Source organism: Thermobia domestica, chromosome 1 (assembly GCF_964235325.1).
Source record: "Thermobia domestica chromosome 1, izTheDome1.hap1.1, whole genome shotgun sequence".
NCBI lineage: Eukaryota > Metazoa > Arthropoda > Insecta > Zygentoma > Lepismatidae > Thermobia > Thermobia domestica.
The window spans coordinates 289264651-289408829 of NC_137454.1; the positions used below are offsets into that span (position 1 = coordinate 289264651).

A 144179-nucleotide genomic window follows, 5' to 3' on the forward strand; every position below is an offset into this window, starting at 1 on the left:
AACTTAATCTCAGCAATAACACATTAAATTGCAAAATTATTGCTCATGATTATTTGGAGCTGATAACATTTCTCGCTTTATTTCTCTACAGGAATGTTTGCCATAGTAACAATTGATCAGGATTTCCTTTCTACTACGAAAATAAACACCTTTAAGGTGTTACTTGAATGGAAGTAATTGATAGACATTAAAAACTCATCGAGAAGAAAGAAATACACGCACATACATACAGGTACGTTTATCCTTAAGCCTACATACTATTCAATGGAAATGCTGAATTTGCTGATATTGCTATCATTCCGTGAGGTAATTTCTTCTGTCATCTTCCCCGTATGAACTTTCTCGCCTAGCAGATATAAATTATTTTATATATACATATATTTTTTAAACATTTTATTTATTTACATAGAAAAGTTTAAACAAATTAAATTTTTCATAGCAATTTAATTTTTTTCTTAAACATAGCATTTTTAACATGGAAAGAAAAGAGTTATTCTACCAGTGGCGTAGGGAAGGGGGGCGGAGGGGACGGGCCCCCAAAAAGGTCCGACAATGTACACTGAGAAAAATCCATTATCCGGACAGCGGTATATTGTACAAATACAAGGATTCGTTATGTTTACTAAGGAAATCTGTACGGAGCGTACTTTATCCATATACTACATAGGTACTGCCTTTTACCCGCTTAGATATTACATCATGTCGCTGCAGGATGTCTGACATCTAACAATCTTCCGTATTTTACATACGTATACGTATGTTAAATACTTCAGCTATATGTTAAATACGTCCATCTGTGTGTGAGATCCAGGCCGCCTATAGACACCTCTTTCTTTCGCCATGGCTGACGTCATTGAACTACCGTCTTTTGCTTGCGAAACGAGGTTGTTTACAAACGGAAAAGAAGATAGGAAGGAAACAAATGCTTGGGTAAGTACACTAGTTAACTATTACTTTAGTTAAATATTCCATTAATTATATATTCTTTTAGTGTAACTTGCTTTAATATAGTACTAAGTAAGTAATGTAGTTTATGAATACAATTCTTACTATTGTAAAACTCGTTAATGATTGAGGACAATGGAATGGGTGAATCTGAATTTTGAGAAATCTTTGAATATTAATGTTTTGAAACATTTTACATTTCAAGGTAGCAAAATGAATGTTATGTGTTTATTCATTCCGTTTTATATGTGACGATTTATTACTTGGAGCAGTTTTACTACAGGGCTGCTTAACATAATTGCTAATAAACCGTTTTCAGCGCGAAAATTCCCTTGTGTAGTGAAGATTTAGGATTTAGATTTCTGGGCTTTCGGCATCAATGGCCTTGTTAGCCCGTCGCATATGAGGGATGACTTCCCTCGGTGATCACACTATCCGGGGAAAGGAAGGGAAGAATGGATTGGGGAAAAATGGGGCCGCGGTGGCTCAGTGGTAGAGCGTTCACCTCTGGTGCTTGGGGTCCCGGGTTCGATCCCAGCTCCCGCCAAGTGAACTTTGTGGTGGACAAACACCGTGTGCGTGGGTTTTCTCGGGGTTCTCCCGTTTCCTCCCACTTTCTTCATTCCACCATTTCATACATTACTCATCATCACCGTCTCCTTTAGCCTAACCGGCATAACCGTGGGACGTAAAACTCAAAGATTTCATTTTCATTTTTGGATTTGGGAAGGAAGAAAACGGCCTGGGACCTATATGTTAGGTACCACTCCGGCATTTGCCTGCTGTGAATGAGGAAAAGCCAAGGAAACCTCATTCAGGATGGCTGGACTTAAAATCTTTTGATACTTTTTCGACCGAGTTCCCCACTGGGATCGAACCCGGGACCGTTCGCACCGAAGGCGAGAGCGTTAGCGAATACGCTACGCGGGGCCACTAGTGTAGTTTAGAAAACTCATTTTTACTAGGATATTTGCAAGATTTTTTTTTCTTTTAGTTTAACGCCCCATGATTGTACATCAATGTAAGAGAGAAGGTGACGATGAGATACATGATAATGGTGGAATCAAGAAAATGTAAGGAAACTGGAAAGTCTTAAGAATAACCACAGCTACAGTGTTCACCAAAAGCCTATTTGTCGGGAGCAGGAATCGAACCAGGGACCTACCGCGTCAGAGGTAAGCGCTCTCAGAGCTTTCTTTTGTTTAAAGAACTTGTTTACAATGAAATATATATATATATATATATATATATATATATATATATATATATATATATATATATATAACGAAGATATTGACATATTTTACAGCCTCACTGAAAATTAAAAAAAAAGTAGTCAGGGAGAGCTTACTTGTCAGGTTTTTATTTTTTAATTTAATTTATTTTTATTTATTTATTTTTGCTTTGTTATGTTCCCTAGTTAATTAATGTTTGGGTTACTGAAAATTAAAACCTTTTTAGTATTATTGTTATGTCATCACTTTGGAACCAAAACGTTAGATTTTTTTCTTGTGTTTTCATATAGGAAGTTGGTGAGTTTGTGCCTTAGCACTGGTTTGGTTTCTAGAACGTAATTGAAGGTCATGTTGAGTTGAGTCTTCGTGGGTTTGAGTTCGTGAAGTGTCAGGCACTGCTTGTGCCCCTGTCTTCTGTTTGTGATGTTTCCTGGCTTTGGGCTGTGACGTATTTATGTTGAGGAGTACCAACGCAGGCCGCGTGATATACAGGTAGCTACAACACAGCTTCAACAGTTAACGAGTGCCAGGTCTTTGAATTTCAGCTTTCGTTACGGCGTGACTAATGCAGTATAGTGCTAGATTGAAATTCTATGGGTGGTAAAAACGGTATGGTAAGAAATACAACGTAATTGTTATTAGTTTAATTAGTGTTTCTTCATAGTATTGTTTCACTATTTCTAGAAGGAATTAAGTATTAACGAAGTAATGAATAAGCAAAAGCACACATTGATTGACGTTTAATATTTCTCATACTCCATTGAGAATGTTTTGATCCTCAGTTGCGCAAACATCCAGTGTGCGTTTATTTTCTTTCTTTTTTGGGGGGTTTACACTGCCTCACAGATGAGCTCCCTCGTGGCTAAGTGGTTAATGAACACGCCTTTGGCGTGGGACACCCGGGTTCGATTCCCGGCCGGGGGCCGCGGTGGCTCAGTGGTAGAGCGTTCACCTCTGGTGCTTGGGGTCCCGGATTCGATCCTAGCCCCGCCAAGTGAACCTTGTGGTGGACAAACACCGTGTGCGTGGGTTTTCTCGGGGTTCTCCCATTTCCTCCCACTTACTTCATTCCACCATTTAATTCATTGCTCATCATCAGCGTCTCCCTTAGCCTAACCGGCATAACTGTGGGACGTAAAACTCAAAGGTTTCATTTCATTTTTTCTTAATCTCTTGCACCGACCGACCGATCTCGATCAAATTTCCAACGTAGATGCGGTTCTGGCCTGGGAGTGTTTTTAGCTATTTACTTTGACAGAACTTAGGGGAGGGGGAGGAGGGGGACAGAAAAAATAAATGACTTAATTTACTTTGAAGTGTAAAAGTGCGAGCGTTTTCTTCTCTCTCTCTCTCTCTCTCTCTCTGTCTGTCTCTCTCTCTCTTCACTCCTCCAGTCTCCTCTCACTTTTAGGGCCGCGGTGGCTCAGTGGTAGAGCGTTCACCTCTGGTGCTTGGGGTCACGGATTCGATCCTAGCCCCGCCAAGTGAACCTTGTGGTGGACAAACATCGTGTGCGTGGGTTTTCTCGGGGTTCTCCCATTTCCTCCCACTTACTTCATTCCACCATTTCATTCATTTCTCATAATCACCGTCTCCTTTAGCCTAACCGGCATAACCGTGGGACGTAAAACTCAAAGATTTCATTTCATTTTTTCCTCTCACTTTGATTTCATGATTTCGCACTCTGATGAAAAGTATTAAATACCGCCAGGAAAAGTACTAATATATAACCTAACCTCTCTTTTAGGCGCCCCTCCAACCACGCGCCCGGGACACGTGCTTTGCTTGCTCGCCCATAGCTGCGGCTCTGTGAGCTACATAAGTAACATACAATGCTTACGTAATACTTTGGGTCATAAGTACTATTAAGAAAGGAAGAATTGCATTTTTTTAACTTTGGGAAAGGAGCTACTATGGGATTAAAGATAAGGTAGGAAAGGCAACACATTCCAGTCTATGCTTTCACCCAGCAGACATATTGTTTGGAACCAAAAAAATGTGACTTTTGGAATCTTGTACTTAGGTTCACAGCGGAAGCGACGAAATAACTTGAATCATCCATTGTAGCTCTCCCCGCAACCAGTTTCTAAAATGTTGGCAATAAGTTTGCGAAACGAGAGGTGACGACTCCAATTTTGGGTGAAAAGTCGCTATAAGAAATAATCGAGAAATTCATTGTCTATAAGCATTGTAAAAGTTGTAGATGTAAACTAAACAATATGTTCTACTCACTGGCGCAAATCCCGGGGGGGGGGGATGACGGATACATGTCCCCTCCAATCTTGGAACTGAGGGGACTTCTCCCAAATAATCCGATTTGAAATGTGTTTTTTGGGAGAAATTTGATGATTTTTGTCCGATTGCTACAAAGGAACGTGAGATGTCCCCCAGAATAAGCCTCAAATCTGCAGCCTCCTAACGCTAAAGACAACTCTGATCCTCCACAACATTGTTTTTCAACTTCATAAGTATTTTGGACATCGCCAAAAAAAGTATGGTAACGGTCTTACCCCCCCTCCCCCCCCAATGTTGAAGACAGATTTGCGCCGCTGGTTCTATTCACATCTTTGTAAACAGGGCGCAACCAATCCTTTAATTCAGGGATCATTTCAGGTTGTTTCGGGTACTTTTGTTCATGTTGTGGTCAAAATAGTTCCGAAATAATTAACACTACAGTACTTACGTTAAGCAATTTTTTGTAAAAGAAAAAGTGCAGAATAATTAAAAGACCCCAGAGGACAAATATAACAAACACCTTCTTCGCCTTTTTTCACGCATCTATAGCTAATCTTGTTGCTATCGGTAATGATGTATTACGTGTGTCTCTCAACGGAAACTCTGCGAACTAAAGGACATCAAGTTTGTAGTTATTCTTCGTTAGAGGGCAAGGGTAACATAACAATGCAGGATTGTGGAGTAGTGAGTACGCTGTATTTCCAAACTCTTCATCACTTGCGCTGATTAAAACAAACAAACAGAAAAAAAGAACGTAAAAACTGTTTTGAACTAATAATGCTTCTCTACAGATGAACATTTTGTTTGCAGCAAAAAGTCGCTAAATGTGTAAGTAGGTAAATCGTTATTTAAAAATCACCCAAAAAAGTCTCCAATCGGAATTTTTTTTGTCGTTATCGTAGGGCGACCATACGTCCCGTTTTGACCGGGACAGTCCCGTTTTAGGGGCGTGTCGCGGCCGTCCCGTCAGTAGATGGAAAAAAGTAGTATTCGTCCCGTTTTATGTAAATGAAAGAAGTAAATAACAAACCCAGTACCTTTACTCCTTTTAAAAGTATTAATAATAACAAAGCGGCAAAAATTGAACTGAAAATCCCTATATTAAACATACTCTATAGTTCGCAGTACTGCTCGAAAGGCAGCAGAGGTTTTAGCAGTTGGTTGTGTGTTAAACAAACTTCAACGTGTCTTTCCTTTTTCATAAGTACCCGCTCTGTAACGAAGAGAGAGAGGGGGAACTCTGATATCAAGGCACTGATAAGAACAAAGGTAGATCTAAAAGTCTAGTGTTGCAAGAACCTGTCCCGTTTTTAACTGAAAATTTTATGGTCACCCTGCGCTATCGTTGAGGTCGAATTCCCCTTATTTAGCGACTTTACCCAAAATTGGCAACATTGACCCCCACCGAACAACACCCCGTCATCTTGAGCCTAGCCAGCATAATAGTGGGACGTAAAACTTAAAGATTTCATTTCGAACAACACTCCCAGAAACCTACTGTTATACTATTCTCAAACCACCCTTTCGTACAGTTCTCCCTATTCGAAAAAAAAAAAAAAATGTAAATAGCAGTGTTCATACATAAATATGGAACTCAATTTCCCTGAATTTTGCAGGTTTTCCAGGTATTAATTTTGCAATTTCCAGGTCTAGTGGAAGAAACTAATAGTACGAGAACACATAAATTTTAAGAATACTATATTTATATATTTGAGAATGGCCACCCTTCTCCCCAATGAACGATTGCAATTAAATATTGAGTCACAAGAAAATAAATAATTAAAATAAATAAAATTTAAGTTGAAAAATATTAAGTTGAGAAGCCTACTAAGGGAATTATATAATACTTTTGTTCCATACTTGAATACATTCAAAATATACAAAAAAATATTGGCTTGGGGAAGAAAAAAGGGCCCGCGAGATTTTAACTGATTCTTGTAGTACTCGACGACAGAAATAGATTACTGAAAGAATTTTCAAAATCGGCACAGGCAAACATGAAGAAAATCGCATTTTCAGGTACCGGTTCAAAATGAGAAGAAAAAAGGACCGCGAGATTTTAACTGATTCTTGTAGTACTCGACGAGAGAAATCGATTAGTGAAGGAATGTTCAAAATCGGCGCAGGCAAGCATGAAAAAAAAATCCCACTTTCATGTACCGGTTCAAAATGGGGAAGAAAAAAGGGCCCGCGAGATTTTAACTGATTCTTGTAGTACTCGACGACAGAAATAGATTACTGAAAGAATTTTCAAAATCGGCGCAGGCAAGCATGAAGAAAATCGCATTTTCAGGTACCGGTTCAAAATGGGAAGAAAAAAGGACCGCGAGATTTTAACTGATTCTTGTAGTACTCGACGAGAGAAATCGATTAGTGAAGGAATGTTCAAAATCGGCGCAGGCAAGCATGAAAAAAAATCGCACTTTCATGTACCGGTTCAAAATGGGGAAGAATAAAGGGCCCGCGAGATTTTAACTGATTCTTGTAGTACTCAACGGGAGAAATCGATTAGTGAAGGAATTTTCAAAATCGGCGCAGGCAAACATGGAGTAAATGGCATTTTCATGTACCGGTTCAAAATGGGGAAGGAACAAGGTCCCGCGAGTTTGAACCGCTACGATGTATGTTTACGAATGTGCCCGTCTTCTCAAATTTAGTTAATTACTGTGACACTGAAACATGTGACACAGAGTCACATTGTGGATGACTCTGCAATCGGCAACCACTGCACATATACTCCTCCCGCCCCACAGTTTGATTATTTCGATCCATTCCTCACGTGCTAACGGCATGGTTCAACATCTGCAAGAAAGAGGTAAATGTAACGTTCAATTGGCAATAGCTTTTCACCAAATTAAGCTGCATGAAATCTGATTGCATATTTGACATACTGAGAAAATTCTAGCCCGTGGCCATATGTATCACATATCCCACCAGTTCATAAAAATTTTGAACACAAAATTACGGTCGTCCGTGTGACGTACTCCCAAAAGGCCTAATGTGTATCACCCACCTCACATTCAATGAAACCACATCCGTGTAGAATTAAGAAAGGAACCTCTTATGATGTATACAGGATGTCTCAAACGTTCCCTGACATAGGGTAACTCTGTTATTATCAGAGTTACGACAAAATGTAAGAGGAAAAACATCTCGAAATATGACGTTTTCAATCTAAAGTGAACACTTTTTTAAAAAATCGGACAAGATGAATGTGCTGTATACTCTTTATGCACCCAATTTTAAATGAAAATGCAACGTTGTCATTTACCTGGACCCACGACATAAGTGAATGAAGTTACTGTTTGAAACGGGGGCTGGCCATCGACATGTTAGCGTAAAAGACAGTAACTTCACTCACTTCTGTTGTGGGTCCAGGTAAATGGCAACGTTGCATTTTCATTTCACATTGGGCGCATAGAGAGTGTACAGCGCAAACGGGTCATCCTATTTTAAAAATTCCTTCACTTTAGATTGAAAACATCATAATTGGATATGCTTTTCCCTCCTACATTCTGTTGTAACTCTGATAAGAACAGAGTTATCCTATGTCAGGGGACTTTTGAGACACCCTGTATACCTTATTTAATGTATGTTTGATGTCACTATAACTGTAGTATAATTTAGTTTGTTTAAATTTACAATTTAATACAAGTAGATTCGGATTTACATGCGTAGGATTTTGTATGCATCTAACTAATGAATTCTTTTATTTTTATGCTTAACTTAGTGACTTGGCTTTGGACTGCAACTGATTATTGTAACCCATTATTGCTTGAGAAGAAACAAGATATCCGAATCTTCATTTGGAGAAATCAAAGGTCTATTGGAAAGCTGGGGATTACAATCATTAATTTCTACATTTCAAGGTGCGTAGTAAATTATATATTGTGTTTATTGTTAAATTACTATTATTGGGTTTAGAATCAATGAAGCACTTCATGATATTTTATGGGGATCAAGATGGGTGCCGGATAGATAAGTATTTGAGCGTCAGGCTCTTATTTCTTTTCAATTTAATATTTAATCAATGATTATTTTTCTCCCTCATTATTCCACCAAATCGTATTCCAAGATCATATATCCATTTTTGTTCGATATATCCATATTTTTGATCTCTTTCATATTTCTATATTTTCGATTTTTGATATTGTTTATATTTCGATATTGCTGTATTTTTCGATATTTCGAACAAGTTTCGATAGTTTGTCGACATCGATTATCTATATCTAAATTCGGATATCCCAAAGCCCTATCGAGCACCCTCCGAAATGAAGTTTTTGGCTATGGACCTGATTAGGGATGCGCACGAGACAAGACGAGACAATTTTTGTTACGAAATTCGAGACAAGATAGAGCTTTTCCAATAGAAACGGATCCAGTTTTCGAGACGAGACAACTTTCGCGGCACCTTTTCGAGAGGAGACAACCTCAAATCTTTTCTCTTGCGCATCCCTAGACTTGATCATGAGTTATCAAAAAAAAAAAAAAAAAAAAAAATGTTAATGAGAAATAACATGTAAATACAATATAGGTAGCTAAAACATTTTTGTTTTCATTCTTCAGTAATGCATTGTTATTAATCTCAGGGGGGGCGGTGGCTCAGTGGTAGAGCGTTCACCTCCGGTGCTTGGGGTCCCTGGTTCGATCCCAACTCGCGCCGTGTGGACTTTGTGGTGGACAAACACCTTGCTCGTGGGTTTTCTCGGGGTTCTCCCGTTTCCTCCCACTTTGTTCATTCCACCATTTCACTCATTTCTCATTATCACCGTCTCCTTATCCTAACCGGCATAACCGTGGGACGTTAAACTTAAAGATTTCATTTTTTATTAATCTCAGCATTTTATAGTGTATTCTTAAGCTTAAGGTGATGTATAATTAAATTTTGAATTCAGTTAACTTATTTTGTTTCTCAGATTGTTTTTAAAATGTATGTACAATTGTTTATGTTCATTCTCGAGAGTTTAAAGTGACGTATAGTTATTAAACATAGTATTTAATATTGTACTCTTAACATGGAAGTGATATACAGTTAACTTTTGAATTCAGTTAACATTTTTCTTTCTGAAATTGCTTTAAAAAGTATGTAAAAACGTTTTTATTTTCTTTCTTGAGTGCTAAAAGTGATGCAAAGTTATTAAGCTTACTACTTTATATTGTATTCTCAACCCTAAACTGATACACAGTGCGTTTTTGAATAAATTGTCAAGTTATTTGAGTGATGAACACTGGTAGAAAATCCTGACTACTACTGGAACATTTTGATTTTAAGGTGACGACTACTGGTGCAAGGATTTTAAAATATTGTTTTTCCTTCAAGGGCTACTCCTTTTTGAATTCTGACTACATGGTCACTATAGGAAGGATCAGTGAGTCTTTCCAACTATGGTACAGCTCCGACAGATTCACGATGCTCAGAGAAGAGACAAAATAGTATGTTTTCAAACTTAAAGTGAGAACCACTGGCGTTTTTACCTTGCTATGCAAAAGTAAGTGAGTACTCCAATGGGGTTCCAATGCGGTACCTAATTTCTGCATTTTAGATATATGGAAATACATGTCTCTAAAATGTAAGGAACTGATTTTTTTTAGGGGGGGGGGAATAAACTATAGGTATGTGGGGCTTGCATACTTGACGCTACAATTCGGAAATTGAATTAAAATATGACTAACGGCTATCAAGATGTTGTCAAATAAAGGGAGGACCAACACAGTTAAGGGGTTTTCGTGTTAGATGCTAAAATTTCCGAAATCGGTCATGGAAAGTTAATAAACACCAGTAGCAATTTCATCTTAAAGTAATTAGATATCTTCATGGGGTGTTAGAACATCATGGAGTCTACCAAAATTAAATTTTAAAAGCTTTTGAAAATATAATCTGACATTTGTAAACAGTATTTGAAATATGTATTTACCCAAAACTTCCAGCTAGTACATCTAACATCTGGAGAAACACTGTGAAATAAAAGCTTGAAATTTCGGAAACAATTATTGGTCGCAACAAAATTAAATAAGATGGTACTTCTATGGGTTAAATCAGTACCTCAGTACAATTTCGATCGAAAGATTAGTTCAGTCCTAGGTTTTCTTCAGGCAATTCCAAGGGTTCATCGAGCTGTGCAAAAGAATGAAAATTCGCTGTCAATATCTAAGATAGTAAATAAGATATAAGGAATTATATATTTTATGACGTGAAAATAGAGATCTTTATGGATTTGTACTTTTGGGTCTTTCCTATAAGAAAAAAATTCAGAAAACTACTGTATATACCTTAATAGACAATTCAGTGGGCGGGGACACAGTAGCTTAGTGGTAGGGTATTTAACTAATCTTTTTTTTTTTTTTTTTTGCAGAAACTATTGGAGTATTCACTTAACCCATAGAAATACGATCATACTTAACTCCCTATTTAATTTTAAAATTAAATAAAAGGAAATATTTCAGTGTAGCGACCCACGATTATGCATTTTAGTCTCAGGGAGATTATGATTAAAGCAAGTGAATGTTGTTGACAGAATTGATGGAATGCAAAGGTGGGAGGAGAGTACCCCGAGAAAACCCACGAATACGATGTCCACTACAAACTGACTTGGCCGTGGATCGAACCAAGAACCCAATACACCAGAGGTAAGCACTCTACCACTAAGCCACTGTGCCCCCGCCCATTTAATTGTCTATTAAGGTATATACGGTTGTTTTCTGAAATTTCTTCTTCTTACAGCAAATACTCAAAAGTACAAATCCATGTGGGTCTCTATTTTTACGACGTCATAAAATACATAATTCCTTATATCTCGCTTGCTATATTAGATATTGACAAAAAATGTTCACTTTATTTCAGAGCCCGATGAACGCTTGGAATTGTCCAAAGAAAATTTAGAGCTGAATTAATCTTTCGATCGAAATTGTACTGACGAGTCTGAGGTTCTCACTTAACCCATATAAGTACCATCTTATTTAACTTTTGTTAGGATCAATAATTGTTTTCTGAAATTTCAAGATCTAATACGCTTTTATTGTATGGTGTCTCTCTAGCTGCTAGATGTACTAGCTGGAACTTTTAGGTAAATACATATTTCTAATACTCTTTACAAATGTCAAAATATATTTTACAAAACTTTTAAAATTTAATCTTGGTAGACCCCATGATGTTCTTAAACTCCATGGAAATACCTAATTATTTTAAGATGAAATTGCTACTGATGCTTATTAACTTTACATGACCGGTTTCGGAAATTTTACCACCTAACACGAAAACCCCATAACTATATGGATCCTCCCTTTATTTGACAATATCTTGATAGTCATATTTTAATTAATTTTCTAAATTGTACTGTCTAATATGCAAGCTCCACGTACCTATGGTGTCGCTTTTTATTTCACCATATTTCGGTAACTGTTAGGCGTACCGACTTGCGGTTTCGGTAAACACACACCTCTAACGTTCTTTAAAACGTTATTAAGACATATTTTAGAATATTTAGAAATGAGAGTTCTGGGAATATCATGGTACCCGAAAACCCCCATCAGGGCGTGTGTGTAGTGTATTTAATTGAAACTACTTTTGAGGTTGTTGTAAGCCCTCGTAATTACGTTTCCGAAACTGCACCATCTAGTACGCAAACTCCACAGTTCTGTAGTGTCGCTCTTTATTTTCCCATATCTCGATATCCATAAGGCTTACCGAGTTGAGGTTTTCGGTAAACAGATGTCAGTTCCTTACATTTTAGAGACATATATTTTCATATATCTAAAAAATACAGACATTAGGTACCCCATGGTAGCCCGAACACCATTGAGGTACCCACTTACTTTTGAATGGTAATACATTTTGAGTTGTTGTTCAGCATCAATAAACACTTCATAGTTTTTCTACGTGCAACCCAAAAGTCCATACCTGACCGAACATATTTTGTCCATTTAATCTCAAAAATGTTAAGATACTTTGTATTGTTAAGTACAACCAAATTAAGCACACTGAATATAACATTTTAAATATTTTCTGATTTTTGTTGCAGGTATTTCGTGCATCAAACCAGGATTCTGCTTGAAAGACAGTCAAAAGAAGCAGTGTAGGTTGTGGCTAAAAGTACGCCCTTTCTGAAGACAGACTCAGTTGTACTTACATTATTTTGTACGAATATATAACCCTAATAAAGATACTGTACTACAAATTATTTCTTTCTTCCATAAATTATAATAAAATATTATCTCTGTTTAAAGAAAATGATTGTTAATGTTAAGTCATTTTAATTCTTTTTCTCTGTAATAAGAACATTATCCCTAGCAATATTTTTTATCTTTGTGCTATTGCGATTGGATGAAGTAAAATTCTATACGAAGCACTATTATTTCAGACATGCATTAATAACTAATGTATTGTTCTGTATGTAAGACAATGTGTATACTGAACATGTCTAGCGAAGGTGTTGTTTTAATACAGAATCTATAACTCAGCTTTTCAGTAGTCAACTTTATTGGGAATCCGAAGAACGAAGTTAAAAAAAAAATGTTGGACTTACCAGCGTGTGTGTGTTCGAATTCTGGACTAATCCAAATTATCCAGAGAAATCATTATATATTTCTTTGTTGCTATTTCAGATGTATCCTTTATCCAAGTCGTATGAAACGGAGACTTCATACATCGCTATACTTTGTATGAACTATGTTCCGTATTTACTTAATCACTTTGTAACTTTCTCTAGTGTTGACAAGGCCGCAGGTGTCAATCGAATAGTTTAGTGTTTCACTCATGTCACCTTGTGACTAAGGTACGTCCTGTCGGTATATATATGGTACTGGGTTCAATTAGCGATAAAATACATTTTTAGCGTTAAACAAATGCAAAAATCTACACGAAATGAGATATCGTGATCTCTGACTTACGGATAACACCAAGCAACTAATGGTACTGAGTGTGATTGAGTTTACTAATTACTATTTGGCTAAAATCAGTGTTCCTTTATCTATAGTTCTTTTCGTGCTTTGAATTGCAAAGTTTGAAATAACCGTTTTAAATTATTGTGTATATATATCTTCCGAGTAATTCTGAGAATCATTGCTCTTTCTTTAAGCAATGTATGAGACTGTTAAATTGCTCTTTCCTTAAAATGTTGCACTAAGAAGGATGCATCCAGGAAAGTCCAAATTTGCAGAATGTCTATAGCAGGGAAGAATAAATATGTTTAATCGATGGCTGCACAACGCCTCCGCTGTCACCACGTTGTCACACAGCGAATACAGCGAACGTTTAAGAGTATTCTGCACTTACTATTAGGTATCGGCCTGGGAACTTTGGCGCATCTACCCAGTCTCCTTCTTGGTGTTTCATTTTTAATGGCGAGTACTGAGTAGGAATAATATTGTAAGCGAATGCGTTTCCGGCTGACACCACACTTTTAATTATTGCGACATTTAAAAAAAAAAAATACCTGTTAATTAAAACGTACAGAGAAGTTATTTCTGGAAAATTCTATTCAGGCCTCTTGTGGTAACAACTGCACTTTAGTAGAAGATACTATTAAGGAAAAGAATGAGGTAAAATAATCTTTATATCGTACAAGCAATGGATGATAACAGCTTAATAAATGATTGTACGTAAATCTTGTTTGAGTTTGAATATAGGATTGTATAAGGCTGTGCATTTTGCATTATTATTGAGGTGCTGCAACTAACTAACTGCAAACCATATGATAAATTCTTACAGTAATATATCACATATTGATTTACTCTGTATGGAAACGAAAATAGTTTAATATATGGTTAACCTCCTTTGTGCCAGGGGCGGATCCAGAGGGGGGCGATCGGGGCGATCGCCCCCCCCCCACAAGAGGAAACTTTCTTATTTTATATATAAATAAACCCATCCATAACAAGTTTGGAGCTCTTAAAAGTAGCAGTATTACCGCCGACCGCCCCCCCCAGAAGTCCGTCCTGGATCCGCCCCTGCTTTGTGCCCATAATTTTAAAATTAACGCTTGTGTCACTTTTCAACACTTGACTTTGCAGTAGCTTTCCAACGAATTAGCAGGAAGCCCAAACTTATAGGACACCCTGCAGGTAAATACATTTCTTTGGACAGTTTCACTGCTCCAAACTAAGATTTGAAAAGTGTAGTATTGTTAATTTTATTATTATTGGCACAAAGGAGATCAACCATATTTTAAGCTATTTTTGTTTTCATACAGAGTAAAACAATATTTGACAACATTACAGTAAGAATGTATCATGCACTTTGCAGTATGTTGCAGCACTTTAATAATGGTGCACTATACGTACACTCTAGATCCTGCATATGTCCGATCCATACATTACAAGAAGGCAATACGTATTCGATACAGGTAAAATCTGTATATTTCATATGGACAACCTATTAGCTATATACATCCAATCTATACATTACATATGGCCAACCTGTACGCGACATACGTATAATCTATATGCTGCATGCAGACAGTCTGTAAGCTACATATATGCACTCTGTATGGTGCATACGGATATTCTGTATGCTGTATCTGGACAAGCTGTGTGCGACATAAGGAAAATCTGTATAATACATACGTACAATACGTATACTGTATCTAGTCGTACGTATGGGGCACAAGTACAATATAGATGCTGTCTCGGGGTTGAACGCAAGAAACATACGTACAGAACGTATATTGCATACTTCTTGAAATCATGCTCCGTCCTGATAGTCAGTGTATGTCGTCATTATTAACCCACATGCTACATACGACCCTGACGTCACAAAGCTAGATATTACCTCCGTATATACTTGTTACTGCAGATAACGTCACACGAATGACGTCATTGCACTTGTGCAGACAGTACGTATAATACATACTTTTTCAGCTATACGTTTGCTGCAGGATGTTATATACGGTTGTACGTTAAGTCCAGAAACTACAGGAATTACGAATGTAACCTACGTTTTTAAGTATGCCACCTACATTTTTTTTTCTCAGTGTACTTTGGTACTTTGATGTTTGTATATTTTTATATATTTTTATGTTTATATATTTTTTGTTTGCAATTTTTCTATATATACCTATAACAGCACTTGCCCCCCCAAAACACACATCCTGGCTACGCTACTGTATTCTACTAAATTCATAAAATGAAGTCTCACTAAATTCACAAATATCAATTTCTTTTCTTACCATCTTTGTGTTATTTTCCACGGGCCTGAAGAAATAAAAAATAATTAATGTATTATTAACGTTATGATGATGAGTAATAAGCAGAAAATAACATGACTATTACATTAAGGGAGAAGAGGGGCTATCTACAGTTCGTCTAAGCTTATAGCTTGTACAGTATATGCCTATATAGAGCTTTATTTTAAGTACTGAATTCGTTATTTTGTCATAAACAAAGGATCGAAATTACACAGTTTACAAAGTGAATGTTGATTTTTATAGTAAAAATCTCACTGATTTAATTCCGCACAATATATCATTTCTTCATTCATCTTGTAGGTAAATACTATAGGGTCCAGTCTGTTTTTAAAATTTTTAACTTTTAAAACCGAACATTAAGTTTTTTCAGCCATTTGAACAACAACAACAACAACAAAAAGGAGATATATAGAGATAACAACGTAAATAATATGAAACAACTAGAGATGATATTCATGATCCCACTGTAACCTGAAACAACTGGGAAATCATACGTCAGAAGAATGATTTGCTGGAAAAATTCTGTTTTTCTTACTAGTCTAGTCTTTAAAACGGAAGGCTGGGCTTTTGCATCTCGGAAAAAGTGAACCCCATACGAATGGGGAATGGCGTAAGCTTCATAACGAGGAACTGCATAATTTATATCGTTTACCAAACATTGTTAGGGTTATCAAGTCCAGGAAGCTCAGGTGAGCAGGTCATATAGCCAGAATGAAAGAAAATAGGAAAATATTAATTGGAAATCCAATCGGAAAATGACCATTAGGAAGACCTAGGTGCGGATGGGAGGACAATATTAATACGGATCTCGCAGAAATAGGAATACAAAGTAGAAACTAGATCTTGTTGGCTAAGGACAGAAGTCAATGGGGGGATTCCAATTGAATGCGGGATTGAACCTAAGTTAGTGAATACGAAATGGTAGATGGTGCCTTTAAGGAAGTAGGGTAATCATTATTCTCATTCCATAACCATTCATTTTACAGATCGATAAGGAAATACAAAATCTTAATCTGTTCATACCAGATATCTGAAATCAACCTTATACTAGTGAGTAATGATTACAAAACTGAATACTTATAAATTTAACATGTTACAAACCAGCAAACGTTCACTGTAAAAAATCGTTGTGTTATTTCAACGACATGCCTATGTGTTAGTTAACACGATTGTGTTAAAATATAACACAAACAGGTGGTCAGAACAACTCATCCTCCATTTGAAGTTGTGTGTCAAATGCTGGTAGTTGAAATGACACACAGCTTGTGTATTAAATTAACACAAGTGTAGAATCTTCGGTCTTGTTTTCTGCGTGATTGCCAAATATGTTGGGCATATAATTATAAAGGTTTATGAACTGAAGCTACAGACAAACACAGAAGAAAGAAATACTTATAAACAAATTCAGGTATACGCAAAATTTCAACATGCAAATCGCGCGATGTGTTTTCAATTGTTTTACATCATGTTTCTGAAGAAATGTGTCAACAACGAGAAACAACATCGTATTACTGTGTCATTTCTACACTGTTTCACATATGGCGGAAAACAATGGAGTCACGATTAAGAGGCAAAGGATATTGGTAAGAGTTTCCTACCATTCTTGAACAAGATGTTGGTGAAGGTTGTGTTTCGCACCATCAAGAAATACTTAAAATAAATGTTGGGGAGGATTACAGAAAAATTATGAAGATTTTCTATATGAAGTGTCCTGTAGTTTACTATCCTTATTTTAAAATTAGAATCTCCGGTAAGCGTAAGCATGCACACCACATGGTTATCCAACACAGAAAAATGATTACATAAACACCACACATGGAGTTATTTGAACACCGAAATAGGTCTCGTAGTAACACAGAAGTGGAGTCGAACTAACGCCTAAAACGGTGTTAATCTGGTGTGATCTTGAATTTTAGTACAAGAAGTGTTGAATTAACACTAAAACGGTGTTACTTATACGGCTTTGACCTTGAGTTATGACACAGATTGTGTGTCGAAATAATAAGAAAATGATAGGGGTCTATTGAAGTAACACAAGGACTGTATTATATTGATACTTGACATGGTGTAATATTAACACAAAATAATTAACACATTACACACTGTGTTACTTTCTTCGTGTTGGTGCAACACCGCCACAAGTAACACTCAACACTTTTCTCCACACCACCGACACTAACATGGTGTCGATCCAACACCGAAAATACTAACACAGATCCGAATTTAACACCGCTCAACACGCGTTGTGTGTTAAAGACGTAACACACCCCCTGTGTTAAACACTAACACCGCATAGTGGTAGTCACGCTGGAACCACTGCCCTGTGTTAAAATTGAGTTGAATTAGTACAACCATATTTTACTGTGTTGACACTATGTTTTATGAGATAGTGAATTTGTTTGATCAAATTTTGATTTATTTTATGTAATTAGTGTTTCTGTCTTTTCCAGAGAAATATGGAACCATTACGACAATGTTGAAGCAAGAACAACTAATGTTGTCGAGGGGTGGACTCTAAAGAACATCGCAATATATTTATTTACCTTCATGCAACTTCTACGACAGGAACAGAGTAAAAATGAAGCTTTTATGTTAATTTGGAGGTAGGAAAGAAGTCGAAGGAAACAAAGCTTAAATATAGACGAGTACAACGAAAGATCAAATCACTGAGAAGCAGACTGTAATGGACTTGATGGCTTATGTGGATGCGGTTACGTATTGTTTACAGTTAGAACAAGGATGGTGACGTCTTGTACTAAATTGTGTTGGTTACATTGACAATATGTGATATTTTGTATTACTGCTATTTATATTGACAATATAAGTATAGTATATGATACTATTACATGTAATATAGAAGACAACTCACCCGATAAGGCGATGCTAAAAGATGTGTTGTAGAAGACGAAGACTCTTTTTTAAGGGCCACCTTATCCAACCTCTTGCATTGTTTATTTAATATATGACCAAACATGTCTTGAGGGCATAAACTGTGGCACCTTTTAACCACTGCGAACCTTAGCATGCTGAAAATAAACGACTACAAATCCGAATGAAATTTTATAGTAAAACGACTTGATATTAGACTGAAGTAACTGTTTTTGTGTTTCAGTTGCAATGCCAAACGGCTTTCTTGCAACTTAGTCAATGCATTTTCCATTTTTTTTTTTTTTTGCAGGTATTTAAAAACTCATTACAAACACATTCATCTTTACAAAAGCACATGTAAATAATACTGCTAATAACATAACTGTATCCTAGTCATTTCCCCAGGAAGAACAAATAGAATAACATCCAAAATTTATAATGAAACTTGAAGAACATAGTTACGGTATTCTTCTTAGAGAATTTGTTAGAATTACTAAAAAGCTTATTTAGGGATGCATGCGAGACGCGAGAAGTCTCGCGTCTCGTCTCGCATTTGCGAGACGAGACACGAGATGAGACTGAAAATTTTATGCGAGACGCGAGACGAGACTCAGTTAAGTCTCGCAGTCTCGCAACATTTATGAATTACATGTAATTATATATTTAGTGATTTTACATTTATTGAATTTTCTAAGTTGAGCGTTAATGCCTCCAGGAACAAAAAAGTGATTGGGGCAATAGATATTTTATGAGATTTGTTATTATTCAAGGTTGATTTTCAGAATTAAAGCCTTCTTTAGTTTCTAAACATCATTAAAAAAGAAAAGCTTTGTACAGCAGATTTCAGATGAGAAGCGGCATGGCCTTGAGTTGGCTTTACGCGGCGTCCAATTGGCTTTGAGCGGTGTTGACAATTCGCGACAAGCAGTTCTGCACGCTGACTTCTCCCGCTACCGCGAATCTTGACAATAGCAGAGGCCCTTATTAGAAATACTGATTTAGCACATTAACTGCTCACTTTACGAAGTAGAGGAAAGAATTACGAACACATACGTGAAAACTACATCTTTTTATGACAACTGGTTGTCATGATACATGCTTTGAAAGGTTTCCATATAAAACAATTAGTAAAACGAGCGTTGAGTCCCGTCTAATTTCCAGTGGATTTTTCTTCGATTTGGAAATGGAACTCAACTTTTATTAAAGGATAATCAGGGGTGTAACCAACAGGTTGTTCTAGGGGAACATTACTTTCAGGGGGAGGAAAGCTTTTCACACATTAAAAACAGAACAAATGACCTATTTCAGAATATGAAAGCATTTTAACTCACCATGTATACTATACACATATTATGTTTTCTCGATGCTACCTTAACAAAAGACGGATCTTGACAGTACTGAAGTTGAAAAGCGGATTGTAAGAAATAAATCAATAAGGTATTCATAAGAAAACAAATGCTGTTTCTAGCAGTCTGTTTATCCGACTTTGTGTTTATGTAGGTTAAAATACTAAAGGGAAAAAACTCGAAAAAATATCAACTCAGATATTATTATGCAATAATATAGTTGTGAGAGATCCTGGGGGGACTGAGGGAGCCAGGGCCCCTCATTTTATTTGTAAATGTGCAATATTAGGCATAATTTGAATGCAATTTGTCTTAAAATCATCATATATGCTTTCTGCATCTGAATGCACTCCCCCCAATTTACAGAGAAATCAGCGTCCTTGTAATTAGGTACACAAACTGTATTGATGATGTTTTCTTTTTTCTTTTTTTTAAAAATCGTATTTTATTATAAACGTTCCTAATTTGCATTAACTATTAAATAAGTTTACTAAACATATACTAGATGAACCTCCCTCATTTCGGGGCTGGAAATAGTTTGGAAAGTCAAGGCCCTCTTTTCCCCCGTTTCTACACCCTTGAGAATAGTAAGCGATCGAATTAAATAACAAGCCTCTGCAATTTGATTCATATATATATATATATATATATATATATATATATATATATATATATATATATATATATATATATATATATGTATATATATATATATATATATATATATTCGATTCCCGGCGGGAGCTCATGTAGAAGAACAGAAGGTATGGGACATTCGTAATATTGTTTTGAAATTGCCTTCATGCAAGATTCTTCCTTATTCGACAGAAAAAACGCAGTATGATTTTTTTTTCTTCGTTTCAATACCTTACGTATGTGTGGCCAATTACGTACTCCTTCTTTACTCCTCTAGCAGGGATGCAAAAGCACCAGGCGTCTGAGTGGTGTCATAAATTATTGTAACCCAAAACAAACTCGACCATATCGTGTTGCTTACGAATCAGATGGATTGTTGTTGTGAGACCTACATCAAGTATAAGAGTATGTTATTATAGGAACAGACATGGAAGCAAAGGAGCTGATTGTGTGTGTAGGAACGCAACTTCTGTTCTAGCATAAACAGAATTCATCAGTGTCTAGGTTGCTTTATTTCGTGGTAGTTCATTTGTTCTCCAAAATTATAGTTGACAATGTCTTTAAGGAAACCGAGTACAAGTGCGGAATTTTCTTTAAAAAAAAAAAAAAAAAAAAAAAAAAAAAAGTGCTACGAAGTGAAGCTCGAAGAACTATGTTTTGTGTTTACAATTTTTGGAACTCATAATAAAAAATTTACAAGAGTCAGATACAGACAATGGCGAAATGTTAATTGACGTAGACGATAGTGAAAGTAGTGTTGAAGACGAACGTTTAGCAGTTCCTCTGGAATAAGTTAATAGGTAGGTTATTCAGTTGCTATATATACTTCTAGGATACACAGCCAAAATCTTTGAGTTGGCTGGAATAGTATATTTACATTGTGAATAATGTTGCCAATGTATGTGTAATAATCTCAACTAGAGGAAGAGCGAGAAGGGAAAGGGGAGTCCGAAATCCGGCAACACCGCGCGGAATATCGCACAGCATTGGCTACTGCCCGTGATGCTTTACATCTGAAAAACACAATAAATTGGAAACTTATTACAACATCGATTTAGGACTTTATTTTGCGACACAAACACATACACGCGGGCGCGCACGAATACATGAACTTCTGTTTTTTGGTCTGAAAAGCGAATAAGACTCCCTATTGCTGCGAAATGTGATATTTCTGTTGCTTCTGTCTTTTTCACTTTACTACTAGCGATTTATGTTGGGGGATGGCGGGGAAATCCCCTCTCGTCAAAGTTTATTCCGGGTCCGGCTCGCAGAAATAACATGATATTTTTTACATGGAATCAGTATTTTCTTTCTATATATTTATCAAAATCATCCCCCTCTAGTTCGGAAGTTTAATTCAAACACTGGTTTGGTAGGATGGCCCTATAGGTTTGATGCGAGATGGTAGGAATGGCTCTATATCTGTCAGTAATTTTATTTTCTAGATCTGGCAACACTATATAAGTTGAAAGCGAAAGTTGATAAAATGCGATAATGCAACATTGCTACAAGCGCGAACGAACCAAAAGAATTGGGTCGTATTGTGTTGTGAGGAGTTCTTTTGTTGTCTACAAGCGCTTTTGGTGGTATAAAAACATCTTTATAATAGAAAATCACCCTTCAAGGAAACGACCAAAACGTGTAAATGTTGATAGTGGCGACGATATTTTAGAAGAGCCAAATGTTGCTGGAGACCTCTAAGCTGGAAAACAATGTTGGATCCAGCAACAATTTATGCTGGTTTTGCTGTAAATTATGCTATTAACCCTTTGGGGATCCCATGGTACAATCTGTACCATACGGGATGTTTCATGGTACATTGCGTTATAACTCTCCTATTTGAGCTTTTGCGTCCGTTTTTGTTTTTCAAGTCCAGAGGCATTGTAGAAGACCTTACGTATGGTTTCACACCTTCCTGCGTGAGACATAGGCACACACATTTAGTATACCAAGTACTATTTATCAGATTTTTTAGATGGGTACGATCACACAGGGCTGCTCAGAGGGGCCCAAAGTGCGAGAAAAAAATTCCCTCCGAAATTTTCCGTTTGACATCATTTTTCCCGCTCCTGGTATATGGTATGAGTATGCAAGTGGTACCATTTGAAAGCCAGCTTCATTCTCAAGAGAATGAGGTATGAGCCATGATCATAGGATAAATGGTGACGATGCAGTAGCTGCCAAATAGCCCAAAAAGCCGGGTACCGGAAAGGGTTAATTTGACGAAAACTAATGGTCCAGGAATCAAATTCCAGCACAACTTTTCTTTTAATTTGAAGCGGAGGGGACACAAGTTCGGATATCATGTTGAACGTTAGGTTCCGTCTCCATAGGATTTTATGAACATTCATCCCATGGAAAGCAATGGGAAACCACCAAGGATTCAGCTTGCCAAGAAACTTTTAGGTCAAATACCTGCCTTCGGACAGAATATCACATCATCATTCATTAACAGAAATAGAATAACACATTGCAAAATTTTGACCAGAATATAAACGAGACTGCGAGACCATGCGAGAAAGTCTCGCGCGAGACGCGAGACGAGACTCAAAATTTTATACGAGACGCGAGACGAGACTTCACATTTGCGATACGAGACGAGACGCTAGACGAGACCAACATTTGAGGCTGCGAGACAAGACGAGACTTCTCCATTTCTCGTCTCGTCTCGTCTCGCGTGCATCCCTAAGCTTATTACAGCCATTAAAAAAGAAATACAGGTTCTGATCTGCATGAAAACACGCTAGGAGTCATACAGTTTGGAGATGCATTACCCTCTGAAAATTCCTGTTTACAGAAAATTCCTGTCTCGAAAGATAAGCAGAACTGAAATTCCCGTTGTGCCTAAAGCTAAGATTTTTGAAAATATTTTCCATGAAGTGCCGAATTGCCTTTAGACAGAACGGGAAAACATCACACCGATTAATTAAATTGTACGCTGCTATATAGAAACTTAAATACAACGGATTTAAGCACTTTATCATTATTTATGAGCAAAATTTGGCACACAAGTGCACCGAGGAACTTTAGACATTACTGTGCCGCGAACTGAGAAAAGTTATAACTTTGTATCTTTATAAATTTGCTTTAACCGCGTCATTGAAAGATAGTCCGCCTCAAATACAATAACAAATATTGTAAATATATAATTTTTTTTCTTGGATAGAGTGATTTATTTTTGCCCTGAAACAACATATGAAAAAAATGAAATGAAATCTTTGAGTTTTACGTCCCACGGTTATGCCGGTTAGGCTAAAGGAGACGGTGATGATGAGTGATGAATGACATGGTGGAATGAAGAAAGTGGGAGGAAACGGGAGAACTCCGACAAAACCCATGCACACGGTGTTTGTCCACCACAAAGTTCACTTGGCGGGGGCTGGGATCGAACCCGGGACCCCAAGCACCAGAGGTGAACGCTCTACCACCGAGCCACCACCACTAAAAGCAGGGAATTCGTGTTACTACTCAGTTCAAAATCTCTTGTCGTCGCGAATTCTATCGAGGAATCTGAAGCTTAAAATATACAAAACGATAATCATGCCTGTTGTTCTGTATGGTTGCGGAACATAGTCGCTGAGTCTGAGGGAAGAACATAGACTGAAAGTATTGGAGAACAAAATCCTGAGACGAATATTCGGACCCAAGAGGAACGGGAATGGGGAATGGCGGAAACTTCATAAGGAGGGCCTACATAATTTATGCGGTTTACCCAACATTGTTAGGGTAGTCAAGTCTAGGAGGCTTAGGTGGGCAGGTTATGCAGTTAGAATGGGAGAAAGTAGAAACGCTTTCAAAGTCTTGACTGGAAGACCAATCGGAAAAAGACCATTAGGAAGACCTAGGCGCAAATGGGAGGACAGTATTAAGATGGATCTCCCAGCGATTGGAATACAAAGTAGAAACTGGATGCAGTTAGCTAAGGATAGAAGTCAGTGAAGTTGAATAAGAATAATGACGTCCCATTTCCCAGAATAATGACGCTACATAGAGTCATTATTTCTACAAAGTAATGACTCTATGTAGCGTTGAACAATATTGCTGGCGCTACAAGCGTTGACTTGTACAGTCACGAACATTAATAAATGGAGGTTGGAGCCATAAGGAATAATGGCTTCAGCCTCCATTTATTAATGTTCGTGACTGTGCAATCTGTCTCAAAATTGATTTTAATCAGTTATTAAATGCTTCATGATTTTTAATTCTAAAATCGCATCACATCCTATGGGGCTGCGCGATACACCTGTTGGGAACTACTATCTTAAGTAACCAGTTTTTAAGGAAAGATTTTCCTCTTCTAAATATTGATGCAATATGAACACTCGGTCGAAATACGTGAAGATTACAATCAACAAATTGTGGAATGAACAAAATTTCAAAAGAACAGTATTCATTAACGTGGCAATTGAATGGATAGCAATATAAAGCCACCTGAAAACGAAGTATTAAATATCAGTAGCATTTAACCTACGCAACAACCTAAATTCAAGTATTTATAGTGTCTATAGCTCTTTTGTCTCTTTCTACTTTATTGTTTTTTACTTCACAACTTTAACTCTATTTTATTTTATTTTATTTTTTATTTGTCAGATTAGAATGGAAATCATGTATTGCAAATTTGTCCGAAATGGAATACTATTGGATTCAAGTGGAAATCTTTCTCCGTTGAGTTACTAATCCCAGAAGATAGTTCTAATTTTTGCCGTCAGAGGTCAGCGTAATACAGAAGATCTATATTGCTTTATCAAGTTTGTAGCGACATCATGCGAATGTTTAAGGAATGATCGTCACATTCTGAAGTCCACCGGTTCTAAGCCACCTAAAAACTTCGTTACTGTACATACATTTCTACACTTTCTCAATAAAACAATACATATGTACCAGGGAAAAAATTGATGTAGCATGATCATTTCATCTTACACATCGTCTGCACTCTAATAAAAACAATGTAGTTCTATCATTTTCCCCTGAAAATATAGATTGGGAATATTTTACAATTACTTATCATCTTTTCGGGTACTACGACGCAACTAGGCTATTTGTGGTCCGGGACAAGAACTCGCCTTATTTCCCCCCGCCCCCCGCTGACCAAATAAACCAAAACGTTCTCCGAGTACATCTGATATTGGCATCACACAGCAATTCTTCTATTCTATTTTTTCTTCAGGTGGCAATGCTTGATTTCAAAATTACAGTACCCATACATAATTTAATTTTTAGCACAAGATAAAACACCAAACTAATTACCGGGTAGTATTTGTATGCCAAATAATCTGAGAGTAGCATGCTTGACATATCCAGGCCGGTAGCCAGCCCAAAAATGTAGGGGGGGCCCGGCTGAAGTTAGGGGGGGCGATCGAACCATACTATAGTTTATCATCGTATTATAGTTCATTTGCAAGTAGTGATGAGCAAATGCAAGACCAAGACCAAGACCGGGGTGGTCTTGGTCTTGGTTTTGGTCTTGCACATCCGGTCTTGGTCTTGGTCTTGCATTGGAACCCTTGGTCTTGGTCTTGGTCTTGCACACCCAGTCTTGGTCTTGCAAGTCTTGCATTTAAGAAATCTCAAGCTTTTCATAGGTAAATTTTACTAAGGATATAAGGGATAATAAACTCTACAATGCACCTATAGTAACGGAAATATAATGCATGTTTCTAAATGTAATATAGTTTAACTTGTGTAAGCATCATGATAGTGTACAACATAGGTGATGTAGTTTTTAATGAGTGCCCACGCTTCACTACTTATAAGATATGCCTAAATCACTGTATTGCTCCCTTTTGTTCACGCAACGGTTGTAATTGAATTTGTAATGCCACGCTATCGATAGTGATCATTATGACCGGCGATAGGTGACACTTATTAAAGCCCTTGAGTCGCCACTAGAAACATTGTTCTAGAAAAATATACTTTAACGCATCCAGATTCGTGGAACGAGTTGACCTTACCCCAGAGAGTCGACGTAACTTAAGATTTTCCAGACCTTTGCATATGAAGGTAATAGATTTAAAATTGTAGTTGATTTAAAGGATTATTACATGAAACATGAACTCTCTATATGCAAACATACTTAACTACCGAAAACAAGCAACAAAGTAGTTTCAAATTTTATGGTTTATATTTTGTTTCCAAAATATTAAGGTCCAATAATGATCAATTACAATAACTAAAACATTTCCTGAACTGACAAACGTATTTCAAACTATGTCATAATTTCATTATTTTCCATCATCGTCATTAATCTTCAACTATAGATGTTGGTCATGATCATAAATAATTGGTTAAACTTCTTTCTTCGATGACTTTTCAGATGTATTGACTTCAGTTAGTTAACTTTCATGAATTATAAATTAAAATAATTGTGTTTGTTGTCTTGTAGCTTAATATATATAAAACAATTATATGTGTTATTTAGATTCCTTAATTATTTTATCATTTCAATTATTTATACATTCATTTCTTCGTACGTAGCTTCATTATTTATTTATAAATTATTTATTATTTTCTTATCTTATTCTTCATATTTATTCGTTAACCTCAATTTTCATATTACTTATTTTTATTCATCGCTACAGATTACAATTACACAATTAGAATTGCACTTCCTTTCATGAAAATTCATAAAATCCATATTTATAAAAAAATCCTCATCGCTTCAGAAAGTTTGGCGTTTATTCTCCAATCAACAATTACCTTAATCGTCATTTCATGACTAAAATTATAAGTAACGTCAGACACAAACATCTATGTTTTTAACGAAATACTGATATCAAAATTTAGACATTTTTATTACTAGTAAACACAATTAAATGTCCCACATTTGAGAATTGTTAGTATTAGTTTACGTATACAGAAAATTTAGATTTGGCTTCAAGATTTAACTTAATGCATTATGAAGAACATTTGGGAGAAAGCTGTGGCAGGATAATCCTGCCGGAATTAGCTAGTTATTCCTGTTTCATTATTACTCTATTTGTACCAACTAATATTAAAGTAATGTCACTTTAATTATCTTAAATACTTATTCACAGTTTTTTCGTTTTCTGGCTGGAAGAAACTTCTCAAAATCCAGGAAATTTGATTGAAAATTAAATTATTAAATTTCCTTTTCATGTAGGAGACTTCACATATATTCTATTAATAATTACAATTTCTTCTTCTTTTAATAAATATACATTGGCACCAAAATTATTTCACATTGCCAATCACTATTCTGTAACCTTCGGTGCAGGTTCAGATTACCTCAACTAATACAAAATATATTTAAACTAACAAATAACATTGAAACACAAATAACCTGAAAAATTGTGATGTAAAAGCGAAAGCTGGAGCATCACATCACAACGTTTCGTAATCTTTCTATATTTTTTAACAGATCCAACACTACTGGTTCCCAAACTGGTGAGGTTACCAATGAGACGCATGAAAGAAAATCAAGACGGCGTAGATTATTGAAATACCATGAATTGCAAAATTACTTTTACACTCTAAAGGCGTCAGATTTTTCTTTTCAACCACGATTAGCTAATCCTTGTATTATTCAAACTTCCAATTAAATATTGAGATTTTGTTTTACAGATTTCAATATGTACTCTATGGGGCAGAAACATTGACATTACGCAAAAGTGATGAAAAAATTCCAGGATTTCGATACATGGGCATTGAGAAAAAAAGGAGAGAATTAGCTGTGTTTAACGGACAACGAATGAGATCGTGTTTAATAAAAATAGCAGTAGGGAAAAAAAGAATTTTAGATACTGTTAAGAAGAGGAAGAAGAACTGGTTAGGATATTGGCTGAGGAGGAACTGTATTATGAGGGACGCGCTGGAGAGTATTGTGGAAGGAAAGAGAGGGAGGGAGCGAAGGAGACTAGTCGAAGGAAGATATTAAAACAGAAAATTGCTACGTCAAGACGAAGAGACTAGCTGAGGACCACCGAACGTTGAAGCTTCTCAGTTGCGGCAAGTAACCTGCTAATAATGGCAGAATAGCTATTATGAAGATGATGATATATTTAGCAATATTGACTAAAAAAGAGAGATATAAATATTAAAATAATAATTATAATCAAACCTCTTAATATTTTAGAATAATTTGAGTGAAAACTTAAAACGATTCAACTGTCTATCCCTTTTGTATAAATTCAATCTATATAAATACTTTTGACCTGTATTGGAAATACAAACTAACGGCATCAAACTCCAAGTTATTTGAAGTCTCACTTGTGAATATGGATTACTAGAATTATTTAATCACCCACTTTGTTGTTGGGTTAATCTTTAATATATATATATATATATATATATATATATATATATATATATATATATATATATATATATATATATATATATATATATATATATATATATCGTTAGTCAGTCACTTTTTACTATTAGTAAAGCACTCTCTGATATCGGTCATTTTCGATTGTTTTTATATTTCTCTCCCCTCCTCCTTCCCAAGTTGCGGGGCTGAATTTGAATTTAAACGGTATCAGAAGTGTCACTGTTCGTCTCAGACACCCCAAAAAACTAAGGATTCGGCACTAATATAGGTCATTTTCAATAAACTTATATACCTCCTTCACCCCCATGTTGCGAGGTACGGCATGGGAAGTGTCATTGTTCATCTCAATGACCTCGAAAACCATGAGTTCGACATTGATAATGGTAATTTTTGATAATTTTTTATATATATCTTGTTCCTCCCTCAAGTTGCGGTGCTGAATTTGCGTTTAAATGGGATCGGAAGTATCACTATTCATCTTAGCAACGCCGAAAACTATGGATTCGACACTAATATTTGGTAATGTTTGATCATTATTATGTATCTCCCTCTCCCCAACTCACGAGGCTGAATTTGGTCGTAAAAGGTATCGGAAGTGTCAGTATTCAACTCAGCGAACTGGAAAACTATGGACTCGATAATAATATTTGTCATTTTCGATCGTTTCTATATCTTCTCTTCCCTCCGCCAAGCTACGGGGCTGAACTTGAATTTAAATAGCATCGGAAGTGCAGTAGCGTAGCCAGGATGTGTGTTTGGGGGGGGGGGGAAAGTGGTGTTATAGGTACATATAGAAAAATTGCAAACAAAAATATATAAACATAGAATATATATAAAAAATACAAACATCAAAGTACCAAAGTATATTGTCGGACCTTTTTTGGGGGGGGCGGCCTCTCCGGGCCCCCCTCCCTACGCCACTGCGGAAGTGTTACTGTTTATCTCAGCGACCCCTAAAACTATAGACTACATTTTAATATCGGTCATTTTCGATCATTTTTAAATATTTTTCATTCCCCTCTCCTAAACTGCACCGTCAAAGTGATATGACAGAAACCACCTCAAGTCCGATCCTCATCTATGTTGAAAATGAGATCGAGTTCGGCCAGGTGGTTCAAGAGTTATTAAATTTTATTTATTTGTGTACATTTTCCATCCCCACCTCCTACACTAAGTTCTACCATCAAAGTGAAACAAACTCTAAAACACTTTCCAGGACCGAACCTCATACATGTTAAAATTTGATTGAGATCGGTTCAAGAGTTATTAAGTCACAAACTTAATCGTTTTTGTTTTTATTTATATTGATTTTTGTACATCTCCCCTCTTTCTCCTCCTCTACATTGCTCCGTCAAAGTAAACTGACAGATAACATTCCAGGCTTGAACCTGATCTATGTTAAAAATTTGATCGAAATTGGTCGTTTGGTTCAAGAGTTACAAAGTTTTATTTATTAATTTATAACTCCCCCTTTTCCCTACCCTTGAAATGATGAAAACACTTCCAGGCCCAAACCTCATCTATGTTGAAAATTTGATCGAGATCGGTCGGCTGGTTCAAGATATTAGGGGTCACAAAAATAGTCACTTTCAATTTTATAATAAATTTATTGTTGTAGTATAATATTATATCGTTCAATCCTCGATGTGCCGTGCATCTAAGGAGGCTAAAAGTTATATTAATAAACAATTATTCAATGTATAAGCATCCGCCCATGAAACCAAACTTGCGGTTACATGCACTAAGTTTCTGTCAATGTCATGAAAATGTTATTTTCGATATTAATTTTAAGAGTACTCATTGAAAATTTCCAACGGATGCTTGAGTCTCGGAGCCAAGGCCATATCCATGTAGTCGATACCTATGGGGTACAGTATTACCGATGTTCAATACTACATTTCTCTGTAGTTTTGGAAGAACACCAGTAATATGCTTTGAATTGAAATGAAGTATCTAGTTTAACGTCCAACGATTGTGCACCAAGGCTAAGGGAGACAGTGATGATGAGAAATGACTGAAATGGTGGAATGAAGAAAGTAGGAGGGAACGGAAAACACCGAGAAAACCGACGCACACGCTGTCTGTCCACCAAAAAAGCTCACATGCTGCGAGATAACACCTGGGTGGCTTGAAAACGAGTAATATCTACAGAAAACGCGAACAACCAATTCAGAAAACGACATACTGTTGCTATAAGCCACATTGGCAGATTGACTCACACGAACTGCATAAACTACTGGGAACACATTCACTCCAGCAGCAAGAAATCCATCTCGTTCTTTTTACTGAAGCCAAGAAGCCCATCCCCTTCTATTTTGCATTCTATAAAAAAATAATAATAATAATAAAAATGAAGTAGTGCCGGTACATGTGCAAGACTCTTGCGCAAGAGTCTTGGTCTTGGTCTTGGTCTTGCAGGTATGGTCTTGGTCTTGGTCTTGGTCTTGCACCCTTGGTCTTGGTCTTGGTCTTGCATCGGGATTCCTGGTCTTGGTCTTGGTCTTGCATGCAAGACTCTTGTAAAAACTGCAAGACCAAGACTCTTGCGCTCATCAGTATTTGCAAGCCTACCGTGAAAATTTTAGGGGACCAGAGAAAATTTAGGGGGGGGCCCTAGACCCCCTCTGGATACAGGCCTGGACATATCCTCATAGTCTTATCATAATAATTGCAAGTCACAACGTTTTTGGAACTATATCCGGATGTATATATTTGTAGAATGAATCAATAATCTGTTGTTTTAGAATAGAATATTTAGTTACAAGAAACAGTCAAGCTGTTATCTCGAGTTATACTCGGACATTTTACAAATCTCTTAAATCGATGTAAGTTAAATGAAAACACAAAAAGCTGGAACTAAAATTTAAATTTGTGGGCTCTTTTGGCTGCAAAGGTTTTCAAGCTAACTTATGCTTTCTGGATATGATCTCAAGGATAACCAGTCGTTGTTGTCCTGTTAAGTTTCTGCGGCAATTTTTTGTGCTGAGTTTGCTAAAACTGCCTTCCTTGCCTTATATTGACAATAAATATTTGGCCAGTTTTGTGCCCCTCAATGCGGCGCCCAGGGCAGAAGCCCCGTTTGGCCCCCTCCCTTAGTTACGTCATTGTTCGGCTGCAGAATTTCACCGTTCAATATTACTGTAGATGTAGTGGCTTGTAGTATTGCATCGCATTCCGAAAGCTTGGATCCCTCCCAATCAAAATTTCTGGGTGAATTCTTGTTACAGCTCCTAATTAAATTATAAGATATTGCGTATCAATGGGGCCACATCTACTCACAGAACTTTGGGAGGACCATGAACATGTTAGGGAGAAACAAGTCATTAAAAATTTTAAATCGCACTTCAGCAATATAATTAAGATTTTGTATGCGTGCTATTTCTAAGATTTTGTATGCGTGTAGGGAGGGGTATTTCTAACATCTCATTCGTTTTCCGTTCAACTCAGCTAATTCACTCCTTTTATCTCCATGCCCACGTTTCGGAAGCTTCCAATTTTCTCATTGCTTTTGCGTAATGTCCCTGTTTCTGCCCCAGAAAGTACATATAAGAATCAGTAAAACTAAATCTCAATGTTTAATTGGAAGTTTGTTCCATACAAAGATTAATTAACGTGCTAACTATGGTTTTAATCATATACTTTCACTCAAGCTACCTAATATAATAATAATAATAATAATAATAATAATAATAATAATAATAATAATAATAATAATAATAATAATAATAATAATAATAATAATAATAATAATAATAATAATAATAATAATAATAATAATAATAATAATAATAATAATAATAATAATAATAATAATACTGGATACTTCAAAAACTTTTATTAGCTCGTACAAAAATTAACACTTTTGTTATACGTAGATCCCTGGAAGACTTCAAATAGAGCTAATGAAATTAGTGATGAGCGTAAGAGTCTTGGTTTTGCAGTTTTTGTAAGTTTTGCATGCAAGACTAAGACAAGACCAGGAATCCCGATGCAAGACCAAGACCAAGACTAAGGGGTGGAAGACAGGGGCGTCATTTAGGGGGGCAGGGAGGGGTATTTCCCCCAAGTTTGAGATTTATACAGATTTATCAATAGAATAGGAGTAAGTCAGTGAAAAACGCGACATTTTACTTATATCAAGGGGTCTTGGCCCCCCAAGCCAAATCTGAAATGACGCTACTGTAAGGCCAAGACCAAGACCAAGAGTCTTGCACAAGTACGTGTACTACTTGATTTTTTTTAAAGAATGTAAAAATGAAGGGAAAAAATCATTACATCCTTCACTTGAATGTCTTGGCTTCAGTAAAAATGCCGCAGCAGTGAATGTGTTCCCAGTAGTTTATGCAATCCGCATGACTGACACCCCTGTAGCATATAGCTATTGTATGTCGTTTCCTGAATTAGCTGTTCGCGAGACCACCGAGAGCATAATTCTTTGAATTGTTACAAGGTATAACAACTAGAGTGTCTGATTTACTTTGGTCATCATTTGATTCATTTACGACGGCCCATGATTACGAAGAGTAGTTGTGTCCATATGAAGCGGATAAGCGAAAAGTAAACGAAAACATGTTGTGGCCGCAGTGGCTCGGTGGTAGAGCGTTCATCTCTGATGCAATGGGTCCTTGGTTGGATCTCAGTTTGCGCCATGTGAGCTTTTTTCGACAAACATCGTGTGCGGTGGTTTTCTCGGGGTTTACTCGTTTCTTCTTTCATCATTTCATTAATTTGTCATCATCACCGTCTACCTCAGCCTCGGTGCATAATCGTGAGACGTTAAACTCAGGAGTAAAAGTGGATTTGAAAAGGTAGAGGGACGCACGACGTCACGACGTCCCCCGTCCCTATCTTTGCCCATTGTCATTTTTTTAGAGAGTGGGGTGTCGCCCCAGATATTTTCGGGAAGTGAGGGACAAAGTCCTCCGCGTTCCCCCGCACTTTTACCCCTTGCTTAAACTAGATATTTCATTTCATTTCAAAACATACTGAAGTTCTTCTTCCAAAACTAAAGAGAAATGTAGTATTGAACATCGGTAATTTCGTACACCATAGGTGCCGACTACATGGATATGGTCTTAGTTTCGAGGCTCAAGCATTGTTGGAAATTTTTAATGTGGGCTCATAAAACTAATATCAAAATGACATTTTCATGACATTGACAAAAACTTAGTACATGTGTCCATAAGCTTTGATTTCATGGGCGGATGCTTATACGTTGAATAACTGTTTATCAATATAATTTTTAGCCTCCTTAGATACACGGCACATCTGTGATTGAGCGATATAACATTATACAACAATAAATAATCCATATTCACAAGTGAGAGTGATTTTGTACAGTTATTTAAAGTAACTTAGAGTTTGATGCCGTTATTTTCTATTTTTAAGACATAGGCAGTTGAGTCGTTTTCAGTTTTCACTCAAATAATTCTAAAATATTAAGAGGTTTGATTATAATCATTATTATTTTAATTTTCTCTCTCTTTAATTTTCGGCAATATTGCTAAACATATCATCATCATCATCATAGCTTTTCTGCTATTATTGGCAAGTACTTGCTGCATCTTCGATGTACGGTGGTCTTGAGCTAGTTTCTTAGTCTTGACGTAGCAATTTTGTTTTAATTCTTTCCTTCAACTATAGTCTCCTTCTCCCCTCCCTCTTTTTCCTTCCACCATACATTCTAGCATGTCCCTCATAATACAGTTCCTCCTCAGCCAATGTCCCAACCAGTTCCTCTTCCTCCTCTTAACAGCATCTAAAATTATTTTTCTCTCCTCTACTACTACTATTTCTAACATCTCATTCGTGTTCCGTTCAACTCAGCTAATTCACTCCTTTTATCTCCATGCCCACGTTTCGGAAGCTTCCAATTTTCTCATTGCTCTTGCGTAATGTCCCTGTTTCTGCCCCAGAAAGTGCATATAAGAATCAGTAAAACTAAATCTCAATGTTTAATTGGAAGTTTGTTCCATACAAAGATTAATTAACGTGGTTGCAAAGAAAAAAAATCTGACGCCTTTAGAGTGTAAAAATAATTTTGCAATACATGGTATTTCAATAATCTGTGCCGTCTTGATTTTCTTTCATGCGTTCCCGGGTAGTCTCCCCAGTTTGGGAACTAGTGGAGTGTTGGATCTGTTAAAAAGTAAAAAGATTACGAAACGTTCTGATTTATCTTATAAGTAGTGAAGCGTCACCCATTAAAAAAAAATAATAAAGGTTATCGTCTATGTTATCATACTTACACAAACATACATTGTATTTCCGTTACTATTGGAGCGTTGTAGAATTTATTATTCCTTATATCCAGAGTAAAGTTTACCTATGAAAATCATAAGATTTCTTAAAAATAAGATTTGCAAGAATCTTGCAAGCAAGACCAAGACCAAGACCAAGGGTTCCAGTGCAAGACCAAGACCAAGACTGGGTATGCAAGACCAAGACCAAGACCAGGACCAAGACTACCCGGGTCTTGGTCTTGGTCTTGCATTCGCTCATCACTAAATGAAATTATATTTATTGAAGTATGTTGTAAGTAGTTCAGTATTTAATAGCGTAATCCAGCTATAATTCTCTTTATCAAGTTTTAAAGTTTTTTTTTTTTTTTTTTTTTTTACATAGTTTCTATAATTCTAAATAGCAATACACTGTTTTATCCTTAACCTAGGCAAGATAAATGTTCAGATCCTTATTAATACTCTTACAAGCCGAATGGAATGTGGGAGGAAAGGGGAGTATCCCAAGAAAACCCATGGCTACGATGTTGTCCACAACAAACGTACAGATTAAGAATGTGCTGTCACATTAATAGATGCAAGCATCACGTTTCTGCGTGGAAGTAATATCGTAGGATTCCGTGGAGTTTGCGATCAGTTCAGTTTACGACAAAGTTAATTTTAATCAGTTTAGCGACTAACTTTGACTGATATGATACGACTAATGAGTTACGAAAAATAATCCAGCTAGCAATCAAACGGTAACTGGTACTTTGAACGATTCGTTTGGACAGGATAAATCACTGGATTAGTTGTTGTTGATTTCTACCTCTGTCCATTATGAATTACAATTTTGCTTTGCTTACTTTGTTCCTGGAAATGTGAAAATTCTGCAAGATATTTAATTTACTTTAAGAGAGTAAATAAAATTTCGGAAAATTGGGAGCGTAAACCCAAAGCCTCCCTAAATACGTCACTGGTTATACTAATGCAATAAAATTTGAATGAAATAGCTTCTTAAAATATACCTAGTAGTATAGCTGCTAGTTACTAAAATAATAATAAAAATAATACCGTTAATCGTCAACTTAGAACCATCCACACTTAAGGCCGGTTGAAAAAATTAGGTTAGGTAGTTGTTATTTTCAGCGTCCTATAATAATAGAAAAGTAATAACATAATAATAATAATAATAACAGGCATCACTAATATAGAAAAGCTATTGATACTAAGATTATATAAACGTAAACAACTTTACACATGAAAATATTGTGTTTCTAGTGTAATTTAAGAAATAAATTAGGCATATCTGCATGATTAGAAATAATAACAAAGGTTAACAACGGTAGACGGTCGATGAAAATTTTCTTTTTATTGTACTATATAGAAGGCTGCCGTTTGGCCGACATACGACTGGATAGTCAGAACGAAAGTTGATCATACGTAGACGATTTACTGTAATAATAATAATAATAATAATAATAATAATAATAATAATAATAATAATAATAATAATAATAATAATAATAATAATAATAAATCATCTCTTCCAAAGCGTCTATTTTTGCACTCATATGAATATCCTAGTGCGACAAAGGTTCAGATTCCCATTCAACTTTATTGTCCTAATTCTCAGGTTACCAATCAAGCATGGTAATCAGAGGCAGATCAAGCCCGGGGCCGGGGGGCTAGGCATCTTTAGTTTTTGAGTAAAAAATAATTTAAGCTATTATTTATATTCTTGAAAGTTTATAGTAAACTCATGTTATACTTATCATAGTCTGGGTTCTGGCTACCCCTTTTTTATCTTCTACACTGAGAAAAAAAAATGTAGGTGGCGTACTTAAAAAGATAGGTTACATGCGTAATTCCTGTAGTTTTTGGACTTAACGTACAGCAGACGTATAACTGAAAACGCATGTTTTATAATAGTTTCTGTATAAGTGTTCCATCTATGCGTACTTTCCGTATGAAATAATGTAGGTGGTCAGGATCTCACATACAAATTGACATATATAACATATAACTGACGAGGGTAACATAAGTATATGCATGTGATATACGGAAAACTGTTAGATGTCAGACATCCTGCAACGGCATGATGTAATATTTAAGGGCAGTGCCTATGTAGCATACGGATAACTTATGCTCCGTACTGATTTCTATAGTAAGCAAGAGGATACCGTATATTTGTACAATATACCGCTGTCCGGAGAACGGATTTTTCTCTGTGTAGATCGTCACTGTTGGCAATCCAAATTAATCAAGCCATAAACGTGAACTAAGTTACTTATACAGGGTTTTCATAAAGTCTGGACGGATTTAATTCGCTTATAATTTACATAAAAATGCTCATATTGAAATCAAATAAAGTGCAAACGGTAGCGAAGGATTAAATTTTTACCTGTAATCTGCACCAGCTCAGTTCATTCACCGCCACACCTCCAACTGGGCGCGTCGATTCCTAGACGGTCCATGGAACTCGGAATTCCACAGACAACCGTGTTTAAGATAGCCAAGAAGACGATCAAGGCCAAAGGTTACAAAATCAAGATAGTTCAGGATCTGCATGATGAAGATTTGGACATCCGGTTCAACTTCTGTGACGCCATGCTCAAGCAGTTGGAACATGGCGACGTTCTCCTTTCAGCCATCATGTTCTCAGATGAGGCAACCTTCCATGTCTCCGGGAAGGTTAACCGACACAACTGTCGCGTTTGGGGCACGGAAAACCCAAGGGGTGCCCCGTCCTGTTGGAACACGATGTCGTTCTGGATTCCACGTGCCTCCAGTTCCGGAATGAGGTATTTCTGCAACATATCCAGGTACGAATCTCCATTCACGGTCTCCTCTTCAAAAAAGAACGGTCCAATCAGATGATCATAGGACACAGCGCACCAAACGTTCACTTTAGGGCTCTCAACGTGTTCAGAGTTGCCGCTTATCTAACAGTGTTGCCAAGTAAAATTTAATCCTTCCGCTACCGTTTGCACTTTATTTGATTTCATTATGAGCATTTTTATTAAAATTATAAGCAAATTAAATCCGTCCAGACTTTATGAAAACCCTGTATTCATTCATTTAGTTTTCGAAAGAAACTTAATATTTAGTAAATGATTTGAAATTTTCCAAAACTAAACAATGAATTGTTATTAGAAAGAACCTTTCGAACTTAAGTACACAAATCTCCAATGCTCGTACTAGGGAAAATATTGTGGGTTTGATTGACGTTGGGATACATATTTTCCGATATTTACAGAAGCAATTGGTTAGCTACTTGAAGTAAGAGGTAACAAACTGTTTTTCAAAAAAGGCGGAATAACATGGTGCTAGAGGCGCACCACCCATAGCGTGCGGATCCACCGGATTCTGCCTCCTTCTCCAAAACCTCTTAACTTGACATACATCTGCACACTTTCTTAATAATACTGTATTTGTTTAGCAGATAAATACTTGATATAGACTATAGATTTGATTTATTCATCATATGTACTATTTCTTTTCTGATAGATTTAGGTTTGTCAATTTTCCTGAAAATATAGGTGATACTACTTCAAAGTTATTTATCTTTTTTTTTTTTTGACTGTTCGATATTACATAAACATAGTGTCTTCTATTATTGGACTTTCCTAAGAAAAATCTCTGAATGCACGATTGATAGGAAACAATATTATGTTCACTACATTTCACTGGGCAAGAAATGTTCATATAGGCCTACTGTGATGTCAACAGCTGTCCTCCCTACAAGCCTAACGATCGTCTGCAAATTGCCTGCGAACAATGATCTTGACTGTGAACTGATAGGTAGTCGCCTGCCAGAGCGAGCAGTTTTTCTTTTATAAGGATTAGGAATACCTAAATATTGTTTGCATACTGTTTAAGCAACTTATAACTCCTAAGTGTTTTGCAGTTTCCATATTAGCGTTACTCACAGACGGATGTTTTTGTTTTATAAATAAGATTTCTTCCTGCCACTCTGCGTGTTACAAATGCTGCCAACAACTATCATTAGTAGAAAAATGGATCATCTTCTATATGAAACTTTACATTGTTAAATAGAAAATAATAAATAAATAACACAAATATAAGGGCATATATATAAAGGTAACCAAGAAAGTTCTGCTGCTTTTTCACCCACCACCTTCGAACATTGATATGCCACCTAAGACGTACCTAGAAGATAAAAAAATAGTCCCCATCAGCATCGACGACCTTCTGCCAACATTATGGAAGGCCATGGATTCCATCGCGGTAGAACTTGGAGGGCCGTGAAGCGAAAAAGGTATCAAGTGCATTTTGCACCTCTGCTAGGATTTTGAACTGGGGTCCTCTTAAGGTGATTGTCCAAGGAATGAAGGAGATGATAATCGGAGGGTGAAGTATGGCGGACGCAATGGTGTTTCCCATCCAAGGCGCAGAATGTTGTCCCGGGTCATCCTAGCCACGTGGGGCTTAGCGTTGTCCTGCAATAGGAGAACCCCTTTGCGATTCAGAAGTGCTGGCTCCAGAGTTTTGAATGTTTCTTGAACACGGCTCAACTGCTGACAGTACACAGTTGCATTGATGATTGAAACACAGTAACCACCTGGTAGCAGTTCCCAATGTACGATGCCGCGAACAGTCCACCAAACACACAGGAGGACCTTCTTCTGGTGCAGGCTGGTTTCGGCTGGTTTGGAATCTGTTCATGGCATGTTAATCAATGATGACGGCGCCGTGGAGCTTTGTACAGGACCCACTTCTCATCACATGTCAACACCCTGTCAACAAATGGCTCCTTTCTCAGTCAAGACAACAAAGAAACACAGGTGTCTGCTCGCGTTGTTGGCCCGGAGTCAAATCATGTGGGACCCATTGACCCAATATATAGTGCTTTCCAAGTTGATGGAGGTGATGCCGAATGATTTCTCTTCTCACATTGAATTGTAGTCCCAGTTCCTCACATGTCTGACCACTGTTCGCCTCAATTGCTGCCTAAAGATCTTCATTTTGTACATGTGTTGGTCTTCCGGCACGTGGTGCGTCTTCGAGTGTTTCGTCACCGTCCTTAAACTTGTTAAACCATCACTGCACTCTCCGCGTAGTCACATCCTCACCAAAGGCCTGGCATATCTTCCGGCCCGCTGCAGCTTCGTTTGACTCCAGTTTTTAACTCGTACAGTATACACGCCCTTATGAAGCTCTGGAGGTCCCATGTTCCTTCTGTCCTTACGCAAGTTCACGGTGTAACTGAACTGCCACAACCAGGTAGTATGTTGGATATACCCACACTAAGAAGCGACCTTCGCCTTATCTCCATTTGCATTCAACTCACGGTGTGAGGGCTAATTAAACACATACCTCCACAAAAAGCGCGACAAAATTTTCTTGGTTCTCTTTATATCATACGGCTAAAAATAGGAGAGTTGCTTTATTCGGTTAATTCAAAGGTTAGAAATGTGTGTTTCTATTTATTGAGCAGGTATAAGAAGGCTTAAGGGTCAAACAAGTAAAAAATACTGATTATTATTGTATACTTTTAGCTACTTTATGAACCCATAATAACTTCACATTTTTATTATCCTCTGATGATAGGGGGAAGAAAGGGAAGCTTTACAGCAATTTTAATTTACAAACTGTAAATTTACTATTTCAACAGAATAAGTAGTGTTCAGAAACTTAAAAGAGACAACACAATTTCCTTAAATTGATATTTAGCTTGGCTTCTCAGCAGTGATATTTTATAAATGATGATCCAACAATTATGATTGCACCCAAAATTACATAAGTTTTCACCGTAAATTAAATCCAGATATCTAGCAGCCATCACCAAAGATGAATAAGTGAACTACATAGCCAAGACAGAAACCGAGAAAGTGGGTTGCCCGCTCTTTTATCACAGAAATACCATTTTGCCACAAGGGAGGGTTTCGGTTGCATACTTTAATAAAAATTTTAAGTTACAAATCATTTTTGAGTTTACTTAGTAACAATAACGTCGAATTCAATAAACGTATACTAGTTAAAACCGATAAAGGAAATACTGGCATAGAGAAACAGAAAATAGCAGAAAATAGTAATTCTACTTATCGAGAACGCATTTAAGTTATATATATATATATATATATATATATATATATATATATATATATATATATATATATATATATATATATATATATATATATATATTAGGGTGGTCCTTATTTATATGGGGAAAAATAAATTTAGGAATTGCCTTGGACTCATCCCCAAAAATGGTTCCATATGGGACAAAATTAAGCCAGGAGAAAAATTAGATCCATTGAATAATTTTAAATGGTGCCCCAAACGACCTAAAATTTTGAATGCGTTTACAATATAGTATATGGGGAAAAGCTAGAATAAACTCTTGTAATTTACAAACGACTTAAGGGAATAGAAAGATATCTTGGGTAATGGAACTAGAGGAAATGATCAACCTAATTTTGTACAACATTATTATGGCGGCCATATTGAAGTCCGCCATCTTGAATTCAGGTCAAAATTTTCAAATAGGAAGAGGGTCATGTGACATATCATTTTGAGGTGGCGTTTTCCCAGAAGCACAAATCTCGTGTTATTTTCAAGCTACCAATAATCTTGTAAGAGTTATTACATGTGAAAAACGAAATGCTTCGATGTAATGTTATTTTATTGTAGTTATGGACCACAGATTTGTAAGAATTTTGGAAGTATTTTAGATAAACTGGAAACAAACTGCTAGAGAAAGTTAAACCTTTGTTTCCCCATGAACTACCAATAAGTTTTTCCATCAAGATGATTCATAGGCCATTATGAGGAAAAAGAAACAATATAACATGGAAGAATTGAAATATCCCTTATTTATGTAGTACTGTAGCTTTGGGGTAAGTTTTCAATAGGTTTTCAATCTTATATACTACACAGTTCACTTTTTTCACATCTAGGAAAAGATTATCTATGAGAATTCACTATGTGCAAAAGAAACTTTTTCTGATACTCATTTTTCGTAAAAACGATGTTGTAATCTTCTGTTAGTTTCACTCCCCTTTCTGCTGCATCGTTTATTACGGAGACGAATTTAACTATTGTCTTTGCTTGAAGATAGTCATTGTTATCTGACCAAGAAATCGGATCACACTCAAGAAACCCTTTGGGTATTTTAAATCTCACGAGAAAAAATTGTTTGTTGTATCAAAATCACTGATTTCTCTTTTCGCAAGAATTTTTATGGTATTATCCTTGCGTCAAGCCTCTTTGCTGCTTCACGGTCTCTCCTTACAGTTTTAATTCTTTTAACCATTTTTTGTTTTTCCACTATGCTAACTTCATCATCAAAAAACTCCAATGCTACGTATTCTTCCTTCAAGTACCACAGATGCCGAGAAAATTTAGAAAGAGCCACTTCAGATAATTCATTATCTATTTGCCTATAAATGTACAAAGCTTTCAAAAATTGCAGGTCTTGTAATGGTGAATGGGATACTTGATCACATTTAAATCAAACTTGGACATATAGTCGTATCAGAAAAAATCATGCTCTCTGAAGATCCGTTTCTATTTGCTTCGTTAAACGAAAATGTTGGCGAAAGAGAAATATTTTTAAACAGTATATTGCTTTTTCCATCTACCTTGCATGGTGACTTGCTCCAGTTAAACGAAAGAAAACTCTTCAAGGTGGTATGCCATCCAAGAATGCCAGTTCTAAAAATTTACTGTAATCTTCTCTGCAGTGTCCTGCTTCTACAAGTTTGATAGCAAAATTCAATACTTCATTTCTTACATCTGAAATGTTGTTCCTTACGTCATTATCATCATCAATTCTGGAATAAAGTTAGTACAATCTATTTTAGACCAATCGTTCTGAAAATGCTTAAATAGGGGAACGTCCGGTCCAGATGGAAACGAAACACAACACTTGTCAAATACACATTTTAAAATCAATTCATAAACATAGTGTCTACAAGGAAGGTATAGAAGATCATTTTGGATCATCTGCTCTAGCAGAATGAAAGCACCGTTCACATGACACATATTGCAGGGAATAGTGTGACAACAAACTGCCTGCACGAATGTTACCAAGTTCCATTCTTCAAGCTAATGAACTGTAGTAGAAATAATATGTTCGTTCTCCTCTTCATGATGACAAACTGAGAACACCAATTAGCCTCTCATGAGCATCTCCTGTAATAAGTATTGATAACCCGTCGATAGTCTCTCTACCAGTCAAATTCGGCAGTAGTTTTCCGTCTCATTGCACAACTAACGCACTTGATGCACTCCAAAATTGTTTTTGTGGTCTTATGCAACTTCGCTACGGATTTTCTCTCAGCATTGATGCATATTTATTACTAGCTACTTTACATTATGGCCTAATGTTTCTGCTGTCGCTGTCAGAATATGTATTCTCGTTCTATCAGTAGACTTGTATCGATCAAGAGCAGCAACCTGTCTTGGAGTTTTAAAATTAGTTTTTCTCCTTTTACATCTCTTGCAGGGTCCGGGCGCACACAGTCACATATTTACATTTTATCTTACATACTCAACTGGGTTTTCCTCTTCATTTCTTGAAATGCTTACCTCCGTGTATATTGGTGTAAAATTCATACAAATCATTTTCAGAAGTGCATTTTTCTTTTGCGTTCCTCTTTCTAATGAAGCCGCGCATATCCCTCTTGTTCTTTTCGAGCTAAACTCATGTCTTTACATTTAGTTGTGTAAGAGTTATTACTTGTGAAAAGAGAAATATTTTCACAGGTAATAATTCTTAGACGACTAAGGCTATGTTTAAAATAGTGCCAGATTTGTGTTTCTGGTGAAACGCCACCTCAAAACGATATGTCACATGACCCTCTTCCTATTTGAAAATTTTGATCTGAATCCAAGATGGCGGACTTTAAGATGGCCGCTGTGACAATACTATACAACATTAGGTGTGTTTCTACCTCTAGTTCCATTATCCAGGGTATTTTTGCGTTCCCTTAAGCCGTTTCTGAATTACAAGATTTTATTCCAGATTTTCCCCATATATTATGTACTGTAATCGGATTCAAAATTTTAGGTCGCTTGGGGCACCATTTAATATTATTCAATGAAGTTAGTTTTTCTCCTTCCTTAATTTAGTCCCATATGGGACCATTTTAGGGGGTGAGTCCAAAGAAATTAGGAAATCAAAAATTAAGGACCACCCTAATATATATATATATATATATGACCGAGACCGCGTTTCTGTCAAAAAACACACATTTTACGGACTTGCATTAAATAGCCTTTTTACATGGCAACACTGCATCAAATTTGTCACATTTTCTCACCAATAGATAAATGTTGATACATACTGTAGAAATACACAGGGATTCCCCCGCAGAAAATCAGCTTATTGCAACTGAATATTGATTTTCTTCGTTTTGTACATTTTTATTTTACACTTTGCATGATTTCTTTCGTTACTACAAAAAAAGTTACACATTCTAACATTACCGAAAATATGTAGGTACATAGAATACGCTTATATTTCTTTCAAGTTCCAGGTCTTTATAGTTCTTCATTTAAAAGATATACGCAATCAAACGTTGAGTTAGACAACTTTACGGATACACTGTACATTGATATAGATGATTTTTTATTTTTTAAAAAAAAGAAAATTCTATGAACTCCTTTCGACTGTTTAATGAACTGATAACAATATCTATATATATAAAAGAGAACGCACAAATCCTTTGTTACCTCATCACGCTAATACGGCTGAACCAATTTCTTTTATTTTTGGGGGGTTATTAGGATTTGGACCCTAGATGGTTTTTATCATATCACTTTAATTTTTAATTACCAGTGTCTTGAGATAATTGACCATTCAAGTGTCCATAACGTACAAATCCTTTGTTAGTTCATCATAGGTAAAAATAAACGTATTTATATGCAACCCACATGACCGTGTCACTCGGCGGGTTAACATAAATGACAGGCGATATAATGTTAACATTTAATCCAATCTTCTATGGTTTTTATCATATCACTTGAAAGCGAAAAAGTAAAAATTATCTAAGTAACAAAGTTTATTGCGTTCCAGGGTGACCGCAGCGAAGCGGGGTGAACGCTGCTAGTCTTAAATATGGTATGTGTAAATTTTAAGGTATTACTAATTCATATTTTTGTATAAGAGTCGTAGGAATTATTATTATTATTGAAACTCGCAAAAAGGGCCTCTAAATTCAATGAGACGTGCATTTGTGTGCGTGAGAATTTTTCCCAAGACAACTAGTCGAAAACATTATCTAAATTTGATTACCCTTTCTTCACGCTTCTGAATCAGTTCTGTTTCTTGAAATTGAAATTATTAAAACTAACTAGGACAATTGCACATATCATGGATAATAATCAGACCACAATAACTTGACAATTGAGACCATGAAATGATTGAAAATAATTAGTTTATCTGCAGATACAATATTGTATTCACATCTATTTGAAAGTCTATTTAGAATAAGTAATGTCTAGCTATTCTCTTCCTTTTACTGTATAACTGGTTGTAATATTTTAAGCTTCAGTTTCACACTTAATCAGAGATCAAGCCATTGTGATTGTACTATACATAATGTGTATTTTATTTATTAAAATGATTTCAGACACAGCGGAAAGCCCATTTTACATTTAAACATTAACAACAAAAGAACAAAGTTTTAAAGAAAGTTTGCCAAGGATTTTGTGTTACAGGTATCCCGCTTTCATCCAGGTGTAACTAAAAATTCACCTGTCAGAATACTCAGTATTCAAATTCGAATCTTCAGACTCCTTATAACGAACTACAAACGCTAACCACCAACTTCGTTCGGTCGGTGAATGTGATGATATCATTAATTTTTTTTTTTGTAATTTTTAAATAAAAATGTGTAAACATATTTTATTTATTGTACAGTCATTTTTAATGAATCAAATGGTGTACTTTCTACTGACGTCAAGAACAATCTCTACTACAATTTTATTCGAAAATTAATAATTTACGTTCACTACTTCTTCCTATTTTCTACATGCTTCTTGCAAAGGCTATTCGTAGTAAATGTTTTATTATTATGTTTCATTTTAGTAACCTTTCAATAAAATTTGCTGAGATGTTAATTAAAGTTTAAAATTTTTAGTTTCCCTTTCAAGTTATAGCAATGAGCAGAAATGAAGATCTTTTCATAAAACCTAAAGATTGTAGATACAATTTTAAACTATTTTCAAATATTCAAATGAACTAGAAAAAAGCGAATAATAGTAGGAAATATATACAGAATAGAAAGAAAATAGTAAATATATATATAGAATATAATAATAGAAAAATGTTTAAAAAAATACTACAGGTTATGGAATTTGAACCAATGATCATCAAAAGAGTGAAAAGACTAGAGTTTAAAATTTCTTTTAAACTTCGAGTACTGCTTCTTGGAAAAAGTGTATAAAACTAAGTAAGAGAAACTGCCTGACTGATGCATTCGCATATTTTGTGGCTTATTTCCATCTAGTACTTTACGTATAAAATTATGAATTCCTATAATTATTAGGACTGGCAGAAAGGCCGATGCCAGCCCAAAAATGTAGGGGGGGGGGGGGCGATAGAAGTTAGGGAGGGCCCGATCCAACTATATTATAGTTCATTTGCAAGCCTACTGAGAAAACTTTAGGGGGGCAGTAAAAATTTAGGGAGGTCTGGCCCCCTTAGACTCCCTTGGATACGGGTCTGTTGCCAGATGTATGATAACTAATATTATAAAAGAATTACGTTCTATAAAGCATGAAATCCCTTCTCAATTTCTAATTTTCGCTGCGCACGTTTATATGAAAAATAAATTTAGAATTTGACTATGAAAGTTTCAGATACTTATTTTTTAAATTATAACATGCTTATTTTTTTTAAATATGTTTTCCAAAATGTGTTTTCTTCTGTTCATATCCGAAAAGACATATGCATTTTTTTCGCACGAGAATGACAATACTTTCCATTCATGTAATTTCTAAAGATATGCGATATCTATTTGGACAGAAGTGTAGATAAAAGTAGCAACTACTATATAAACTGTAAGCAATATAACATAAATGCGAGATATTACGAGTTTGTAAAAATAAAATTTGCTCTTAAACTATCTGCACTTGGGATTGAGTGTAAAATCAGATTATGCGTATAAAGGTTAATAAAGAAATGTGCGATATTTATATTGTCCATCATGTTTGGAATGAAAATTATCCACAGCTCTCTTTCATTATGGTTTTCTGTTATCTATATGATATAATTATTATCAGAATTCTACATAGGATAAAATTAAGAAAAATGGCTCCAATCTCTCTGTAAGCAGTAGCCTGGGTACCGATGACATGGTTCTTTTATTCAATTTGCTCGAAGGCAATATATTGTAGTGGGGAACAGTCTATATTGTGAATATTGATCTTGCATGATGTTCTGTGCATTCATCGACTGAAGTGGATTCAAACTCCGGTTTGGGGGCGCGGTGGCTCAGTGGTAGAGCGTTCACCTCCGGTGGTTGGGGTCCCTGGTTCGATCCCAGCTTGCGCCGTGTTGACTTTGTGGTAGACAAACACCGTGCTCGTGGGTTTTCTCGGGGTTATCCCGTTTCCTCCCGCTTTCTTCATTCCACAATTTCACTCATTTCTCATTATCACCACCTCCTTAAGCCTAACCGACATAACCGGGGGGAAGTTAAACTTAAACTCCGGTTTATAGTTTCATTTCAAACTCCGATTTATAGTTTGGAGCCCATGTTAATAGTAGATCCTGTTCTTCATAGCCCCGATGTTGTATAAAGATGAAACACACACACACACACACACACACACACACACACACACACACACACACACACACACACACACACACACACACACGCACACACAAACAAACGAAGAACTCAAACTGAAGAAAGAAGTTAAAGTCAAAATAATGAATCAATAAATCGTTTCTATCACTTTAGTGACTTATATGAGAGTAAGGATAGACCTTGTAGCCTAAATGTTGAAGTAGAAAATGAAGTAAGCAAGGATGATAAAGGGTTTAATCTTCTTCGGGATGAGTTTGAAAATGCTATATCCGAGATAGGAATGGAAAGTCAACCGGGATAGATAATATACCAATCGAATTCATTAAAAATATGGAACATAAGGGAAAGAAAGAATTGTTCCGACTATGGAATGAAATATATGAAACAGGAATGTGGCCAAAATACTTTCAGAAGACGCTCGTGGTACCGATAGCTTAGAAATCGAACCCAAAGAGATGTGAGAATTATAGAACTATTAGTCTCTTATCTCATGCAGCTAAAATTCTGCTCCGAATGCTGAACAGAAGGTTATATGGAAGAACAAATAAAAAAAAACTGACTAGGAGCAGTTCGGGTTGAGGAGAGGTAAGGGCACAAGCGATGCTGATAGATGATTAAGGATAATCTGTGAAAGATTTATAGAAAAAGGGGAAGAGGTGTATGTTGTATTTATTGATTTAGAAAAGGCTTTTGACCGCGTGAATTGGAATTGTTGTTGGGATTTCTAAAGAAGATAGGGTTGGAATGGAAAGATCGAAAATTAATAAGAAACTTAAATATGAACCAATAACTAACTGTTAGAGTAGGGGAAGAACTGACGGAGGAGAGTGCAATTGGAAGGGTAGTTCGACAAGGACGCTGTCTCTGGCTAACACTATTTAATATCTATCTAGAAGAGATAGTTAAAAAGAGACTACACGATGAAGACAGCATTTCAGTAGGAGGTAGAATGATAAGATGCATAATATTTGCAGACGATATGGCGCTTGTTGCAGAATCAATCAATAAGGCGTTAGGTAACCTTAGGGAGGGCTATGAAGAATATAGGATGAAAATAAATGTTAGAAAGACAAAAGCCATGGTGATCAGAACGAAGCGGTCTGTGTCAAATATAAAAGTGGGAGGGAAGCAAATAGAGCAAGTGAATAGTTTTCGATATCTGGGTAGTATTCTTAGTATTAACATGAAGTGCGAACGTGAAATAAAAGCAAGGATAGGAATGGTGAAAGAAGCTTTTAGGAGGAAGAAAAGTCTGTTTTGTGGAACCTTGAATAAAGAGTTGAGAAAAATACTCATAAAATACTTCGTGTGCAGTGTTGTACTGTATGGGGCGGAAACGTAGACATTACGTTAAAGTGATGAAAAACGACTGGAAGCCTTCTAAATGTGGGCGTGGAGAAGAATGGAAAGAATTATTTTGGTCAAACGGAAATCGAATAGGAGGGTGGAGAAAAGAATAATTTTAGATATTATTACAAGAAGAGGAAGAGAAACTGGTTGAGACATTGCCTTAGAAGAAATTGTATCATGAGGGACATCCTAGAGGATATGGTGGCGGGAAAGAGAGGAAGGGGATGAAAAGACTACAATTAATGGATGATATAAAAACAGAAAGATCATTCGTGAAGACGAAGAGGTTAGCGGAGGACTGTGGAGCATGGAAGCTTCTCAGCTGCTGCAAGTGACCTGCCAATAAGGGCAGAATACGTATGATGATGATGATGATCACTTTAGTACAATAATTTTGATTTATAATATTTTTGATATAAAATGATATATTGATACATAACTTGTTACGAAGCGTAACTGACAAAATTGTTTCCTGGAAGCTATTATCTTCTGCGTCAATCTATTTAATGCAGAGGTCAGATTGATGAAATGGAAATTTTCAAGGTTATTTTGAGTCATTTTGCTGCTCTATATTTAATGCATTTCTCTACGAATTTCATCTATACAAAAGCGAGAGATTTGCCATAAAAAAAGAGGGAGAGAAAGAGGAGGATAAAATTTCCAAATCCAAATCTCTTCATCTTTTCCCATTCAATTTTATATAAGCCACCGGACGCCTACATTTATGGAAATATAACAATAGAGACACGCAAATGGGAAGTTCATAGGTTCAGGAGAGAATGAAAGTGCTTAGTGAATATAGAACTTTCATATCATACGAATTACATTCAAACATCTGATTTGTGGCAATGCAGCACTGTTTGTTGCTATATCTTGTCCAGTTTCTTACTTTTGATGTAATATGCAAGTTGCATGTGTTGGTAAGTAATCAAATCACGTTTTGTATCCTACTTTCACAATTGAATAATTGTACTTCGTAACTAAATAACAACAGAAATACGTATCCATCGCGATTATAATCCTAACAATGATAATTAAAAACAGACCAGTTAGCTAAAGACTGAATCATGCAGTTACGCACAAAAGTAAAATTATAATTAGTTTACATTCAATTTATAAAGGATAATCATGTAGAAAGAGTAATACACAAGTGTAAAAAATAATATTACATATACAGAGAAAAATAATGTATGTGTCGTACGTAGAAACGTGGGTTGAATGCGTAAATCCAGTAGTTTTTGAACTTAACGTATAACTACTGGTAACATCTTGCAAACATATACCTGAAAACGTATATTTTATAATACTTTCCGAATAAGTGTTCCACCTATACATACTTTCCGTATAAAACAAAGAAATGTAAATAGGTGGTCAGGATCTTATATACAGATGGACGTATATAACTTACAGCTGACATGTAATATACGGAAGACTGTTAGATGTCAGACACCCTGCAGCGATATGATTTAACTTCTAAGCTTAAAAAGGCAGTACGTATGTAATATATGAATAGCATATGATCCGTACAGATTTCCGTAGTAAATATATAGATTCCGTATATTTATAAAATATACCGCTATCTGGATAACGGATTTTTCTCAGTGCATAAACTAAATAATGAAGAAAATCCCTTTAAACAAATTAGCCTTTCCCGCTGGTCTAGTAGCTAGCACGTGCGCCTTTGGTGTTCTGGGTGTGATTCCCGATGGAGGTGCATTAAAATTTGAACGCATTGCGGTGGTTCCGATTCCACCTTCAATTGTAGGTCCATGTTCCATATAGCTTCGGTGTTGAATAGGAACGCTAAACTTGAAAACACAAATAAAATTTATGGACATATAGATCTAGTAGAACATATATGAACAAAAACACCAGAGGTGCAAAAAGTGCATCCAAGTTCGTCAGCCTCAAAAAGTGTTGAGATGAGGATGAATGAGCCAAGTTCCTTGGCCACTGCATCTGAAACGAACACTGGAACTTGGCGCGAGATGTCTAACATATTCGAATACATTAAGATGTCTGTTCTTAGTTTCACGACCGGGACATTTCAGTCCTAAGGCTAGTGGTGACTCCTAAATCCAGCACGCTCACAAACACCATCCCTAAGGCTCGTTAACATCATTTACTTTGATACTTCGTGAAGGACGAAGTATCAAAGTAAATGATGTTAACGAGCCTTAGGGATGGTGTTTGTTCGAGCGTGCTGGATCTTAGGAGTCACCAAGTTGATATTTCTAAGGTTGATGGTGGTCCCAAACTCACCACGCCCACCACCACTATTCCTAAGGTTCCTTAACATCATTTTCCTTGACACCTCGCGCCAAGTTCCAGTGTTCCTTTTAGATGCAGTGGCCAAGGAACTTGGCTCATCCATCCTTATCTCAACACTTTTTGAGGCTGACGAACTTGGATGCACTTTTTGCACCTCTGGTGTTTTTGTTCATATTTCACTTCTTTTTGTAGTTTACCATGTCAATATCGTATATTGGGATTCTCAATTGTGGCATATTGCTGGATTTAAATTTAAAATTGTACATTTTTAAAGGAGTCATAATGTGTCACATACAACATTAGTTCCCAAGGGCTCTCCCACCGGGAATCGAACCCAAGACCCTGTACAAGAAAGGCGCACATGCTAGCCACTAGAACAGCGGGGAGGATTTATTCTATTAAATATCTGTCAGAGCGTTATGTTCAAACGAGATTCCAATTTATTTACCCGAACTACAAAATCACGATCGCTAACATCTCATTTTTCATTACCTAAACACGAAGAGTATCAACAGGGCCCAAAACCCTTGATGCTGAATCCTCGCTGCTACATCACTAGACATAGCTTGTGTTTCAATATACTTAGTTGTTCTCTACCTTTTCACATTGCGAAATTACGGAGTTCATTACATGACGCGCATGTTGCGCAGTTTCATACTGCCTCGGGTTTTCCTTCCAATGATATACACCTTTCAAATAGCTTGTAAACTTAATAATATTTGCCACCAACATATCCTAACTGTATATAAAACTACATGAACTGACATAAATTAAAGGGGGGCTTCTGGTTGACGTGGAAAGTTGAAATGATGAAGCGGGATGAAGAATTTTTCCATGTTATTTAAATGGGTCTTTTTTTTTTTTTTTGACATATAATCTCATGTTTTAGGAACTTGGAATTGGAATAAAAAATTGAAATTCGGTATGCTTGTACGTTTTCATTAGTATTACCTAAGTAAATCAGTAAAAATAAACAATTCCAACTTTAGAGTGGTTTTATGGGGAACTGAAAAATCTTTCCCATGGTACGTATTTGTATGGGACACCTTTTACACCCCAAAATTATACGGCACTTCCTGTAGGGCTACAATGATTAAATTTGACATGATTGTAGTTTTTTGAAACTAACCGACAGATAAATTGCCAAAAGTGATTTTTTTTTTTAATTTTTAGGGAGTCTAAAGGGGATGTGAAGAAATTCCCCATGCTATTTAAATAGGCCTTTTTTTTTGACTTATAATCTCATATTTTAGGTACTTGAAATTGGAATACAAACGTGAAATTCGGTATGCTTCAACGTTTTTGTTAGTATTACCTAAGTAAGTCAGCAAAAATGAAAATTTCCAAATTTAGTGGTTTTATGGGGAACAAACAAACCTTTTTCCATGTTATTTATATTGGAAGTCTTCTACACCCCAAAATATTTAGGCACTTCCGGTAGGGTTAGAATGATGAAATTTGGCACGATTGTAGCCTTTCGGGACTAACCTACAAGAAAATTACTAAAAGTGAATATTTTTAATTTTTAAGAAGTCTAAAGGGAGATGAAGAAATCACCATGTTATTTAAATAGGCGTTTTCCTGGAATACAAAATCTTATCTTTTAAATAGTTGAAATAGGAAAAGAATCTTGAAATTCGGGAATTGTAAGCTTAAGAGGTGTGAGGAAGTAGGCCGAGCAAAGGCGAGGGTGTGGGGGCGAACCCCCGGAGGGCAAATTCAGGAAATATGAAGAGCAAAGGCACGAAATTCACTGTTGATGAAAAGGCTGATACGTAAGAGATTCTCACACTGTTCACAGATAGAGACACGAAGTATCAAGAACATTTTTACATAACGACTGTGGTAACTATAATATAACTCTGGTACCAATATATTTACGAAATTGGTTACATTTTCTTGCTGGTCTCACATAAATTCGAACAATTTGATTTCTCATTTCTTCGAAAACTTCATTAATTTTAAACATTCTCACCTCTACATTATCTTACTTATCAAATTAATTTCAATATCTATTTAATACCAATGACCGCAATAAAGGAAAAATATTCACCGAAAAAAGACAAAATATTGGCATTCCTTGTCTGGGTTTCCAACCACGAAATTTACGGCAGTATGTACGTGTTTTAGCCCACGGTTTTAAAAGTTAACTGATTCATAGAACGTGCCTCATTAACTTGCTTAACTACTTATTACTAGCTTTCACTTATTTTACTCGCACACTGAGAAAAACTGTATGTGGCGTACGTAAAAACGTTTGTTACATGTGTAAATCCTGTAGTTGTTGGACTTAACGTACACTAAACGTATAACTGAAAAAGTATATTTGAACGTACTTTCCGTATAAGCGTTCCGAATAAACGTACTTTCCACACAAACGAAAAGATTGTATGGAGGCGGTCAGGATCTCACATACAGATGGCCGTATGTAACTTATAGCTGACGTACGTAATGTACGGAAGACTGTTAGATGTCAGTCATCCTGCAACGACATTGTGTAACATCTAAGCGGGAAAGAGTGCAGTACGTATGTAGCATATGGATAACGTATGTTAAGTATTGATTTCTGTAGTAAACATAAGGATCCCGTATATTTGTATACTATACCGCTATCCGGATAACGGATTTTTCTCAGTGACCTTAGCTCATTTTTCTATTAACCTAGAAGGACAGGGACACGGACACAGAAACATCGAGGAGACTTAAGATTCCAAAGTCTCTTCAAATGGGAATCGAACCCAGGACCCCATACACCAAAGGCGCACGTGGTAGCCAATAGACCAGCGAGGAGGGCACCAACTCGACCACTCAGACGATTGACATGATTATCACTATGCACATGATGTGTTCAATAACGGAATCGTTCCCTATTTCTGATTGTAAGGACAGTTTTTTTTTTTTTTTTTTTTTTTTTTTTTGCTAATGAAAAAATTCCGTAGCAAATTCCTCAAATTTCATTTTCAAGCCGTTATAGTTTACCTTTATGGAGAGTTTCGCATCTTTATCTCATTAAGAAGTACCTAATGGCTGTGGACAGTTTTTTGCCCATAAAAATTCCCATAGCACATTCCTTAAATTTGGAACCATTACTTACACAGGTCATCACATAAGGTAGGTACCATTATGCAGAGTTTCAATTCTCTATCTCATTTGGAAGCACCTAATCAATGATGAGTGAGTAAATGAACCGATCTCTGTTTGAATAAGGACAGTTTTTCGACCATAGAAAATTCCATAGCACATTCCTTAAATTTCGGATATTTTTTATATTCAAGCCATTATAAGCTACCTTCGTGTAGACATTCACATCTTCATCTCATTGGGAAGTACCTAATGGCTACGGACAATTTTTCGTCTATAAAAAATTTCCCATAGCACATTCGTCACATTTCGGACTTTTTCCATACTCAGGCCATTATAAGATACCTTTATGCAGAGTTTCACGACTTATCTCATTGGAAATACAAAATCAATGTGATGAGTGAATGAATGAATCGATTTCTACTTTGCTAAGGACAGTTCACATCCATAAAAAAAATCCCATAGCACATTCCTCACATTACGGTCCTTTTTCACACTCAAGTCACTATAAGGTACCTTTATGCACAGCTCCACGTCATTATCTCATAGGAAACTAACAAATCAATGTGATGAGTGACTGAATGAACCGTGCTTTGCTAAGGACAGTTTTCGCCCATATTCCAATAGGAAAAATTTCCAATAGGATATTCCTCACATTTCGGAATTTTTTCACACTTAAGCCATTATAAGGTACCTTTATGAAGAATTTCACGTTTATATCTCATTGGGAAATACCTAATCAGTTTGATGAGTGAGAGGACGAACATATTTATGTTTGGTTAAGGACAGTTTCTTGCCCATAAAAAATTTCCATAGCACATTAATCATATTTCGGACTTTTTCTGTACTCTAGTCATTATAGGGTGCTTCTATGTAAAGTTTCACGTCTATACCTCATTGCGAAGTACCTAATCAATTTGATGATTGAGACAATGAAACGATTTCTACTTGGCTAAGAACAGTCTTTCGCCAATAAAAAATTTCTCATAACACATGCCACACATTTCAAAATTTTTCTATACTCAAGCCATTACAGGGTACCTCTATGCAAAGTTTCACGTTTCTATCTCATTGGCAAGTATCTAATCAATTTGATGAGGGAGAGAATGAACCTATTTGTGTTTGACTAAGGACAGCTTTTCGACCATAAATAACTCCCATAGCACATTCCTCACATTTCGGACTTTTTCCATATTCAAGTCATTATAATGTACCTTTATGCAGAGTTTCACGTCTCTATCCCATGGGGAAGTACCTAATTAACTTGATGAGTGAGTGAGTGAAACGATTTCTTATTTGGCTAAGGACAGTTTTTTGCCTATAAGAACTTTCCCATTGTACATTCCTTAAATTTCGGACTTTTTGCATACTCAGGTCATTATAAGGTACCATTGTGCAGAGTTTCACGTTTCTGTCTCATTAGGAAGTACCTAATCAATTTGATGAGTGACTAAGTGAATCGATTTCTTGCTTGGCTAAGGACATTTTTTGCCTATAAAAAATTCCCATAGTACATTCCTCAGATTTCGGACTTTTCCATGCTCAAGTCGTTATAGGGTACCTTTATGCAAAATTTCACGTCTCTATCCCATTGGAAAGTACCTAATCATTTTGATGAGTGAGTGAGTGAATCGATTTCTTGCTTGGCTAAGGACAGTTCTTTGCCCATAAAAAATTCCCATAGCACATTCCTCAGATTTCGGACTTTTTCCATACTCAAGTCATTATAGGGTACCTTTGTGCAGAGTTTCACGTCTCTGTCTCATTGGGAAGTACCTAATCAATTGAATGAGTGAGTGACTGAAACGATTTTTTCTGGCTAAGGACAGTTTTTTGTCCATAAAAAATTTCCCATAGCACATTCCTCAGATTTCGGACTTTTTCCATAATCAAGTTGTTGTAGGGTAACTTTATGCAAAGTTTCTATCTCGTTGGAAAGTACCTAATCAATTTGATGAGTGAGTGAGTGAAACGATTTTTTTCCTGGCTAAGGACAGTTTCTTGCCCATTAAAATTTTCCCATAGTACATTTCCCAGATTTCGAACTTTTTCCATACGTAGGTCGTTATAGGGTACCTTTATGCAAAGTTTCACGTTTCTATCTCATTGGGAAGTACCTAATCAATTTGTTGAGTGAGTGAGTGAATCGATTTCTTGCTTGGCTAAGGACAGTTTTTTGCCCATAAAAACTTTCCCATACGACATTCCTCAGATTTCGGACTTTTTCCATACTCAAGTCATTATAGGGTACCTTTGTGCAGAGTTTCACGTCTCTGTCTCATTGGGAAGTACCTAATCAATTGAATGAGTAAGTGAGTGAAACGATTTTTTTCCTGGCTAAGGACATTTTTTTGCCAATAAAAAATTTCCCATATGACATTCCTCAGATTTCGGACTTTTTCCATACTCAAGTTATGGTACGGTACCTTTATGCAAAGTTTCAAGTTTCTATCTCATTGGGAAGTACCTAATCAATTTGATGAGTGAGTGAGTGAAACTATTTTTTTCCTGGCTAAGGACAGTTTTTTGCTCATAAAAGATTTCCCGTAACATATTCCTCAGATTTCGGACTTTTTTCATACTCAGGTTGTTATAGGATACCTTTATGCAAAGTTTCAGATTTATATCTTATTGGGAAGTACCTAATCAATTTGTTGAGTGAGTGAGTGAATCGATTTCTTGCTTGGCTAAGGACAGTTTTTTGCCTATAAAAACTTTCCCATAGTACATTCCTCAAATTTCGGACTTTTTCCATACTCAAGTCATTATAAGGTACCTTTGTGCAGAGTTTCACGTCTCTGTCTCATTGGGAAGTACCTAATCAATTTGATGAGTGAGTGAGTGTAACGATTTTTTTCCTGGCTAAGGACAGTTTTTTGCCTATAAAAAAATTCCCGTAGGACATTCATCAGATTTCGGACTTTTTCCATACTCAAGTTGTTATGGGGTACTTTTATGCAAAGTTTCACGTTTCTATCTCATTGGGAAGTACCTAATCAATTTGATGAGTGAGTCAGTGAGTCAGTGAGCCTGAAAACTGCATATTTTGGGGGTCCAGTACTCGAATATCTTTGAAGGTAGGAATGTGAGATTTGGCATATGAGTACATCTGTGGGATATCTCCTTACATTCTAAATTTTATGTTTCTATCCTTAATAGAATCGTTTTTACAAAGCTTCGAAATCGGCGATTTTACCCAAAACTCTTGTTCGTGTATAATATGCTTACGGCAGTGCAGGCCAGTTTTCATTTTCTTCGCGGAACTTGGCTGCCATGCACTGCCGTGCATGTTGATTTCTTAGCTTTAAATGAAAATTAAATATTTCCGTTTTACTTCCAATGTATGCTCTGCAGACTAAAGGAGACTATTAATGAAAGATGGATTGCTAAAGTTAAGGAGTAGTTTCATGGAAAATGGGGAAGTGGTTCGCTTGTGCTCAATGATAGTCTTATTCCCATCTTGTTTTTTTTTCATTTTACGTAGAAAATACTTAATTTTAGCCCATGAAAGGAAAGTTATTTTTTTCTTTTCAATGTTTTGTTTTAAACTTTTGTTAATTAGGCAAAACACGTAATTACACGACCCGCTCGGGAGAGTAATACTCCCGGAAGTACGTTTTTTCGCGCGCTACTCTAGTCAGCTGTTTTACGCGCTATCCTAGTCAGTTGTTTTAAGTTGGTCACAAAATCTATATCATTTAGTACAAGGGGAACAAAACGAGAGCCTTATATCATGGAGTACAAGGGCAACAAAACGAGCCCTGCAGGGTTTCTAACCCGTTCCTACTACTACTCCTACTTATCCGCAGAAAAGTAAGTAAATCACATTTTTGATTATTATTTTCGTATTTATTTTAATTTAAAAAGTGTTATAAAAATGTAAAAAAAAAAATCCTCGGGCCGGGTTTGAACTCACGCCAAAAGAGATTTTCGTTACTAGCATACAGCGCTAACCCACTTAATATTTATTGTACTCTGTCACTAATATTACATAGCAAAATTACATGGAGACAATATAGGTGTAATCTAGGACCGACCACTGGGAAGAGAGTCCAAGATGTGGTTCTGAGCGAACCTACTCCGCTGTACGATGATAATGGTTATGCATCACAAGCACAATTCATGGCCTCCCGGTCTTTCCCGACAGATGCTGCTTGCAAAAAACCACTGAAAGACTGTCTTTCTAGATCGACTGAAAAATATTTGCGGCGTTCCCGTTGTAAAAAGTCGAAATATAAGCACTCATCATTCCACGGCATGGAATGATGAACATGGAATGTGGTACCAACTAACCAGAGGACCGTATTATGTTTGGTTTTTGGGTAATACTGAAATGCAGGAAAGAATAGGAGATCTACGGTAAATAAAGGAACAGGTGTACGGCAGATCAAGCTCAACATACGAAGGAGGGGGTTCCAAATAATATCGGCACCTGAACATGACATGTAGCGATGGGGTAGTGTGTCGGAGTGGCCACAATATTTGCAGGTGAGGGTTGTGGTACGTCCAATGCGCAGAAGTCTTTCTTGTGTGGCAGGCAGTTGATGAACTATGGTCGTCCATACCGCTTGTGTGTGCAAAGAGAGGACATTGGTTCTTAGATTTTGCCAAATATGGCGCCATTGTTTATTGGGGAACATATCCTATACCCGGACTCTCACATCTACAAGTGACGCTCTCCACAATTGCTGGTATAAGGTTTGGTGAGTATATGTAGTAGGGGAAGCAAGCTCACCAGAATATGTCCATGCTTGAACAAGATTGGTGACATAGGTAGGACATAAGTTGCCAAATCTGCAGAAAGGCGGATTCCTTGGTTGGGAGTATTCGGGCCAGAAACATTCGATCCACACCCGGGTATCTCCACTCAGCCACGAGGGCCAACAACAACAAGCGTCTGAATTCTGCTATTTGAATGCAACGTGGCAAGACATAGATCACGCCAACCAATCAGAACTGTGTTTTTCGTTCCTACTTCCGGGAGCATTACTCTCCTGTGTTAGGCCTGTAATTACTCCACTACAAATATGTTCTTCCTTTTTGTATATTTTATTAAACCATTGCTTTTAATTTTTTAAAAACGTTATTAGCTTTCTAACTGTCCTTTACAATCATTTCAATGGCTTTGACTATCTCAAAATAACCAGAATAATTTATAAAATATACTAATCAGTTTCGCCGAGTAGGAAAGCCACAATCAAGAATCTTCACTTGGCAATAGTACTAATTGAGCAGCGTTTTTAAATTGTCACTTGGATAAAGCGCCGAGGATATTTATAGGGTGCTTTTGCTAGTTTTCTCCTTAGATCGGAATTTGGTAGCTAAATATGAATGTAAACTCAAAATATGACTGACTGAAGGGAAATGTATCTTTTGAGTTTATTAATAAAATTGCGATTCAGGCGACTTATATAAATGTGGATAATCTACTATTGTTTACGATATTTGATGACCAGTTCTCAACATCACCTTGCAACGGTAGGCCTATATGCTACTCCATCAATATCAAGATTTCACACTCTGACGGTTCAGATGCAGCATCAAAATCTTCTGAGTTAAATACAGTCACAACTAATTCATTCTAATGTAGTTTGAAATTATCCTTCCGATCTTAATTTTGAGAAAACTTCGAAAAGTTAATGAACTCACTATTTTATATTTATTTATTAGCCATTTCTTCTTTATTGCCTTTTGATTGTGTTTTACAGCACATTTCTCTTATATTCGATACACAAAAGTCAGAAAACAGCTTTCAGAACACTTGAAAAACACAAATCGACGAAATGCATAACTGATAAATAAATCATGCTTACGATAGGGTAACCATATGTGAGTATTCATGCTGACATGTTCATATTTTGAGAGTACAACTTTCCATCCGGATACTCGTACATTTTCCGAAACTTCCTGATTCATTCAAATTTTTTGACCACAACTATATTGTCAACTCAGGCAATTCATGTGAAAATATAAGTTTAGATACAAGGGTGATTCAGAAAGTAACGCCTCCAAGGTGATACCTTTATTTGTCTTTGACAAATAGCACCAATACAAGTATCAGCTACAAATGGTGGCATCATTTTTTTTTTTTTTTTTAACATAGTCCGCATTACGAGCAACACACTTTCGCCAACGCGGAACAAGGTTTTTCATGCTAACGGCGAAGAATTGTGGTGGTTGCTGGCGACATCATTGCCGAACTGATGATTCCAACTCCGCGTCACTACCGTTGTCTCTTAAGGTGATTCTTAAGTTTGGGGAAGAGCCAAAAGTCGCAAAGCGCAAGATCCGGACTATAGGAAGGATGAGGCAGAATGTCAAGAACACTTTGTCAGCAGATGGGACAACTTTGAATTATTTTGGCGGAGGAGAGGACGTGTGGCGATAGTCCATCGACTGACGCTTCGATTTCGGATCATAATGGTGTATCCACGACTCGTCGCCAATGATAACCTGGGTACACAACCTTTCAGTCAGAAATTCAATGACAGCCCACTATTTCAACCGGACGTCACCACTGAATGCCATTGATTGCTCCATTACTCTGGAGCAAGAAGAGATAAGAAGGTAAAACAAGTGACATTCTATAGCTTAAACATCATTGCATTAACGATAAACAGTTCAGAATGTTTGCAATACTATTGACAAGTATTGGGCTTGGAGGCATTATTTTCTGAATCATCCACGTATGTGCTTATAAAGAAAGAATTGCCAGAAAAGACCAGACCGATTTTAAAAGTACGAATAATCGAAGTAAAAATGATGGTAAGTACTCTTGTTTAATTATTTTTCATGCATTTCAATATATTTTGCATAATATTGTAAAAGTAAACTTGAAAGTGAAAGACGAAATTTATAATTCTTCTGTCGAAAATTAATGTTTATATAACGAGTTAGCTAAATTGAAAAGTGTCCGTATTTTGGCACTTCAGAATACGGTCACCTAACTTAGGATAAATTACTACTGGGTTGCTAAGAACATTCTTTGTCTTTCGTTTCGAGTATAAGAAAGTAACAACTACGACTGAATATTTATGATTGTTGAGATCAAGTCTGTAGATACAATCATACTCAGAAGGAAAAAATCACGTAGCTGGTAACTGAATTTTATATTATTATTATTATTATTATTATTATTATTATTATTATTATTATTATTATTATTATTATTTTGCATATATGACATTTTAAAAGATTCTACCATTATTTCGATATTTAGGTTTAATTTATCTTAGAGCAAGAGAAAGCTAAAGACAAAGAATACCTCCATTACCGACACTGTTCAAAAGGAAATATAATTCAACGTTCTCTCAGCTAAAGAGAATTTTATAATTTTATAACTTGATAATTTTAAATGACTGTGCCACAACTTTTCAGTAATTTCTCTTCTGTGTTGTTATGATACGAGGCGTACCCAGAAAGTAAATTTCCCTATGGGAGTAAACACAGAGAAGACACGATGACTTCGAAACTTTTATTTCCACAGATACAGCACAGCTGACACCAGGGACGGATCCAGGACCGACTTCTGGGGGGGGGGCGGTGGGTTGTCATACTGCTACTTTTAAGGGCTCCAAACTTTGGGATGGGTTTTATTTATATATATAAAACAAGAAAGCTTCCTCTTCTGGAAGGGGGGGGGGAATTGCCCCTCCCTGGATCCGCCCCTGGCTGACACTAGTCTTGAACATATTCACCGCCAGAATTCAGACACTTCTCATACCGTGGGATGAACTTTTGTATTCCGATGTCGTAAACAGTCAGCCGCCTAGGAGTGGAGCCAGTGTATAACAGCAGTCTGCAGATCTGCATTGTTATCAAAATGCCTACTGAACAATTACTTGAGGTGTGAGAAGGCATGAAAATCACTTCTGTAGTAGTTCCACTGAGACGTGTTTGACAATCAACTGTATAAGCGGGATATTGCTCCGACCATTATATATGTATGTATGTATGTATGTTAACATCTAAGATAATTTTCTAATTTTCTTACAAATTCAAACCTCGTAAATATTCAAAATAATAAATTAACAAAGAAAATAGACATATACAAAATACCTAGGTACAATCCGCGGCAAAAACCTGCAACATGAGGATGTAAGTTTATTGCGAAACTACGCCTAACAGCACAGGGAATGAACATAACGTCTAAGTGGAACGAATCACGCCAGGATAAACCTCGGTCTCCTCCCGTGCACACTTATTTTGGAGCAAAAGACTTCGTCATTTCACAATAAACTTATATGCTCATGTTGCAGGTATTTTGCCGCGGATTGTACAAGATAATATTTTTCTTTGCAAGTATACAATAATATACAATACTATACAATGAATATATATTTCGATGCCACCGTTATCAAACACGATATATAACCATGATAATACGATAAAAGTGAACCTATACATTCACAATGTACTACAAACTTTGGTTGCAATGGTTAAATCAGGCAAAGGGAGCAATTGAAGATTCCTTTCCAAACTGCAGAAAGTATTTTCTGTGCTAAATACGAATGAATTGAGAATAAGAGGTTACTAGAACACGGAGGTTATTTGGTTTTATTTACGAGTAACATTTACTATTCTGTTCGACTTGCAATTTGCGTAGGTCTACTGGCAGATAGTGATTTGTTCTTTCTATTGGATTGATCCTCTATGCACTGTTTGTGAGGAGTTCTGTCAGGATAAATACTTTTGAAATGGCAGAATGTCTACTAGTTGTGGGGAAGTTGTCTATAGGAACAGGGCCAGATGGAGTAACGCAAGTTGCATGAGGTGAAGTATTAGAAGGTCTATATGCAGGCAGAGTGATCGTATCCAACCAGAAAGAATCTTCCGCGGAGACTGTGGGATGAAATAGCTTCCTGTTTCTCTGAATGTATTAACTGAGTTTTCAACTTTTGCAGCTCGTTGAACATTTAAATTGGTTGTAGTTTCCTCCTTGATAAATTGTGATGTCGGTGAATAAATAAGTACAGCACTGAAGTATTCGAACTGCGGGAGATTTAAGCCATGATTCCACAAATTTACAATAGCAAGTCTTGAGTGCGCCCATAGACGCAATACTAAGAAGTTGCAGTTGATGAGTGGAATTGGAAGGTGAACAAATAATTATTACCCCGTTCTCAAGAGCTTTGTCGATAACTGAGATATTTCTGAGGTGGGAATAATGACCGTCGACAACCAACACTACTGATTCTTCTTAAGAAGGTTTTACTATTGAAATAAAATGATCTAGCCATTGAGTAAAAGATTCACATTGAATTCATCAAGATGTATATAGAACATAACTGCAATTGATCTTGCGGGACCCGCAACCATCAATTCTATTGCCATATTTTTTTCAAGAGAATACAAGCGTAGGAGCCACATACCGCCCAGATTCATTCAACCCTTTTTCTGCTCGTGCTGCACAGTTGTTATCCCTGTTTCGTCCATTTTAAACATTTATTTGTTGAAAAGTTTATTTTAGCCAAATTCGGTTCTAGCAAATTTCTGCAAAGCAAATTTCTGTACATTTTCACGGGTAAATTCACGAACTCTGGTGATTTAAATTGGTTGTAGTTTCCTCCTTGATAAATTGTGATGTCGGTGAATAAATAAGTACAGACTCTTCTTCCCTGCAGCTATTTTTTCTTCAGAAAATTTGTGTTCAATCCATTCTTTATAGCTGACTGATAAGCCAGCCGCTTCACATCCTTTGCAAACAAAATGAATCTTCCATCAACAAGGAATAAGAAAATTGTCTTTCGCTACGTTTCAAAAATCGTCCAGCACTGATTTTCTTTCAATTCTAGCGTCCACGTTTTCTTTCTTTTTTTTCTTCTTATTTTTGCCATTGTCCTTCACGTAATCCTTCAGTGCCGACTTACTAACACCAAATGCTTTCAATGCCTTCCTCTATTTTCCTGTCATTGCAGAAATGGACTCTTTCATTATTTCCTTGTCCCTAGTTTTCTTCTTATTGCCATCTGAAGGAAACGGGAATACTTTGAGACTTAGTTGTATTTCTTGCAATCATGCACAATGTGAAAAAGTGAAGAGGACAGTTTGTGGAGATGTTATCCGACACGTAAGAGCAACTCAATGTTCAAGCTGTCGGGGCTACCGCGAGAATCAAGAGTAAAGTGTAACATAAAAGAGAATGGCAAAGAAATAAAATACGGATTTCCCTCCTCAAGACTCCCTTTAACAGGTTTAGTGTAATACGAACGTTATTAATACGTAATTTTCTTCTTACGTTTTATTATCGTTTACTTTGAGACCAATGTATATTCATTAAGTTCTACAGAAACCGGTGCTCCACTTTCGCATATACCTTGTGGAAGAGAAAAGGATTTGGTCTACATGGGAGAGATCGAGCTCAATGGCGCGGCTTCACATTTGTTTCCCGCCAAAATATAGATGAATATTATACGTTATTTATCACTGATTAGAAACATTAACTTGTAATACAAAACAAATATATCTTCAACTGGAGGTTTCTCAAAAAGAGAGACTCTTTTAAGGAACTTCAGACGAAAAAAATCGCTTCGTCGTTGTGTATTTGTAACAAGTGCCACACTGCTAATTTTCCCACAGATTGATGTGTAGAGTTATTCCACATATAAGACAGCAGAGTTGCCAACTCATTACAGCTAGAAAATCTAGAGGGATGAAATTACGTTACCAGGCGGAACTTGGGAATTTTTCCTCTACTCTGTTAGTTGGCCAACTGTCTCTCTTGGAACTTGGCTGCATTGAAATAACATTGTTTCTATGCTGTTCATGATAAATTCACCTGTGCATGCTCTAAATTAACGTGATCTTCCTTTTAAAGGATCTTTGAACATGCCTTTAACTGTTACGAACATACATGTTTCGGGGGTCAATAAACCCCAAAATTAAAGCAGACAAACTTAAAAACTACTACTATAGAAATATAGAATTATGTAGTACTATTAATTGCTGTCTGCTGGCAGCGAGAGCTTATAGGCACCATTAAGCCATGCAATTCACATTTTACGTTACAGGATATCTGGTAGTTCAGTTCAGTGGGATTTGTGAGTTGGTGATGTCCTGTTTTCGCTATTCTGTCCAATTCTTTTCTTTCTGAAGAGGTTACAAAAATATTACAACCAACGACGATCGGATTCATGTTGCAAAACTTAAAAAAAAAAAAGAAAAAACAATAGGACAGGCCTTTGCTTATCTCTGCTTGATAGTCAACCCATTAGCAGATTGAATGTAACTGCTTCTAAATCTACAACAGAATCGCTTTTGATGTTTAGCTACGTAGAAGGACGAGGCAATACAGATGTTTTGAGTATTTCCTGGAATTAACGATTCTATTTGCGTCTATCATCATAGCTGCAGAAGATGAAAGAATGTTCTTAGTGTTTTATATATAATGAATATAGTAAAAGTACAACTATAGTCTTTCGAATGGGAAACTGAGGTAGATATTTATTAATATAATTTTCTTACATTGCAGAAATAATGTTTACTACATATTATATGTATATGAAATACAAACTAATACACTAATTAGTTTATAATACTGAAAAATGGTTAATAAATAATAATTAGAAGTGTTTATATTATGGTTTATAATAGTTTTTGCTTAAAAATACATTCCTTTTCTTAAATTGACCAATTTAAGAATTTTTGTTCACTTTATTAATTTAAATTTCAGGCTGAAGATGACTCAAAATCTTGGGAATGGACTGATCCTAATGAGGAAGGAAAGGGGAAGGCGACCGCTTGGATTCGAGATCTAGGGGGTATAACTCAGCAAGAACTAATATGGAGTTGGAGAGGTGCCGAAAGATCATTCGATGGTAATACTATCTCTTGGGTAGGCCCTAGTGGCTATACCAAAATCGAAGTATTCAATTGGACAACAGCGTATGGAGAGAAAGGACACAGTGAATCTAGAGCTTGGAGTATTAACCACGAAAGTGGTACAGGTGTTACATGGAGTGTAACGAACCTGGTGGAAAATACAACTTCGTGGAATTGGACCAAGATTCACGATACATTTGGTAAGCTTAGTATTCATATACACTTAAGACCCACTGAATTAGGGATAGACTACGTATTTCACATATCGTGGTGTTGTTACCTCATTAAGTGATTGAATTGGTAAAACGCTGGAGAACAAATAATAGGCACTCCGCACATATAGTCTTTAATTTCAAAAATCTTGCGAGAAATTGGGTTCTGTTGTTCTACAGTGTCAAGGACATGGTGAGATTACACGCATAGGGGTAAAAGGAAGAATGAATACAATACTCGAACAAACCTACCATGCCACTTCCGTGCCCTGCAAAACAATTATTCCTACCTGGATGATAAAAATTGTTAATGGTAATAACTGAAAATACAATGTCGATAAGTTCATGAAATTCGGTCTACTACTTCTCCAGAATATTTCACAACATCACAAAAAAGCTATTGCTTTACATCACGAATGTAAATGTTATATCAATCAGAATATCGCAGAAGACCTATGCAATAATCGATTTGTAGGCTAGGGCCGGTGGGAATTGCTCCCTGAATCGTGCCTTGAATTTACCTATTTCTCGGGCAGTGGTTCAGTTTTTTTTATTGAGAACTCGTTTTTCCTGCTTTCTATGCTGAAATTAGATCTAGCCAGATTTATTTTCCTTGGATGTGTGTGTGTGTCTTAGTATGCATGAAGGTGGATCTGTGTGAGAGATGTATAGTGGTCAGACAGATAACGGACATCTGGTGCAGCATGATGGGGTCGGCAGCATAACTGTAGCAGAGCAGGGCCACATGGTTGAGTTCTACCCTAATCGGGTAAACGGCAAGAAGGGAAAAGTGGCCTTGAATGATTGTGATCTTTGAAGATTCAACCGTATCGTACATAGTTATTACCACCAAACCTTGGCAGAGATAGCCACCCAGTTGATTGAGGGGGCCAGCTAGATACTCAATAGACGAACTGCGCAATCATACCCTATCTGAATAGCGCTCGCTTCACTGTATGCCCTGCAGAAACCGATATCCCTTGAGAGTACCACTTTTTAGCAGCTCGTTGAGTCTAAAAGGGATAGGACACATCCAATATATTTAAGAGGTCATTCATGAAAAGGTTACTTGTTTTCTTTAATATAATTACTAGTCTTCTATTTTTGGCCGTAACAAATTCCTTTCTATATGCTTAATGAACTTCAGAACACGTTTACTATTCTTTATTCCAATGACAATATTGCCAAATGATTTAGCCTCTTGTTCCTTATGAAATGCACCAATAATATTTTGTTCTAGTGAGCATAGAGAAGGACAGTTCAACTTTCATATACCTCATTATACAACTATTATTAAAACCATTGTACGATCTGAGAATGTTGACAACATATTGTTATCAGGAAGATTCCTAGAAGGGGAGTTGCACCAGAGGTATAATTTTTTGACTGTACAATACTTCTAATTCAATTTTTAATTTTGGACTATTTAGTCTCATATACATTTTAAAAGTTGTCTGAAGGTTACTCTCAGGAAATTCGTTGAAGTATTCATAAGACTTGTCAATAAAAGATATTTTGAGGCACACAAATGAACTGAAAACTGAAACGTATTGTTAATGCTCTAATCACATCTACTTTTACTCATATTACTCGAATCACACATACGATACTCAAATTACAAAATTTTAAAACCTTCCAACATATTGCTGTTACTATTTTCGTGTTCATTGCGTAGTTTTTCTTCAACAGCTCATTAAAAAATAGTACAGTTTACGAACTCTATTTATAGCACTAACAAAATAGTTGACAGATCCACTGATTTTGATAGCGTCGATGTATTCCTTTTGAACAGAATGAAAAAGGATATCAACAGGATATATGTTTTTGTTAAAATCCAGCCAATATATAAGTTGGTGATGTTATAGCCAGTAATAATTTCAGAAGGCATCTTCTCGAGGGAATTTGAACAAGCAAGAATTGGAAGTAGAACCGCGAAGATATTAGGAATCCAGATTGAGTTCGTCAGAGAAATGCTCCGAGGGCGAAAATCTGTCCTGGATTACCCTCTGAATTCACCACTAGTTCCATAAATTCTGTTGATTTAATACAAGATTTTTTTTCGCCTTTTCCGGTACCCTTTATCTTGCTAAAATATTCAAGCAAATTATCTATTTGCTCGAAAACAGTATTAACTGTATGAATCTGCAAATATCATATTGTTGATTGAACAACATCTAGCAAAACTTGTGAAACAATCTGTACCTTTCAAAAATGTTAAGAAAAAATACCCACATTTTATGCTAATCCTGAAAAAAATTCTGCTATGTAAGGAAGATTATGTTGCGACCTGGGGAATAGCTTCTTTAGCGGGTTAACAAGAATATAAGTTAGAATGGTGTCCTTATTTTTGAACAGCCATTGCACCCTCACTCTTCTGTTCAGTCTTACAGAGCTCTATCGTATGCTTGCCATACAAGTTCCTCTGGGATTTCTTCTACTATGATTTATTTGACTACTCTGGAATAGTTGCTGCTAAGCAACGAATAATTATGTCAGATGCTTCGAAATAACCCCAGAGTCTTTCAAATATTTTCTTTTCGGTTTGGTACTTCAAAATTAATTATTTCTAAGCTTCGAATGATGTTTCATCAGCCTGAAGGAACAGAAAATTACCTTACTTCGGATACAATATGTTTCAAGTCATGCAATAAGACAAAATCTATTTCAGAGGTTATTTTCAAATAATTTTTAATGTACTTTTAGAGACATTCGAATTTTTTAGATCGTGTTTCAAAACATTGTCAAGGGTTTTTGCATTGTGTTCTTGAGTCATTTCAATCATTTATGTCATCATGTCACCAATATGATTAAATTCCACAAAAGTTAATTCTATTAATAATGTGTTACAAAATACATATTTTTCTTTATCAATTAGTTTTTCATGTCTGTTTACAGGCATACTATATCCATAATTCACTCTAACATCACTTTTCTTAACCCTACAATCACACCGTGGGGTCACCGGCGACCCCAGTGCATATAAAATGCGTTCTGCGCCAGCGCCGTTGTTAGAGGGAAACAAAATACTTCGTCTAGCTTCAGTTCGGAGCATGCTGTTCACACTGCAAATTGCATTGTTGTGTTGGTGCGGAAGGTTCTGTGTTATTTTGAGTGCTCGGGTCATATATGACCCCACGGTGTGATTAATGAAACATAGTTTGTTTTGAATAGCCATATAACAAATCATTTTCTAGTGGGCGATTTTTTTTACGAATGGCGGCATCAAGGAAGTTTTCTAACCAAGAAGATATTGTACGCATTTTAGAAGAATCAGATGATGATCTGTCCGATGCTGATGAACTGCAGAATGGTCAATCGGAGGATGAATTTGAAGCTGATGTTGATAACGATGATGTTGCCGACTTGTTACAACGTAAAGTCATTTATGGGAAGAATGGCAGTAAGTGGTACACTAAACCCTTCCACCAAAAATCCACTAGAACGTTGAAAAAAAACATTGTTATTCATCTCCCAGGGCCCAAGAAGGAAGCTAAACAAAGAATCGATGCAAAGGACATTTGGCTACTGTTTTTTTTTTCAGACCAAACTACAACCAACTACAACCAAACTAAAGGAGACGTGGATCAATTTGATCAATACTGTCATTCGAAAACCGTTGCCAGAAAAACACATAGGTGGGCACTCAAGAGTTTTTTTTATGGTCTGTTAGATGCAGCGGCACTAAATAGCTTCGTTATCTTCAGGTGCAATTCGGGATCTAGTTCAACACTGAAGAAGCGTTCTGATTTCTTGAAGGCTCTTGCATTGGCACTCTGTGAAGAACACATGAAAAGGAGAGCAAATAACGAGAGGTTGCCAAAATAGCTAAGGAACAATATTCGTCATGTTCTTGGCATCGAAGAGGAACCGGTACAAAGTGTGACACCAGTTGGACGACCAGGTAGATGTGCTTTCTGTAGCCGGAAGAAAGACAGAAAAGGAGTAGCAGTGTTACTTGTGTAAGAGAACTGTGTGTGCTGAACACCGACACAACATTTGCGATAATTGCAAAATGTAAACAATGGTAAACAATGAAAACTGCTTCATTTATGTTCATGTAAAATAATGAAAACATCAAACAATTGAAACCTAATGAAAACATTTAATATTGTTATAATGTAGAACTCGTGTATTTTAGACTAATTGGATAATCTGTAAAGAAACGAATTATGTCAACATATATAAAATGTAATACGTGAAATGTATAAGATTATATAACCTAATAAACCTAACCTAACCTCACCTCATTTAACCTTAATTAACCTAATCTAATACATATAGATATAATCTAACATATATATATACATATATACACATATATACATAACCTACATAAACATATATAATCTAACAAACCACACCCTAAGTTAACCTAACCTAATATTATCTAATCTAACATAATACAACCGTATCTAGTCTAATAAAACGACTCTCCAGACTGGGGTCGTATATGACCCCACGGTGTGATACATGTCCCAATAAAAGCACGGTATGGTTTCATAGTTTTTTGACAAGCATTTTGTTTTTATGAATACGTTTCAATACTTTTATGCCAATTTTGTTTCACGCGTCTTTTCCATTGAATGAAATGCATCGCGAAGCAAGAGTGAATTAACTACAGAACAACTGCACTATATCCATTCTCACTTTTCGCACAGCCTTTCATTATCTATTATGGCACGTGGATTGTATTTTCATTGTGTAAACGTGGCTCTTTCGACATTAGTGCCATCTGTCGGGTGGAATCATCTTATTGTAAGAGAGCAAAGGACACTATATGGAAGCTATTCCTACCCTAGTTTTACACTCGATGCAAGGTTAACTATGTCCCCTAAGACAGCGCACAGCACCAAATGCGCCAGGTTTCATTACTGCGCCCATTCTCAATAGAACTAGTTGTAATATTCCAGTCACCTCCATTGCTCTATGTTGCAAAGTTTCGCCTAACCCATGAACGTGAGTAGTATAGCACGCTCTTCAATTCCAAATATAGCTTGGGTTGGCTGTGGGGTTATATATGTGACCGTTAAAGAAGTAAATATTTGTGCATTATTGTTACAGTTCTATTTCTTTTTGGATAACATGTGTGTACGTAACCGTGTCATCTATACTAAAATCTGCGCCTGCTTCTTAGTGTACGTCACTGCGCCTAACGCCTTGCGGCAACCACAAAAGCCTCGATTCTGACAACTGCTACTATCGCAGATTCCGGTTGGCTACAATCTGATTATAAGGAGAAGCATTGCACTTCCTTTTCTCTGCTAAAATGGTCACCCAGAAACCCGAATAAAGTCCCATTAAGTCTTTACAGGATTTTCTAGGAAAAGAGTGCAAGAATATCATCCACCGTTATCAATGCCAAAGGAGAGAGACTTTTTATTACTCGCAAGTAAGGGACCATATGGTTGTCGCGCAAATCAGATGCAGACATACGCCATCTGATTGAGCATGAAGAGATATGGAGAACACAGAAATTTAAGGTGCTAAGGGCCATAGGGAGCGGAGCGAGGAAAGAGGAAACATTGAATGTCGGCAAAATTGAAGAAAGTCAGGAATGACGGGAAAAGTTAATTTCGTGCAAACAAGGAAAGAAAGTCAACCAAAAGAAAGAAACTAAACATAACAAGGGCATCAAGGACGAAGAAATATCATAATCAGGGTTGCCATCCAGGCCGCAGTGTTGCCAGCTCTGCATAATATTAATATGGAAGGTATAGCACAGTATAGCAATTCATGCACAAGGAGAAATATTAGTAACACAAAAGACAATTGAAAAGACTCTGTACACGAGCGTAAAAAGGTTTAATGATAGTCGTGAGTGAATAATGTACATGAGGTAGGACAAATATAGACATGAAAGTGAAGGGGGTACACATGATAACACGGAAACGAAAGTGTTTGGGAGCATCGTTCCATGATGATGATGATGATCGTTCATCACAGATACGTTAGTGTTCTCCAGTATTAATATGTGGCAACGTGAGAACTTTCTCCGCCTTCAGTCATTTGTTCATTACCAGTTTTCCTCTAGGCGATTCCAAAAGATGATACGCTTTGCGTTTTTCAAATGTGGCTACTCCAATGAACATTCTGGACAGTTTAAAACACCTTCCGGATATTGTTTTGCAAAAGGACTCACAGAGGAATGCTGCAGAGACGCGTGTGACCAGCTTGCTTTTATCTGCTGTGCTCACTGCGAGAAATGTTTGTATGTTGACCACGCATTCATTCGTGATCTGCACGTCAACTGCAATTAAACTACAAATGGTGCGTACTGTTCTCTATTTTCTCCATTTGTATTCACGCGGGTGTAATATTCACTCACGACTACGTTACACCTTTTTACGCACGTGTACAGAGTCTTTTCAATTGTCTTTTGTGTTACTAATATTTTTCCTTGTGCATGAATTGCTATACTGTGCTATATCTTCCATATCAATGTTATGCAGAGCTGGCAACACTGCGGCCTGGATGGCAACCCTGATTATGGTCTTTCTTCGTCCTTGATGCCCTTGTTATGTTTAGTTTCTTTCTTTTGGTTGACTTTCTTTCCCTGTTTGCACGAAATTAACTTTTCCCGTCATTCCTGACTATCTTCAATTTTGCCAACATTCAATGTTTCCTCTTTCCTCGCTCCGCTCCCTATGGCCCTTAGCAATTTAAATTTCTGTGTTCTCCATATCTTTTCATGCTCAATCAGATGGCGTATGTCTGCATCTGATTTGCGCGACAACCATATGGTCCCTTACTTGTCAGGCATCCCTAATTCAGTGGTACTTCAGTGTACTTCAGCAATAGTTGAATACATACTTAGTTTAGTTTTATGTAGATAAGAAATTCATTTTGAAGTAATGATTCATTTATAAGAATCAACTTACCTTCATTAATATATCTGTAAATGTGAGCCTTAAATCTTTTTTATTACATATGATGCTTATCACATAAGAAAATAGGAGAAAGTAGTATAATTATTAGGATTGAAAATAAACAATTCTCAAGTTAATGTTTGAATTGAAGTGTAATTTTTCTATATGCTAATTCTTGCCTTTACAGGACAATCTGCTGGTGGCGGATGGGAAAGTATATACGTAAATGGAACGGAACTTTCGGTGTCTTGGAATTTTGAGAAAGGAAATAAATCTTCAAGCTGTTCCCACGATGATGGTTCAATTGACAAAAGTATGTTTGTTTTATTGATATGTTTAATTTTGTTTTTCAATTACTGTTACTACTTTTCGTGCTCTGGAGATCGGTTTGTGAGTTTCTTTGTTCTCACAAGGAACGGACATGAACCTGTCATCCGGACATCCGAATCAAACCTAGTCCATTCAATAAACATAACAAAGATATGTTCATGCACAAAAAAATTAGGTGCCATGGAGAACGGAACAAGTCCCTGGGGCCATTAACCCTGTAAGTATAAAGGAATCGTAGGCTCGCAGTGAAATTGCAATTACATCAACACTGTTCATTGGAAATTCATGGTGTTCATTGGAATACCAATACACGCTTTCCTCTCATACTTATTTTGTCTATCAATACAAATTTGGTACACACATTTCTTATTCCCTAATTTGGATTGTGTGCTTTTTATCCGAGGACACTCCAGAGGGGTCCAAAGTTGATAGGAGAGATTTCTGGAGGGAATTTTCCAGACATTCTCCTAATTTTCCCTGTTCAAGTAAGTTATGGGCTCCAATACATAGCACCTCTGGAAAGCTTGTTTCATGCTAAAGAGAATGAACTATAAACCATGAATTTCCGATAAACAGTGTTGATGCAATGGGTATTTCACTGCGAGTCTACGATTTCCATTCCTTTACAATGCTTATTCATATTGTTCTATGGATTAATGTTGCGCCATCGGCTTGTTGCACAGTTCCGTAGAATGTGGTGCAAAATTTTAGAATTTAAAATGCATGAAGCATTTAACTATTACTTAGAATCAATAACGAGACAGACTTTACCAATCAACGCCTCCAGCGGAAGTTGCAATGCTTAGTACTACATACAGTCACTACTTTATAGAGACTTAAAGGTTTACACTATTATAATTAATATTATGATGTTATTAGTAAAGTGTCAAAGGTGTCGTGATGTGGATGTTCAAGTAAAGTGTGGCGTCAGTCAAAAGAAGTTGAGAACCAGTGCTATAGACAATAGGAATTGGTATTAACTAATATAATACTGTGTCTCAGGGGAGAAAAAGGAAAACAAGTAAAATCCAACATGATAGCACTTGGGAATCTCGCGATATCAGTACTTAATAATTTTGCCTCTATTAAAAAAAAAAAAAAAAAAAAACTGGACAATTGTTATAGATCTACTGTCAAAGATAATGTGATGACAGAACACGACGTAAAGCTAAATAACCTGACTGTATAAATAATAAGTTTTACAGACAAGGTTTAAACTAATGTAGATCTAAAATGCTATATTGGATGCAGGCTTCTGTTCTCAAGTTTCTCTCGTACGACTACCGCTGATATCTACTCATTGCCGAGAACATTTTCGGTAGTGAGGTGTGTGACATGCAGTAGTATTCAGTGGGGATGGTCAATTCCGGAATTTTTACTTTCCGGAATGTAAAATCGGATAAAATCCAGAATTCGGGAAATTTCGGATTTCTGAAAAAATCCAGAATTCCGGAATTTTCTAAATTTCGGAATTTTTCTGAATTCCAGAAATTTTCCGAAATCCAGAAAGTGAAATTTCCGATTCCAGAAAATTTTGGCCATTTCTAGTATTCAGCGACTTGTTTTTGTCTCTGAGAAAGTGTATATCCGTAGTCGTACAAGAGGGTAGTAAAATCCACTCATATAGGACCAACCCCTGTTATTCTATTATTTCTCTGGTTTTAATTCAGGACAATATGATTAGTGACGTCATTAGTCCTGTCCTCCGATCTGATCGGATACTTTACGAAAAACTATCTTCCAGCAGGACAAAGTGTATCCTCAATGACCCTAGCAAAGAGTGTACTTTAGTTGGAATACGCCGCTCACTAGGTCCCGGACCTATAACACGTGGTGACAAGATTGGACGACATCTTTCCCTCAGCTGGGCTCAGAAAACAACCATCACTTAGCCATACCAGGATCCGTTGCATACCGTACCTCAGAAACACATTCACTATATGTACGACCTACTACTTACCTGAACAGCTCTTTGTATGGTCGTTCGGTTAACTCACATTTTACGTTTTCTGCATATCGTGCATAACCTGGATGACCTATATAGTTCCTGTGTCACTAATGGCACTAACGTCTTTTAGAGAAAAAACATGAGTACGAATTCACCTATTTTACAAATGTAGCAACATTAGAACTTATTATAATGCATATTTTAAACTAAAAACATTCAGTCTCAAAGAATTGAAAAAGATTATTGGAAAAAAGTTTCTTCTTGATTTTCCTTTATTGTGAAACCGCTGAAGGAAAAGTTTTTGGTCACATGATTGAGTTGCTTGTTATATTTGAAGTCTACCATCTTGAATCTAAGTCCATTGTCTCAGTGGGAGAACGGCATGAAATATATCAATTGACACTAACAAAAGTTGGGATGGCTTTCGTCGTGTTTACTTGTTTGTATAGATTTCTTATTAGCGTTTTCTTCCTTGTTTCTGCAATTCCATTTGTCAGTGCTTTTTCTTCTCGAGCCTAATATTGATATCTCATGATTTGTGATCTTCGTGCGTTACAGTGTTTAAAACGATCAGAACGGCATTTTTTTTTAAAGGAATGCTTCTGTTTTCTGTGGGTTCTTTGAAATTTCACTTTCATCAAAAGTTTTCTTCGCATCTGTCAAACAATAAGTTTAACCTTAACTATTAGTATTTCTACAGCAGAATTCCTTTAACCCTAGTCTACGCAAATGGTGCCTCAGAGGATCATCACAGTATTATTTCCGATACACAGTACTATGTTTGTGATAAATATATTTTTTCCTTCTTCAATATTCCTCAAAAACTGTCTCCTAAATAACTGAACGAATTTAAAAAACATTTTCAGTTAATTACTATTGACTATTGGAATGAAATTTTCATGTTCCAATCTACTCTATACAACAGAGATCTGACAGGTTATTACAAATTCTCGAGACTATGTTGCCAATATTATACAATATTAAATTACATAAAAAGATATTTCTTTTCAATTCATTAATAAATATATTAAACAATGTTCTAGTTTTATTATTTCATTGTACAGTATACGGCAAAACAAATTTTACTGAAATCATATCGTTGACATTTATTTATTTATTTATTTTCTGTATAAAGTAATGAAACATAAGAAACGTCAAAAGGATGTCAACTAATTGTTATTCAACACAAATTGTAAATTTAACAGGAATCGAGCCTGTATATCACGTGTTCAAAATGTTGACCATTACGTCTAACATTCTTCATAGCCATTCTGTAGATCGATGAACATGTTAGTGAACACTGCTTGCTGGAACAACAAAACAAATGATCGAAATCTTCTCTCTTAACTCGAGTACAGTGATAGGGTATTATCTATTCGGAAAATTGCTTCCTTTAGTATACTCCACATGGAGGCATCTGGAGCCATAAAATAATGGGAGTGAGAAGGATGTGAAAAAATTTGTTAAACAGGAAATCAAGCAATGTTCAAACTCTTGTGGAAAGAAGGTCACTTGCAGTATGGGCAGTAGCTCCCGTCTTGCTACATCCATTCTTGTTCTAACGACAGATTTTTGGTGCGGCCAAAACCGTGCAAATCATGCAAGAATGGGTCAATATTAAACTGTTGATTGATGCAGCGATCAAGGTATATGGCTTTCATCACTGAACCATATGTTGCTGATGAAATGTACATCTTCATATGCCATAGCTCCAAAGCAATACAGTAGACGTGTGCACTCATCTCCTCCAGTGAGATGCTGGCCCACACCGTATGAGCGGAAATAGTGTTCTATAATGAACATCTTCTCTTCTGTTGTGAGTAACATTATCTTCGCTCCAATTGCATACTCCGCTAGTTCACACACAGCTAAGCATACAATCTGGCCCTTACAGCTCATACCACATTGCGCCCGCGCGCCATTTGCACGCGAATTTCAGTACTGTTTATTTTGCCGCATACTGTAGTTTGATTTGGTGTAAGCACTGTAATACATTTTGCAACACCTCTGAGTGTCTTTATGCGTTGGTTAAGCTGAGAAAAAAAAAAAAAAAACACGTCTATTTAGGTCTAACTACCTGGAACTAAAAACGTTATGAATACGGATATTATAGTTGAGTTTTTAGCACGGGTGCGAATTTTGTGTAGCATATTTTTGTCATAGTGAAACTTCTTCAATAATTATAAACTAAAGAAAATGAAAAAGATATATTTTGTGTCTAAAAAATGTAAATATGTTAAACATTTAACTTCTTCCGAAGTGTACAGCAGAAAATATTAAACTGAAGAAAATATATGTTGCGTTGCAAACAAAATGTAACTTCAAGTGTACAAAACTCTTTTTATTATGAAATTAACATGAGCTTGTTGGTTTACATGTTAAAGAAAGTAGCGTTACATGAGATTCGAATTCGTAAGTAGGTATATGTTATTTTCATGATGTCTGCACTAACCATTACTCCATTTTTCATTCCAGCAGATGTGACATTAGGCAAATTTCTCTATAATTGTAGTAGATTCTCTCTTTGATATTTTATTTTTAAGGTTTAATGAGTTATTTTAAATTAGTGCTAAATAATTAAGAATAAACAAATATTATTAAGTTAATATTACTATAGACACTGGTGTGCAAAACTTAAGGACGAAAGTAAGTTTCTCATGCTGTCACTCAGAAGTGTCATACATCGGTGAAATTTGAACCATACATATAAAGTAGTGCTAACATTACAATATGATTCACGAAACAACAGGAAGGAACACTTCTATACAGAAAGAACGACTTATATGGAAGTAACTACGAGTCATGATGACTCACCGTAACATATAGGAGTAAAATGGTCCTTAGAAGGTGTATGATCACCACGGACAGCAATACATGTTGTGCAATGTGCTGCCATGCTGCTCACAAGGTTGGCAATGAGTTATTTTGGTATGGAGTTTCATTTCTCCATCAGTGCTGTTAGATGGTTTTTGGTGCATCTGAACGTGCTGCAAGATGTCTCCATATAGCATCCTATATATGCTCAATGTGATTCAAGTTGGCATAACTGGCAGGCAAATCCACTTGACGAATATCCTCAATTTTCAAGAGCTGCAACACCTATACTGTTCAGTGCAGTTGTGCATTATCATCCGTAAAGATGAAGTCAGAGCAAACTGCACCTTTGGAAAGATGTAAGTGAAGAAGAAGTACAATAGCGCAATGACTTTGACTGGTGAATACCATATTCAAAAATTTGGAAGTCAGCATGCCATACAACATTATCCCTATCCATACAAGAACAGCTGGACTATCATATCAGTCATGTTCGACCAGTAATGATTTCAAGAGTGGCCCGTGGGAAAATTTCCTGTTGCATGTTCAAGGTGGCCAGAAAATCCCTTTACACATGCACTTATTTCAAGCACATTGTTATGTGGAGCTGCATTGTACTCCTTGCAATTCCAAGTTCTACAGAAAGCTTTCTGGACGACTTGCAGGGTGAACGTATCATTGACGCACTAACTTCTGCACACATTTCCTTTCGGGTTGATGGACGAGCAGAACGAGGGGCATCCAAAACACTTCCAGGCGACAATCTTTATTCTCTCACGTAGTCAAAGTCTGACTACTTGGTGGCTTGTTACCGAACCATTCACGAAGCCTATTCATCACCTGCGGCATGGTTTCGTTGTTGTGTTTCCATTCATGGGCTACACATTTGCCACTAAGCGCTCCTCCACGTGCCAAGTTGTTCAGCAAACACTGAAAGGAGAGACAATAAACTGGTCAACGCAAAGACTTTATTCTCCTCCCTCCAGGGACAGTCACGTGGCATTTTGCGGTAATCAAGTTTCAATTCAAATGAGGAGTATTGCTGCCATATCAATGATCAGGATAGGGGGTTCAAATCTTAAATCTTAACTTCTTACATTGTTACACAGATTTAGTTAGGATGTAAAGAGGCTTTCTGGTCACACTGTATCTTCGATAAAACCAGCTGGTTCACGTAAGCTCCTTCCTTTCCGTTCCACAATGTTGCTGTTGTCTGCTGCTGTATCTTACCGTGGTCAACCATCACTTCTCTGTCGCACAGCATTGCCTGTGGTTGGGAATGCTCCGCAGGCACGTGAAACAATTCTTTAGGTAAAACCAAATTGACACACACGTTCATTCATTCAACTGTTTTATGTTGAGAAAGCAGACCCATTCGGCATTATGGTCATGCAAACGTCCCCCGATGCAACGTCTTGCTCCGTGTGTACACGCAGAAGACGTCGAAGTACATGCTGCCAGACTTTCATTTATTTCCACCAAATTCATAGCAATTTATGTTACTTTATTCTTCTCATCCTTAACTCTTGTACACCAGTGCATTTTAACTAGTTTTCTTTTAGCCTAGATTACTTTGTACTAATATCTATTGTGTCTTATATGTTTAAAATGAATTATATTTTAAATGTCTTTATTCTTAATAGATTCTGAAATTGAATTAGGTAACAGTTACCAAGAAATAATAGATGTAGTGGTAAAGAAGGAGAAAGAAATGGAGAAAAACATTTTGAAGGTAAGGAAACAATTTTGTTACAGTTTGAACCTAGGAAACAATTTTGTTAATTGTGATAAGCAAGCAAAGGTATCCGCATGGCCAACATTTTATGTGTGCTAGGATAGAAAACAAAGAAAATTGAGTTGATTTTGAGTTTACCGTCCGTTTCAGCAGCGAGGCTATGTGAGACGTGTACCCACTGATTAACGTGGAATCCGAACCACATGACTTTCCACTGGGAATCGTGCCTGTATCTCACACGCCAACTGAAAACAAAGAAAGAAAGAAAAAGAGAAAAACAAAGGAAAGGGATACTGAGTATTCTTTTATCATCTCTTCTATTATTTTAATCTGATTCCTTTCAACCAGTAATTCAAATGCAAACATTTATATTCGTAAGCACTAAGATAAATTATTGTCACGGAGAGAACTTGAGCTCCCAGCAGGTGCCTCCTTAGGTGGCTGATAGAGAAACGCCCATCAGATAGGTGAGCACTGCAAGTATCCGTGCAAACTAACTCACCACTGCTACCTTGATGTTAGTTGAGGGGTCTGAAAATGCTAATTGAAGAAACTCCTGACAGAAAATCATGGTCCTCCTTCTAAGAAGTTGATCATGATGCTAACAACTTCATCCTGATAACGCATAACCGTTAGGAAACTAACATCGGCCTCGGAACATGGATTGATGTTATGGATACCAAAACAGGCATAGTGGAAAAAATAAGATAAGTGAACAGGAAAAAAAGGACAAAGAATATAAATATAGCAACATGGAATACAAGAACTATGTTGGACCCTGGCAAGATGCATGAAGTAGCACACTAAATATTGAAATATAATGTGGATATAAGACTAGAGGAAATCAAGTAGCATGGGAAAGGGAAAATGGAGAAACAGAGTATGTAATGATGCACAGTGGATCCGAGAAAAAAACAGGACAACGAGGAACGGGTTTTATAGTATTGAAGAAAATAAGGCAAAGGATATTGGTATTCGAAGCGGTGAACGACAGAATGACCAAAATAAGAATAAAAGGAAGATTCAGGAATATAACAAGTATTACAGTACAATTATAACAATTATTGTACCGACGGAGAAAAAAGAAGAAGCGGAGAAAGATAAGTTCTATTAGCAATTGGAAGCAGAATGCAGTAAAATTCAGAAGTGAGAAACATTAATAGTAATGAGTGACTTTAATGCTAAGATAGGCAAAGGAGGCTTCTTGCAGTACATAATATAAGCAATGACGATAGGTTATTACTAGGACAATTAGCAAGTAGAAACAATTTAATAGTTAACAGTGCAATGTTCCATACAAAAACATTCATCTAAACCTATGAAAGATACCTGATAGAACAGAAACAAACCAGTTAATTATATTCTCATATCTGCAAGATATGCATCGTCAATAACAGCTGTATGGAGTTGGTGAGTATCAAACTGTGACTCTGATCACTGCTGATTAAAGCTAAAATACGGTCGAGCACAAGAGATCCAACAACAAAGGAGGAAGAAATGGGACACGGATAAGCTAAAAGATGAAAAGAGGAAACAAGAATACCAAAGAGTAATGGAAAGCAAAATTCGGAGATAAAGTGAAGGAAGAGAAGAGGCTAGAGATAGAGACGATAAATGGCAACTGATGCAAAACATAATTAAAGAAGCAACAGAGGAAGCAGTAGGAGAGAGAAAGAGAGAGAGAGAGAGAAAAAAAACAGATATCGAGAATGGCTTGATGAAGTGTGTAGGCAGTAAGCAAGTAGGCAAATATGTAGGCGAGGAAAAGGAAGCACATGAGAGGATGCTGCAAAAGTAAATAAGAAATAACTGCGAGAAATGTATCGAACTAAGGAAAGAAGCCAAGGAAAGAGAGATATAGAAAGGCAGCTAGAAACAATTAGAAAGCCAAAACGAAAGGAAAGAAACCATATAGAATTCAATGAACGAAAGGACTGAAAGATTAGATACTCCAACATACCGAGAAGTTAGAGACACCATCAAGGGTAACAGGAGAGGACAATATAATGGCAGTATTGATAAAGCACAGAGGAGAGAGCTTAAAACCAATACACAAACTAATCCAATAAATATGGGAAAGCGAAGAGATATCAATTAGGTAGAATACATGAGCCACATGTTCCACATTTAAGAGCGACGATCAAACAGAGTGCTCTATCAAGAGGTAATGTTGTTTAATACAAGATATAAAATTGTACCCAACATAATAAACAAATGAATAAAACAAATCCTGGACAGAAAATTTAAGATAATATCAATGTGGGTTTCGCAACAATAGAAATACCATAGATCAAATCTATGTGTAGAAGCAGATAATTGATAAAAATTACAATCACAGTACTGATCTACATATATGATTTATAAATTTTAGGTAGGTGTTCAACAGCGTAAATAGGGAGGTCTTATTAAAGAAATGGCAGTACTGGAAATTCCGGAAAAATTGATCACTCACGAACATGACTATAGCAAAGTCAAATGCAAGAATTAAGATAGAACATAATGGCCCTTATGCAGAGTCATTCTGACGCATGATTAGTAGCATACTAAAGAGTTCGACTAACATATGTTTCCTGCAATAGTCAGGCCTTTAGTATAACGTTAATCGTCCGTCAAAACGACTCTGCATAAGGCGGTATATGTTTTACGAATTTAAACTGAGAGCAAACACTCCTGAGATGGGAAGAAATGTACGCCAGGCGTCTAGTAGACATGTAGTGAATGAACAGACAGTGCAACGAGATTTATTAAATTTAAGAATGGTGATAAATTTCTTCATGATACGCTATGTATGGAGCATTCACAAGTCAACGACAATGAAGCACTCAAGGCGACTATCACTATCCATGTGAGATGTTATAAGAAGTGTTCAGTTGTTCAATTGAAGTGAAAGAACTATTCACCAACACTTCAACCAGTTCCGGAAACAATACACTTTAGAGTGGGACAATGGATCAGCATAAGTTTGCGACTCAGAAAGCAATACGAAAAAGATACTTGTATTTTTTCATTGTATCGAGATGAAATTCTAGACAGAGTGCTGAGGTGCTACCAACAATAGATAATTTCGATGATATTCACTGCTCCGCCAGCATTGGTAGGTATCACTTGAACACCTCCCAGCCAACTGAAACCACCGTCCATCAACAGAAAGTTAAGACCTCTGTTTGTTGAGCTGTTCATGGTATCACGCATCACAAAATTAACAATGAAAATTAACAACCACAGGACCAGTGTTTGTGAACCACAGACGTGGCATTCTTCTTCAGGACTACGCGAATGCATACGTTATAAAGATTTCGTGTGGCACTCTTTCCCCTTGGTTGGGAAAAACTAAAAGGTATTGCATTATATTATGCTTAGGCATTATACAATTGAATTACTATTCGTTCAATATTCTAATCAGACACTTACGAGAAGGAGGGTTCCTAACCCTTGACGGGATGACGAGTCCCTGTACAGCATACTCTTTTTGCTTTGTTGTATCACCCTGGGATCCATAGTCTGAGTACAGGAACAGATTATTTCGGTTAGTGGGGATTTGTTTTTGATTTTTCACATGTAGTTTACCTCACTTTATTTCCTGTATTGCATAATCAAAATATAGCGTAACCCTTTTTAGGTACCTACTAATATCAATATTTATGTGTTAGAGCAGCGTTTCCCAACCGGTGTGCCGCGGCACACTGGTGTGCCGTGAATGGGCTGCTGGTGTGCCGCGAGGAATCGAAACAAAATTATTAATTTTATAGCAATCAAATTGCAAAACGTTAGGAAAAAAGTATTTTTGTGTTTCACATTATTATGAAACTCTACTATGAATCTACAATTTTAAGTTTCATATCGGGTTATTATTCTATACATTTCTAATGTTGAAAAAAGTATTTGTTATCATTGTTATGACCATTATTACTTCTTTATTGTTGCAGACTATTTCGTAACTTGAAAATTTAAAATATCATTCAATCCTTTCGACAAATTACCTTCATTTGTGCTTTAATGTAAAAGAGATTTGTTTGTTCGTTCGTTATTTAGTGATCTTCCTTCTTAGTAGAAGGTTGGATCCAGTTTTTGAAAAGATAGCGTATTTTTAAAAACCTGAGTCCAATATTTCATTGCAATTGTTTTCTATTTTTAAATTAGAATGAAAAATAAGCATAACGATTTACCACGGGGGAAAAACCAGTGATAGAGCTTTCTTTTCTGTGAGAAGGAGATCAATAATCACAGAAAAAATACCAGTGTGTTTTATATTTACAAATAATAATATCTAGAAGTGTGCCGCGAGAATCCAAGTAACACCCGTAGTGTGCCGCAAGTTGAAAAAGGTTGGGAAACGCTGTGTTAGAGTATGATTATTATAGTATATTCAGGCTATTGATCACAGATATTAATCAAATAAATAGTAGGAGCAATGTGAAAGATTTTTAAAATCTTAATGTATCAGTGAGAACTTTGTGTTCTAGTTATTTGCTAATAGTTTCTTAACTATTATAATTACACTATCAGAAAACTTCCAAAGCTGAAGTATATAAGGATTTCGAATCAGTATTTGCTGCCTTTTTTCCATTGGCACTTTAATTTGTTAAAGATACCGTCATCTTTCATAGGGCCTTTGTCCTATTCCAATTCGTGTTCTGTCTGTTATTAGACAGTCAAATATTCAAGATTCAAAAATTATTTAACAAGAATTTAGAATAAGATAAGGTAGGAAAAAACTTTCTACTATAAGTTCTGATCCTCACTCCTGATCAGAGTAATACAAAAAAGTTCTTCTCCCTGAGAGCTCGACCATAAAAACACTCTATTCGTATGACATCTTTAACAGCAATCATCCAGACGTTTCGAACAGACAACACTGGATTTATTTTAAAAAAATGTAGTCTACATCTAATCTTTCATCCAAAACAAGGTTTCACAAAAAAGTTGAATATAACTTACTCAGAGAACAAATTTCATCGAATTTCCGTAAACAGATTAGGATAGTCAATAAGCCAAACAAAATATTATATTATACTTTCTTCATACTTGAAAAAAACAGCCTAATTCCCTATGTATTGATAAATTCCTACAGTCCCTTAAGAAGAGAGCTTCGCAAAGAATTCTATATATAAAAACATAAGGAGGAGAAGTCTCCATCAGTGAACTAAAAAGCTGTCTACTCTTATCTTCATTCTAGAGGGATATTCAGTTTAAAAAAGGTTATCTTAAATCAGTGTATCTAGGTATATAGAGCTTTTGTTGAGAAGAATTTTTTCTATATGATTAATAGAAAAAATATACGTAAAGATAAAATAAACATAAACATATTTTTTCCTATAGAAGATAAAATATACATAAACTTTTTAATATTATATAACGTAGTATAAAAATAAAATAATTATAACAGTTTGTAATTGTTAATAATCTTATAACAAATAAGAACAGATCGAGTTTCCCTTTAGGATTTATTATAGGTGTCCAAAAAATGTACTCATTCTTTATTAGTCCATACCTCGTAACAAATTTGACTTGACGTGACAATTTTTGGCACTGAGAGTGGGTTGTGATATGTTCAAAATGGTCACTAGCAGCTTCTATACAACGCTATGGCGCCCAAGTGCATGAAAGACTATGACTGTTAGTATGTCTGGCGTAATGGCAACACACGACTCTACGATTTTCTTTACGTAGCTTGTCGATTATTGCTGGTTTGTCCATATATGTCATTCTTGAAGGTACTCCAGAGGTAGAAGTCCTGAGATGTCAAAACAGGAGACTGAAGTGGGAACTCAACAGGATCTCTTCGACCAACTCCCGTTCATATAGTTTGATCGAGGTACAATCTGACATATCGATGGTAATGAGGTAAAGCTCTGTCTTGCTGCATGTAAAAGAGTTCATTTACACCTTTCACTTTGCCCTCTTCAGAATATTTCTTACTTGACCGGCTCACTTCGTTTTCGCGCGCTGCCTGTTTCACTGATTTTTGGTATCATTGGTGGAAATGTTGCTGGACGCCGGATTTATAACTACTCGTGGTCGATCAGATCTTTCCTTGTGCACATCTTTAACTGTTCCTTCGGCAGAGAATTTATCGCGAATGGTGGCAATGATTCGAAGTGTTAGTGGCGGTTTCAAAATCTCTGCCAATGCCGTTATACCTACTGAATGTTCTCGTATTTCCAGTACCATTTCAACAAACGATAAGCAAACCTCAGTCATTGTTGCTACTCGACTGTCTTCTGCTGCACTGGCTGATATAACTGGCTCGTACCACCACCAACCACCCACACATACGCGGCATAAATTTTCACTCCGCCTATTACGACAAATTTAATACCTTACACTATACTAAGCCTCATATTAGTAAGTGTAAATCTTTTTTTTAGAAATTATTTAATTACAAACAGTGAATACATATGTACTTTGGAACCATCTGTACTTGCATATAAAATATTTATATAAGAAATCTTAATCAAGTGGCTAAAAACATTGATGTTAACCAGTTAACTAATAAAGTCAATAATAATATTGTGCGCCTCAGGAAGAACGTCTCATCCGTTACACAGAGTTGTCTCGTTTAGATTACAGTAAGTATGTATTTCTGCTAATCTCTTTCTTTCATTTCTATTACCATTATTTAAAGCGCAACAGGTAAGTCTTATTTCCTTCATATATCTCATTCAGATGTTTAGTTTACAACTTTACAAAGTATTACAGTAGAATCCGCTCTCGTCCGCCCTTGGCTGGTCCGCCACTCCGGTTGATCTGACCGTGCTCGAGCCGAACAAGTCCCGATTCGTCGGTGACTCACGAGGCACATTGTCGTTTACTACCGTCGCGACATTGTCTCTTAATTGCTGTTACCGCTTGTCCGCTTTAGTGCTTTGTCATCTCTTGTATCGTTTCATTCGTTGTGTGTATTTTCTGTATGGTACTGTGCAGTTTTTAGTGCTTACTGTTCGTTTGTTTTTACTGTAAACAACAATACAGTCATCTTTGAGTACAGATAATGTTTATTTTATTGTAAATCCATTATTTTTCTATATTTTCTGATAATCTGACCTTTTTTATGTTCAGAACATATCCTCAGTTTTAAAGGTGACGGATTAGATGGGTTCTTCTGTACTATTATTTTACAATATATAAACAAATAAAATAAAATAAGTTAAAACAGTTGGAGTATGTAATATTGCATGTTACATTACGCTATTATTCGGATTAAACGATATGTTCCTTGAATTCATGAATAATTTTAAGTCTTTTTTTCTGTGCTTCCTGTATTCACCATTTTCTTATATAGGTGATAATCTAATTGATGCGCCATTCTCAATTCAGGCATCTGTTAAGAACGAACCCAATAGTTGGAACTGGGTTGATGCAAAAGGTATAGGAAACATTTGGAGTTCTTCAGATGATGACGCTTCTTCCCTATGGACTAGTGTGTCTCGAGTGAGCAATGTTGGAATCATAAAAACGTATAGTTGGAATGATGCTGATGGACATGGTACGGTGGAAGAAATTGAGTATGGTGATACTGGAGTAGATGTCACATCTGTGAAAAGCTGGCACTGGAAAGGAGCGACTGGACGCGGTTCTCTTTTCATAGTGAAGAGGGAGTTGTCAAATAGTAAGGGCGTCTTTAGGATATTGAGAGTAAAGTAGTTTATATTTCATTCTAGTTGTATGATCCAGCTTTTATGTCAGTAAAAGTTTGGTTGCTAATGAGATTGGAAACTCAAAATGTCGCAAAAAAGGTGCTAAAAACTTATGTAGCTGTTTTATAGTCGATATGTTCTAGTCAGTTTTTGGAACTTTAATCTAAACTAATACTTTTTTCAAGTTTCTCTTTAGTCATCTAATAATATATTCAGTTAAAATGAAATACGTCCTTTTATTACTACTAATCTAAATAAAAATCATATAACACAATGGACAGGTTATTATTTTAAAATATATATTTAAAAATGTCTCAAATATATTATCAATAATGAGAGGTATTGTGTTCAAATCCCGTGGTCAACTATTCTGATTTCTGTTATTTAAGTGTCTGCCTCAGATTCACAAGAATAGAGATTTTAAAGATAAAGTATGTCGAAAATGACCAAAATTGGACTTCATTCCCTTGTGCACTGAACGCACCAAATACAATGCTGCTTTCTGATATTAGGGGCTTATAGTGTCAAAGAGCAAAATATTTGATAGCTTTTCAAATTATCAATGGATCATAAGGTAGAAAAAGTATTAGATATAGACAAAAATAGTGATAACTTGGATGGCTCGCTTTTATACTGTTGCGTCAAATTCATTCTATATTTCTAAAATGAGAAATCTAATTCTTTTTTGGAAGTATACAATTACACTTTACTTAAGTAGTGAGTTATATGTTAAACTATATACTTTATTTTACATGTGCAAATTCCTCGCTAATTTTATACCCTGAAAGTTGACCACAGGGTTTTTACTTCTTGTCGAGCATAAAATTTATAATTGATTCCCTATATCATAGAAGAATAGAAAGGAATGGAATTTGTTTCGCACTTACAGCAAAAAATGTATAGTCAGAAATGATATTAAGTATGGTTGGAGCTATTACTTCTTATACCTCCAACCTATACTTAATATTGTTTTTGACTGTACAAGACTAAATCATGATAACCAAAACACAAAAATACAATGATAATTATGAGTTTTTTATCACATTTTTTCTAAATGTTGATTATTGTAAAAATACAATATGAACAAGTCAAAATATCCCGAATAGTGCACCTTGATCAAACAGCGTTAGTGAAACAAAATAAATTGCTTATATTTATGACCGCCTGCAGTTGACTGACTCCCTTAGATTTGCGAAGGGTGTTCAGTTTTTGAAAGTATATGTCAAAACATACTAAGTTGAAGCATGCTATAATAGGCCTGCTTCATATTCTAACTCTCTATAAAACTACATAAACTGACATAAATCAAATTGATATTTCTGGTTGACGTAGAAAGTTGAAATTTGACATTATTGTAGGTTTCCTGAGCTAACCGATAGGAAAATTGCCAAAAGTGAATAGTTTTATTTTTTTAGGGGGTGTAAAGAAGGTATGAAGGATTTCCGCATGTTACTTAAATGGGTCTTTTTTTAAACCTATAATCTCATTTTTTAGGTACTTGAATTGGAATACTCGTGGGTTTTCTCGGGGTTCTCCCGTTTCCTCCCACTTTCTTCATTCCACCATTTCACTCATCTCTCATCATCACCATCTCCTTTAGCCTAACCGGCATAAGCCTGGGACGTAAAACTTAAAGATTTCATTTCATTTTCATTTGAATTGGAATAAAAACTTCAAAATTCGGTATATGCTTGTACGTTTTCGCTAGCATTATCTAAGTAAACTAGTGAAAATTAAAATTTCCAATCGGTTTTATGGGGAACTGAAAAGTCTTTCCCATGTTATTTATAAGGGACGTCTTCTACTCCCCAAAATATTTAGGCACTTCTGGCATGATTAGAATGATGAAATTTGGCACGCTTGTAGCCTTCTGGGACCAACTTACCGGAAAATTGCGAAAAGTGAATACTTTTAACTTTTAAGGGGTCTAAAGGAGGATGAAGAAATCCCCATGTTATTTAAATGGGTGTTTTCTTGGGATACAAAATCTTATCTTTTAAACGGTTGAAATAGGAAAAGAAACTTGAAATTTCGTAAAAGTGTTGGCTTAAGAGGTGCGAGGTCGTAGGCCGAGCAAAGGCGAGGGTGCGTTTGGGAGAAGCCCTCATCTGAGCAAATTCAGGAAATATGAAGAGTAAGTACACGAAATTCACTGCTGTTGCAAAAGCCGATATATATAAGAGATGCGAGGCCGTAGGCCGAGCAAACGCGGGGGTCTGGGGGCAGCTAGCCAAAGGCTAGCATTTATATAAAATACTGTAGTACTATAGTGTATTTACTGTAGTTAATAAGGATATGCGCGTAAATAACAGTTTTTATATTATGCATTTATGCACGCTTGCATCAAAGTGTATGTGTGTGTGTATTCATGACTGTACTTGTGTGTCTGTAGTTTGTTCGCCCCTCTTCCGTTCGAAAAAAATATTGCGGGTGTCCATGCTTGTATTCAATAACCCCTTAGACTATCAGTCTTTCTTCAGAAACGGAAAAAATTGACGTCCTAAAAGCAGCTATTTGACAATTTAAATGTAAATCAGGCTTATAAATCTAGCCGCTTTTTTCCTTGCTAATATTATGTTATCCTCAACGGCATGATCGTCTGTCCTCATATGCTACGTCAGTCTCTAAACGGTTAAAATAATAAATAGCGTACATATACCCTAATGGATCATTTGAGAAATTAGAATATCAACGAATATTGTTTCACTGAGCCTACTGAACGTTTTCATTGTTTAATGTAGACTCAGGTGTTTCTGGAGACAACATCATGCTTAATACCGTGTTGTTGTTCCTACAGGTGCCTCTCATGATGATATGAGTTCTAACGAAATTTCACGTTATAAACGAGAAGAAGAAGAAACACAGACGGAGGTAAATAGAATACTATTTTAATCAAAATATTGTTCATTTATTTAAAGAAACATTGTATGCTCTGTTAGTATTTTATTTATTATAACCACAATATGTACTGTTACATTTGACGTTTTAAAAGACTTTCAGAAATGATATTAAAGGAATTAATTATCTATCTAATCTTAATTTAAAGTAGTAGATCTTTGAGTGTGATCACAAAACAGACACTCATAAATTTAATTTCTAAGATTTAATGGTAAACCTAACTGTGGCTTACATACAAAGACTTAAAGGACTAAGCTATTTTGAGAAGTTTTGATACTTTTAAATTCTGTTTTTACAATGTGTAGAAGCGAATAAAACTTAAACCAACACAATATAGTAACTCACAATGATGTTTCTTTTCTAATAGGGGTATTCTGATAGTCTTTTGGTGTTTGTAGAATTAATTTCTTCTCTTCTCTTCTCTCTCTCTCTCTCTCTCTCTCTCTTTTTTTTTTTTAAGGTTGGAATCGCTGTGTCTTCTAGGTACTCAGCATACACACATGCTATTATGCTACACGTGGAATATCGTGTTTTTGCGCATTAGAGTGGATCGAAAAAAACTTCTTTCCGAAATCGATAACGGCTCACACGGGAAAAATTACTCACCCATAACAGTAGTTCACTGAATTTTTTCACGTTTTTCGGACGATGTCTCCCGGTGCCGCAATGGGCCTAAAGTTTTAGAAAAGTCAACATAGGGAACACGCATAACACAGTATGCAGACTGTCTGTTTTATCTTCCAATACAGATCAAAAATACCATATTTCTCTACTTGATCGTTCTTCAACTTTATGTGCTGTACTGATATGACCAGTATGTGCAATTCTTTGCTTATTTTAAGTATAAAATGGCTTAAAATAACTCAGAGCTCACTACGAGGAGGTGACTGCACATCGATCACCGCCCACCCAGTAGACAATAGACACGTTGTTAAGGCCTAAGCTTCTGATGACGAAGACTTGTTTCGACTCAAAAATGGGAGTATTTTTCCTAGACAGCAGTCTTTCTCGAACGAAGCCATCTCTTTCTTCAAATTCACCTTTCTTCTCGGGCGCTGCACTAACTTCTCGTACGATCCTTTCCACGGCCTGGGTGTGACATGAAAATTCCGTTATCGACTTAGCTGCGACTGCTACACTTTTGATGCTTTCTTCCACTACTTGCGATGTAAGTGCTTTAGTCAAAGGCGGTTAGGTGACTTTGACGGAAAACCAGCTTATCATATCATAATAGTTTTCAGTTTGAAAGTTAATGTCAGGCACGACAAACTGTCGAATGGATTTCTTGGGTGCCATGGAGCTGACCTTTTTTATTCGTCTTCATCCAAGAGTCCGAATAACTGGAGAAGAGTCGGTGATGATTGCCAGCTTCATATTTTCAGGATGTGCGAAAAAACCATTTGTTTGGAGCACCGAAAAGACTCTTTCGGTTATCCGGTAAAATTGCCGACGAAAGCTGACCCATCTTTCACAGGTGTCGCATCCTGTCACTGCAAGAAGGATGCCGTCGAATCGCGAACCATATCGGTGCGTAGACCTTCACAATGAATTTGACAAGCCAAACTAGAAAAGGATTAGGGGACTCTTCGCTTACGTAAGGGAGCAGGATTCAGCGTGCCGTCGTCAGCCACCGGGAATGATTCACGGGGCCGGGCTTCAGGTCACGTACACTTTTTACCGTCGATGCAGCTGTGCACAGTTTCATCAAGTAATTTTGATCATCTTTTACTTTGTCATAATCGTCCAGTCAATCAAGCGGTACTGGCTGGTAAGATCTTACTGGCTGACTCTAGCACGAGTTGAGTTTCTGCCCTATTGGACCTGAGTATGCTCTTGGACCAGTGGTGTTTCCATCCAAATGTTGAAACAAGAGGCGCAGTGGAAGCTCATTACAATGGAGAAGACATACTATAAACTGAATTTACCTTCCTAGTCGTTTCTCGATACTGACAAAGCTACCAATATTTTTACCGGTGTTGCTTGCAGTTTCATCGCAGCCCGCTGCAACCGTTGTTGAAAGTCCGCTTGTTTCGCTCCAGAAAGTCGATTATAGCTGTCGTGGTGTCAAGTGCGCTACCTGATGGTGGTGTGAAAAACAGAATACTAACTGAACTCGCCCACTACCAGAAACAAACACTAACTGTATCGCTTTGCGTTGATGCGCGCAGCAATCTAATCGGGCTTCCATTCATCATTTCTATTCTTTTTTTTTCAGGTTAGACGTTAAAATAAGCAAAGAATTGCACATATTTGTGATATCAGTACAGCACATAAAGTTAAAGAACGATCACGGAGAGAAATATGCTACTTCAGAACTGTATTGGAATATAAAACAGACTGTCTATATACTATGTAATGCGTGTTGCCTATGTTGACCTTTTAGGCCGATTGCGGCACCAGAAGATATTGTCCAGTTATGGGTGAGTAACTTTTCCCGTGTGAGCCGTTATCGATTTCGAAAAAAGTGTTTTTTTTTTCGATCCACCCTAGTGTGCGTATTAGAGAGTGGGCCATTTATCTTGAAATGCTCTTGTAACTTTTTAACTAATTGATAAAATTCCATGAAATTTCACAACGTGCAATTATTTGATATACCCCACAGTACTACCACATTAACATGTTGTCAATCCAATATAAACTTTAAAGTTTTATTGTTTTAAAAGGCATTACGTCAGGTTATTACATATTTCAAATCTACAATTTAACCAGAACTTTCAATGTCACATTTATTATTCAGTGTTACAAACTACGGACGCCACAGTGTAAAAAACATATCCAAATATTGGATACCTATAATAACATAAGTGAAGCGGACGTGTCAATGCATATTGGAAATACAGAGTGACCCAGAAAAACCTCGTACATTTGAAAAAATAATAAAAGAAAACGGATTGCAGAGAGAAACATGCTTATTTAAAAATGTGCAATGGGTATGTCAACAGTTTGTAATGACTGACGTCTGGTAGGTGCTGTCATAGCGAGCAACAAATATTTTGAGACTATGTCTGAAATCTATCATATGATATGATTGAATGATTCATTGTTCACCTTATTTCGAACCACAGGCCGTATTTATGCGTGGCGGACGCCCAACGAAGCGCATGATCCGCCGTATTTTTGCCTATCCGTGAAACATGGTGGCGCACTGTGAGTCCAAATGCTCGAATTTCTGACAAAATCTCAAAAAATAAATTTCGCAAATTTATTGAAGTAACATATGGGTATGTATTATTAACTATCCAGAGAAGGCAGTTCTGCTCAGTTGAAAGCAAAGAAAGAAGCTCACGTTTGGCATGACATACCTAAACATTGTAATTCTTAAAGTTATCGTTCATCACTATGTTTTAGACTGACTTCCTGGATGGAATTCGAGTAGCACATATTTCTATAACCCTTTTAGTGATTGATATCACGGATGTCGTTAACACTAACGTTAATTATAGCTTTTTCACCGTTAATTATCGTGTAATACGCTTCCATGTGCATTATTCTGGTAATTTGAAACAAACGTGTAAGGAACAACATTGTTTACATGTTTGTTTTTTCCTTTTAAAGAGTTCTTTTATATCAGGGCATATAACGTCTAAGGAAAAAAAAGTGCTGCCGTTTAGTATGATAGTTGTTTGTGCCAAAATGCTAACAGAAGCGGGGAATGTTTGCATTTTTTAAAAATTGCTTTTGATTTTATAAGTTAACACACACATACACACACACACACACTCAAATGACATTGAAAAGGTTTCAGAAAAAGACATACTGGATACCTCTACACTAGAATTTGAATTATGGGTGTTCAAGCACGTGTCAGATTCTGAGAATGTCTTCAACACTTTAGTTATACAAACTACCTCACTACCTCATAAAAAGTGGAAATTCATTGGTAAAGGAAATAATAATAATAATAATAATAATAATAATAATAATAATAATAATAATAATAATAATAATAATAATAATAATAATAATAATAATAATGTGGCCGAAAGGAAGAAATGCATTCCGGACCAACTGAAGAGTGAAATTGTTTTACGAATGGACGAACCAAAGACAATATTTGGAGGCAACACTTCCTGACGTTTCTTTGGAAATCAAGAAGTGACGAGTTCAGTGTATAAGGGAATTAAGTTCAGCTTTTGGTCATGGTCAGTTTTTTGGGCATATACTATTTCATTTTTACGAACTCTATCTTAAACCCTTTCAGAGCTTTCAAGATTCATGGCCAAACATTTATAACGCTTGTAACGCAATAAAATAAAAAAATAAAATAAAATAAAAAATAAATAAAATAAATAAAAAATAAAAATAAAAATAAAGAATAAAGTGATCTAGAGGCCGGATGTTTAGACATTAAAAACCTGGAAAATAGACACTTAAAATTAAAAAAATACTCAATACAACTAAAAAATAAATAAGTTACAAGTAACAGATAATGTTCAAGGAAAATAGAAATATAAGTGTTTATTAATATATTATTTTACTGTATATATATATATATATATATATATATATATATATATATATATATATATATATATATATATATATATATATATATAAACGAAGGTTGGCATGTATTCCATGTATATTTGGTACATACATTCTTTACAGCACTTTATGACTACACAAACAGTCCAAATTTTATACATTTACAGTACACACAACGGTCCAAATTACTACAGCACTTTATCAGTACACATAACAGTTCGAAGTTTTACATCTTATCATTGAAAACAACACTTTATTTCTCGTAAGAGGCGGAATCTTTTCTTGAAATACTAAATTATATATTTTCCCCAATAAAGTCTTATTTTGAAGAGAATGCATAGAATAGGCACTAAAGCAATTATTTATTCAGGAATGGGAGAAATAGGCAAAGAAGGCAAAATAAAATTGGCTTACCTTGAAACTATAACCTCCAGGCATGTTGCCTAACAACCAGTGATAACTCACATATGCTGAATCGAACCGTATAAATTTTGTCTCTTTTTCATACAACTTCAGTAATTCTACTTGATTACATTGTGCCAAATGTCAACAAATATTTGTGGCATTGATGTCGATATAATCAGAAGATTTAAAATTGTACTACAAGCTATTTATAGTGGTCACGAAATAAATGTAGGAAAAGTTTCGCACACAATTCTGGACACAGCAAATCTCATTGTGGAGAAGTACCCTTGGTAGCTCATGCCTCCAACTGTACACAAGGTATTCATCCATGACTTTCATGTAATTAAACACGTAGCTATTGCAATGCTGGCATCTGATTGAAGAAACCTAAGTAGGAAGCAACAAAGAGTTCAAATTGTACAGAGAGTGATTTTCCCCCAAAATTTCTAAAAGCAAAACCAATGAAGATTTTTCTGAATTTATTACTTATTTCATCAGACTCGATTATTTCAAGCTTGCGGAAAACTATGAAGAAACCGGCTTTAATATTTGAAAGAGAAGTATTATGCACTGCATGAGAAGTAGGGTAATATTTTACTTGTTATTTTCATGAAGTGTATCACTCAATTGTAGAGATGCAAAAAACCGGCTTTTTTGAAAAAAAAAAAGTTTTTTCTGCTTAGCTTTTTTGCTTGGGAAATTTTGGGCTGTTTTGAAAATTTTGCTTTAAACTGATAAAGCAGACTTTGTTTCGCTTCTCTACAACAACAACAAAAAACTCATTTAATTAGTGGTTGATGCAGATAATAATATGAAACCTAGAAAATAAACCATGAATTTTATAAAGATTTTTTAAAAATTCCTAACATTTTTACATTATGAATTCCAAAGGATTAATCAATATATGTAATAATATTTTCACCTCTTATATACAATAAGTACTTAAAAATGATACACAAATAACTAGCAAAATTGTATGTAGTATTTTTACTTCAAAATATCACACACACCCTTTTTTAAGCAAAATAAAGAAAAACATGGGAGAAATCTGCACATCAGGAGCTTCGTTTCGGGTGGTTCTGTACATTCTTGAAATTTTTACATTCTTGAAATTTTTAAGTTAAGTTTTAACTTTCATTTACATTGTATGAATATTTCGAACAAATTTTTCACTGATTGATCACATACGTAATAATCTGTTACCACCTATCAGGTACTTCGGATCTGCAAAATCGGTAAAGCTCCAAATTCTGTAATGCACTAACTATTGCTTAAGCTTGTTCAGAATCGGGAAAGTATCTAATTTCTATTCATGGATCATATACGAAATAGATGGTTCATCTGAGCGTATGGTTTCCTAGGCTGTAGAATATATAACCACCATCACGGCTTACCCAGTCCTGAAGGTTTCTGAATTTTTAACAAGAAAATTCAACATATCGTTACGAAACTTTTTTTTTACAATAAAAGAAAAACTATGGAATACATTTAAAAAGAGTGGAAGAATCAATCACTGTTCCAATTCACAAGAAAGACGAAAAAATTGATTGTAATAATTATCGAGGCATTTCTCTTAACATTCTATTAAGAAGATTGGTCCCATACGCAGATGAAATTATTGGAGATTATCAGTGTGAATTTAGTCGAAATCGACCAGATATTTACCATTCGGCAAATACGCGAAAAGAAATGGGAATATACTACCGAGTACATCAACTGTTTATTGATTTTTAGAAAGGCTTACAACTCGGTTAGGAGGGAAACATTATACAACATTCTTACAGAATTTGGAATACCGAAAGAGCTAATTAGATTAATTAAAATGTGTTTAAATGAATCCCAGAGTAAAGTCCGAATAGAAAAATGCGAGCTTTCACGTCGAGGTTGGCCTGAAACAAGGATATGCGTTATCGCCGCTATTATTCAGCTTTGTTCCGGAGTACGCTATAAGAAAAATCAAAGATAGGAACGAGGGCCTAGAGTTGAATGGTATTCACCAGGTTATGGTGTATACTGATAATGTAAATTTGATAGAACAATCGAAAGAAATGCGGAGGCCTTATTAAACGCTTGCAGTGACATGAGTAAATGCAGAGAAATCTAAATACAAGGAAATTCACAAGGATCGTAATACGGCAAATTATGAATGCGTTAATATATCAATTAATACTTTCAACACAGTGGACACTTTCAAATATCTTGGATCAGTATTACCAGACCAAAATCATACCTACAAAAAATTAAATGTCGACTGAAATCAGGAAATTCTTGTTATTATTCAGTTCAAAATATTTTTCGTCGCGAATTCTGTCAAGGAGTTGAAAGCTTAAAATATATAAAATGATAATCATGATTGTTATGCTTTATGGTTGTGAAACATGATCGCTTACGATGAGGGAAGAACGCAGACTGAAATTATTTGAGAATAAAATTCTGAGACGAATATTTGGACCCAAGAGGAACGGGAATGGCGGAAACTTCATAAGGAGGAAATACATAATTTATACGGTTTACCAAACATCGTTAGAGTCATCAAGTCTAGGAGGCTCAGGTGGGCAGGTCATGTAGCCAGAATGGAAGAAAGTAGGAACGCTTTCAAAGTTTTAACTGGAAATCCAATCGGGAAACATCCATTAGGAAAACCTAGGCCCAGATGGGAGGACAATATTAAGATGGATCTCGCAGAAATAGGAATACAGAGTAGAAACTGGATTGAATTGGATAAGGACAGAAGTCAATGGAAAGCTTTTGTGGCCATAGAGAAAGAGAGAGAGAGAGAGAGAGAGAGAGAGAGAGAGAGAGAGAATACATTTAAGCTAAGCACAACTGCACAACAAACATGAGTGAGTGGTTAGCTTTCGCGCTTCTATCGTGAAGTCCGGGATTCAACCCCGAATTCGACCATTTTGACGAAAGTTTTTCTTAATTCCATCTGTGAATGTAGAGATAGTGCGTGTACTGTGAGTCTTGACCGACTTCCTTTCTAATAGTTTTTAAATCTTTGTTATTACTAATTACCAGCAGTGATGGATTTGCTAAGAGGGTTAGGGTGGGGATGTCTTTCGAATTGAAGCCTCTACCTCGAAATTACGGAATTTCTAAAACAAACTACATATTAGTTTTGCCTTTACTCATAAACTCAACCTGTCCTCAAATAAAAAATTAGGAATATTTAGAAAAACTAAGCATTAATAACAAAAGAACCTCCCAAAATACTTTTTTAAATCCGCCACTGATTATCAGTATAATATGGTCTTCAAGGTTGTATCTGGAAGATTATAGCTGAATATGCAAACGAAACGAAATATTTGTTATGACTCTACTCATAAACTTAAGCTCCGCTTAAATAAAAGTTAGGAATTTTCAGAAAAACCAAACATTATACAGAAAAACCCCTCCCAAATATTTTTCTAAATCCGATACTGATGATTTCTATCAAATGGTATTCAAGGTTGTGTCCGGAAGATTATTGTTAAATCATTGCTCAGCTACAGTATAATGGAAATGTGGAAGTACGCTCTGACAGATATATTGTAAAACATATGCTCTGATGGATATATTGAAAAACACAAGTTTAATTATGTGCTAGAAGCTAGAGTACTAAGCTCAAAGAAGTGAAACACGGATGACTAGAAAGAAACGATCTAGAGAAGAAAAAAATGTCGATAATTCAGAAGGTAAAATAAAGTTAGATAGCTTCTAAAATTGCCCTCAAATACTACTTACTTTATGTTTACTTTAATTCATAAACCACCCATCATTAATGATGAATTCCAGAGCGAAATATGGCATTTAGGTCGTGGAATCTTATTTAACTTTAGAGTATACTATAAGAAAGCTATTTAAACAGAAAAATCATGAAAAGAAAAAAAAAAGCCAAAATTTCCAAAATTCTCGTTTTTTCCCCCAAAAAGCCGACTTTTTATGTGCAAAAAACATCCTTCTTTTTTACATCTCTACTCAATTGTACGTTGCATCAAAGCTGTTCTGAGGGTGACATGTGGTCCAACGCGTATTATTGGTAAGTTGCGCGGCAGACGAACAATTTAGAAAATATTGTAAAAATGTCATATCTTCAGCACATGAACAACCGTTTCTTCTATTGAGGGCATAAAAGGAATCAACAGAAGCTCATATATAGTAATTTCGAGGAAGAGTAAATAAGTTTTGTAGCTCCTATTGCAACAATAAATGAAGCAATTTCTATAAGCTTCCGTTTTAACGGTGGGGTTTGAGACTAATCCCAGGAGCCTCTGAATGTGATAACGGTTTATAAATATATATAAATAGTACTGCCTCCCTTTTCTATCTGTGATTTACATATATGTACTAAGTATGCATCTATAATTTTTTGTAAAATTTTGCCTGTATATTTATGTTTACAATCTTTACTTTGGACTAAAGGAAGAAGAAGGTGGCATTGAATCATTTTGGAAGGTACTGGTGAAAACAGTCAAAAATATTTGGAAGATGCTGTTTTCATCTGATGGCGAAGGAGAAGGAGATCCTTCTAATATTCTTTCATGGGAATGGGAACAGGATGGAGTCAAAGGAAAAACCTGGCTTTGGGAAGGAGATTGGGGGAATTGGACGTCGTGGAAATGGGAAATGTTAGATAACCCAAGTAAGTTGAGTTTTACTTTCAAAAAATACTTTTCTGTATTACATTTTGTCTATATTGAATAATAATAATAATAATAATAATAATAATAATAATAATAATAATAATAATAATAATAATAATAATAATAATAATAATAATAATAAACCTAGGCTTTAGAGTTCACAGTGGCATGAACGCTTTTATAGCTGGGTTCAATTAAGTTACGTGTGGTCAACTCCAAGGCTTTCAAGACCATTATTTCTTATACTTCAAGTTTAATATTATTAAAATGTGAATATTAATATCGTTTGTTTAACTGTGATAGATAGGATTAAGTGAAAATATTTTTGGATCTCTACAAATTATCTTTAAACAATATCAATTTTACTGCGTCATGAACATGATATATTACAATCCATACACGAAGAGTCATAAACAGCACCATAAAATAAGAAAACAATTCATAATAAGTGACCGGAAGTATACGATAATAGTGGACGGAAAAACTATGGAAAAAAATTGACATATTACGAAATTTAGACACCAAGTAAAAGGTTTTAGTTCAACTTTGATGTAAGTAATTTGTCTTTGCAGATACATCAAATAAGATATCGTCTAAAACGTATTGAACCTTTTGCGCATGAGATGGCGTTATTGTCCCAAATCTCAGGATATGTGAATTCCAGCGGTTCAGGCCTAATGCCATTTGACACCAGATAGTTGGAGCTAGTAGATGTGTAAAAAAAGAAAGAAAAGAAAAGAAAAGAAAAAGAAAAGGAAAAAAGAAAAGAAAAAAACTGTTATAATTCTTGCAATCAGCTATAAGGCATTCCGCCGTAGAGATACATGAACTTTTCCCCGTAAAACTGAACTACATTTTACAATTTTATTTCGATAAAGGCGAAAATGATCCATAGGCCATGAAGAAATTTATACTGTTTATGAAAAAGATACATTATCAAAAGAAACAGCTAAAAGATAATTCTGTTTCTTTTGTTCTCAAAAATTACGATATGCAAGACCCTCCTCGTAGAGGGGAACAAATCAGAGAAAAATGGATGATATTTTGGCAAAAGTAGAGCAGAACTGGCATGTAAATATTCGTGATATTTATAGACGACTTAACTTTTGCGTTACAGATAACTTATCTGAAGTAAGGCTTATGAGAGTAATAGTATTTACATGAGAATGTTTGTTTTAGTAATATTTTGCCATTAAATATTTTAAAATTGAAATAATTAAATTGAAGAAATTGGTTGAGCAGTGTTTGCAAAATTATTGTTTTTAAATTCCTAAGTAGTTGGTTTGTTGAATTACAGTTTAGTGTTCCTTTCAACACTGAGGGTATATGAGACGTATATTTACACTTTCATGTGATATTTAAACTACATGAACCTGGGTCTCCCGCAACGAAGGCCCGTAAACTAAGCATATATACTACGTGATAGCCAAAACTTCTTAAATAGTCTGAATTATTGGTGCTGATTAAACTACCTGTATCTAAAATTAAGTTCAATAACTCTGTATGTAAGTCATATACTTTATACATCATTATGAAATTGCAAATTCGTTGTTACTTATCCTGTAATACTTGTGCCTCACATCAAAATTTAAAGAATGACTTCAAAGTGAGAAGGATGTCAAAGACAGGAAGGGGGCGAGGAGGGCGAGGAAAAGCCGGTTTCACTGCTCAAAACCATTTACACTGCAGATACTGGGCTAAGACTATACGGTGGATGCATTAAAACTTCCCAGCCCAAGTTCTCGCAATTTCTCATGGGTTGTTAAAGATATATGCAATCTGGTGTTGTCAGCGTGGTCTAAAACACTCTGTTGACCAGTTCCAGCCATTTCGTTTGAACTCTTAGATGCACTCGCGCCAATTGTTGGCAGTACAGGTCCGAGCAGTGTTGCCACAGTCTTAGTTCTGGAATGGGCTCAAAATAGTAGTCTACCAAATTGAAACGAAACGGGCTGAATTCATTATCTTATACCCAGTGGCGTATTTACGATTTTGTTTCGGGAGGGGCTTTGCGAACTTTCGGGGGGGGAGGGGGCTTTGCCTGGACATGTAAAAATTCTGCTAGATATTTCATTTACTTTACTATACTAAGTAAGATTTCGGGGGGGAGTTAAGCCCGGAAGCCACCCCCCTAAATACGCCACTGCTTATACCAGTGTAACAAATGGCTCTATAACACGAAACTAAAATGGGCAAAGTTCTTTAATACTCCTTCCCCTCTTCGAAGAGTCCAAATCAAGAAAGTATTCTTTTTAAAAATCATCCAAATAGGAGGACCCGGTGTAGAACCGTTTTATTATAAACTATAGTCTTACTTGAAAACGTGTCTGTTTTCTTTTTAAAGATTTCAAGCTAAAATTTCCACCATACTGTTTCTTTCTCGTCTCCTTCATGCACGGTGCGGATGCGCCCATCTAGCGTCATTTATTTCCCGGTATAGTTCGAAGAATTTTCCACACAAAGTTCGTAGCATTATGCGATGCAACGTCACAGAATAAATGTTCAACAGCATTTTTTTAAGAGTCCAACAAACAGTATGAGTAACGTGAGATGTAGGGAAAGTCTCAGTGACGCTTTTGAAAAATGTGACAAATATTTGTTAAATGGTGCCGAATTGGGTAGAATTGTACCAAATTTTTCACAAAAGGGGCTGAAAATGCCAGCGTGGTACCAACGGGCCGATGAATACCAAAAAGGGCTGAATTTGGTACAATTTGTACCAAGTGTGGCAACATTGGGTCCGAGTCCATCGTTCTGGCCACCGGCAGCAGCTCATGATTTACAATGCCATTCCAATTCTACCAAACGCACAGTATAACCTTCCTGGACGTTAGTATGGAGCTTCTTGCTTACGATTATGCTTCTTATATATTATTGTCGTAGATCATCCACTGTTAATCACTCGTGATTAACCTCTTCAAAAAGGGCCCGAGTTTGTTACGTTTCTGTGCTGATCTGCAGATAGAAATTTGATCGAGGACATGCGTTTGAATGAGATCATGTGGCACCCAAACATTGAAATTCTTTTTGTAGCCAGCTTTCTCCAAATGGTTTAACAATGTTTGACTATGCCATGACTATTTACATGCTGGTTTTGCTCTACTTTCGCCATAATATAATCTATTTTTCTATGATTTATCGTCCACTATGAGGAGAATCTTTAGCATTTGTCTTCTGGCTGTTTCATTTGATAATGTATCATCCTTATAAATAATAGTTTTTTCACTAGCTTGTGAGTTATTTTCGCTTTCATTGAAGTGTGGAATCACTCATTTTTATGGCACAATATCTGACGTTTAATTAAAACGATTCCAACACTTTTTTTTTTTACACATCTACTAGCTTCTACTGTCAGCACCAAATGAAATCAAGACTGATCCTGCTGCAACTCATATACCCTGGGATTTGATACACTAACGCCATCTCGTGCACAAAAAGCTCAACACTTTCCAGAGTACTTGACATAAGATTACATAATTTTATGAAAGACCGCAGCCGCCATGCTAACAGTTCCGATCAACTACAAAATGATGGACAGAAAACATCAAAATGTACAGACGCTCGCTTCAGTAATGCGAAGAACAAAATAAAACTTTGCATAAGATGATTTCTATCCATTATTTTTTAATAAATAGAAAACTGCATCCTGTTTATAAAACAGTTATTCTCTTCTAGAAAAAATAGATTATGCTATTCAAGAAAGGACACTGTACATTTCCTCGTCTGTCCGATTTCGGTGATTTTTGGATATGTTGTATCTGAGAACCCCTGTCAATTGTTTATATGGGGCCAAACTCCCTATGATCAACCTTGTGACCTCCAGAGGTCACCAAAGGTCACATAGTACAAAAAGCATTGTATTTCCTCGTCTGTTCGATTTGGGTTACTTTGGGACATGTCGAGCTGAAAACCCCCGGTCAATTGTTTATATGGGGCCAACTCTCTATGATCAACCCTGTGCCCTCCAGATGTCACGAACGGTCACATAAGGAATGTTGGTAGAACTACTTCAAACTTAGCATACAAAAAATAGTTGTTTGTTATACTGGGCTACGACAAATGAGGATATTCCACGTAACGGTGTGACTTTTGTTGACCTCTGGAGGTCACAGGGTTCGTCATAGGGAGTTGGCCCCATATATGCAATTAACCGGGTGGTCCTCAGCTACAACACCCAAACATCACCCAAATCGGACAGACGAGGAAATACAATGTTTATTGTACGGTGTCCTTTCTACTTTGTACACCATTATACTAGAGTACAATTCAATAATGGACAACACAACAATATGACTCGGAAGATAAGGATTAAACAAAGGAACAAGTGAATATACTTTTCAAATCAGTAACTTCAGAAAATATAAGGTTATCTTTTCTTGTATTTATCCCTATTTAGGCCCATTCTTGTCCTATGGTAGGGATTCATATTATATATATATATAAACTAATTTGACAACTATCGTTAAGCGATACTGTCTCAACAGTAAAAACTCTGTCTCCAGTAAGAATCAAATTCGTCACCATATGTGACAAAGACGCTCGCAAATCAGTGTGCTATACATTTTCCCCAACCTTGGTCTTGGTTCTATATTAGGTACAGTTTGTACACTTCTCTAGCACAATATAGTTTACACTTTACTTTGTGACGGTTAATTCGTATTGTTACAACGACAATTCTACCAACAACAACTTATGTTAAAGAAATGAGAGATATAATCTTATTAAAATACGTTTACTGTAAAAACAAATATGAATTGATTGAAGAAAAAAAAACCTATAAGAATCCTAATTTTCTACTTTCTGAAATATGTGTTTAGATTTTTAGCCTCCTCAATTGTCCAAGATACATAATTTTAAAATCTACATTGAATAGCCAACCAATCAAGGTAAAGAACTTTCAGAATTCAGACTTAATATGTGGCATGTGTAACTCAAGTATAGATGTACCAGGTAACTCCAATATTGTATCGAACAAATAGTAAAACATACTCTAGAGATTCTTATCATTTTTCGCGACAAGTAAAGTGTGAGGAATGTAAGAAAGACAGGCATACATTTGATATTTCATAGTAATTTTAAACAGTTCATATTTGTTACAATTTGTTATCTTTTTCGCAGAATTTCACTTGCCTGCATGTTAACTCTGAGAAAACGTAATACAGAATTTATCTTTCAACTCACCTATTTACTATGTATCATTGAATATCCCAAATTATATTTATTAGAATATTTTATTATCAAAGGCGTTACGACGTTAGTGGACTCTTATTTACAGTGTTTTTATAATAACTTTTAAGTTGTTAAAGTACTGCTTCATTCCACATATTTGTTCATTGCCTTTGGATTCTCAAGATTTAGCGTATTGTTCTTGCACAAATGTTATACTCTTGTATACGAAAGTTAATACAGAATCTATTCTTTTTTTATATACAGATATCACTGGTGGTGGAACCCTTTTCACCTCACCAAATGGCAGTACATCGGGTACATCATGGAGAAGAACTCCAGAAGGTTATGAATGGTCGATATCTAAAGACGACAATGGTATCAGCGGTGTATGGGGTAAAGAAAATTGGGAAATTCGAACTCCAAACTCTAGTTGGGGTTTTCATAGGGACGAAAATGGTGAATGGTATTTTACTGTAGACGGAGAAAAGTTTCCAAAGAACATGTTCGAATCAGCAGATCAACGTAATTTTGGAGATGAAGACCGTCCTCCACAAAGACAGAAAAGAGAAAAGAAGAATTGGACAGTTAGGGTGAGAGACATATATGTTGGGAGAAATGGTCAATCCAGTGGCTGGAGAGTAATTGTTGGTAACACAACCCACGTTCAATCTGGGAAAAACTGGGCTGTTCAAGTTTTGGATAAAGTTCTTGTTCGTTCAAGGCCTGGAGGTGGAGGACAAGTGGATGTGAGTCCATCGAAGAAGGGATCGCAACTTACGTCTGGAATTGGACCAAGAACATTTAAGTTTTCGGTGGTCGACACAGATAGCTATTCAAACTCAAATGGAATGAGTAGACCAGTAGTAAGGATGCCATCCCTTCTAACAGCAAGTGGTCATCCTTATCACCCTCGTCAGACACCGTCTCGAGATCAGAAGTATGAGTAGACAGTATTTATTACTGATATGAGCTCGATGCTGAAACATCATTTTATGTTTGTAAATGCAATTGTTTTCTAAATAACACTGCACATAATAAAAATACAAAAAATATTTAATATTTTTATGATGTTATGCAATTTTTTTGACGCTTTTCCTACCACAGTTTACTCGAAATCGTGTGTAAAGATCGCTATCATACTCAGAATATTTATATATCTGACAAATTTAGCTAGATTGAAAATGTGCAGAAATTAGACATTTACTCCAAATATTTTTCCAATATGAGTTAACTGCCTGAAGGATTAAAATTGCAAATAATCTAAAATATTTCGATAATTTTGAAGTATGAAGTTTAGTATTTCCGTCAAAGCAATGTGATTCAAGAAAGGAGTATACTATTTGGAAATTATATTAAGTTCGAGAAGAGAACAAGGTGAAATAAACGACCACAATATCTGTAAGCTCTAAACCGACCGATGATTTACTAGATCTTTACAGTGACACATGAACTTCACTTGATATCGCTTACTCGTACTTCCAAAATGAAAGATACCTAATATGTTGTTTCAAGTAACATAACTGAACGTATTGTATGTTACTCTGAAGAAAATAGCTGCTCATATTTCAGAAGTTTTTTATTGTCATCCTTAAGACGCAACAAACAAAACCTGGCTGTGATAAATTTTTAAACTCTCGCTAGAACCCTAGTATTAATGTAGCTATATGTTTAAATAGAAAGTATGAAATACAGGAAGAAAAAATGACTGATAGTAGATGTAATATCTTCTGTATTATGTGAGAGTCTCGTAAGATTTCTCATGATGTGTATGGTTTAGTTGTACGTAAACTCGTAGAAATATTAACAATACCCTCTTTTACATGGAGATATACTGACAGGAATTCATATAATCTTTCATAAAACTCATTTTACAGAATAAGTAGAGGATACGTAGAAGTGCACTAATGTATACATTTTCTCTGAGCTCTAAGCACACACATTATTCTCTACAAATGGACCAATATTTGAAGAGCCAGGGGGAAGAACGCTTTCAGCCCCCCAAAAAAAAAAAATCAATATCTCCAACACCAATTTTCTAATTTGCTGTAAAAATAAGTTTTTCTTTACATATACAGTATACAATATTTACCATGATATAAACTTAAAACTATTTTTCTAACAATGTAATTACAATGTTTATCTAATGAATAAATTGTTCTTTTCCTCTCCTGAAAAATTTCATTAAATGGACTGAAAGCGTTCTTCTCCCTGACCCTTCATTTATCTACGTTTTCAGGTCTGGAGACATCTTTACAGTCATACGAGAATTTTAATATGTTATATTGTAATACTATATACCAATATTCAATATTACATTTCTATCAAGTAATCATGTGGAATCTTATATATTTTCCTCATTAGTTAAATTTATTGTACAAAAGAATGTACGTGAATTAAACTAGGGGAAATTTAGGCAATTATATTTTAAAGATTGAATAACTGTAGACTATTCATCTTCATATAAGTGGACAAATAGAATGCATGGCAGAAAACGTCTTCCAAGAGAGACCTAACGTACACTTTCTATATCATCATTTAGTTCTGCGTTAAGGTTGTGTTGAATTAGGCCTAGATTTTCACTAACGATGAATCTTTCAATATAGAGGTTTAACCTTTAAGAATAAGTATACATAGGTAAAATTATAATGGAACATAATTAAAATTCTGTATGAAAAGTTGCTTGAAAATATGCTTATGTATCTTCAAAGACATCCATATCTCAAAATTTATGGGAAATATATGAAACAAATGCAAGAAAACAAAAAAAAAAAAAACAATGCAAACAATACTAACTGTAGTAGTAATTAACGAAGAAGACTGAATGTAGTGTAGAGGAGTCGCTATAATTAACTTGTAACGAGGGCGATTACGAAACATCACCTACTAATCGAAATCATGATTATTTTCCAATAAAGTAAAATTCAATAAGCTTTCTTGCTTTGTTCGTCCCTCAATGCATACTCATCTCATGGTTAATTATCCCATATCAGACTTCCGAAGAAACTCATCGAAACAACTTATTGACCTCGCCAATAGCGACTACTCTCAGTCATGACTCCGTTTTCTTTCATTTAGAAATAGAAAAGGAAGAGAAGAAAGTAGAAGGGTAAAAAAAGGAGGTAGGAAAAGGGAGGAAAAAGAAAGAAAACAAATAGAGTATTTTAATAAGAAATAGATTACTGGATAATTCCGGGAATATAGTAAGAAGTCGGGAAAGTCGTTGAAAGATGAATCATTTTAAGCGTTATTAACGACTAATCACTTTTAGAATACTTCGGAATAGACACATGTTCCTCCATACCACCCCGACCTAGCTCCAGGCACCACGTTCGTGGGGCTGCCCAGACCTAGACCAGGAAAGGAGAAAATCGAAATTATTCTTTGTAAAGTTATTCCAAACGATGATTGATAACCATCCAGTATCTCTAGGATCGACCACACATACGAATTAGCCAAGAAAAAAAAATCAAAGTTATAAACTCAATATAAATTTATGTATCGTATCAATAAGGGTTTCAACTTCCTGGAAGAAAGATGTCGTATTTAGGCTCATCCTGCTATTTTCGTCTCACTTCTAGAGCCGATTTAAACCGTTAGTAGCGGTCCTTCATGACCTAGGTTATTTACCTTAACACATATATTAAAACATGACACGTATATTATAGACGTTAATATGACAAATGGTATTACTAAAATTACTTAAATTAAATCTATCATGCATTCACTAGCTCACTCACTCAGGACAGTGTATATATGTTTACAGGAAACCAACTAACTACAAAGGTACAAATAGTTTATTACATTCATAGTGAAAAGAAAAAAATTAATTATAAAAAAATATTAAAAGCACAAGTTCTTGGTTATATATCAATAGAATACATAGGGTTATACTTTAGTAAGTATTTATACATTTGATCATATTGACAAATGGAAAGAAAAAAAAATAATTACATATATTATATCTTAGGCATGCTAAAGCGAAATTATGATTTGCGACATACGCAAAGAAGACACTTATTTTACTTTAAAAAAATGGACAAAGAAAAAGAAAAGAAAAAAAACTCTTGGGTGTAATAGAACTTATGAGTCTTTACTTCACATTGAGCAATAAAATATTAATAATTCCGAGCGTTCAAATCACAAATCGAGCACTACTCGTAGCGTCCAAAATATTTCGCTCCATTTAACTTTATCTATCTATCTATCTATCTATCTATCTATCTATCTATATATATATATATATATATATATATATATATATATAACTATTGGTTTATAAAAACCTTTCATCAACTACATTTAGTTTGTGAATATTAGCAGTTTATATCTGCACTCGCATACTGCGACATTTATACCCATCTAGGGATTTTAAAAATCACTTTCCGCCAGAGGATGCTTCTCCTCTTAGTCAGTCCATTTACAAATTTCTTAATCAGATAATTTTAAGTTACTTGTTCATCACTGGGACACGTCATGAGACCTTTCATTTATCCAGGATCACTTTTGTGTATGTATATATATATATATTTCGGATTTGAGATGGTCTTCCAAAGGTGTAAGGAGTATAATGATTTAAATTAAGGAAAAACACTGATCAAGTCATAGGATACATATGCAGGTGAGAGGGATTAAAGGTACACTTTCCACAATGGTTTTAGGTTGGTAGCTCAGGAATAGTATTCATTATGATGTGGGTTACATTTAGACCTGCCGTTACTTCTTAATACGTGCCATTAAATAATGATTACATAGGTTATGATTTACATCTATTCAGGAGAAAGGAAAATTATTTGAGTGCACGGCGGTATTCTTGACAAAAATCTATATTATTATATTCGTCGGAAACTTACTTGTAAACTATAGCAACCAGTACACGTTTGGGGGGACAGACACGAGCGCCCTTACATATATCCATATAATACATTTAATATCATACTTTTACTTTAACATCATATTCACATACTAAGCACATGTACATTTCGACGTATTCATTTATCTCTCTCTATATATATTTATATTTAATAAATGCGCACACATTTAATTACATAACCCCAACAATAATTTCAGAAAAGGTTGCAAACATTGTACAAGAAAAACAAATGATTTCCGACATTACATATGAACAAAAGAATTGATTATTTTCACCTGACACCGCACATCTATAAATTTCAAATTGCATATAATCAATTCGTGCGTGAATCATAAAAAAAAACTTTGTGAGGCAGGCACGTAACACAGAACATTCCTAAAGATATAAATAGATAAATCAAAATACAATTTCTGGGCCCAGGTTAACAACAAGATAAACGAAAACCAAAATGGAAGGAAAGTGACCGATGGAAAGGAAAAAAATCTTAGCGGGACGACGGTGAAAGAACGTAATTGAAGTGTCGTCAAATATAAAGTATTATTTATATTATTATTCATTTTGGTAATAGGTCAAACTGTGATGGAGGACCCAACCACTATCTACTCTATCCATGAATTGTGTCTTGCAACGTCTCAGCTGGTAATTTCAGATCAGAGTTGTACGTTAAATAAATTGTAAGCGACAAGTTCAAAATCGGAGGTGGGGGGAATGTTGAAAATTTAAAAAAATCTCGATGTAAGAAGGAAGAGACAAGAGAGAGAAAGCGGCGCCAACGAAAGGAGAAAGATTAAAGTACTACTCACTACACAGAAGAGTGATCGAATTTAAATATATAACAACTCATAGCCAAAAATATTCACATATGATGAAAGAGGGTGGTTTACTTAAATACGTAAACTAGGAGGGAGGTCCTGCTGCCAAGGATGCAAGTTCTGTGTCCATCAGATCCCAATCCCACAAGAGTTTGCTTGTAAGATTGAAATCCGAGCCCCGTATCCGGCCCAGACCAGCAGGATAAAAGGAGAGGGGGAAGGGACCAGGTAACTGCGTCCCCAATTTTGAAATCTCTAAGGAAAAATATTCGACCCCTCAGAACAACTAAGAAGGTTCAAGGACAGTAATGAAACTAGAGTAAGAGTAATAGCTAAGATATCCCTGACTAATGATTGGCCGAAATAATAAAAAAATTAAATAAACTGAATTTTGGATCGGTGATTTCAATTACCAAAACATCACCGATAGCTACCCTGCGCAGACATGCCACAGTCTGGGATGTCGTTAATTTCCCTCATCTAATTAAACTAAGAAAAGAAAATGAAAATACTTAAGGGGACTAAGGGTCGACATCCGGGTACGCGATAATAAATTTCAATAACTAATTGTTTTGATTCTGTAACCCTGTCAGAGCTGTCGCCTCCATGAACATTGTAAGCTAGCCCGAGTATGTAACGTGGAAAAAAATCTCACGGAGCAGGATATTCTATTTTAAGACCGATCCCAAAGAAAAAATAAAAATAAAAAATATAATTCAATACAGCCCCGTTGTGTAACAACTATTGTCTTTCTATAATTGATTATTAAATATGTCCAGACAGCGATTATATGATGCTACAAATATTATTAAACGAGATTATTATGAACGAATACGACTGCAATAACAAATTAAGCTATTAAGCACTAACATAGTCTGGCAATATCTCACCCACATGTTCGCAGGATGCTCCGGTGTAGGGGCCAGAACTCGAGATGTTGCTAGCTATACATGATCCTTAATATATATATATATATATATATATATATATATATATATATATATATATATATATATATATATATATATATATATATATATATTCATCCTGACGGCATTGTCAAGGCTCTATATTTGTATTTTACATTTAAAGTTGCAACCGGGTGTCTCTGACTTCCGTATTCGGTAGCCCGATCATCACCCCTGTTCTTCGCGCGCAGAGTCATTGGAAGAACTGAAAACGTACTCTGTACACAAAGAGTTTATGGTTGTGAACTCGGAAAGCCTGGTACTTCTGCTTGTCAAGGTCAAAAAGTGGGAGAAAAAATGATGTGTAGAATGTAAAGAGGGTGCAACAGTGTCTGATGCTTGTAAGGGAACATATTCATTTGTAGTTCGTGCACATTCCGCCTGTAGCGCTACTGTGGCACAACGTATATTGTAACTGTATAACTCTTGTACATCGCTAGTAGGTCTATTCGCGTTAGTAACGACCGAAACTATGTTGTCAGCTCTGACTGCGATAAGGCACTGTCGTGCTGCTTTTGCTTTTCTTTTTTCCCCTTTTTCATTTGTGAGACGCCAAACATGTTGTTTTTGCTTGTTGCACGCGCTGAACGGGTTCCTGCGAGCGAAGTATTTAAGAAGTTGACTACATATTCTTGTTTGCGATAGTTTTAAATTGGTTAACTGTTGTAAAATATACGAAAATAAAGCTGTACTTGTTAAGGTATATTAGTCGACGACGTAGCTACTGACAGTGTTGATTACAGATTTTCTCGAGGAAGAATTTAATTACAGTAGAGGTGAAAAGGAGACGTCCATTTAGACAGCCCCCCCCCCTTATCAGACTCAATCGGAAATGGTCTCAATGTGCAGGCGAATTTTTCGTTTGTACACACTTAGGGGCGCCGTCAGAACGAAAACAAAGTGGGGGCTGTCTAAATGGTAGTCCCCCACTATGTACAATTGAATCAGAAATTGTCGCAATCGTTTGTACATCGTTCGTACAGAAATCTGCAAGCAAAATTTTCGTTTTTAGACAATTAGGGGCGTCGCCAGAACGAAAAAAGTGGGGGACTGTCTAAATGTTAGCCCCCCCAAAATGTCCAATTCAATCACAAATTATCGCAATCGTTTCTACACCTTTTGTACAGAAATGTGCAGGCAAAAGTTTTGTTTGTACACAATTAGGGGCGCCGCCAGAACGAAAACAAAGTGCGGGCTGTCTAAATGGTAGCCCCCCCCCACCATGTCCAATTCAATCACAAATTGTCGCAATCGTTCCTACATCGTTTGTACAGAAATGTGCAGGCGAAATTTTTGTTTGTACACAATTAGGGGCGCCGCCAGAACGAAATCAAAGTGGGGTCTATCTAAATGATATTCTCTTCCACCATGTCCAATTTAATCACAAATTGTCGCAAGCATTCCTACATGGTTTGTACAGAACTGTGCAGGCGAGATTTTCGTTTGTACAAAATTAATGGCGTCGCCAGAACGAAAAAAATGTGGGGGCTGTCTAAGTGGTAGCACCCCACCATATCCAATTCAATCACAATTTGTCGCATTCGTTTCTACATCGTTTGTACAGAAATGTGCAGGCCAAATTTTCGTTTGTACACAATTAGGGGCGCCACCAGAACGAAAACAAAGTGGGGGCTGTTTAAGTGGTAGCACTTCACCATGTCAAATTCAAGCAAAAATTGTCGCAATCGTTTCTACATCATTTGTACAAGAATGTGCAGGCGAAATTTTTGCTTGTACATAAATGGGAGCGCCGTAAAAACTGAAACAAATTGGGGACTGTCTAAGTGATAGCCCCCCCCCCCCCAAATGTCCAATTCAATCACAAATTGTCGCAATCGTTTCCACATCGTTTCTACAGAAATGTGAAGGCTAAATTTTCGTTTGTACATAATTAAGGGTGCCGCCAGATCGAAAAAAAGTGGGGGTCTGTCTAAGAGATAGCCCCCCCCCCCCCACCATGTCCAATTCAATCACAAATTGTCGCAATCGTTTCTACATCGTTTGTACAGAAATGTGCATGCGAAATTTTCGTTTGTACATAATTAGGGGCGCCGCCAGGGCGAAAACAAAGTGGGGGACTTTCTAAGTGATAGCCCAATCACCATGTTCAATTCAATCACAAATTGTCGCAATCGTTTGTGCATCGTTTGTACAGAAATATGCAGGCGAAATTTTCATTTGTACGTAATTAGGGGGCGACGGCAGAACGAAAACAAAGTGGGGGGCTGTCTAAATGGTAGCCCCCCACCATGTGCAATTGAACCACAAATTGTCGCAATCGTTTGAATATAGTTATAGAGAAATGTGCAGGCGAGATTTTCGTTTGTACCAGGGCCGGCGCTAGAAGTTTTGCCGCCCTGGGCGGTTCTTTCACATGCCGCCCTTTTATTGTTTTCTTTCTCAAATTTTGCCGCCCCTGTATTCTTTTCTTTTTCAAATTTTGCCGCCCATCAGACTTGCCGCCCCGGGTGGTGGCACGGCTCGACCCCCCCGCGCTCCGGCCCTGGTTTGTACACAATTAGGGGCACCGCCAGAACGAAAACAAAGTGGGGCTGTCTAAATGGTAGCCCTCCCACCATGTTCAATTCAACCACAAACTGTCGCACTTGTTTGTACGCCTTTGTACATAAATGTGCAGCTGAAATTTTCATTTGCACATAAATGTGGCCCCGCGAAAACGATAACAAACTATGGGTTCTCTAATTGATAGCCCTCCCACCATGTCGAATTCAACCACAAACTGTCGCTCTTGTTTATTACGGTTTTGTACAGAAATTTGCAGGCGAAATTTTCGTTTGTACACAATTGCGAGCGCGCCAAAACGATAACAAAGTATAGGCTGCCTAATTGGTAGCACCTCCCTACTCCGATTCAAAAGAAAATTATCTTAATTGTTTGTACATCGTTTGAGCAGTAATACGCAGGCGAAAGTTTTTTTTTTCTACGCTATCAGGTGCGTGGACAGAACGAAAAAAAGGGGAGTTGTCTAAGTGCTAGCCCCACCATGTTCGATTGAACCACAAATTGTCGCGATCGTTTATACATCGTTTGTGCAGAAATGTGCAAGTAAAATTTTCGTTTGTATTAAATAATATAGGGATGTGAGTATTTTTAATATCTGCGATCAACGTTAACCGGTTTGAATAACGGTTGCTGAGTTTGAAAATGGTACCTATTACACTAGTCGAAAGAAAATCTTTTTCTCTGGCACACGGAAGAAAATACCTGATTCTAATAGACCTTTTCACGTAGAATTCGAATCTGCAATCAGTTTTTCTCTATCACCCTCAGTTTTTCCGTGACAGAGGTGTTTTCGGAAAATTTCCCCTCAAATTTCTTTTCTTTTTCTTTTTTCTTTTTTTAAAAACCATTTTCACACTTGTACCTTGGGTACGTTAGGTATATAAACACACAAATTATATTGTATGTTAGCTTGATTTGTACTTAGTAAGCCCTCTAAGTAGCATTATTCTATCTAGAGAAATAAACATATTTATATAAAAATATGCTATGTGTACTGTTCATTTTACAATATTCATTATTGCAGATAAAATTACATATAACTTCCATTACAATATAAGCACGGTTTATATCTTATTGGATTTGAAATAAAACATATTTTCAATGATGTATACACCGTGTCAGCATTTTATATCTACTTAATAAATAATACAATAGAAGTGAGTGGTATCTTCTTAATAAATGGACACTTACTTACCTCAACTAATATGTTTTAGTTGTTTACTTTCTTCTGTGTTTGGTTTCTAGAACATCTCTTTTAAGTGTCCAACAGTAATCAGCTAGCATTTTTGAACTTCACCGTCACTGGTATCTCTTCTCCATGGAGGAATTGTCCTGATGAAAATGTTCCCCATACTCATCACTAACAGCACCAAAGTTTTCAGGAAAGAAATGCAGGTGGGAGTCTAGAAAGTGAACTTTAAGTGACATGTTGCAACCCATTTCATTGAATGATTGCCGGAAATCACTCACAATTTCACGGTAATTTGGGGCTTTCTTGTTTCCTAAAAAATCTCTGTTAAACATTTAAATGGACACCAAGCTACTTTCTCAACCAGAGTTAAGAGATCCTCAAATTTTTGGTCACGAATCAAACAACTTATTTGGGTGTCTGCAAAACTCCCTAGCTTCACTAACCCGAGGAATTTTTTCCTTGAGGTAACAAGATCCTGCATTACTTTTGTCCATTGCCCTAACAAAGTTTTTGAAGAGCCCCAACTTTATGTGAAGAGGAGGTAGAATTATCTAATCAGGGCTCACCAGTGAGGAATAAACAGCATTCTTCTGTCCAGGAGTTAATACATGCGTTGGCCATTCCTTCTTGATGTAATGTTCCGCTTTGTTCCTGCTGTCCCATTCGCAGAGGAAACAACATTTCCTATAACCAAGCTGCAAACCCATTAACAAAGAAATGGCGTAAATCACAGCAAACGGTCCACTTGTATTTCTCATACTGAATGTTTTCTAACACTATTTCGATGTTTTCATAGGTTTCCTTCATATTAGTTGCATAAGCCAAAGGCACTGAAGGAAATTTGTTGCCATTGTGCAAAAGGACAGCCTTAAAACTAGTTTTCGAAGAGTCAATAAGCAATCTCCACTCTGTACTTATGTGCATGTCCAAGTGTATCCATCACAGCACAGACATTATTACAATACACTAAATCATTTTCTTGAGAATAATAGTTTTGAAACTCTGTATGAAGGTTTCGAAAAATACATACTTTAGTGTCACGATGGAGCAGATTCCAGCCTTAAGTTTAGTATCAAGAAGTTCTGTCTGTGTCTTGGAGAGTTTTAAATCCCGTACGAGGTCATTTAGTTCACCCGGAGTTATCAGATGGGGATCCAATGTAGATGTGCTTCCTACATAAGTAGGATCATCATCTTCATTTGGAACTTCAATAGTTGCCTCAAGTACGTAATCCTCATTTACCGTAAGATGAGGAAGAGGTACTGGTACAGGTAATTCTGCACTGTGTGGAACTGGCCTAATTGCTTATGGCAAATTAGGGTACTGTACTGTGTGGTTAGATTTACTGCTTATTTCTTTTATCTGTGTCATACAAAAGTAGCAGTCTGAAGAATGATCTTTTCGTTCCCTCCAGATCATCGGTACTGCGAAGTTCATGTTTCGTCCACCATTTGCCCACCCAGTCAGACGTTTCACGCAAGTACAACAAATGCAGTGAGGAACCCAGTTCTTATCTTGGTCTCCTACACAGCAACCAAAATATAACTGATAACACTTCCTCACAAGTGGAGTAAAACATCGACGTTGTGATTTAAATATCAGCTCCCCACATACATAACAGAAATTATCCGGTTTATTACACACTTCCTCGACATCTTGTATCCTGTAACGTATCACACACACACACACACACACACACACACACACACACACACACACACACACACACACAGGAATCTACACTCCATCAAATTCCCACAAAATCCTTCTAGAAATTTCCTCATACAAAAATGGTGACATGGTGAACACATCATTGAAAATGTTTTATTGGAAGTCCAGTGAGGTATAAACCGTGGTATATTGTAATTTTCGTGGAAATTATATGTGTTGAAGACCGACCCGACCCCACCCGTGACCCGAATTGACTGACCCGACCGACAACCCGACCAGAGCTGACCCGATTGGCCCGACCCAAAGTGACCCGAGTGAACCAACCCGAAGTGACCTAACCCGACAACCGACCCGAGTGACCTGACCTTACAATCTAATCAGTTTGAGAGAGCTAGAACCTTACAAAACTGCCACCAGAAAAAAAAAAATGCTGACCAATTCTTATGCATAAACCATTGTTTCGGCTTTTTTATTTGTAGTATAATTATCCTCCTCCTCCTCCTCAGTGTTCTGCCATTAATGACAGGCCAGTTTCTGTGAACTAGGTAAGAAGCTTCCATTTTTGCGATTTCCCGCTAATATCTGCCTCGCAACCCAACATAAAGTACCACCCTCCTTATTACAATCTATCAATTGCTACCTTCTTACACACTCTCGCTCTCCTGATATCACCCCCTTTACTACATCTCTCAGAATGCAATCCCTTAGCAAGATCGAAACTTGTGATCCGTCCATTTTTTCGCTTCCTTATATCGTCTAATATTGCTCTCGTCTCTTGCATTTTTTCAGCATTTCCTAATTCGTTTTCCTCTCTACCCTGCTAACCTTCTTTATTTTACTCCACACCCAAATTTCCAATGTTAAAATTTAGGCATTCAACTTCGAAAATCAAAATAAAATTTGACTGAGTTCTGAAGACAAGTTCTGAAGGCTAAAAGAATAAAAGTTCTGAAGACAACATTATTTTCTAGTAAGGAATGTATATAGAACTTCTTTTAATATTGTTTGCTGTGTAACAAACAACAATTTCATCACGTTAACATTCCGATTTTTCTATTTAAAAACAGCGTTGCTGTCTGATAGAATCATAAGGAACTAATTGCACTGAAATATCATTCTGTAGGGAATTACCTTTTATTTTTTCTTGATTAATTTATCTAGGAGATATTTGCAACGTTATATAAAATTAGCAAGTATTTTATTGCGGAGAAAGTCAAATCACTACCCCAGCAATAATAATAATAATAATAATAATAATAATAATAATAATAATAATAATAATAATAATAATAATAATAATAATAATAATCTGAAAGTGACCAAGAAAGGTCTGTCTCTTTGTAGAGGTCTGTGTTCAATTGGCCCTCACACCGTGAGTTGAATGCGAATGGATATAAGGTGAAGGTCAGTTGTTGGACGAGACGAGACGAGACAGAATTTTCATGAAAGGGTACGAGATGATACAGAGCTCTTTCAATAGAAACATATGCAGTTTTCCAGACGAGACTACCTTCACGACACATTTTCGAAACGAGAATGCCCCAAACCAGGTCTCGTGAGCAACACTAGTAAGTATATCCAACATACTACTTGGTTGTGGCTGTTCAGATACACCGTGAACGTGCGTAAGGACTGAGTGAACATGGGGCCTTCACAGAGCGTCATAAGGGCTTGTTTGCTGTACGAGTTCAAATTGCTGCTCCGCGGAGCGGAAGATATGACAGGCCTTTGGTGAGGGTGTCGTGACTACGCGGAGAGTGCAGTGGTATGACGGTTTAAGGACGGTGACGAAACACTCGAAGACGCACCACGTGCCGGAAGACAAACAGATGTTCAAGATAAAGATCTTCGGGCAGCAATTGAGGCGAAGACAGACATGTGAGGAACTGGTACTACCTTTCAGTGTAAGTGGAGAAACCATTCGGCACCACCACCATCAACTTGGGAAGCACTGCAAGCTGGGTTGATAGGTCCTACATGATTTGACTTGGAGCCAGAAAGCAACGCGAGCAGACACCTGTGTTTCTTTGGTGTCTCTTCTGAGGAAGGAGCAATTTCTGAACAGGGTGTTGACATGTGATGGGAAGTGGGTCCTGTACGAAGCTCCACGGCGCCGTCATTGTTGGTTAGCATCCCATGAATCGGTTCAAAAACAGCCCAAGCCAGCACTACGCCAGAATAAGGTTCTCCTGTGCATTTTGTGGACTGTTCGAGGTATCGTCCATCGGGAACTGCTACCAGCTGGTCAGATCATCAATGCAACTGTGTACTGTCTGGATCCAGCAGTTCTGAATCGCAAAGGGGTCCTCTTGTTACAAGGCAACGCTAAGCCCCACGTGGCTAAAATGACCCAGTACATCATTCTACGCCTTGGATGGAAAACACTATTGGATCCGCCATACTCCACGTTGTACCGTCCGATTATCACCTGTTCCATTCCTTGGACAATCACCTTAGAGAACGCCAATTCAAACAGCTAGTAGAGGTTCAATATGCACTTGATACCTTCTTCACTTCACGTCCCACCAAGTTGGACTGCGATGGAATCCATGGCCTTCCAGAACGTTTTCAGAAGGTCGTCGAGGCTGATGGAGACGATTTTTGATATTCCAGGTACGTCTTAGGTTACATACCAATGTTCGAAGGTGTTGGTGAAAAGGCAGCGGAACTTTCTTGGGCACTCTTAAAGTTATAATAATAATAATAATAATAATAATAATAATAATAATAATAATAATAATAATAATAATAATAATAATAATAATAATAATGTGTCCTGCCCAAAGGCAGATGTTTGACCCGAAGGTCCATGGGTATTGATTCCAGCTCGTACCAAGTAAGTTTTCTGGTGGACAAACCCCATGTGCATGGGTTTTCTCGGTGTTCTCCCATTTCCTCCCACTTTCTTCATTCAACCACTTCAATTATTTCTCATCATCACTGTCTCTCTTAGCGTTGGTGCATAACGTGGGACGTTAACTAGATATTTCCTTTCAATTTCACTTAATGTGACATTTAACTTGACATAGAAACGCAGAAAGGAAAAAAGTCAGTAGTAATATTAATTACAATTACAATACCAATTAGTTAATATAGGGTAAAATTAAAATTTTATTACTATTTCACCTTCAATTAGTCACATTTATCATTCATTCACCAACTTCGAATTGAATTCCACAACAAAGCTCTTTATAGTATTCCGTATAGAAAATAAGTGAAGAATGTGACGACCCGACCCGAGTGACCCGACACGAGCTAACCCGACTGACCCGACCCGACAACCCGACCCGTAACCCGACCCGTTTGAGAGCACTATCAGAGGGGTACTATTTACAGTACAATTTATTTTGTATGGTTTAGCGTACTTTAAGGCTACCATACTTTTTGAAAACAGAAAAAACGGGACATCTTACAAATTAGTAGTAAATATTGCATTTTGTATTAATTTTATCTTTCGAATTTTACTACAGTATCGCACTAGTTATACAACTTAAAATAATGTATTAATATAGTCCATACTCAGTGGCGTATTTAGGGGGAGGGCTTCCGGGCTCAAGCCCCCCACCGAAATCTTACTTACTATAGTAAAGTATATGAAGTATCTTGCAGAATTTTCATATTTTCAGGCAAAGCACCCCCGGAAGTTAGCAAAGCCCCTCCCGAAACAAAATCGTAAATACGCCACTGTCCATACTTAATCAACAGTGCTAAAAATTATTATAGAAGCTAGAAGCTGTTATACAATATAAACGCAATCAGTGAACATACAATATTTAGGCAAAAATTACATTTTCAATATTATTACGCATACCACCTTTACATGCTCTACATGTCTATAAAGAAAAATATCCAGATTTATGAAGTTGTTTCAAAATTTCAATAGGCTGATTTATTTTTGTTAACCTAAAATGCGAACTAAAAGAAAGCAATTTGCATAATTGTTTTTCTGAAGCAGAAAAAAAAAAAATGTGTTTTCGGGGCTGGTCTGCAACGTCACAAGAATTTGTTGCCACCTCGGGGTATACATTCTTACTTTTAGTGATAAGAGTGCTACTTAGGAGGATTTAAACATTGCATGTTATATCCGGGGAAGCAACGATTGCAATAATAATAAAGATTAGAATGCAATTGTTGCTATAGTATTGTCGGAATTGAAAGCAAAAGGAATAAGTCGATTTTATTATCTTTTCAGAAATTTTGATATGTAATTAATAATAATAATAATAAAGAAAAAACAGGACAAGAAGGAAAATTTCTGCACACCGGCACAAATTTTAAGAAACCGGGGCGTATGGTAGCCTTACATACTTATTTGCATGCGGAGTGTCAGTACGGAGCCACTACGTAGCAGAGTTGAAACAAAACCTCGTAAATAGGTTGCCAACTCAGGAAAACAAAATTACCGGCACACCCTCAAAATTCTCTGTACAAATGAGAAACTGAAGACTGTATTGATCGTTATTGTATTTACCAGCAATTGCCACTTGTTTAAAATTATCGAAACAGATGAATAATACTGGATATTTATCTTTATGTAACAATAGTTGATTCATAAAATGAAATTTATTCTATAAACTTCACTTCAAACAAAGGAAATTGCTTTAAAAAGTCATTTTCTACTCTCAATAAATGAATAAAATTCTTTTACAATAAAATATAAGTGTTATCAAATTTGTTATGTTAAATAAATAAAAAAACTGCCTTACGTTAAAAAAATATCGATAATGTATAATACAACGGAAATTTGTGTTTGTAAAGGCACTGTTGAAAAATTTCGATGTTCAATGTTATATTCTGGATTGCAGATTGCAAAATGCCCGTCAGAAGGGGGCTAATAAGAAGTTTGTACCGGTCACCGGCCTTAATCAAAATTACAGCAAATACCAGCCAGTTAGCAACTCTACTCGTAAATCAGAATGCTGAATGCACCAAAATACTTCACCATGCATTCTATAGTTTCTGCAAAATGAGTTTAATGAAGATGATCAAATAAAACAAAATACTGTGTTCTAATTTTCCCTTTAACAGTCTACTTTGTGAATTTGTTATATCTTCCACTTATCAATTTCCTGTACGAGATGAGAATAACGGTTTCTGCGCAAGATAGAAAGAAAAAAATACATTTTTCTCATAAGGATTCAGTTCACGTAAGAAATAATGAATAAGTTTAATAATAAGAGCCGAGGAGTGAAAAACTAACTCAGCAATAATCATTGTAAGTATAAATATAAATATAAAAAAACAAAAAAAAATTAATTCCATCATCGTTAGGATAAGATCAATATAGTGAATCACACGATAGTGTGAACAAACCAAACCACACAATAGTGTGAACTAAGTCCTGTTAGAAAAATACTCCATAAATGTGACACATTTTTTTAATGCTTCTACCATTTATACAAACCCTCACATTGTTTTCGTTCTGGCGGCGCCCCTAATAGAGTACAAACAAAAATTTCGCCTGCACATTTCTGTGCAAATGATGTACAGCGGGGGACACTTCTAAATGGTACAGCCATATGGAGATTTACGGCTAAGGTGTACCATTTAGAAGTGTCCCCCGCTGTACAAGCGATTGATATATTATGTTATTAAATTGGATATGGTGGGGGCTACCAATTAGACAGCCCCACTTTGTTTTCGTTCTGGCGGCGCCATTAATTGTGTACAAACGAAAATTACGCATGCATATTTCTGTACAAACGATGTACAAACGATTACGAAAATTTGTGATTCAATTGGACATGTTGGTGGGAAGCTACCACTTAGAGAGCCCCCAGTTTGTTTTCGTTCTGGCGGCGCCCCTAATTGTGTACAAACGAAAATTTGGCCTGAACATTTCTGTAAAAACGACGTACAAACGATTGCGACAATTTGTGATTGAATTGGACATGGTCGGGGGCTACCACTTAGACAGCCCCACTTAGTTTTCGTTCTGGCGGCGCCCCTAATTGTGTACAAACAAACATTTCGGCTGCTCGTTTCTGTACAAACGAAGTACAAACGATTCCGACAATTTGTGATTCAATTGGACATGGTGCGGAGGTATTACTTAGAAAGCACCCTACTTTGTTTTCGTTCTGGCGGCGTCCCTAATTGTGTACAAACAAACATTTCGCCTGCACATTTATGTACAAACGATGTACAAACGAATGCGACTATTTCTGATTGAATTGGACATGGTCGGGGGCTACCACTTAGACAGCCACCACTTTGTTTTCGTTCTGGCGGCGCCCCTAATTGTGAACAAACAAACATTTCGCCTGCCCGTTTCTGTACAAACGAAGTACAAACGATTGCGATAATTTGTGATTGAATTGGACATGGTGGGGTGGCTACCACTTAGACAGCCCCCTTTCTTCCGTTCTGGCGGCGCCCCTAATTGTGTACAAACGAAACTTTTGCCTGCACATTTCAGTACACACGAAGTAGAAACGATTGCGATAATTTGTGATAGAATAGAACATGTTGGTGCGGGGCTACCAGTTAGACAGTCCCCCACTTTGTTTTCGTTCCAGCGGCGCCCCTAATTTTGTACGAACATACATTTTGCCTGCACATTTCTGTACAAACGAAGTACAAACGATTGTGACAATTTGTGATTCAATTGGACATGGTGGGGGGGCTACCACTTAGACAGCCCCCATTTTTTTCTGTTCTGGCGGCGCCCCTAATTGTGTACAAACAAAAATTTCGCCTGCACGTTTCTGTACAAACGAAGTACAAACGATTGCTATAATTTGTGATTGAATAGGACATGTTGGTGGGAGGCTACCAGCTAGACAGCCCCCAATTTGTTTTCGTTCTGGCGTCGCCCCTAACAGTGTACAAACGAAAATTTGGCCTGCACATTTCTGTACAAACAATGTACAAACGATTGCGATACTTTGTGATTCAATTGGACATCGTGGGGGGAGCTACCACTCAGACAGCTCCCCACTTTGTTTTCGTTCTGGCGGCGCCCCTAAGTTTGTTCAAACAAACATTTCGCCTGCACATTTCTGTACAAACGATGCACAAACGAATGCGACAACTTGTGATTGAATTGTTTTTTTTGGGGGGGCTACAACTTAGACAGCCCCCATTTTTTCTGTTCTGGCGGCGCCCTTAATTATGTACAAACGAAAATTTCGGGTGCACATTTCTGTACAAGCGAAGTACAAACGATTGCGACAATTTGTGATTGAATAGGACATGGTCGGGGGCTACCACTTAGACAGCCCCCAATTTTTTTCGTTCTGGCGGCGCCCCTAATTGCGTGCGAACATACATTTCGCCTGCACATTTCTGTACAAACGAAGTACAAACAATTGCGGCAATTTGTGATTCAATTGGACATGGTGGGGGGCTACCACTTAGACAGCCCCCATTTTTTTCTGTTCTGGCGGCGCCCCTAATTGTGTACAAACGAAAATTTCGCCTGCACATTTCTGTACAAACGAAGTACAAACGATTGCGATAATTAGTGATTGAATAGAACATGTTGGTGGGGGGGGGGTATCAGTTAAACAGCCCCAATTTGTTTTCGTTCTGGCGGCGCCCCTAATAGTGTACAAACGAAAGTTTGGCCTGTACATTTCTGTACAAAGAATGTACAAACGATTGCGGCAATTTGTGATTTAATTGGACATGGTAGGGGCTACCATTTAGGGGAACTCCCTCGAGAGGAATCACTCTACTTATTTATTGCAAAAAGCAGAATTTAAAAATTCGCATTCGTCCAAAGTTATCGTGTGAAGTAACAGCCGTTTGTATGTACGTACTAATATTGATAAATTCCACTACGCGATCCCAATTAATAGTTCATATATACGCGCCACACACACACAAACTAGCATTTGTACACACGAAAGTATACCTGGTAGTATCCACACGCTTACGCCGGAAACTAGAAAGAAACAAACACACACACACACACGCACAGGGACAGAGAGAGAGAAAGAGAATATCTTGTTGTACCTTTATACTGAATGCACCATTACTCACAAAATCAGTTAAAAAAGAAAAAAGAAAAAAGTTGTAAATGAAACTTTCAAAGATTGGTACCACTGCAGCGTGTCACAAATGAGATTGTTCCATAATGATTGATTCGTAATATGATGTATATGGGTTTCTTAATGGTAGTATAACAAAATGCCTTCAAATTGACCACTAAATAAAAAGTGAAATTTATTTCTCAAATTTTGTAAAATCGAAGTCGGTGGGCATTATGGGAACAGTCTACAATAACAATATATGCAAATAAATATTAATATACTTAACGTTTTCCAGTGGGTGCAAGAAAGCTTCGAATAGTATTTGTTGCCAGAAGCATTAGCTGATGTAAATATATATATATATTCTTTTACCGAAACGTGACTAATCATAAACTGGGCTTATATATATCTATATCTATATATATATATATATATATATATATATATATATATGTATATGGATATATATATATATATATATCTATGTATGTAGGAAATAACCACCCTATTTCTTTAACTACACCCAGACTATATGCACACTTCGTCATATACTTCTAAATCTATAAATCATTGCCAACGTTTCATGTTCCGGCCACCACACAAAACATCCCTCGAACTCAAGACTTCCTTACCACGCAACCAATACTATGTTATACTTCGTAGCTTCATGTAAAACAAATATGTATGTATGTTCACAGAAAGTAGAGTTCTCCGCGATATTATTCAACTTTATATAATTGTGACAACAAGGAAATTATTCTGCAGCCACAGAGAAAGAAAAAAATGAACATTTAATATAATTTCAAAGCGAAAAACTAGCATCATATCGCCCGACTTCTGTTAAGAATTTACGTATTGTTTATTTACTTAAATATTTCGATTTCTAGACTAAGTAGAATGTAATTTTTAGAAAATATTAATTTTTGATCACTTAATCTAACTGTATGTGCATTTGAGCTGGGAATTATTTTTACTAGGTTTTGTTTCGAAAAGAAAGGTCAATTTCTTGGAAACTAAATCACTAAGAACATCGACATAGTAATGATGGTTAGTACTGAATTTTGACACTAGGGGGCTAGCGACGATATGATCAACCCTTGAACCACTGAACGTGACCTTGCACACGGAATTTTGATATTACGACACTCTCATTTTCTGATATTACTATAGATTGGTATGTTGCGTTTAGCTATTGATCGAATACGAATGATACACTGTCCATACTTCATTATTCCACACACTCTTTCATCACTTAACTACAATTGCTACTACTGATACTACATTACAAACACATACATGCCACATCCATAACTACAAACTACATTAATACATGTTATAATACATATTAATCATTACTATTTACTCACATAAACAACAGTCAGATTTTACCATTTTCTTTGAAATCGGCTCTATTGGTTTACGAAAGGAAAGGGAAAGAAAGGAACAGGGCCAATTGGCCCTTGTATTCACTAAATCACATTCTTAATTCAATCTGTTTAATCAATGCCCCCGAGGGGACATATCAAAGTATTGGCTAACAATAGGACCCCTGCCCTGAAGGGGCAGGAACCCGGAGCAAACTACATGTTCAACTCATCCCTGCTGGAAGCTGTACCCCCAAGTTGGGAGTCAGATAGGAGCCCTTACTGTAAATTTACACGTGCATTATTCTACCTATCTTAACAAGGCCAAAATTGAACACCACCATATATGTAAAAAAATCACTCGCTACCTACATAAACAAATCTATATATGGACAGGTCTTATAACCCTCAATTAGCAGGAAAATTGGAAGGTGAAAATATCAGGGGAAACACTAATCTTCAGAACCGGTTTTAGGAAAAGAAAACGGAAATCACACTACTTCTGAATCCTGTCCATAGCGATCGGTAGATGAAATCATGGCGTCACTAAATTGCACTTCCTATTTCAGTTCTTCAGTCCGGTTTTTTACTATGAAATCTAGTAAATTATGGCTCCGTAGCTTCCTGGATGGTCTTTATTCAATTATCAAATTAGATTTACCTTGTTAATACAGTTTTTCCAGCTAATTTCTACCTTTTTCTGAGTTGGGAAGATCCGGTCTGCTGTCTTCAGCAAAATTCTAGGCGAGGAATGGGAATAATCGCGCTCTAACATCATAGCGTGGGTGAATCCTCCAATCAAATCAAAGCATTTTTGGCGGTGGGGCTTTGAAACGAATAAATTTTGGTAAAATCTGGATTGAACTAGATATCAGAAGGACATAGATATCTAAAAGGGAGGTGAAGGGTGGTCCAGAAAATTCTGCCGAATTTTAGATTGGTTATTTATTCGAAAATTTCCGTCCAATGATGGACCTATATTTTCAGAAAGCACTGACACCGATAATCCATTTACATTTCCATATACAAGTCTTATAACTAATGTAATATATAAATAAAGATATCGATTCCCAAAACTATAATTCCTAATGTAGTTTTACAGTTTTCCATGTTAATTTCAAATAGAATAACAAACAAAATTACGAATTATATGAACAGCCAGAAATTTTTTTTGTTAAACGTCAAGTACAGTCGGTGCAAAAAATTTCGGGCACCCTCCTATTAAAAACATCATCACATTAGACTGTAATGGTATATTACAGTTCCCCGGCGTCGATAAAAAAATTTGTTTGAATAACAAAATTTTGTTGAATAGAGTTAACATGTATTAATACTAATAAACTAACTACTCACTCATACTCTCATACACTCAAATGAGACAGTGTAACATTCATTTTGGATATTGAGATAGAAGTTCCCGTTTTTTGTCCTCGGTACAGTTGAAAAGCTTTAGATTCTGGAAATTATGAGTTCCGATACTTTCACCCTTTAGATTGTGTAATACAGCGCAATTTTTCAATAATTTTACTGCTAAAAACGGGCCGGTATAAACTTTCATCCATCTTGCTGACTCGTGCTTTATAAGTGAGGATAAGTTATGCTGTTTCAACATCACTAATTGCCCTTCTTGGAGATTTATAGAGTTTGACGACTGTTTAGTATGACTTTTTAATTTTACCTCTACTTCAGCGTATCGGAAACGGTTATCTACCGAATCTAACTCTTTGGGCCATGGGAACACTTTCGTATAGTTATCAACGGCAGAGTAACTAAGAAAGCGTTCCGCAGGTGTACAGCCAATACTGGAACAATATGAATTATTCAGAAGGTCCTGAATTTTAAATAAGTATTTGTGCCAAGTGGTTTGTTCCTGATGACACCATAATCTGACTAATCTGTTAAGCTCTTTATGGCTGCGTTCCGTTATCCCGTTAGCCTGCGGCGAATAACTGGAAGTTTTCTTATGTTTAATTTTATATTTGTTACAAAAGTCCTACCATAACTTGGATTGGAACTGTGGCCCTTTATCGGATAAGCATTCCTGTGGATACGGCAATAGGTGAAAGTATCGTCTCTCTAATACTGTGATTATTTCCTTGGTATAAGTCTTTTTCAGTGGAAGGAAAGTAACAAAACGAGAATAGATATCGGTTAACGATAAAATATAATAATATCCCTGACTAGGTGGCAATTTTCCAATGAGGTCCACCCCCAGAGTCTCATGGGGTACGGTTGCTTGGATATGATATTCCTGCTTAGCTATAGCACGGTTTGTAAACTTTGTTTCGGCACATTCTATGCAATTTCGAATAAAATTCTTAATCGTAGTTTTTTGATTTTTCCAATAAAATATAGCTCGACAAAAACGATAACACTTCTGAACTCCAAAGTGACCGGTAGAATGTACAACACTGATAATTTGGGGTATACAACTCTGCGGTATCACTAGGAGCCACTTCTGAATACGCCAAGGTTTAATGTAAATTAACCCACAGTACATTGTTACTCTATCCAGATTACGATTGTTTTTATATTGCTTTAACAGGTTCTTACATAACTCATCTGTTGTTTGATTTTCTCGAATAAAATCTAGATTAAAATCAGCATCCTGCGTTTTAGTTAAAAAATGAACACAATGTGTTTCGGGCTCAAGCAATACCTCAGGTGGGTATCTGCTAAGTGTGTCGGCTACAAAATTTTCTCTGCCCGGGCAGTGTTGGAAAATCAAATCGAATTTCTGCAATTTTAATAAAATGCGGGTGGTTCGTGGCTCAAGGTTCTTTTGGGTGAATGCATGTGTGAGTGCCGCGTTATCCGTATGGACATAAGTGGTACGACCCATGATATACTGCTCAAAATGTTCACAAAGGAACAGGACGGACAGGAGTTCCAGCTGAGATATTGAAAGAGACAACTCATAGGGTTTCACCCGTCGACTGGCATATCCAATGACGTTAGGATTGTCTTTATCTGAAGGATATTGTGACAGTAGACCAGCCAAATTCTCCATGCACGCATCACTATGGATGTGAAAAGCAAGGAGAAATCTGGCTGACTTAATGCAGGTGGATCACTGAGAAGAGTTCTCAGTTTATTGAAAGTTTCCAAGGCTTCGTTATCCAGTACGAATTTCTGATCCTTTTTCAGGAGTTGATATAGGTTAGCAGTAAGACCAGAAAAGTTCGGAATGAATTTTCGCCTCCATCCTATGAGTCCTAAAAACTTCTGTAAAGCTTTCTTGGATTTCGGTACTGGAAAACAGCGAATTGGCTCATTGAGTCGAGGGTCAACCCTTATTGTTCTGCCACTAATTATATATCCTAAGAATTTGATTTCCCGTGCGAAAAACTTACACTTTTTGAAATTTAACGAAAAATTCGCTTGTTTAAAGATTTCAAAAGTTCTCTCTAAATGGACCAAATACTCTTCTTCAGTAATTGATTTTACTAGAACGTCGTCTAAGTACAAAACAACAAAAGAACGGGTTGAATCATTAAAAAATTTTGTCATTACTGATTGGAATACAGCAGGACTGCTTTTCAGCCCCTGTGGCAGAACAGTAAGGCAATATTGTTTTCCCTTGTACACAAAACTGGTGCATTGGTAAGAGTCTTTGTGTAAACTGATCCCGTAATATGCACTTGACGCGCCAAAGGACGAAAACCACATTGCCCGCAAAACACGGTGTAGTAACTCATTGATAGGTTCTACCTGCACCTGTGGGGAAATAATTTTTGAGTTAGTAGCCCTCAGATCCAAACCTGGACGTACACCGCCAGAGGCCTTCCGAACGACATGAATAGGGTTTCGATATGGAGACATTTGTTCTATTGCTATTCCTAACCGTAACCATTTATTCAACTCTGCTTCAAACTCAGGCTGTATAGCCTGAGGAACGGAATAACATGGTCCAACAACTGGTTCTTCATCCTTCAATTGTATTTTATAGGGAGGCGCGTTAACGCGGCGTGGGTACTCGGAGAAAAGCGAACGGTAATTTATTAATAATTTCCGAAGACCTGATTTAATCTGTGGTGGTAAGTCATCCCGAGTAGCAATATACGAATCAATATCTTGTTCCGAGACATTGCATTCGGTGCCCAGGAGTGGATCCAGCCGATCTTCCCTGTTAACCCCTCCCTTGTGGAGAGGTGTCACTGCACCGGCAGCTTGACAATTTAGACTGGGGTCAAGCATAGGTTGATCCACCACCGGCCATCCTGATTCACCGATTGCCATCTCTTCTACTGGTAATTTTACTAGCATTATATTCGGTCGATTTGTAGGAACGATAACAGTGTTTCCTAAACTATCTTTCATTCTAATCTCTTTCTTTTCCCGGTCAATGATGCAATGAAATTTGTCTAGAAACGGACATCCCAGTATTAGGTCCGTTCGCAAATACTTTATGACGAAAATGGCTATTTCGAATATATGATTCTGTATGTTTAAGTTAAAATTTTGAAGGCCCTGAACCGAAAAACTCTCTTTCCCAGCGAAAGCGCCAAGTGTAAGGCCCGTGTATGGTCTCAACTTAGCGGATGGAAACCGTTGCTTTAATTTTCTCCACACCTCCCAGTCCATTAGACAGAGCTCCGAGCCACTGTCTATTGTAGCGACAAGTTCAACGCCGCCGATACTTCCTCTTAGGCTGGGAGAGGTGGAAAAGTAGCGTTCTTCACTTGAAGCAAAGGGTTCCTCATCTATGACAAATCTTATAACGAATTTTAACGAGTCTCGAAATGATGAATTTTGTGTCCACAAATTAGATTTATATTCGTGGTAATTTTGATTTTTCAAAATAATGGGGTATATTTTCCCGCAACTATCCTCCCCCATTTCACCAGGTAGTTGCGGAATTAGTTTGTCGATTTGACAGCAGTCTCGCGACTATCAATCCCTCGATTCGCTAGAATTCCATTTCCGCCATTAGTTTGTATTTGCGAAGGGGCAGAATTCTGAGATCTATTTGGACTACTATTATTAACATTACTGCCTTGACCATTACCGTTTTCTCTTCTCCGGTACGCCCCGTTAAAGTTCCTCCTATTATCGTCCCTATTCGGGTTCGATTCCGCCATTGTGCGGTCATAGGGGCGATAACCCCGGTGATTGTTGAACATCGGCCGGTTACGGTACAGACGTCGACCATTATATTGATTGCTTTCCGAGCCACACCCACTCGGATAACGAGATCCAGCTTGGGTGTAACTCAAAAAGTTTGTTTGGCAACTAGCCGTTGCCTTGCTTTTCACGGGTTTCACAATTTTTGCTTGCCGGGTGAAATACCTTTTTGGTGGGCCTGCAGTTTCTTTCCCACACAGGGCAGCTAGGCGTGACGTAACTTCTCGCACCGTTTGGCACAAATGGGAAGCAATGGCCCGCGACTCATCTGGTGGAAGAGCGTTCACTATAATGTCTACTAGTTCGGCTTGCGATGGATTTTCAGCGATCTGGTAGTACAATTTTATAATCTTCCAAGCATAGTCCAAAAGGGACCCATACTTGGCTCGATCATACCTTAAAGATTGAAGGTTGCGTTTTAGAAGCCTTTCTATATGCTCATTACAATATTCTTCCTTGAAAAGGATCAGAAAATCGTCAAAGGTATGGATTCTGTATTTAATAGAGGCAAACCATGCGCCTGATGCTGCAATTGAAAGTTTCTCAACTATTTGCAGACGTTCTCTATCAGTTGGCCGATACATTTCGAAAACTCGAGGCAGTCCATTGGTGATATTCCCATCAAACGTGGGAAAGCGTTCGATGTCCCTCAGCGAAACCTTGGAACCCATACTAACATAAGCAGGGGAATAGTTAGTGGGAATTAACATATTATCCTGCACAATCGGAGTAGTCACCGGATTTACCACCGATGACGTCGTAGCGGTGTTATAATTACTCATGTAATTAAAAGGGATTCTGTTGGTCGTATTGACTATGTTGGGCTCCATCCCCGGACCAACCGCACCCGTGAACAACGACTCAGGATGGTACCCATCTCCTCTTCCCGGCAACACGCTATATGATTGTATACCCCAATGTAAGGAGGGAGCACTCACGCTAGTGACCGTAGTCGTCACAACACTCGACTGATTCGGCACACTATTGTAATTAAACCACGACTTTGAATTTTCTTTTCCTGCGCTACAGGTAGTTGTTATAGCAGGTAATATTTCCGGGGAATCGCTACCGGGGAAAGGATAGGCTACCTCTGATTTTTCGCGATTTGGTTTCGTTATTTCTTTTTGAATATTCACTATTTCGTCCTGAATTTTCAAAATGTTTTGGTCAGTTGCTTCCCGTTTGGTTTCCAGTGATAAATTTGACAAAGTTGACTTTAAATTATCAATTTCGACCTGCTGTGTTTCTAGTTTTTTGTTGACCTTATGTAATTTGGTATCTATTTGTTCAAATTCGGAATTTACATGATCAAATTTACCCTCAGTCTCCTGTTGAAGTTGCTTTATAGATTGCTGAGCCTCGCATCTGACCAAGTCAATTTCAGCAGACATTTGCTCCCTCAATGTGGTTATTGAGGAAGCAAAGTCCGAACATATGTTGTCGATTTTCTGGGTTAGTACCTCGAATCGAGATTCGGTTTCTCGATTCGAGGTGTCAAATTTCTCATTTATTTCGCGTCTCATTTCCAGGCTATTCTTATCTATTTTTTCACTTATTTCATACCTTATCTGTTGATTATCTCGATCTATTTTTTTTAACATCTGTTGTAATGAAAGGAGGAGAGTGTCATTATTAGATGACACAGTCTTCCTTTGCTCTTCTTTGGTTTTATCACCATTCAGGTTTTCCGATAAATCACCAATTGAATCCCCATTTCTTTCAGCATCCTCGAGGTCAGATATCTCCACTGGAGATATTTGGCCTCGGTTCTTCGGGGTACTATACCCTCGTTCCCCGTCTTAATCGGGATGTTCAACTTCTTTCTCAGAGGATAGACTCATGGGTCCACGCGACCGATGGAGCTTTCACTCACATTCTCTACAGTATTTGATTATCTCACCAGCCCGGACCTTTTCTGCATTTTCAGCAGTATCCTCTAAATTTGTACAACTGAAATGAATCCATTTTAGCCCGCAATCGTGACACCTCACTAGCCTACAGGAGACGCGAGCTCTTTTCGTATTACTATCTAACGTACATTGTGTACATGAGACTTCGGCGTTCTCTCGTGATACGACAACTTCTCGACTGGTTGCCATAGCTTCCGAACAAAAAGGACACAATATAAACACACATGCAACTATATACTTACAGACTAACAAAACTTACTATCCAGATACTGTTCATAGATTAAAGGACTCCTATCTGATTCCCTCCTTGGGTCAACTTCCAGCATTTTCAAATTTTAGAATTCACTTTGACAGATTCCTTCATTTCCCCCTTTCTATAGAGAGAGACAAAGATAGCAGAACAGCCAATGACTATAATTATTTAATCTCACTGTGACCTTTTTAATTATTCACCTTTTTGTGGCCAAGTCAATATGTGCTCGATCCTAAACAGTGTTTAATAAATAATTTCAGATCCGCTACCAGGGAAAACAATTATTTCCATGGTAACTGTCCTAAGTCAATGGTCGCCAATTGCAAGAAAACCGAAAAAAACAAACAATGCAAACAATACTAACTGTAGTAGTAATTAACGAAGAAGACTGAATGTAGTGTAGAGGAGTCGCTATAATTAACTTGTAACGAGGGCGATTACGAAACATCACCTACTAATCGAAATCATGATTATTTTCCAATAAAGTAAAATTCAATAAGCTTTCTTGTTATTGTTCGTCCCTCAATGCATACTCATCTCATGGTTAATTATCCCATATCAGACTTCCGAAGAAACTCATCGAAACAACTTATTGACCTCGCCAATAGCGACTACTCTCAGTCATGACTCCGTTTTCTTTCATTTAGAAATAGAAAAGGAAGAGAAGAAAGTAGAAGGGTAAAAAAAGGAGGTAGGAAAAGGGAGGAAAAAGAAAGAAAACAAATAGAGTATTTTAATAAGAAATAGATTACTGGATAATTCCGGGAATATAGTAAGAAGTCGGGAAAGTCGTTGAAAGATGAATCATTTTAAGCGTTATTAACGACTAATCACTTTTAGAATACTTCGGAATAGACACATGTTCCTCCATACCACCCCGACCTAGCTCCAGGCACCACGTTCGTGGGGCTGCCCAGACCTAGACCAGGAAAGGAGAAAATCGAAATTATTCTTTGTAAAGTTATTCCAAACGATGATTGATAACCATCCAGTATCTCTAGGATCGACCACACATATGAATTAACCAAGAAAAAAAAATCAAAGTTATAAACTCAATATAAATTTATGTATCGTATCAATAAGGGTTTCAACTTCCTGGAAGAAAGATGTCGTATTTAGGCTCATCCTGCTATTTTCGTCTCACTTCTAGAGCCGATTTAAACCGTTAGTAGCGGTCCTTCATGACCTAGGTTATTTACCTTAACACATATATTAAAACATGACACGTATATTATAGACGTTAATATGACAAATGATATTACTAAAATTACTTAAATTAAATCTATCATGCATTCACTAGCTCACTCACTCAGGACAGTGTATATATGTTTACAGGAAACCAACTAACTACAAAGGTACAAATAGTTTATTACATTCATAGTGAAAAGAAAAAAATTAATTATAAAAAAAATATTAAAAGCACAAGTTCTTGGTTATATATCAATAGAATACATAGGGTTATACTTTAGTAAGTCTTTATACATTTGATCATATTGACAAATGCAAAGAAAAAAAATAATTACATATATTATATCTTAGGCATGCTAAAGCGAAATTATGATTTGCGACATACGCAAAGAAGACACTTATTTTACTTTAAAAAAATGGACAAAGAAAAAGAAAAGAAAAAAAACTCTTGGGTGTAATAGAACTTATGAGTCTTTACTTCACATTGAGCAATAAAATATTAATAATTCCGAGCGTTCAAATCACAAATCGCGCACTACTCGTAGCGTCCAAAATATTTCGCTCCATTTAACTTAGTTTATGTTTATATATATATAACTATTTTTTTATAAAAACCATTCATCAACTATATTTAGTTTGTGACTATTAGCAGTTTATATCTGCACTCGCATACTGCGACATTTATACCCATCTAGAGATTTTAAAAATCACTTTCCGCCAGAGGATGCTTCCCCTCTTAGTCAGTCCATTTACAAATTTCTTAATCAGATAATTTTAAGTTACTTGTTCATCACTGGGACACGTCATGAGACCTTTCATTTATCCAGGATCACTTTTGTGTATATATATATATATATATATATATATATATATATATATATATATATATATATATATATATATATATATATATATATATATATATATATATATATATATTTCGGATTTGAGATGGTCTTCCAAAGGTGTAAGGAGTATAATGATTTAAATTAAGGAAAAACACTGATCAAGTCATAGGATACATATGCAGGTGAGAGGGATTAAAGGTACACTTTCCACAATGGTTTTAGGTTGGTAGCTCAGGAATAGTATTCATTATGATGTGGGTTACATTTAGACCTGCCGTTACTTCTTAATACATGCCATTAAATAATGATTACATAGGTTATGATTTACATCTATTCAGGAGAAAGGAAAGTTATTTGAGTGCACGGCGGTATTCTTGACAAAAATCTATATTATTATATTCGTCGGAAACTTACTTGTAAACTATAGCAACCAGTACACGTTTGGGGGGACAGACACGAGCGCTCTTACATATATCCATATAATACATTTAATATCATACTTTTACTTTAAAATCATATTCACATACTAAGCACATGTACATTTCGACGTATTCATTTATCTCTCTATATATATTTATATTTAATAAATGCGCACACATTTAATTACATAACCCCAACAATAATTTCAGAAAAGGTTGCAAACATTGTACGAGAAAAACAAATGACTTCCGACATTACATATGAACAAAAGAATTGATTTTTTTACCTGATACCGCACATCTATAAATTTGAAATTTCATATAATCAATTCGTGCGTGAATCGTAAAAAAAAAATTTGTGAGGCAGGCACGTAACACAGAACATTCCTAAAGATATAAATAGATAAACCAAAATACAATTTCTGGGCCCAGGTTAACTAGAAGATAAACGAAAACCAAAATGGAAGGAAAGTGACCGATGGAAAGGAAAAAAAAACTTAGCGGGACGGCGGTGAAAGAACGTAATTGAAGTGTCGTCAAATATAAAGTCGTTATTCATTTTGGTAATAGGTCAAAATGTGATGGAGGACCCAACCACTATCTACTCTATCCATGAATTGTGTCTTGCAACGTCTCAGCTGGTAATTTCAGATCAGAGTTGTACGTTAAATAAATTGTAAGCGACAAGTTCAAAATCGGGGGGGGGGGAAGGTTGAAAATAAAAAAAATTCTCGCAGTAAGAAGCAAGAGACAAGAGAGAGAAAGCGGCGCCAACGAAAGGAGAAAGATTAAAGTACTACTCACTACACAGAAGAGTGATCGAATTTAAATATATAACAACTCATAGCCAAAAATATTCAAATATGCCGAAAGAGGGTGGTTTACTTAAATACGTAAACTAGGAGGGAGGTCCTGCTGCCAAGGATGCAAGTTCTGTGTCCATCAGATCCCAATCCCACAAGAGTTTGCTTGTAAGATTGAAATCCGAGCCCCGTATCCGGCCCAGACCAGCAGGATAAAAGGAGAGGGGGAAGGACCAGGTAACTGCGTCCCCAATTTTGAAATCTCTAAGGAAAAATATTCGACCCCTCAGAACAACTAAGAAGGTTCAAGGACAGTAATGAAACTAGAGTAAGAGTAATAGCTAAGATATCCCTGACTAATGATTTGCCGAAATAATAAAAAAATCAAATAAACTGAATTTTGGATCGGTGATTTCAATTACCAAAACATCACCGATAGCTACCCTGCGCAGACATGCCACAGTCTGGGATGTCGTTAATTTCCCTCATCTAATTAAACTAAGAAAAGAAAATGAAAATACTTAAGGGGACTAAGGGTCGACATCCGGGTACGCGATAATAAATTTCAATAACTAATTGTTTTGATTCTGTAACCCTGTCAGAGCTGTCGCCTCCATGAACATTATAAGCTAGCCCGAGTAGGTAACGTGGAAAAAAATCTCACGGAGCAGGATATTCTATTTTAAGACGGATCCCAAAGAAAAAATAAAAATAAAAAAATATAATTCATTACAGCCCCGTTGTGTAACAACTATTGTCTTTCTATAATTGATTATTAAATATGTCCAGACAGCGATTATATGATGCTACAAATATTATTAAATGAGATTATTATGAACGAATACGACTGCAATAACAAATTAAGCTATTAAGCACTAACATAGTCTGGCAATATCTCACCCACATGTTCGCAGGATGCTCCGGTGAAGGGGCCAGAACCCGAGATGTTGCTAGCTATACATAATCCTTAAATATATATATTCTTTTACCGAAACGTGACTAATCATAAACTGGGCTTATATATATATATATATATATATATATATATATATATATATATATATATATATATATGGATATATATATATATATCTATGTATGTAGGAAATAACCACCCTATTTCTTTAACTACACCCAGACTATATGCACACTTCGTCATATACTTCTAAATCTATAAATCATTGCCAACGTTTCATGTTCCGGCCACCACACAAAACATCCCTCGAACTCAAGACTCCCTTACCACGCAACCAATACTATGTTATACTTCGTAGCTTCATGTAAAAAAATATGTATGTATGTTCACAGAAAGTAGAGTTCTCCGCGATATTATTCAATTTTATAAAATTCTGAGAACAATGAAATTATTCTGCAGCCACAGAGAAAGAAAAAAAAATGAACATTTAATATAATTTCAAAGTGAAAAACTAGCATCATATCGCCCGACTTCTGTTAAGAATTTACGTATTGTTTATTTACTTAAATATTTCGATTTCTAGACTAAGTAGAATGTTGTAATTTTCAGAAAATATTAATTTTTGATCACTTAACCTAACTGTATGTGCATTTGAGCTGTGAATTATTTTTACCAGGTTTTGTTTCGAGAAGAAAGGTCAATTTCTTGGAAACTAAATCACTAAGAACATCGACATAGTAATGATGGTTAGCACTGAATTTTGACACTAGGGGGCTAGCGACGATATGATCAACCCTTGAACCACTGAACGTGACCTTGCACACGGAATTTTGATACTACGACACTCTCATTTTCTGATATCACTATAGATTGGTATTTTGCGTTTAGCTATTGATCGAATACGAATAATACACTGTCCATACTTCATTATTCCACACACTCTTTCATCACTTAACTACAATTGCTACTACTGATACTACATTACAAACACATACGTGCCACATCCATAACTACAAACTACATTAATACATGTTACAATACATATTAATCATTACTATTTACTCACATAAACAACAGTCAGATTTTACCATTTTCTTTGAAATCGGCTCTATTGGTTTACGAAAGGAAAGGGAAAGAAAGGAACAGGGCCAATTGGCCCTTGTATTCACTAAATCACATTCTTAATTCAATCTGTTTAATCAATGCCCCCGAGGGGACATATCAAAGTATTGGCTAACAATAGGACCCCTGCCCTGAAGGGGCAGGAAGCCGGAGCAAACTACATGTTCAACTCATCCCTCCTGGAAGCTGTATCCCCAAGTTGGGAGTCAGATAGGAGCCCTTACTGTAAATTTACACGTGCATTATTCTACCTATCTTAACAACGCCAAAATTGAACACCACCATATATGTAAAAAAAAAACCACTCGCTACCTACATAAACAAATCTATATATGGACAGGTCTTATAACCCTCAATTAGCAGGAAAATTGGAAGGTGAAAATATCAGGGGAAACACTAATCTTCAGAACCGGTTTTAGGAAAAGAAAACGGAAATCACACTCCTTCTGAATCCTGTCCATAGCGATCGGTAGATGAAATCATGGCGTCACTAAATTGCACTTCCTATTTCAGTTCTTCAGTCCGGTTTTTTACTATGAAATCTAGTAAATTATGGCTCCGTAGCTTCCTGGATGGTCTTTATTCAATTATCAAATTAGATTTACCTTGTTAATACAGTTTTTCCAGCTAATTTCTACCTTTTTCTGAGTTGGGAAGATCCGGTCTGCTGTCTTCAGCAAAATTCTAGGCGAGGAATGGGAATAATCGCGCTCTAACATCATAGCGTGGGTGAATCCTCCAATCAAATCAAAGCATTTTTGGCGGTGGGGCTTTGAAACGAATAAATTTTGGTAAAATCTGGATTGAACTAGATATCAGAAGGACATAGATATCTAAAAGGGAGGTGAAGGGTGGTCCAGAAAATTCTGCCGAATTTTAGATTGGTTATTTATTCGAAAATTTCCGTCCAATGATGGACCTATATTTTTAGATAGCACTGACACCGATAATCCATTTACATTTCCATATACAAGTCTTATAACTAATGTAATATATAAATAAAGATATCGATTCCCAAAACTATAATTCCTAATGTAGTTTTACAGTTTTCCATGTTAATTTCAAATAGAATAACAAACAAAATTACGAATTATATGAACAGCCAGAAATTTTTTTTGTTAAACGTCAAGTACAGTCGGTGCAAAAAAATTTCGGGCACCCTCCTATTAAAAACATCATCACATTAGACTGTAATGGTATGTTACACAAAACACAAAACTATGAATCTCGTTTTATGCCAATAATGATCTAATACTATAAATAGTGATACACTAATATCTATAAGTGTGAGTTAAAATGTAATTATTGCATCCTACTTTTCTTTAACTGTTAATTTTCTCCCATCCTTATCAAAATATCTGAGTGCACTCGTACATTAAACAATAATAATAATAATAATAATAATAATAATAATAATAATAATAATAATAATAGTAATAATAATAATAGCTTTCCAATACTAGATGAGTGATTCAAGGTTTGTAATATATACTTGACGCTCATGATGCCAGTCACTTAGTGTTTTTTATTGTTTTATGCGAAACATTGATTTTCAGGCATGTCAGAAATTTCTTGTGTCATATTATACCATAATATTACCTCCACTGATTCCTTTCCCTAATAGCTATTTAAGAAAGAGTTACAGAAGTAATAAATACGAAACATGAATACATATTCCACTCTGGAATATGAGCCAATTGACTACATAGAACTTTATACTGTATTTGCAGTATGAAGAGGTATACAGACAAAATCTTGCAGCCGAAAGATCGCCGTTCAATATTCCCACAGGCCAAAATCTCGCGTGGCCAAAACTTGCAGGAAAAATCTCATTATGTGAAGCATACTACTACTACTACTACTACTACTACTACTACTACTACTACTACTACTACTACTACTACTAATAATAATAATAATAATAATAATAAGAAGAAGAAGAAGAAGAAGAAGAAAGACTTAAATAACATGAGACCAGAAAGTTTTACTCTGTGCCCTAGAAATGTAAAAATATCGACGGGCTCAAAGTAAACGGATATGTAATCATAAAAAAAAGCGCAAATGCGGAGGAATCTTATCAATTGAATGTGTTTTAATCCAATTATTTGTTGAGCGTGAACTGCGAAGATATTTTCGAAGGAAATGTGATATTAGTAGGCCTGTATGCTGGGAAGCAATCGTTAAACTATATTTCTTTCTCATATGTTTTACGCGTTCTCTAGCTCATTATGTTTTACGCATTTTCTTTACTTATAATAGTTATTGTTTTCCAAGTATACGTTAGAAATTATCTTCCACTTTATTTCAATATAATCCGTTACGGAGAGGTTACATATTATTAATTGCTCATCGGTAATTGTATGGAGAACAAAGTAAACAAGAGAGTAGCGTATATATCAAAAACAATCCGAGTGTATCAAATCCTAGGAGCTCCAATGACCAAATAGATATACAGAAATATTTAACGCAGTTAACGCAGTTAATTGGTTCCGTGCTATGATAAACTGCGTCGTTGGAGGCCTATTTACGATCTCTTTAAATTGAACTTGCTCTTCATTTGAACTCGAATAAATAAATAAATAATAAACAATGAGTTTGCTTATTAAAATGAAAATCTGGCAAATATATTGTCAATTCCTAAATACATGTATGCATAATAGGAAAACCCGTGTTAGAGCAAAACCTTTCTTATCAAAGGCTTTGTTGTTCAAATCTGCAATATCCAAGATATACCGTTATACAGGGTGTTTCGAAACAACACCGACAACTTTTGGGAGGTGATTCCTGACACCAAGAAAAGACAAAAAGTATAGACCAACATGGCTGCACAAATTCTTCCTTTCGGAATTATATGCTGCCGAAAAGATGAAAACTGAACTTCAAAGGTCCATAGCTTCAAAACTATCTGAGCTACCGTGGTGGGGTCAAGACTTTACTTAGGAACCAACATATGCGCTATCCAAATATCAAACTTCCAGAATTCTAAGATACTCACACAACAATTTTTATAGAGGTAGTTTGGCTACGGGCATATAATTTGAAGTATTTACCAACTACCTCTATAAAAATTGTTGCAAAAGTACCACAGGATTGTGAAACTGTGTGACAGGGACGTAAAGATTAAAGATTTCGTTTAATTTTTTAGTAATAAAAATGAAACTATTATGTCGGCGGAGAATCTCCGCCTCCCAGGCCAACTCTAAAATAACGCTGCTTTTAACAACAAACCTATATAGTTACGATAGCACATTGCTAGAGCGCTTACATTTGGTTTCAAGATTCGAAGATTTGATCCGAAGGTATATGAGTTCATTGACGACATTGAGTGAGAGAGAGATTCAAATATAAAGACAGAAAGGGATGATTTACATGTACAAGTTTAGAATTTGAGGGGGAAAAAAAATGATCGGACAGTGTTATGACGAAAATTGTGACTTTGTCAAACAGAAGGAAAGGTTCTGAAGTGCAAGTATCACATTAAGCAGTTGTCGAATTAAGATGGAGAACGCTTTTTAGAGCATCAGATAACTGCGAAAGGAGAGAAAGATCATAAGATATAGGGAATTAAGAATTTAAAAATTCTTAGCTTCCGAGCCGGGTTTCAAACCACGAACCTTTTATTTACAGAACCATGACTTTGTCCATTTGTTTAAAGTTAACTGACTCACCGAACGTGTCTCATGAGGAAAAGCGATTCAAGTGTGACACGAAATTGTGGACGAGTTTATGTGCAAACAAAGTGTTTGTGTGTGTGTGTGTGTGTGTGTGTGTGTGTACAATTAAACCCATTAGAGGAGAAAACCCTCCATCTCAACCGTTTCGGAGATATAGAGGAATAAGAGGAAAACTGGTGTTCCGATATTTTGCGAATTTTTGAATATGTAGCGATAGCACAAGTAAAAGAGACTTTTAAAAATGAAGAATTCCTTCATCCACGAAACTTTAATAACACGTCGCCTTAGACATGAGAGTTACAAAACCGAAGAGTCCATAAAAATTCTAGGGGAGGAATGTTTTGGACAGGGAAGGCGAAAATAACGGACTTCCATTGTTGCCTAAAATAGGAGTGTAAGGTGTCAATGTATAGGTTTATTGGTACTCTGAAACGAATAAAAACATCATCAGGTCAAATAAGATGAAAAATGTAATAAATAAATAAATAAATAAATGGTGGCCGTCCGAACTTTCCAAACATTTATAATTTCTACAATTATTACCGATCGAAACGTAAATGGCCCAAAAGTGCGTTTTACAATATAATAATCAAAAGTGAAAACCGGACGATCCATTGAAAAAATTGAAACTTACATGCACCTGGCAACACTGCTATTCATTTCTATGAGCTACATAAGCAAGAGGCATATAAGGACAATTCTCGAAGTATGTAAGACATGGAAACGAACATTCCCAGTGCCACTGAGAACATTTACACGTCTACTCTTCGCAAAGTTGCTGCCAACATGGTGAAACGTGTGAATCAGTGTTCGAATCAAAACAAGGACACTCCCAGCATCGCTGTAGAGCTGATAACTCTACTAGCAGTGTTGTCGGGTGCATGTAAGTAAAAGTTTTATCATGATAATTTCAAAGTTTCTTTTTCGTTGTTTTCAAGATTTGCATAATATATACAAGTCCTTAACACACCTTTTGATGCACTGAAACATCAGCAATGTTGCCAATTCACAGTGTTAATTTTAAAAACTACGATTTCCCAGTTCGCCCTTACAGAAGCCTTACCCGATCAGTTATTTATGGAAATGAAAACTTCTTTTTTCTACTTCATAGTTTCCAAACTACTCCAACTAAACAAACTGAAAATTAACGACA

General features: G+C 36.3%; 1 protein-coding gene across 1 annotated transcript; it reads left to right on the forward strand.

Moving 5' to 3' along the window:
• Positions 1-49903: 49903 nt before the first annotated feature.
• Positions 49904-106435, forward strand: LOC145667659 (uncharacterized). Its single transcript, XM_081735119.1, has 8 exons — positions 49904-50017; positions 66121-66469; positions 73535-73660; positions 80083-80171; positions 87492-87783; positions 90609-90682; positions 100004-100223; positions 105658-106435. Exons 1-8 carry the CDS (start codon positions 49946-49948, stop codon positions 106338-106340), a joined length of 1905 nt encoding a protein of 634 aa, XP_081591245.1. The 5' UTR covers positions 49904-49945; the 3' UTR covers positions 106341-106435.
• The last annotated feature ends 37744 nt before the right edge of the window (positions 106436-144179 follow it).

What these genes read in the sequence shown, in the direction of transcription:
- LOC145667659 (XM_081735119.1), top strand. Translation starts at nt 49,946, where the DNA reads ATGCAGCACTGTTTGTTGCTATATCTTGTCCAGTTTCTTACTTTTGAT. An exon ending in AAGAAGAAACACAGACGGAG is followed by an intron (nt 90,683 to 100,003) that starts GTAAATAGAATA and finishes TTTGGACTAAAG; the next exon opens with GAAGAAGAAGGTGGCATTGA. An exon ending in GGAAATGTTAGATAACCCAA is followed by an intron (nt 100,224 to 105,657) that starts GTAAGTTGAGTT and finishes TTTTATATACAG; the next exon opens with ATATCACTGGTGGTGGAACC.